Source organism: Brugia malayi (assembly GCF_000002995.4).
Source record: "Brugia malayi strain FR3 genome assembly, contig: Bm_v4_Chr1_scaffold_001, whole genome shotgun sequence".
In the NCBI taxonomy this organism is placed as follows: Eukaryota; Metazoa; Nematoda; class Chromadorea; order Rhabditida; family Onchocercidae; genus Brugia; species Brugia malayi.
In genome coordinates this window covers 6289424-6430060 of record NW_025062475.1, presented here as the reverse complement: position 1 = coordinate 6430060, position 140637 = coordinate 6289424, and the positions used below count along the sequence as shown (strand labels likewise).

The window sequence follows — 140637 nt, the reverse complement described above, 5'->3', positions numbered from 1 at the left end:
CAATAATCTTTAAATGAATATAGACCGAAGCTCTTTTCTGATTGCTTGAGATTCACAAACATTGTGAATCATGAAGATTTTGACGGAAAGTACAAAAACTTAGGAAAAACAATTACCTTAAACTCAGGTAGTTCAAGTAACTGGAACGCATTTGCTTTAATTAAAAACTTCGCGAGAGCAATATCTCTTGCTGACTTGACAGCATTAAGTTGTTCATCGGTGGTGCTTGTGGCTGCTAGGTCACGAGATGTGGCTGCTAGGTCACGAGATGGTACAATTGGTTTTGTAGTATTAATAGTGGCAGTTGCTGCAGCAGAGGTAGTGGCAGTTATGTTACTCATTGGATTTTCAACACTTTTACGTGTTTGGCGCACCTTCACTACTTCACCAGTCGGCAGTCTTTTACTTATTGTCCTAAATTAATCCAGTGAAACAGAAGAAAACAGCATACAATTAATGCATTTATAAATGAAATAACAAAAAAAGACTGCGTCCCAGAAAAATGCAGAGAAATATTTCTCAAAACCGAAGAACCATCCGAGAAAACTCCTTTTACAGTGAGATACTTAGCACTGTAGAGTATCCCCTACTGCAAAGGAATCCACATCTTACGATTCAAAGTTGACAAGATGGTTTACTTAGCTCAATATTAGTTACCCGGTACTAATTCTTTCCTGCCCTTACATGCTCAGGATTTGCAGAGAAAAGATAAAATAAGACTTGTAATCTGAAATTTAGGGACTTGCATATTACGCTTAAACTCCACCTAACGGATTTCGTTGTATCCAAGGCAGATGAAATATGTGCATTCACCAAATGATTGCGGACAGTGCTTCCACTGACCAGGGATTGAGCATTTAGAAATTTATTTTGTAATGGTGGTTTTGATGCTACCATATCCGACTTTGCGAGACCAAGACGCATCAGCAAATTGGTGTCGACTAAACTTGACGTTTCATCAGAACCAAAACTAACGGTTCTATTTGCGTTACCAATCGCAGCGTAATCAATATTTGGATCTGAATAGTAGTTATAAACATTTTCATGATGTGTACTAGTTGCATAGGCTACAGAATTCAGCATGTTTTCTTATTTTGTACAGAATTCACACTCTACAATTAAAATAACAAACAGGACAGACTGATGGAACATGTTTATGAAAGGGAAAAATATACAGGAAACAGTTGAAAACTCAAATAGTCTCATTAAACTCAAATAGGTTAGATAAAATCTGGGAGTGCTGAAAAGTACTATTCTCTTGACACCAATGAGAATCTCACTAAACTTGAGACAAAAGGAGAAGACAGAAAAAAAGAATGATCTATGGGAAACTTTTATTGAATATGAATAAAAATTTTGCTGAATAACAGCCTTTACCTGAAAATCTCAAATTTTTGTCTGATTACAGAAATTTACGTTTGCGCATAACATTAAAAATATAAAGAATGAGTAGTAACTGCTCATAATAGTAATCTTCAGTAAACTACATCTAAGAAATTAAATACAGAAGCTAATAAAGAAGTGCAATGGAAAGAGGTAGGAATAGAAAAAGGAGGAGGGGAAAACGAAGGAGTAATTAACGATATTTAATAGAAGTTTGAGTAGTTAAAGCACAAAATATAATGCAACAGTCTTGATTTATTTCTTTTTTCTATAGACACTTGGAAATATTATACAAGGACTGAAAGTATTATACAAGGATAATTTCACTGAAAACATTTAATAAACACTGTAAACCCAGAAACAAACTAACACTGTAAATCCAACGATTGCGTTTGATTTGCTGCTGCCATCTCTATCATCGCTTTGACACGTTCCGTATTAGTCATGGATGTAAAACTTTCATCCTCAAAAGCCCCTGTACTGAAATGCCAAACGCGATCAAATGAACCGGAAAAACTTCCCATTTTAGCTGATGTCATTCAGTGAATTTAGTATCACATTAACTGTTTTATGATTATAACTAACCAATGGAAAAAAATGCTTAATACCAATTTCGGAGAGAGATGCCTGACAAGTACTACAGAGAGAGAGAGATACTTGGTATCAACTTGTTTTACCACCACATATTCTCATATCAGAAATGGAAAAAGATATCTTTTAGTATATACCTCAAGGATCTTTTCTTCTCTTCTGCTTGTTCTTCTTCCGCACTACTGATATTTGTATCTTCGCTGCTGCTTCTGCATATAAGAAATGTTTATCCAGTTGCTCGATGTTTTTTTCACTATGTGTCAAACAAACCATAAAATTGTTCCCGACAGTTTCTATCTTCTCTAGATAATTTGCATTGCCTGCGACTTTTTGATCGATAATGCAAAAATCTAGAGTGCTGATCTAGTGAATCTGATAAATGCAGAAAGGAAAAAATTCAATTAATCCTCCGGGTTACTTGTGTATTTTCCTAATTTCAGTCGACGGCTTTATTGAAACAAGGCACTCAGCTGAATCTATATATTATACGTCTAAATGACTAGTTTGTTTTAAAATCCACTATTATACATCAGTCCTTGCCCAGAAGCTAGGGATTTGTGAAGTATTTTCTAGTATGTTATGAATGCTATTTTCCATATTATTTCCTTTCTCTGATAATTTGTGTGTATTTATTGGCCTTATTTTGCTTGTGCAGTGACACCATATATTGTGAGAACTTTTTAGGAAAAGCACTGAAGGATATGGAAATAAATTGTAATTCAAAATTTAGTAATTAAATGCATTCCCACTGACTGGAAGCATGGTTCACCCATCTAATCCGAGGATTAAGCTTACATTTTTGTTTTCTATTTTAGAAAAGACTGTACATAACAGTATAGAAGCATTTCCGTCTTCTCCATCATGAAAAGAGTAGTTACTAGAAAGAAAGGGATGAGGAAAAGAGTTACAAACTTTACAGTCTGATTTGTGGCTATGAATAGCATGATTAATGATCATTAATTTTCAATGCAACTTCTCTTACTCTCTGAGGGTTCAAATAACATTTCAAATTATAACCCACTTTTTTAAGGTAGATGAAGGTGTCTGAACCGATTCTGGGATAGGGCTGATTCCTTCTTCCAAACGTTGGCGTGATTCCAGTATTAAAATCAGTCGATAATCACTTTTGTGGTGTGCTTTCAGATGCATTTTCAAATTTGTACTGAATGGCGATGAGGTGCTGAATGGGCAATTAACACATTTCACAGTCTGAAATAAGCGCTATTTTTCAAACGACTTACAAAATTTTGGAAAATCTGCATCATGCAGATTAATCTAGACATGGATCATGCAAATTGCATAACATTTTCATTCCGGAACATTTGCTAATTAAAATTATAACTTGTGAAACGCAAATTGGATAATAATCCAACAAGAAAGATTCCTAAACTGTTAAAAAGATATGATCATTGGCATGTTACAGAGGTTATTTGAAACATTATAAATCATAATAAAAAGTTGTGAACTGAAAAACTTACTTTACTACCGTCACCGACATCCTTAAAAAAACGCCATACAGGATGTCTTCGCAAACGCCGTCGCTTTAAAACAATTGCTGATTGGCTGCCCATTGGGGAAGTAACTTTGTCAGTCCTCCCACTTGCATAAGTTATATTATAAGATGATGGTGAATCTACAAAAATAAACACATGCAAATTAAAAAGAGCTTGGAAAGTCAGGAAAGCTTTGCAACAAGAAAAGAATGAGAATTGTTATTAAACTATAAAAACTCCCAAGAGCGCATTCATATCACTTCTTTAATTAATCTATGATGGTAATTTATCAAAATGAAACTTAGCTAAGATCCCCTCTTAGAATGTTAGTAAGCTAAATTCAGCCTGTCGTTCCTTCAACATGTACTGAAGAATTTGTATTTAATGCCATCAGAAAGAAAAAATCCGATTTACGAATAAAATTTGAAATACTTATTCCTCATAAGCAAAGTTTAGCAAAGTTTTACTTTGTTCTTTGATTAGTTCGAGACAACTTACCGAAACCACTCTCACAATATTTTTTGTATTTCCAAGCTATATAGAGACAATTCTTGAATGATCACGCAATGAGAATTAGGTGGTGCAGACTAAGAAAAAAATAATGAACAATCCAATTTCTTTTATTTTTCCAACTTACTCTGTGATATTTTGTTGAGTGTTTTCAATCTTTCATTGTCACCAGTAACAAGCGCCTTTGTCTGATTTAATGGTGCGTTTGCGACAGATTTTACTGAAGTCTCTGAGATAACTTTCAAGAAGTCAGGCAAACTCTTCGTGAGATCTGGTGTGGTTTTTAGATAATCCAGTGGAAGCTGTGGTTCCGAAAATGCCTTGGAGGAGTCCAAAATGCTCCGAGATGTAGTAGGTAGTGTGCGAGTTCTATTACTTATTGTAGTTATATTAGCGGTAGTGGTAGTGGTGGTAGTAACCACCGAACCACTTTGAAAGCCACCGGTCTGATTCAATATGCCCAACAGAACTGCAGCACTGCTTAGATTAGATCCCGTACTTGAAAGCGTATTATTGCTAATATTACTATTAGCAGTATTATTACCACTATTGCTACATCTTCCAACTGCCGGTAGGGCAGTAGTTGTTACGTGATGCATATAGGGGGTTTTCGCTATTGCTATTGTTGTCGCACAGGTAGCCAAGAGAGAATTCTGCAACGAGATTTGTTCCTGTTGTTCTTCCTCTGCTTTCAGGACCTACAATTTCAATTTTATTTATAAACAACTATTAAGAGTTCCAAATGTTTAATATAACTATGTTTTAAATCTTCAAGCCAAATTCATCCAACTACAGATTTATCATTAATCCCTCTCTACATTGAAATCTTCAAAATTAAGAAAGAAATCAGCATCCTGTTTATCTGAAACTACGTCACCGTAAGCCAATTTTATTTCAATAATCATAATATTACATACTCATAGTTCACGTCCAAACAAAACCATATACACAATTTTTCTGGTTTGAATCTCTTTATTTCATGTAACGGAAGACTGAACTATGATAACCAAAACCTTATCTCAAATTTTACATTTCTAGTCTCGAGTATCAATATCCTAGCAACTCTCGAGTATCAATATCCTAGCAACTCACTTAAAAGTATCAATATCCTAGCAACTCTACAACAAAGTTGAAGTCCTCTATTTCCTTCAAAGTAACAACTGAGAAAAAATTTTCTCAACAACTAAAAGATCTAAAATTGAAAAATACTACGATAATTTACATTTTAAAACTAACTTCTTCAAAGAGATCATGATGATGTGTCCTTAGGTGCACTTTCAAATTAGTGCTAAACACTGATTTCGTGCTATAGTTACAATGCTTGCATGTTGCCATCCCATCCTTCACTATAAAATACGGCCATACGGGATTTCGACGTTGGCGTTTTCTTCGTAATGCCGCAGATAATGTCATATCTGAAGAACTTTAGTTATTGTATAATTATATACTATTATCTGATTACGCTTCTCATGAACTTACTGATATAACAAGAATACCATTCATTCAAAACAGTGAATAAATTTTAAACAAAAAACATACCGCTGGAAATGTAAGCACCCGGATTCGATGTCTCAACTGCTTCATTAATATCATAAAGGTCGGAATTCTTTGAACCATTATTATCTGTTCCTTAAATAACAATTGGCTCTGTCCCTTAGTAAGAAGGTTCTAGGATTATTCAAGATATAAGAAAAAAAAAAAAATGAAATACCGCAAAAAAGACTCACTACCCTCTCCAAAAATTCTATCTAGAAATGCATCGTTTTTGGATCCTTCATTATCATCATCATCATCATTATCATCTACACCACTGTTAGACGGATTCCGTGATGAGGTGCTGTATTTCGACTTTGTCATTGCAGCCAAACTCCTTTCTAAAGCAAAATATTACCAATTATATTAACAGTGCAGTATTCCAAATTCAGCTTGTTATTACCCATCATTTTGAAAAATATTCGACAGCACAACTACGAGCACTATTACTTTAATCAAAAACTGACTAACAGAACATTATTACATTTTAGTAGCGACAGCAGTGGAAAATAAATTATTTAATTTAATTTAATCTTAAATAAAAGTTAAATACACAGAAACTGACCACACAAAATGTTTTTTCACCGATCCCTTATAGGTCATTCACACATCAAAAATAATTTAATTATCATTACCAACAGCTGTTTGGCCATCTTCATCAAAGCTGTCCGAACAATTTTCAACTTCTAACGGGCGTCCTTCGTTAGCAATTCGTAAAGCTGTACGACCGGTAACCTGAGACAGATCTTCTATTTCTCGTATTGATGAAAATCCAGTGTCTGCAGATGTTTTCTTCAAACCTAAAACCATCATTTTTTATTTCTTAAATTGAAAAAGAAAAATCTTTCAAACACAAAAAAACCTTTGAAATAAATTCAAAAGTGTATCGCCAGATTGTTCTGTGTTTCATATTCCCTTAATATTTTATGAGATAGGGCCAAACTTCATAAACTTAACAAACTGTAAAATGACATCCTTTTTTCATTTCCAAAAAAAATGTAAATCCTCGCATCTCACAAAACCTTTTCTTTAAAGCACGTACAATAGCAAACTCACAAACACTACTCATATACCAGCAGCTTCCCATCCTCAACATGGTAAACATTCAGCAGGCGGCCGCCACTGTTTCGCCTTACGGCCTTGTAAATAAATCAGTCCATCGTTTCACCATAGTATTTATTAAATTGATCTCTAAAGTGTCCCAACTAGAAAGGTAACATAGCCCGAATGAGAGTCACGAACACTGACTGGAACAGAGGATAACTGGATTACTGACTTCAAAGTAGATTATAAATAAAAGATGCTAACGAGAGTGAGTAGTAGAAGCTGAGAAACTTGTTTGACTTTGCGTTTGCAGTTTTTTCTTCAAATTAGCAATGGATGTCTCCAGAATTTTCGCCTCCCGATTTGGTTTGTGCCGTTGGGTAGCAAATACTTGTGTACGAAATAAATTATTCCCTGAAGTGCTTGCCATTCCTCCATCGTTTTCCTCCTCTCCAGCATCTGCAATATCTCTTTCTTATTTCATTTCACTACATTTCTATATCCACGTCAAATATCATCAGACCATCCTAAAACGATGTGGAAAGTACTGACATAAGTCATATGAAACATTCAGGAGCTTTGAGGGACAAATGGACCATCATCTAACTAAATCAAGATGGTGAAGACCGGTAAGTCTTTTGAAAGTTGCGGATCGTATTTTCCTCAGATTTGCACTATTTCATTTTGATTATTTATGGCTGCTAACAAGTTTGTCACACATTGATAATGTTTTTCAGAAAAATTTGTCCTGTTTTGCCACTTGATCTAAATTGTATTGTTTCCGGAATCCTATAGTACCGTTCTTTTATGACCATGTATGAATGCTGAAAAAGAGATTATACAAAATCTCACCATTAATAGATTCACTTTCTCCCTTCGTTTCATTGATACCAGCAACACTCGATCCTAATTAAATGAGGAATTTATTGCATGACGAGTTTTTAATTTAAAAAAGCAGAAGGTTAAAATGAACCAATATGGATGTAAAAACTAAGTGTAAGATGATAATATTTGCAAGATAAATCACCAATTGTTGATAATAATGCAACTTTTTGTCTAGCACTCCTCAATTCATTTGGATGTACTTATTATTCTCCCTTGAAGTGAACGGAATTTCTCTTGAACAACATGTTTCCAATATTTCTGGAGGATTTTAGAAATACTTGTTTGTCTCCCCTTGTTGAGCACAACGATAACAACACCTCGATTATATGAAAAGCTAACGGAGACAACATAAGTTCTCAAAACAATTACCGTCGTCGTTTTCCACATCCATGTCGCAATCTTCATATTCCAAACCACTAGCTTTTATAAACTCATCCTTCATCATTGTTTTAGTGGAGATCATGACCAAACTGGCGAAGAAATCCGGCTAATTACCAGTTTGTTCCATTAAACTGTATAGACAAAGATTAACAAAAATGACCAGATACAAAAAATAAGGACTATCTACTTCGATTTTCCACCATGTAACAACTCCTTCACATTCTATCGCATTATTAGCAAAAATTGCAGTTTAAGGACAGCGTATTTCCTATCAACTTTAGCAATCACTAAAGTAAAAGTAGTCTGAAATTAATATTATAATTGTACAATAATTAATATTAAAGACATATGTTTACGTGAGAATACATAACAACACTCATATTGACAATGAGATCATTGAAAAAAAAGACGGAATTTCTGCTCTTATAAGATTCACTTAAAGATTTAAGAGAATCTGTAAATTATGGAAAACTGTATGCATCGTGCATCACATTAATGAAGATTTTTTTCAGCAGAGGCAGCAAGTAAATAAGTAAGATTGATTGAAAAGTGAAGGAAATATTCACATAATACATTAGTCGGTATTAACTGATTTTGTGTCATATTAGTTCAATTATAAGAGATAAAGCACCGCGCGAATTTTGAAACATTTATTGACAATTCTTATAAATTTAAGGATGGGAAAAAAAATATATAAACCGGTATTTCGCATGATCCATTATAGCACATCAAATTTGAAAATTCAAACTCTATGAAGATCGATACAAGCAATCAAAATAAGAAAGTGATAAATTATTCATACATGAGGTAAACTCAGGTCGGACTTCAAGAAACACAAATGGAACATATGAAAAATGAGATATAATTTGACAAACATAGAAGTGCTTAGAGTAGAGAAAAATATATAAAAAAGATAAACTTGTAAAAGGTGTCACTACCAGTGAAATCAATGCATGTATATTCATGTTCGAAAACTTACACCAATCGAACACCATGTTTTCTCTTGCGATATCGCTTGATACCGAAAAATATTCAAACTTCAACTATTTTGTTTAGATACACAAAAAAAGCATTGACTTTATAAAAAAGGTAAACTGGAAGAACAAAGCAGAGAGTAAGGACACAGGAAACAAAACGAAAAAGGATAGCGGAAGAACAATCCAAGTTCTTCCCTCCTCCGTCCGGTAACAAATGCTCTGATGGCGCCAAAAATTTGTCGAAAACTTTTGTACTTAGCAGATTACATCGAAATGAGCGTAAGAAAAAATGACGACGATAATAATATTAGCCAGATTAATATAATAATGAAATGATGATGGATGTACATTATGGTAGGTAATAATGTCTGACAGTTAAATCATTATGAAATGTTGGATTGCAAAGGGCATTAAATTTTAGTGTGTAACCATATAGTGCTTAATAGCATCCCGGTATTAGTTTTATTGAGTGAGCACTCTTTTCAGTCTAATCAGTCTTTTAATGAAAAGTAAAGTGAGAGTGAGCGCCCGTGCCAATAATACCGCCGCCGCTTGCTGCTAACAAACCTTCATATACAACCTTGAAGTCTTCACCCTTCACACAAACATTTCACAAACAAAATGCCATTTTTAACATTGCTCATCGAGTTTATTACTTAGCAACCAATGTCGCTGTACGAGTAATAATTGTATCACCAACAGTACACGGACCCATAACATATATGCCAGATGTTCTTACTTAACGACTGACTAAGTCGAAAGCATAGGGTAAGCAGTATTTTGGTTGACCTATTTTGATTGTTGACGTTATCTTTTATTAGTCATCCACCTATTAATTATTAATTCTTGATGAAAGTACCTCACGACAGATACAAGTAGGAAATTTTCGAAAAGTAAAATTGCGGAAATTCAATATCTTACCTTATTTGAAATTCCAAATTCTACTTCATCTTTCCTTGCAGTTGTCTGGCTATCTCAGCATTTTTTATTTAGCCTGACAAAAGGCTAAAGATCGTCTGAGTGTCCGCTAGAACCTAAGTCTCCTTGCGTCACAACTATATCGATTTTTCCCTTTAATGAATGATTTGCAACAAACAGACATAAAGAATGAGCAAATTTATAGATAACCAGCGTGTAACGTGAACTGGACTCATTCTAAAACGTAAACTGTTCACGTTTACCACATTTACTATTTTTGCGCTGTAGTACTAGGGTGACAATATTAGTACATCTAGGATGCGATTAAAAATATTGCTTATGCCCTTCATCTCTCAATATCTAATGAAGATGAAGACCTAAAAGCCCATATTTTGGAAAAATTTTCCAAAGAACAGCGTTCGCTAAGAATTTCCATTTCTCAGTTGTCTCTTTTGTTGTCGTTGGCTATCATGGCCACAACAAGCGCTATCTTAGAGCCACTCATCTTTCATTTCCCACCTACACAATCGCCTATCACATTACCCGATCTCACTACATCTGTCCAATTACTGCAACAGCAAATACTTTTCCGTCAATTAAAAATCTCTAAGTGTCCACTATAAGTGCCGCACTAGATTTTTCAAAGTTTGAGGACATATATTGGAAACAGTATCATATTCGCCCAGTTAACATTAAACAACAAATGTTATCCACGTATGATCCGAAGTAGATTTTAGAAACTTTAATTTCACATTTTCGAGATTGTAATGTGAAACTTGTCCCCGAGAGACAATTCGAACCGACTGGATCAAAGTCTGCGTTTCTCTGCCAAGGTCGCTCGCTACTTGGAACGCAATTTCCTCGTCACAGATCTTGTTCATAAGTTAACAGTAGTTTTTCTCAAAGGCAAACTATATATACTTTTACATAACGATGAGATTAATGTTTCAATAACATTATATTAAGTGGGTTTTGAAGATAAGTAGCGAAATAATTTCGAGTGAAATTGAACTCAGTCAAGTATAACTAACATAATTTCATAACCAAAAGTAATAAATCTCATAAGGTAATTGCATTAAGCCAAAAAAGGATGAAAATGGAAATGACAAAAGAAATGACTACCCAGGCCGAGCATAGTACTCTCTGTGTCACACAGAAAGAGACAAGAAGCGCCCACCTGACATTAGGCGCGTTATTGTCAGAACTTGTTCCGGTATAGGTAGATGGTATAACTAATTTTAATTGTATCAGTGGGATGGATAGTAATGAAAGAACTATGAGGAGCGGGGACGATAGCAGTAAAAATCAAGGTCAATAGGGAATGGACAAGAGCGAGCTGCTGCTGCTGCTACAACTATGACTACCACTGCTGCTGCTGCTATTGATATGAAGGTGATAGAGGTAGCAGAATTGTCGATGGCACCGAGTACCAAATGTAAACCGTCTATGGCAAAGACAAGGTCAATGGCGCCTCACTCTCATTGGCCTTCATTCTGTGCTGGCTTCATTTCACTATTGACACAGCTCGGGTGCGTTCTCTTCCGTCGGGGGGTACTTCTAGCACCACTAGCACCACCAGCACCACCACCGCCATCATCATCAGCAGCAGCAGCAGCATCAGCGCCGGCGGCAGCGGCAACAGCAATGGCGGAGGCAGCACTGGTAACAGAATATTAAGTAAAGGCAGAAAGGATGGCGTACATAGTGCTGAGTCGTATGGCATACTTTGTGCTGTTACCGCGAGGCGCTTCTGTGTTTTAATCCACCATTATTCACGCACTCTAAAACGTGCACGCGTCATTCCTTGCCTATCTGTCCAAATAGGGCTACAGATAAGCTAACATATATCGTATAACAATTATTTCGTTGCATATGCAGTAAATGACAATATTGCATACCACCCTTTTTTATAGTTGAGTGCCCTCGACAAAACGTCCGTCAAAAGGTCCATCTTTCCTTTTCAAAGATAATACCAGCGTTAGATAATGGCGTATGTGAAGGCACGTTAGTTTCAGATCATTGAAGTTCGGATGCTCCTCAATAGCCACTTTCGTAAGTGACAAATGTCTCTCATGCTGATTAATTGAAGTCTAAAAAATCGTTACTGTCTTCCCTGTGTTATTTTCAAACAGGAGGTGGAAGAAGCATACTTTCAAGTCGAAATTTGACCAATTAGTGATTTGTTACCGGATTTTTTAACAATGAGCTCATTTTTTTCACATTCCATGAACATAAAATTATCTATTGGAAAATATAGTAAATTATCATCTTAACTTAGTTTGCAACGAAAATCTTGAATTTGAAGCTTTTTTATTAGGCACCAAATCCAGAATAAAAGCAAAAAAATCTACAAGAAGCAACTATTAAGTAATAATAGGTGTCTTTATATAATCACCTTTGTTTTCTAAACACCCACTTAGGCAAATTCTTCAGAACTGTAAATGAGGTAACTAGGACAGACAGCACTTAATTTATTTTTAAGGAACTTCATTCCTCATTGCTCCAATTTGAATTAACTATATTCATGATGTGGTGATTTGTTGAAATAGTTTTAACTTGTCATTCATTTATTTTCAATGAGGAACAGATTACTCAGTATTTCTTCTTCTTTTCTTTTATCTATACCTCTAAACCTTCCGAAGATGACCTCTCCTCTTCCCATCCATTAAAAGTTTCATTATATTTTCCTCAACTTTTTGCGCCTCCCTATTTCCCTTTATTTCTAATTCCCTCTTTCTTCTACAAAACGCATCCTTCTTCACCGCTAACCTTATCCAAAGTTGTAACATATTGAAAGATCTCTAGCTCTTTGGACAGTCCCACTCGATTGTTGATAAATTCTTATTGAAGCACTGAATCAACGAGCAGATTTATAATGGTTCCCCTCAAAATTCTACCAGGAAGTAAGAAATCGTTCTTCTTGCGAGAAGCAATTTCACAACTATCTGAAACATTTCTTAGAATAATTGCTTAAAGTGATAATTCTTGTAACCGCAGAATTTGGAGCAATATAAGAAGAATTCTTGATGCGTGACGAGAAAGAAGGAATGGTCATTATGAAGTAGTAAGTGGCTCAATTTCCTAATTTAAAAATTTGCGAAAAGTTGCCGAAAACAAAAAAGAATAGGAGAGATACACTAAGTGTGTTTTAAATCTATTCTTTCCTTTCACGGCTTTGGTTGTTATTTCGCCTTTATTATTACTCCAAAACCTTTCTTAATGACTTTTCTAAATTAAATTTTCTCAGGACGAAGAAATTGTTTGTTGCCGATATCCAGTGCAATATCTCAACTTTTAGACATTTATGGAGGAAACGAGATTTTTCAAGTCGAGGCTAAAGATAATTTACCGTTCAGAATGGTCTCAAGTACAAGTTGCTGAAAGAACAATGAGGGCGCTATTCTAGTGCAAATTATGCAAGGAGTTCTTACTAGCATTGTATGATGAATAAAAGATTTTTTTTATTCATTTTATACAAATATGGCTCTGCTGGTAGAATATGATAGTTTCAGTGGTTCGCTGTGACGGGTCATAACACATAAAGAAACATTTCGACCAGAAATGTTCGACAGAGTGAAACGATCTGATGAACTTGGTCAACCTAATTACCACTGCGCTCCCATATACGCTAATGTTAATCAGATTTGTAACTGACGTCTGCTATCTCTTATTCTTTAATTTCACATTACTCATAATGAATCATATTTTAATAATATGAAGCTTTTGTGTTTTAAATGAACAGCATAAAGAGTTTCTTTCGTACTTTGATGTAAGAAGTAACTATTTGGTGTAATTAATTTGGAATAAAGAAAGATGGAAAGATTTATTTGAAATAATATGGAAAGATTTAAGAATGTGAATGAATATCTGAGTCAGCTCTTTTCTCTTTTCTCGCTACTTCGTTTAAAAACTTGATTTTTCTTTCTCCACTCTACATTATTGATCTGCTGGTCAGTTCATGTTTAAAAAAGTTTCGAATTTTGAATCTTAGTATTATTTCTAATGTAGATGGTAGAAATTGAACAAATGATATCAATATGTTTTCAACGAATCGGTTCGCTTGCACATGATTAATTGAAACTTTGGTTTGAGGTAGAAGTATGTTTTCAGAAAGTTTATAGAAAGAAAGCTGAGCAAGCTCTCCTGTTTCGATGCTAATTTCTCTCATCTGTAACTGGTATCTTCTATCAAAATGCCTAGCAAAAACAGATAACCACTTGATGTAATAAGAGCACTTAGATAAAGTTCCTTTGAAGAGAGATTGGATAATTGTGATATTCTATTCTACATAGTTTTCATATCACTCTTTCTAATTTTTGACAGTTGAGGAAATCCTTCCAGCAGATTACGAACAAAAGCTGGGATCTACTGACCTACTAACTGCCGTGTTGGTAAGATTTTTTTTGACAACTTCTATAGAACGGTACCGGTACTAACGAAGAAAATAAAAAGGATATAAAATCAATTCTGTTGAGGTGTGCCATTAAGGGTGCGCTCCTATCTTTCGACAATCTTAAATTGCCTTTGTTTGGTTTGTGTAATCTATGTATCACTTAACTTAATAATACTACTTATTTTAACATAGTGTGGATCACAAATTATTAATTCTACTACTACGATTAATGAAATCCAGAATCTAAAAATTAGTAAATACTAGATTTTTTTTTGCTAATATATAGATGATAACGACTTTATAATAACATCACCATTATTGGTAGTACTATTACCAATACGTTTGCTTTCGGTAGTATTATGGTATTGTACATCACTATTGTTCTTGGTAAACACATCAAATTCCGTTCTAAAGTTATACAACATATTACTTTCAAATTTAATAGCCGGTGAGGTGTTATTTTATCTGATTTTTAAATTAGAGAATTACGCTGGAAAAAAAAAAGAGATTTAAACAAGCCTTAATAAGAAAAAAAGAACGAAACGGAAAGAAAGGGCAATATTACCGGTGCATTTTGTTCACGTAATTAGTCAGATGAATGAGATCGAGATTCCGAGGAGTTAATATTACCATTATGATTATTACTCTCCCTAACTACCATTCTATATCTACCTTTTGTCCGCATATTCCCGTTCACTAACAACCACTTAGTGTGAACGACAAGTTCAACATCTCCGATTGCCGAATTTCCGAGTAAATCTTTCGCATCAAAACTCCAAATGTTAACAACCCTTCCACCCAACTCTTTTGTTTCAATTTGGGCAGAGACATCAGTAAATCGCCTGAAGACATTTAGGAAATTTCTTATATCAGCTGCACTGCAAAGGAATGATATCGGTGATCTGATAAGTCATGTTGATATCAATGTGAAACAAGAAGGAAGAGTACTTTATTGGGATTAACACAGAAAAAAGCAAAAAAGGTTCGAGTAATAGTTTAATACCACTTAGTAAACCAATTAAACTAAATATTTCGCACTATCGAGAACATTATTTGGAGCAAAATTAATGATAACGAATGCACAGAAATATACGATACGTTTTGATAACGTTAAGAACAGCAGCACTAGCTATTCTTTGGAAAGCAGTATTATTTTCTCAACAAGGCATGATAGCTTGAGTCTGATCTTTCGCGGGATAAAAAGCACAGTTCAAGTGATAACATAAGAAAGCTAAAAATATTGGAGCGATAAGAGAGGGCCAGAAATATGCGGAATTGAAAATGCAATTATACTACAAAATGACAATTGTTTAGAAAATTTAATTCTAGGAGGTAGTGTTGGTAACATAGAAAATGAAAAGGGAAACGATGAATTGTGTAAAGATGATATCAACAACTACAAAAGAAATCGGTTAAATTCGATGCGTTATCAGTTATGGCAACAGGAATGAGCCATAAGAGAGTGCAGAAATGTTAAACAATTTACATTTGCTTTGGTATTGAGTGAATCTATACAACCTCAGTAATTAGTACGATGAATCGATTTCACTAAAAGTTGAAATTTTAGATGAATAAAGTATGGATAATGAGGAGTAAAATGTAAAGGTATGTTGTAAAAGGGTGGAGATAGCAGGAGGTGAACGTATGAAACATAAGCCTGAAATACAACTGCAGCATGGAAGGAAGATATTCGGAGAAATCAGGTCTTCGTTTCTTTGTCTTTTTCTCTTCCCTACTTCATCCCTATCATACGACACCTAACCTGTATGTTACCGTTAACTTTTACGATTCATTTAGACAAGTTGCCTTTTCGGAGACATTTTCATAGAGTACGACGAAAAGGGGAAGTAGCGTAATTTGTGTGTACCATTGTGTACCGTGGCACAACAGCGCCCATCACTACTTACTGCTTACTACTACCACACGTTGAACTGATTCACATCCTCGTAAGCTACTTTTTTCGAATGAAATTCAACGCACAAAATACAGTTTATCACTTTCTCCCCATCATTTAACAATCCGAGAGGATTTGTTGTAGCAGCAATTCAACACAGTCATAAATAATAAGGGGACACTTTGTGACCTCTCGAAATCAACGAACATTGCGTTGTCAATCTGGATAACCTGAGTCATTCCGATAAGCATTAAAAATTGGGTGATTGTGATGTATGGAAATATTATGCGCCAAATGCCTGATAAGAAGTGAATATCAATCTTTCAATGAATTTTTGGCTGAGAGAAAAAGAGAGGAAACTGGTAATGTTGCGGAAATGGAGGAAGTCCGTAATACTATAGTGAATGTATTCCGAGAATAATTCCTTATTGAGGTCGCCTTCACCAAGAATAAAATATGTCTTAGAGAGGTTATAGTTCACTTACGTTTATCGAAGTATATATCGTTTACATGTTTCGTGATTCACTAATCCGTCAATCTACTGACCTTTGTCCACTTTATTACTCTAGCATTAACACGCTACGCTTTTTGATTTGTTTTCTATTGCTGACAAACAGCAAAGAAATGTATCAAACAAAAAAAATTACTAGGATTACCAGGCCTATCAAACGACTCAAAGTTATGCACGTCACGTCAAAGAGTGACAATATCCTGTTGAGCATTGTTTACATTCCTTTCAGAAAAATGTGACAAAAGAAAAACATAGCGAATTTGTTGCTCCAAAGATGTGATAATTGGTACTTTGTGATACTCTACCTGCTAACATAGCCAACTAGCTTAACTCAAATTTTTAGAAATGGCTAGAAGGAAATCAAACTCCAATAAATTCATCTTCATGTCATTAGATTTCAAGTGAAATACTATAACCTATTTTTATGCTTCTTTACTGCTAACAAAATCTCTTTGGAAGAATTCATTGTGATCTCCATCTCACCTTAATCTTATCGTTAACTTCAGCACTGTCCGCTCATCTTTAATTGAAATACCAATGAAATCTACTAAACTTTCCTTTGTCGCACGATAAAATGAGAAAAGAAGGAGTAGAAAAATCTACCATTATCTTCTGTGAAATCTAATTATTCTTCTCTCAGTACCACCAATATAAGGTTATCTTGGTTGTAAACAGAGAGAAGGGAATCATTTCCTGACTAATCAGAGGGAGAGGGAGAGAAAGGAAAAGGAAGAACGTCTGTGTCTGTGTGTGTATATGTATGTGTATGTGTGTGGGTGGGAGACGTAGATGAATTCAATTATTGCACCGAAAAAGTTTGTCGTCTTTCTCAAAACTGGGCTTTGGGTAACTATCCCAAACTGATAAGGTCATCTCTGTGACCTCTGTTATGCAAATTATTCATAAGAATTACAGTTTGACGTTTATTTAACAACAGAAAAAAAGAAGAAGCTGAATGAACTTTTTTGGAAACCTTCAATTAAATTTTTTTATACATTCAGATTAGAGCTAATCGTTTCTTAGTGTTCAGGCTCCAAACTTGTTTGGATAAAGTTCTAATGAACTGTGAGATAGCCGTATTTGAATAGCCATAGTTGCATTCAGGATGAGAATATAAGAGGGAAAGAAAAACGTACAAAAAAGAAATGTAACTGTTCCTGAATCCGAGAGAGAAAAAGAGAGAATCCGGAAAGACAGAATTTGCTTTTTTGTGCTACAGTGTTTCTGTGTTTCATGTCTTCCGATACAGTCAAAAATGTGGTACAGTTTGAAGCTAAAAAAGAAAACATTGCAAGGTGATCCATTGTGAACGTTGCACAGTTGCGCTTTTAGGCTTATGAAGATAAGGCGACGAACCATCCGAAGATCAAGTAATCTAAGCGTCTCGTTTCCACTTGTTTCACACGTGGCGGTATGCATGACATATGCAATGCATAAATGTGACGCATAGAATATGCGTGTGTACACTTGATGCACACTTGCAATTTTTTCTAAAAGTCTAAATACTGTTGGATGTTCGAAGTAACACTCAGTTGATGTCTCGTTTGCTTTTTTAACTTTTAAATCTAACAATTCCAGAGTATAATTGTTGGAGGAAATTTGTATGCGTTATCGATATGCTTAATTTCTTGGTCATCCTAAGATTTATATGTTAATCAAAATATCTGAGATGAGACAAGTAATGTTTTGACTTAAAGGATAATGAGAAAAGACTAGTAGTATACATCTGAATTTAGGGATTTTTATTTTCATAAGCACAAAATGCAGAAGCAAAACGAATTAATTATACGAAGTTTCAAATATTTTTTAAACGCTGTTGTTTGTAAGCTTGCAGCGGGATTGTTTTGTTTGAAGGTTCTTTTCTCTTAAATCCCTTATTCCCGCGGTTACTACAAAAATAGGTGTTAGTTGTAATATTGAAAATCACTTCGCTAACAACTATCAAATTTCAATTCTACGAAGTTGTTTCTTTCGAAGACCTTTTTCAGTCTTCTCAAACTGAATTAGTACAAATGTCCTTTCTGCATAGAACATGTTTGTCCACATAACCTGCAACCCCTCATAGGTTTCTGAAATATGTCATATACTGATTTAGAATTGTAAACATTTTCACTTATGAAAAGCTACTATAAGTTAAAATAAATTTTTAAAGGACAGTAAATCACTGATGACTTAACTTTTAGGAACAAATTTACGTTAGTTATTAAGATATTATCATTTGTAATGCGCAATAAAGTTTTCATTTTTTTAATTCCATACATGTTTCAACGTCACATGTGAACTTGATTTGATAAGCAAGAAATGGGTCAACTTTGAATACCAACTAGATTAAATAGACGAACATTTTTAGATGAGAGAAGGAAAAGGGATAGAATAGGATGGGAGTGAGATATCGGGAATTGTGAAGATAGAGGCCGGTGTGCTAGTCAACAACAACATCCAAATGCGAAAGGGAGACCGAGGACAACGCAAAGTAAAGTGAGGAAGTATTGGCGCAACATGGTACGGCCATCAGTCCATGCGTCTGTCTCTCTGTCTTTCTGGGTGCACGGGTGTGTACGTCGTCATACCTTATCTTACATTATCATTCCTAATACTGTGGCACTGTTCAGGGAACAAAAAATGTCTTTTTATATGCGCATATTATGTACACACGTATATATATGTCTGTGTGTGTGTGTGTGTGCGTGCGTGTGCGTGTGTGTGTCAGTCTGTCTGTCCGTGCTCTGTCTGTGTGTGCATTGAACATTCCGATGGACAGGTAAGATATGGAGATTAATTGGCGGAGGAAGGAGTATAGTTTTAACAATGCCACGAAGAAGTAAAATTCAATTTAATTCACAGGGATTTGGTTAAAGGAACGTGACAACTACCTTCTTGAAAGTAATAAATGAACCTTTAGAATGATTTGCTGAAAAAGAGATAATGAAACGATGAAATTAGCGACCGGTAGCTTATGTCTCTGATTACCACATCAATAACACTCAAACTCAGGAAGAGTAGGGGTGCTACTGTCAAAGGTGATTGATTATTCATCAAAGAAACACTGTAATTACATGGGTGATGCTTGGTTATGAAACAGTCATGTGGGGTTATAATAAGTACTTGTAACTTGAATGTCACTCATAGTGATAAGATAAATCGTTGTATTAATGCCTTTTACTCTCATCAATGTGGCATTAATCCTTTTTTGTCTAATATAATTTAGAAAAGTGACTGGCGATGCCGCAATCTTATCACTTTTCGCAGGTTTGTGGTTCAGCTAGAAGATCTGTCCACTGTGCACATTTGTTTGTGAAGTTTTTGAACAAAAAATAAGAGAATTAGTTCAACTTTGACAACTTTACTTTGACTGGCAAACTTGTTAAATTGATGAGATGACAGTATGGTAAGAATAAATTGTTGAATGATTACCTGATAGTGGACAACAGACACTGGTGATATAGACATTGATAGTATCGCGAATTATTTTTGAAGTTTTTTTTATTCCGCTATAAACACTTTAAATATGTCAAATGTGATGGATGGCATAAGTTGGAAATGATATGTATTCTCTGGAGATGAATGATGATTTCGGATAATCAGAATCACAACACTTCTTAGATTCCATTTTACCTGATTGCTCTAACATGGAATGCTAATTTACCATCTCATCTTATCTTACTACATAGTAATGTTTTATTTGTGCACCCACTGAAAAATTTTTAACATCAGAAAAGTAAAGAAAGATTTCGAATTTCTAAAGTGTTATTAGAGAAATAGGAAATGTTGAAGATAATCAATGAGAAATTTATGAGAAATATTTAGCTAAAGAAAGATAAAGAGACTTAAGTAAGCACATCTTTTACAGAGGGAATAATAATATAAAGCGATTACTTTAACAACAGTTGCAGCAAAGAGAATGCCTCCGTAAAACCAGTTATCTACTGGTTTACGCTTTACGGACAAAATTTTGCTCAACTTTAATCAAATTAAGGGAAGATGAATGTGGAGGAAAGAAATATGTTATGATGATAAAGCTCGAAGATTTATTAAACCGGAATTTTTTCTCATTCGTTGGTAAAAGGTATATTATCAAAGAGAAGGGTGGAGGGGAAAATATGCTACTAGTAATTCTTTAAACATCATCATTGTTCCTTGCATCAATGATGGCACACACATTTGAATGTCTCTGTTTGAGATTTATCGGATTCAGAGATTCAGACGTTGCACTAACTCTTGGATCAATTAATACTGTAAGATACGTTTGCCTGTAGGTTAGAACAAGCATAATTTAAAGTTGAAACATAAATTCGAAACACAAAAAGATTGCTAAAATAGAAATATAAGGAGAAAGTTTTTAAGTCAACAGCACTAAGTAATTAAACGAAAAGTAAGTTGCTTTTACAATTCAAAAAAGATTTCGTCCAAAACAATTATTATAATGCCTTGTTTTACATGATTTGAAGTCGTAAAAACTTTCAAGTCTTACCATTGCTAGAAAAAACATGGACTGCACATTGAAATCATGATTTCACTGGCATTTATATTAGTCAGATAATATAGCTAGCTATATGCTTATAGAAATATGACTGATAAAATAAAAAGTATTGCAAGTATCAGCAGTAAATACAAATTTGCTGAGGAGAGGAATGCAATATTCATAATGAATCTAGTTGAATTCACAGGTATAAAGGATAAGTGTAAATGAATGAAGACATGTAGAGGTACAGTGCCTGTCAGGAGCATTATTATTATTACTTAATGGGTCATTCAGGGAGGCACAAATTTTAACATGAATTAAACTGCTGCTCTCTGATTTGATGGCATACTTTTTCGTAAATTTGTGCCAGCCAGTCGTTCAACAGCCCATGCTGTCCGCATCGCCGAAACTCTACTCTACACATTTGCGCACTACAATGCTCAGCAATCAGTAGTCAGTCATATATTTGTATGTCCTCAATATATGAGCACATCTACTGCTTTTAACTGTAAATGTCACAAACTTTTAAAGTTACACAAAGAATAGCTATATTGCATTTGCAAGTAACAAAGTTAGCGCCAACACACAACTCATAAAATGCTAATTCAGTCATGACATTGAAAATTTAATATAGAAAAAGGAATCGAGTTGATTTGATTGCAGCACTGCTACAATGCATATTGATGATGGGAAGTATGATAAAAGATAACGAATCATTCGTCGTACTTTTAGCGTACTCAAAATAAAAGATATTGATGGAACCAACTAATGATGACGGAAATCATTTAAAATAGTTGAATCAAATTTCGTGCAAAAAAAGAGAAAAAACTTTTCTTTGTATTTTTTTTTTCTTTTTGAACTTTGAAAGTAAAAACAATGTGTTGACATCAGTCATATTCACATGTATTCACAAACAGTAGTTTATTATTAGCAAAATTTCTTCCTATGTCCGTTTTTCTTAGGATTGCATCAAAATTATAAATCGATTTGAAGCCTTCAAGAGATGATGATAAAAGAACCTGAAAGATGAAGTTTGTTGTACTTTGAAGATCTACGATAAATGAAGAAATCGTTTAATGAAGTGCTGCTACCTCTTCGAGTACATATCTTGCTCCCATTGAGGGTTAATTCAACTACTAGTGGTATTCCTTCCTTGTTCATCATTACAGCATTCAGTTAGGGAAGGTTAAGTAAGCACCGTACAATTGCCTGTCAAATGATTATCTATTCCAACATGTCATCATGTTTAACCGCCATTAATTAAATTTCATCCTCCACATACTGCTGTAAAGAAATTCAAGTGTACCTTTGTCTTTAATTAATACCTATGAAATAGGCAGGTGAAACATCAGTAAAGTAGAAAAGTCACGTAGACTGGATTAAGTTAATTGTATTTGCTAAGAAGTAAAAGAATTTATAAATATGCCTTTCTTGGAGTTTCAGAAGAACTTTTCAAGTTTTATTGGTTAGCTGAGAAGTTCGTTGAGCGATAACTGCTCAAAACTCTATCTCTCTGCTAATTGCTCCCATCATTAGCAGCAGTCATTCTCTAGATAACAATCTCCAATCTCCGGTTTTCTCTCACTGAATAATTAGAATTTCGTTCAAAAGCATTCTGAACATATGTTACTTTTCGGTGGATGTGACAGTTAAGTTGCAGTTTTAAAACGACTACCAGTGATGACAAACGTCAAATAATACATTGAAAAGCTAAATTTTGTCTCAAAAACTATTTCTGACACGTCTTGCGATATTGCAGTTTGCGTCATTTTATTCAAATTTAAAATGAAGATGCAGAAATGTTCTACTGGCTTACTTCATCTTGAAGTTTGAAGTAGTACTTATCATTTCTAGGCTATTCCACACAAAGCCTGTGAATGAGTGAGTGGCTGGAAAGAAAAGAAGGCACAGTATTATCATTATTATCATCCACTGGGCATCACAGCCACAGCCGCAATCATAGCCACAGATAGAGCCGAGCTAGAGCTGAGCTAGAGCTAGAGCTAGAGCTACAGAATGTAATGATATGATGGTAGTATCATTATCATAGGATAGCTAGCAGTGATGATCGTCGTTTCAGCAGCGATAACAGAAATTAGCGGTGTGGTGTTAAAGCTTTCCTCATACTAAGCCTAGCAGTGTCCCCTCCTTTTGACTCCTTCCTTCAGGTTCTTCATCAACTGCAACTTCACATGCTGCTCCTACTAGCGCCCCGACTGCTACTGCTACTACCGCACTGCACCTGCCGCTTGTTTAACATCGATGTTGAGCCACAACAGGAAAGTCAGGGAATGAAGGGAGGAAAGAACTTCCGGTGGTAGTGCACCGTTTGTCGACTTAATTTTATGGCATCCTCCTCTATGTGCCTCCTTTACGTTGCTATTATAATTATCTATCCTTCTCGAAAAGTTTGCGAACCCAAACACTACAACTGCCACCATCATTACTGTCATCGCCATCCAGTACATCTTAGATGACAGTGATACTACCTGCCAACATACGCCAACTCCGACCGGGCGGGCGTCAGCTTGTCTCACTTTGTTGTGTGATGTAACTCGTAGAGTTTATTTCTTTTTCTAGTCGATGAAAGAAATTAGTTATATCGATTCTCTTCACTTCTTTCTAAAGAAGACACTTATGCCGTTAGTTGTTCGACTCTTTTTATCTATTGGTTTTAATTTAATTAACATTTAATTATAAATCTCATCTCTTGAAATTTCTATTCTAACGCCCAACGTCCAAAAATCTTCCAAACGCTTCTGCTTTTGCCGTTATTATGATGTGAAAATCAATCAACTTCGAGCTTTTTTTCTTGTGCTACCGATCTTCATTTGTTTTCCGTCACGTCGACGATTTATTTTGAGAGCACATTCTGCTATTTCGCTTTCTATTTTCCGAGACGTTGAAAAATCGCTTTTTATATTATTTTAAAGAAACCTAAGGTTATATTTCTCATAACATTTTTGCTTCTATGCATAATCTTACCTTTAATATTATCATTTGTTACCGACATGCTAGCTCATTTTCCCTCTTCAATCTTTTCCAATTGATAAACTTCGAAAGTAGAAACTTCCCCATCTCATATATAATAAATCGTCTTCCTCGATTTTTGATTTTTTTTACTACTTCCGTTAGATGTTCAATTTGATAGTTTTCCGGAAGTGAAAAATTCGCACTGTGCCCTTTCTGCTCTTAACTGTTTCATCCGCTAACTCATGTACTTAAGCCAACAATTCCTGTTTACAAATTAATCTCGTTGTATACTGAAAATTTAGTGACTTTGGCTATTATTGTCTCTAAACAGCTATTGAACATTACTTCACAGATTCATTCTTTGTTCTTTGAATTATTTAAACAAGCTCCCGATCTCTCCTAAACATCGTCAATACGACCTGTGAACTCTAATAATTGGGTTGGTACCAGTTCTTAGAAGTGGTAAGTATCAGATCGCTCTATCGATAGACACATTTGCAATGTACTCTACCAACACTTCCATCGATTTCAGTTCTCTGCTGTGAAAATCTCAAATGGATTGAAATGATGTACGTTGGTGGAGAAGATTGTCTTGAATACTACCGCTTGAGTTGATGCATGGTTCAGTTTTGAACTGTTTCCAGTCCTTACCTTTGCATCCTTCCATCTGTACGAACTATGGAATCATTTTTTGTGCTACCCTCAATTCCTTATTGATATTATTAATATACTGGAGCATAATTTACCTAAATTTAATACTTTTTGCCATATCTTTTCATTTTTTCTACACCTCTCTGTAATATTCAACGTATAGTTGGAATTACAAATCTAAAACTTTTGAAAAATTAACTGGATTTTGCGTCAGAGAGTCCCACACTTTGTGTCTAATACTTCCATCGATTTCAGCAGGATTAACTTGTGTAGTATCTCGAAATATACACTATCTGAATTAACTTTCTCTTAAGTCTTCCTGAACTTCCCGACATTGCTTATTGTCCCTTGAACTTTTAATATTCAGCTGTCTTGCAGTTTTAAGTATAATGCCATCTGCAGTGATCTCGCATAGTGAGATATTGCTAATGCATGCTGTTACAATGAAGCGTAATAATTTGAGTAATTCTTAGACATCTCGTTTCACCCTTTAATTACGACATTTCAGCATGTCATCCCAAGCACCACTTCTTCAAGTATTTCGGATTACTGAAATATCTGCTAGTTCCAGTGTCATCATTAGGAGACATTGCTCATTCCAGTTTGCTTTACTGTTTTCTATTCTCATAGCAAGATTTGAATAAGAAAATAGATGATATTAAGGTTTATAAGAGAGAGAGAGAGAGGGGGGAGAGGGAGAGCTATTTAGGTTAATTAAGATTTGTTGGGATATTATTAACTAAGTAAGCTAAATTTTTGTTCAGTATGACAGCAATTCTGATCATCTCATGCATCAGTTGTTCGTTCATAGGTGAACAGCTTTCAACAGATATATATATATATATATATATCACTCTGTTTTTCTCACATTCCCCTCTCCTAATTCCTTGAAATAAAAAAGAAGGATTTGGTTTCAGTTAGTATAAAAGATGGTTCTGAATTCTCGGAATTTTGTTATGATAGCTAATTCTTCTATCTTATTACTTCTTAGTTAAAACTATGTTAAAACTGTAAATGCCAATTTTGGGGCATCATGAATTACGAGTGATTTTTAATCTTTTAAAATTATTAACAAATTGAAAAAAAATATTCAAATTGGTGTGTTTTTAGTTAATTTTAAATAACAAGGGAGAAAACTGCATTCTTTTTAATTTTTCTTAAATTAAAGTATTTATTGTCAAGATGGGAAATAAGAATGCATTGTATTTTCGTTTAGTACAAATTCTTTTCATTGGAAGAACAGAATTGCAAAATCGCAAAATATTTTTTTTATATGGATTCCACAAGTATTAATAAGCAAGTGTAATTTAGATTTTTCTAAGCACATTATGGGATTTTCCATATTTTGAATTTATTCTCATTTGTATCAAAAAAGAAAATCGTTTTTTATTGCTTTTTTTTACAAGAGATTTCTTCTAAATCTCTGATAGATGTTGGTAGTATAAAATTTGTCGCTAAAAAATTTATATTTATTTAGTCTTGCTATGAATATGGAATATTATACGTTATCCTTGTAAATTTTCATCTTTAAAAGGGGGTAATTTTTAAAATATTTTGAATGATATTTGAAAAGCGTCATCTAACCTATTCACGGCTAGCAATGATATCGGTGATAATATATAAAAAATAGTTATCGAAAGAAAATATATTGGTTAGAAGACACAAATAATGATAATTGTTCTATCTTATGAAGAAAAAAAGTCTTATGAATTGGTATTTAAATACTTTAAGCTTCACGAAAAAAGTGTCTTTTCCGATTCATATTTCAAATGACGAGGAAGCCATCTGGCTTACAACATATATTGTTTTGTGAGCAAATTGAAAAAGCTTTGAAAATTTCTTATTTATAACTTGTAATCAGTGGGATTGGAGTTAAGCAATTCTTTAGGTTGAAGTAAACAAACATACTGTGTTATTATATCGAGAATTAATGCATAGCGGAAATAGATCCGATTCCATTAGCATTTTCCCCCGATCACGGTATAGCAAAATTCTTTTCGTCTCTACAACGCTTTAATTTGTCTCTATTTCCGGTTTTCTCCTTTTTTTTCTCTTTTTTTTTTTTTCATTTCTTGATGCAAAAGGGTGTAAATAAAAAAGCAGCAGGAAGTGATGGATGTTTTTTTATCCATTAGCTATCAGTCGTCTAGCTTCCATAAATTTTTTCTTTATTGAACATTATTTCAACCTATCCTACTTCATTACTTCCCTCTGTAGCTATCAAGATATCATTCTTTGCTATTTTCTTCTTTATTTTACTTGTAAAAAGTAAACAAACGGATTTTGCCTTTTTTCAAAATTTTTCGGAAAGATTTCTTTTTAGGTAGATCATCAAATCGTCCTGCTTGTTTCTTCATGAATCACTGATTGTTTAGGATATCTGTACAACCTTTCATATTTCTTTATTATTTTCACCTTGCAGAAAGCTTTGTTTAGTGAATAATTGAAAAAGGCGATAATGGTGGAAAAGTCCATAAGATAGTTGTTTTTTAATCATTAAATGGTCATTATAATTTTGTTTAGTCTAAATCGGAACTTTTAATTGAGAATGGTTCAAACTACATAGCTAACTTTATGCGCAATCTGTGGCTGATACATGGTTAGGTAATTCCAACATGACTCGTCTCCTTGAATGTTTAAGTTCAGAAAATTTGCTTCTCTCGCCATCAGCCCTACTTCCTTAATTAACCATCAGTAATTCGATGTTTATAAATTGCTGCTGATGTCACCAAAGTTTATGTAGTCAGTAATTCAGCTAACCAAAGATGATGCGATAGATGTGCCCGACAATTTGATGACATCATATGGCTACTCATAATGTTGTGCAAGTCATATTGCTGGAAAGTGTTATTTTCTATAGGCTGTTTACTCTTTACTCGAAATCTAATTTTACCCAGAAGATCACTTAAAGTACGGACAAAATGTTTGCTTCAGCATGAAATCTCATCGAGAAGCATTTCCGGATGAAACCTTGCAAACTTCAGAAATATGTTCAAAAAAAAAGATATTTGATAAATTCATTTCAATTTCTTTTCTGGTAATTACTTGTTAATTACGTGCTAAATACTTGTTAAACTCTCTTTAAGAAACAGAATTCTTTAGATTGAACGGAAAACGGTAATCAAATCATAACGAAACTTGCCGGAAAAAGTACAATTTAATGTGCTAAATTGGAATTTGTCTATTTAACGTGCAACAACGATTGGTTTATTAATTGAACGACCAGTTATATTATAGTCATAACTAGCTGAATATTTCCTGAATAATATGCAAATTTGATTCTGAGAACTGAAAATACCATTGTTGCGATGGGAGGCGACTTTTTTTCTGTTTTGATAAACGGTACATTTAAAAGTCGAAAGTATAAGAGTCATTAACGGATAAAGATTTAGTTGGTAAAAAGAAAGTAGCGCTGAATTTTGAAGAGGTCATTGAATGGAAGGTAAGAATTCACTTGAAATTTGCAATAAATATCTAACATTTGTTCTATCAATCCCTCATTATATGTTTCGGTAGTAGCAGATACATTATTTATTACAGTGATTTTGCTTGTGATATAATTAAATTTTATAATCTCATTTAAAAAAAAAAAAAAAGCATACTCTTGGTCAATAAATAAGAACATAGAAGTAAAGAAATGAAATGAAATAAAGACTGCATTTGTTGAATTTCATTGTTTCTTTCAAAAAGTCTTTGCAATATGTTGATCTATGACATCTTAAATCAGCTACGAGCTTATTCATTTTTTCATTAATGATTGTCAGAAGGGTTAGTTTTTTATTTTCTATTTTTTTTTTGACACTTTTTATTCCTATATGAAATATTTATGCAGGTATTCTCCACCCATCATTCAGTAATCAGACCATATATTTGAACCACAGTCGGTATCGATCAAAAAATTCTAATCTTCGATCTAATCTTTGGAATGCCCTGGAAAGAATTTGCGGAAATATTCTTTACGTAACCAAAACTGAATCCAAATTCAGTTATGTTGATTCTCTCGAGAATTTGTCAGTCAAGTAATAATGCAAGTTTCAGCTCAAGAAAGTGACAGATGGCGACAATTTTGCATACAGTACGCAAAGTCAGTCGCTTTCAAATTCGCGGAAAGTTGGCACCAATATTCAACAAGTGTTGGTATCGCTGAAAGCAACGTCTCCGCTTCGGATATCGTTCAGCAATTTACTAATACCTTAACTGAGGAATTGACAGAAAGGCTGACAACTCCGAACGTCATTCTTCCTGTAACTACCTTTCTTCAAGCAGTATGCATTAATCCTCAACTCAATGTTCCCCACTCATTTTTATTTCAACTGTTTAGCTTTATTAATTTATTTCATTCTTATGATTAGAATGTCAATTCCTATACTCTTTCTAGTGCTCATTGCTATTTCTGCAGAGGGAAAAGTGAAAACCGATGTAAATCGTCCGCAGATAGATTTAATCTTTTCTCTTCTTCTCATCCTCACCAATGCTGTAAACGATTATAGTAGTATCGAGAGTCGGAAGTGGGAAACACATTTCAAGGTTGAGAATTAGCGATTCAAATTTTTAGGTTAGATAGGAACTATGGTCTAACTATCAATTCCTGATGTTGTATATTAAACTATCCAATCTCTTCACTTCAGTGATACATACCTTCATTTCACCGGTTACACCTCTCAGAAACTCTCACCAATCATTCCTCACTTCACAATCTGTAAAACTGTAAAGAAAACTGGACTGCGTGCAATTCAGATAGTCAATGTGAAAATGCATGTTTGTCAATAGTATGACATGATACGAATGAAAGATATTTGCTGTTGGATATCTTCCTCGTGTTCAACGTACGTACGTATAGAAATGAACATTTGTGAACATGAACGTGACATTTGTGACTAGAAACATGAACATCTATTTTGCAACTGGTGCGAAAAATTTTAGATGGCTAAGTAGATATTATACAGCATTTGTGACCAGAAATATTCACAATATACTACACTGATTTATTGATATCCGATCATTCACTTCTTTTCTTTTTCATGTTTATTATCTGTTTCTTCATTTCTACAGAAAGGTTGTGGATTTGTCACTGAATGATTGTCGATTTTTGCAGAGACCTATGCACTTCCATATTTTCAGAATGTTTCATCCAGTCGCACAGCTCCTGATAATGTCAACTACCGTGAGCGTCCATGTGATTGGAGATCTCTGAACGAATATGAACGACCAGCTAGCATCGCCGATATCACCTGGTTGTCACGGTCGAGATCTGAGATGGTATCACAGGTGCAATATTTCGCTTTTTGGTGTTTTTCAAAGATCAATTTCATTCACGTAAAAAAATAATATTGTTATTTATATGGCGGGTATAATGTCCTGACCATACATTCATTTCATATGAGTGCCACTCGTTCTTGATTTACGGATGAAATAAGTCTACTAAATTGAGAGTCCCAAATGAATTTTGGAATCCCACTCTCATTCTGATTTTTTAAAGTTTTCAATCTGAAAATACTCAATTGCAAAAAATTTTCAAATTTTAGGCAGACTCATTAATTCAGCATCAGTCGGCACCCTCCAATTCTAGTCGGCCATCCGCCAAGCGAATTTCTTGGTTTCGGTCACATTTTCAAGCGAAAACAACAGTTGAATTGATTCGGGAAGGCAATGTAAGGTAAGGCAATTATTTTTTAAATGGTGTCACAGACTGTGTGATTTGGTTTTAAATTGTTTTCGCTAGTTCATAAAAACGAGGGAGATTATTAAGCGCGATCGGAGAGACGGAAAAAGGCAAGGCAAAAGAAGTGAAAATATGATCAATTAGTTTGTTGCATGAAGAAAAAACTGATTAAAATTTGTTTGAAAAGACAACACTTCTTCAATTCATTCTCTCTTAATTCTCCAGTTTTCAAATTAATTAATTTACTGTGAATAATAATTGAAGAAATTTTTTCGTGTATGACTTGCTTCACTGAATTTTTTTTTTTTGAGAAATCGTTGCAGTGCAATCATTAACGCAGTTAATGACCAGTTAATGACCGCTGACCAGTAATTCCCTACCTGTCTTTTTTCATTCCTATAATATGTTCATACAGATATATGAGTGGTTTGGAACTTGAAACAAAGCAGTGGCGGAAATGCAGGCTATGTCTTGTCAAAACGGCTGGAGGATATCTTTTGGAGTTCTATTCGCCACCAAAAGTAGGGAAAATTAATAGATTACTTTTAAATAATAATTTTCGAAATTATTTGTTCGTTTCGAAACTACTTCTGTTGTAACAAGAATTGATTAGCCACTGAGGTGTGTTTTCATCCAACAGTGCTAGCTTGCATATAATTAAGCATTAAAAATGTAAGATTGGTTGTACATGTTCTTTGATTGGTACGTTATACATCTTCTATGTTATGATTGTCCAAATCGGAAGAAATTGATTTGTTCTGTAAGTAAAATCCAGTTTTTAGAGTAGTCGAGCGAAATCGGGAATCTTTTGCTTTCTGATAATGGAAGTCAGGGAAACAACACCGTTAGAGTTTGAGGAAGGAAACGAATCGATATTTGCTATTCGTGGATATAATAATGTTTGTTTTAGCTTTTGCATAATGCTTCATTATTGGATTCTACAATTTTTCGATTATCAAAAAGAAGTATTCTTCCTAACTGATTAACTCCATTAGGTTGTATTGTTATTATGCAAAGAAAATCTTTTCCTTCAATAGAAATTTTAGGTGGAATATGTAATCGGGGCGAGGAATCCGGATGAATGTCAACAGTGGCTAGCAGTGATACGAGGTTGTGTGTCGGAGAACGATCCAAATTCTATTCATAGGTTCGTTCGACAACCGTCTGCACCACCAGTTGGCTCAAATTTTCTCCGTAATCGACAATTTTTCTCAACAAGGTGAAGTTCGTTTTGCTAAATTTAAAGAAGTGAATTTGCAGTTTTAAAAATACTGCAACTAATACGGCTTGTTTTTGAAATTTGAATTTTGTCATAAAAAACTTCATCTATTTTCCCCTTTTAAATTTCTGCCCTTTGAATCCTTTTTTCTTTCAAAAATTGGTCACGATTGACGAGGTGAAATATTTTGATTTTTCTATGGAATTCCCATCATTTATAACAAAACAGTTGCATTCAGTCTCAAGTTAGAATCTATACAAGTAGTTATCAGATCATTAAATAATGTGCATTCAATGGTATCAACGGGGATGGAAGCACGAATCCCGGTAAGAACAGTGCGTGGTTCTGTACCGGGACTGGAGATCTATCCATGGTTTCATGCGCGTTTGTCTCGCAGTGTAAGTGCACGATTAGTGCTTCATAATGGAGTTGATGGACATGGCTTATTTCTTGTACGTCAGAGTGAAACACGCCCTGGCGAATTTGTATTGACATTCAACTGTCAAGGAAAAGCTAAGGTTTTTGTTTATATATATATATATTTTTTTTCATTAGATCTTTCTCATCATTTTGACACTGATTCGAGTTTGAATTCATCTGTCTAAATCACTGATATCGTACCATAGACTGACTGAGCATGATATATGGGATACTAGATACCTTGTATTTTTCTGGGACAATTAAGAACTCATTTCAATAATTACAGCACGTACGGATTGTGATGATGCCTGATGGAGAGTGTCGCATTCATCAGATGATTTTCGAAACAATGGTTGATCTTCTGGAATATTTTCGAGACAATCCGATACCTCTCGAAAGTTCGTCCACTCCACCTATACTTCTCAACGAATATGTTATTTGTATGTTTTTATTATTTGGTTTACTTTTTGCGCAACACTTTTATACAGTTTTTTTTCTTACGGAAGCTAATAATATTAATCATTATTTTAATATGGAATTGGCAATTGTGATAAATGACATGAAATGGTTGCAGGTTGGCGCCGACGATCATTAGCATCGCTTGATCTAGATGTTCGAGATTTTTTGACATACGCTGGCTCAGTTCGACTAGATATTCGTGCACTGGAAGATCTTGTACGACAGGAACAAAACGGTCGTCTGCATCGGAATACAACACTTAACAATAGTTATCGCTATCAATGAATCATAGAGATCATAGTGTCACTAACCCGATACCTAGTTCACTAAAATTCTATAATTATCAAAGAGAATTCCTAATTTTTAAAAATTTCCTCTAAATCCTAGTAATCTTAAGAACATGAATTCATCGACAATATGTACGCTAGAAATATCGCGATTCGGAGCTGCTGAGTATTTTAGAAACATACTCAGTTTCGCTTGCTCACGTATTCTAATTAATACCTTTTGCCATTGCGATTTAACAATATGTTGTGTATGTGTATGTATATCTTTGCCATCTGCACTTTATTCATTGCCATATCGGATCACTCTTGTTCTCTGCCAGTTTATATCTAATGAACACAATTTCCTATGTTATGGTTGCATCATTTTCAGATTGTAATATTTTGGTCTTTAAAACTATTTTTTTAGAGCTAAATGCAATGTTTTTGCCGGACTTTAAGATTTTCTTCCATAATGGTAGGAAATTTTATCAAATTTTAGGTAATTCTACCCGGCTACACCAGCATTTATAGGGTGCGGGATTTTGTTATATTCCTTGAATATTTAGTGATTATAATAAATACTTGATCTCCAATAATGCCTCAGAAGACTACCTCCGTACATATTTCCGGTTTTTCCAATGAAAAAAAAAAGATTCTGAGTTCCATTTCTTCTATTTGTCTAACTTGTATCTCTCCATTTCCCGTGCCTTACTAAACAGGACATTTTTAGTTCCTTTGTCTAGATGCTAATGATGTTTTTGTGCAGGTTTTCTTTCTGGTCATTCTTTTTTATTGTTTTACCTTATATTTTGTTACGCTTTTTATATAACTTAAAAAAAAAAAAAACTGTTTGTCGAAAAATGAGCTCCACTTACAAAATTCTTCCTAATAGAGGATAGGGAATTTACAGATGTAAATATGTATAATTTTCTGGAAATTTCAATCAAAAAAATTACTCAGTGGTAGTGAAGAATTGAACATCATTGATAAAACTTTTGAAGAGGTAATTTCACTAACTTGATTATCGTGTTAATTTTTCGTTGTTGTGCACTGTTATGGGAGCTTGCGAATTTCTGAAATTTTTGCTATCAATTAATGTAACTTATAAGTGGTGCAAGTGTGACGCTGCATTGCCATTCATTCGTTATTTTGGTTCTCAACTGATTGCGATAAAGCGCTGGAACAGATTGCTTTTCCTTGCTTCATTCAGAGAAGGGTTGAAATCTTGATGTATGAATATAGTTGTGTGGTAATAGATTCTTAAGAATACTACTATGCAGAAAACCACCAAGAAGGGTGATAAGCAAAACAACATTCTGTTTACCAGGAAACTCACATTTCTCTAAGAATCATTAAGCTTCTCGTCAATCAAGCAATATTATGAAGTCGTCTTTATGTCTGTCTCAACGTGACAAATTCATCTGATAGCTGGATTATCGCCCATTAGTCGAGAGTTCAAAATTAAGTGTAATTAAAGAGCAAGGAGATTTTCTTGTTTGCTTCCTTTGATGTAATATGTTATTGAAAATTTATTCACACCATTGATAAAGGCAGAAGCTTGCGCTAAATCTAGTGTAAATTTGATTAATCAAAAATTCTGAAAAAGAAATGACAAAAGGATTGAAATTTTCTTCTAGTTCGGTTGAATTGTGTACAAGTTAACTGGGTCGTGATCAATTTCAGGAGTGATTCAGCGATAAGTGATACTGAATCGAATATGGGTATTTTGCCATCACTATGATTTTAATTTTTCGCTTTATTCTTCTTTTTTGTTGATGCAGTTCCAGTGCTCTCTTTCACTTTCTGTATTCAAACTGAAATAAATCTACATATTAGCTGAAATTTTATGAGACGTAATGGCACTGTTAACAGTGGTCAAGATGTATTGGAACAGTACAAAACAATTGCGGAAATGATTTTCATGGATAGGATAACCAAGTTAAAATGAAATAAATGTATCAACACTATCATAATTCATATAGTAGAATTGATCTAAAAGTAATGTGAAATTTATTTCTGGATGAGTAAGTTAAATTTCTCGATGGAGAACACTAGGCAATTTCATTTTATCCTTCACACATAAACAGCAAATATGTAACTGTAACAGTGAGAATGGGAATAGATCAAATTTCATTTGAAAACAGTACAAAGTTAAATGTGAAGATCTCATCAACTATATAAGAGATATAAGGGAGAAGCAAAACTAAAGAACTATTTAGCCATCTTAGGAGATAACAGATTGTTGTGCTTGAGAAGAATTATCAACAACTGATCAAACAGTAGTACACTTACAAAACCAAAAAAATGAGTAGCAAAATGAACGGATATGTGAAGATTAATCACCACAAGTACTATTATTGTTTTTATTTGTTTGATGGAGCGCTTGTGATTAAGGTGTTTTCTGACTGAATGGGTTTCAGTCGTATGAAATTTGTTGCTGATAGAAGGTTTAAAATCACCCTCTAGTTTAGCAGAATGAGAGTTCCTTCCTTAAACATTGTTCGTCTTCTATTTGAAGTGTAGATTTGCAACAATAAAAATGTGATATGACATAAAGCTTGTTTGTTTTACTTAAAAATTGTTACCATTTTTAGATTTTTTAAGGGAAAAAAAAGAAACCACTGTGTCTTGCAAGCGTTAATCTATGGATACAAATTTATTTGCATTAAGATAAAAAAAATTTTTAATGACTTCAGAAGCAAGCTATACATATATTGTTTATAAGGCAAAAGTTGTGAAAGCTTTTACTAAGCCTAAGTGTAAATACTAAGCGCAATTCTGAGGCTTTTCTAACCTTCTCCGCATGCATTTTTCTAATGTCGTCTAATCCCTTATAACTAGAATTACAAATCATAACTATAGCATGAAATAAATCAGTTGAGCTTTCGTGCTTTATCAGCAGATACCGACAATTTTTGTTAAAATTGATCGTTTAAAAAAAAAAAAGGAAAAATAAATTGAAAGTAAGCTTTTATTGAACTCAAAATTATCAAAAATAAATCAGTAACTAATCAGAAATTTATCAGTTGCCAATTTTATTTGAAGTGCAGATCTGCAACAATAAAAATGTGATACGATATAGATTAGCTATTGATGATTTTTGTGTCGTTCATGGACTGATTTTTTCCACATAAAAAACCTATAATAGACATGAATCATGCTCAGAATCAATGTCACCTACGTCAATGAATTTGATTCTTGAAGATTTCGTTATAAAATATTCCATGTTCGTCATGCAGATATTTTAGTAGTTGTTAATGGTACCACAGAAGTCTGCTACGTTTCTATTTCTTCTAAATGTACGAGGAAAGGCGGAAAGAGAAGAATTATGCAGTCCCTCGAGAGACATTGTTAAATTTAAGAGGATTTAGGTCGTGAGAAATAGTTTTAATAATAATTTTAATAGTATTTAATAATTTTAATAGTATTTTAATAATTTTAATAGTATTTAATAATATATATAAGAAATAGTTTTTATAATATCTCATCACTATCGATCATATAATCTATTTAATAAGAGGGAGAGTGCTGTCATGAAAATGTTCCGCTGATATCCAGGTGACAAAGAGTCAAAATTTCAAAAATTCAACATTTAGCATGGAATTTAGATAGTCATTTGCTATTTGGAAAAGTGGAAAAATAGATTTTTTTTTTTTGGAAAAATAGATTTCTGTTGATTTTGTAATTAGTGATTATTTCAGGAAAAACTTGACTGCGATAATACAGCAGAAAGAGAAAGGATTAATTTTAAACAAAAACATTTGGCAAATGTGATAATATGGTTCAGGTGAGTATTTCTGAGGATACTTGTGACCCGAAATCTTTCTGTTGGTTTTGTACTGATAATTTGGTTCTAATTGTTTGTTTTTCATTTGGCTGAAGTTTAACATGCAGAGATGTTTGTTAGCTAATTTTTTGGGGAAATTCAATTATTTTACTCATGAATGTGTTTATGAAAAGAGTAGCCGGAAAGAAAAGCTTATATGTACTTTAAGAAGTGCAAAAGTCATATCACAAGTTTTCTTCTACATCACTGTTCTATTCAAATGATTGCATCAAGACTTTATTCATCTTTCCCTACCGCGGATTTTCAGACGGCTGAAATATACGATTCATCTCCAGGTATAAAAACTAAAGATGCTGCCAAATACTGAAGGATAATCAATAAAGTTACCTGATGAAAACTCCAGCCACAAATTCGGGATATCCAAAAAGTGATTTGAAAGAAGCTAAATTGAGTAAAGGACTCTGAAATAAATAGCTTGGTTATATTACTTTCAGTTTGTTGTTGGCCGTATATTTACTTTGGATGGCGATTGTATTACATAATTTGAATTTAACAAATAAGGTCGACTATTTGAAGACTGCCTAGATTACCACAGCGATGTATCTTGATTATTTTTTAATGAAGTTAAAGTATTCGAAAGCGTTTACTAAAGTACTCCCTTCACTTTACATTTGAATTTGCATTCAGCAATTATGAAAGAGTGTCTAAATGCTATCAAAAATGAAATCTTACTCGGTAAGTGATTTCAAAAAATCTAAGTGAAGTGAAAAAGAGAGATAGATCGCTGTGGTAATCTAGGTAACTTTTACAAGCAAAATATAAGTAGGTAACTCATTGTTTCGGAAGACAACGAGATAGAAAAATGGCTAAAATAGATCAAGAGTTGTTAATGATACATACAATTCAAGAAGTAAAGAATCCAAGATCATATTAATTTCAAATTTACACTATTTTTATTCTTCAAAATTTTTGATATGACATCCTATTATTTTTAGTATTCATGACTATGTTTAAAAAATCATAACTTTTGAAAGAAAAGCAAATAAAGCACTTTCTCGTCTTGCGAATTTGAAGATTAAAAGATCTATGAAAATGTAGAAATCATTAAGAAACTACAAGTTCTATTAATTTCGAACTCCGATGAAATAGGTACGCTTCGTTATCAAATATCTTTTTCAGATACTAACTGAACAGCGAATCAGTAATTTGTGGCTCTTCACTTCCACATCACCCTGAATTTCCTAACTGATGGATTCTAACTGTCACTATTGTTGTATCGAAGTACATAATCATGTATGGGATGTTGCTGGTACACAGCGAGGCTCGTGGCACATCGGAGATTGTGAAGTGGGCTGTAGTGGTGCAGTGGCATTCCTTATCGTGGTCTGTTAGTGGTGTGGTTATTTGGGACAGGTGGGGGGGAGGGAGGGGTAGTAGAGGAGGGGGACTGGTGTGTGTCTCTTTCCACCTATTTGTTGTTCATGAGCAGATGTAAAGGTGGACAGGTCGCTCTGTGAACGAATGAGTTGGTGTTTTAGAGGGATGCACCAGTTGTATGAATGAGTCAGAAAAGTTTGAATTGAGTAGGAGAATGCATTAGATGCTAATGCCTTCTATCAGGCTTTGATACTATACTTTGGTCGATGTGTTTTTCTCAATGAGTGGTTCGGTAACAACAATATATTTTTATCTCAGGTGCATAGTTCGTTCGTTTTCATAGCCTGTGGTGTTTTAGAAATATTTGTCTTGCATGCATTTCTGAGGTAGCATAATTAGTTTGAAATAAATTGTGTGTTTTAATGATGTCCGGTGAAATTGAAGTGGATTTTACTGTTTTCTTTATGACTTCTCGTTTGTCTTCATTCATATGAATAGCTTCTTGGTCTGTTTCTGCCATAGTTTCATTTTCTCGGTTTATGAAGTACTTTTACTTTGAATTTATGTTTCATTATTTCTGTTTCAAAACTGTAATCAAGTCACATTTTTTTTGTTCTTGGTGTTTTATGATGATGCCAGTCCTTAAAAAATGTTATTGGTACTTGTTAATACTGCTTGTTTTGACGCTGTACTTTTGATCTTGAAACTGCATCCTCTGTTTAATCATGTTTTTTGTACATTCCTGTGATAAGTTGGTTCATTGTTGGTATTTTAATATTGCCTTTTAGAATATAATGGGATTGTGTTTTTTTTTTTTTACTGCAAAATGTTATTTGCTGTCCATCTGATCATTAATATCGAATTTCATAAAATGGATTGCAGGATAACAATTAGTCGGCTTTCATTTACTGATTATGCAGAACGACGAAGGAGCACTTGTTGAACTATATATACCGAGGAAATGTTCTTCATCATCGCGTATCATTGCAGCAACTGATCATGCAGCTGTGCAGATCGACTTAGTCGATGTGGATCCTAAAACTGGACGCATGGTACCTGGAAAAGTTATAAGGTGATAATTTTAAATGTGAGGTCGGTTTCCTCATAGAATAGTCTCTTAGAAATTCATAGGGCAAAGTAATTAAAGAAGAATTAAATAATTTCTAGACTAATAAGTTTTATTTACCAGAGAGATTGTCTTTTTTTTTACATCCAACATAGTTATATTTCGAAAAATTTTGGTCTTAAATTTTACAACTGTTTTGTAACACATAAGCTAAAATTTCTTTTACTGTAGATATGCAATCTGTGGCGAAATTCGCTGTATGGGTGAATCGGATGATTGCATCATGCGTCTTGCCAAGCGCGATGGTTTGATACCAAGCAGTTTTTAATTTTGATGGATTATTTGAAATGTGGTGTTATAGTAATAAAATGTTTTTTTTTTTGTTTTTGTTGGGATGCAGTATATATGAGAAATCGGCGATGAACGATAGGGAATTAAAATTTTTTAGATTCCCTTGTTTGTTACTGGATGATCGAGTTGTTCTTATGAAATTTAACCTGGTACCAAGCAGTTTTGTAAAGGAGTCAGTCAATCTTTTTACCTGTGAATTTTACCTGTAGTGGAAGTTCTATTCTCAAACAAGGCATCTAGTTATTTGCGTCTGGAAAAAGTGGAAGTAAAACAGGGGTGAATATAACCAGTATTGATAACTTGGGAGGGATTTGCTGCATTTTCGGATTTTCTGAGTTGGGCTCTAGTACATGCATTATTGTTGAGTGATATGAATGGTATTTAACCGAGATTTGGGTACGTACAACGTACCAAGTGCAACGAGATATAAGTTTGTGGTAGAGGTCTGATATTCTTTTCGTAATGGAATAAGGTTTAATTGAATTAATCAAGGTGATACGAGGGTGAAGGTAATGCGAGGGCAGCAACAGCTTTCGAGCTGAATTACATCTGATAGTTAAGAGGGTGATACAAATGTGAGCGGAGAGTTGTGGAGGCAATATGTAGTTCAAAAGTTCGCTGAAGTTAATTCCGATTTCGGTGATAAAAGTAGAGATGCAAAAAGGTCGGTAATAACCGAATTTTGAGAGACTTATTTAGAGAATAGCTCAAAGATTCATATTCTTTTCTTACTCTCATTAATTGACTTGCTTGATAATTTGTCTGAACTTTACTCATGGCTCCAGTCGATTACTTTTCACTTCAAGATCTTGAACTGCAATTGAGCGCTGAAATATACCCAGTTTTGTATCCTGTTAATATTATCGTACTCCTTCCCGCTTGAAGTTCTGCAGCACTTCAGAAATTCTAACACTTATTTTTTATAAATAGACATATGAACTGATGGTGTATGTATGATTACGACCACTTCTCTCATTTGATAATTCCTATATTCACTGTCTTCAGGTTGGTATCTCGTACTGTGGGCCAAAACTCAAATATTTGAACCAGAGTGACGGCTTTAATCATACGGTAGAAGAGAAAAAAGAATCAAATGATTCAAATGGTGTAACGGCCAACATTTCGAATAACAAATGCAGTTGACAAGCTACAGTGTATTGAGTCAACATTACTTACAATATATACAATGGACTTAGTAGTTGTCCTTCATGAATCATTGTTTCCCCCTCAGCTGTTCATCTAATTCTGCTATTCGTTTAAGTTTACTAAATTAAGAATGGAGCAGAAATGAAATCGTTGTTCTCCTGTATCTTTAAATTAAATATTTTCTATTTGCCGTTGGTGCCGAACGTTAGCGGTAAAATGCTTTGTAATAGAAGGCATTTCTTGTGACTACATGAGGAGATGAAGTAAATTAGAAATGTCCTTCCTTTTTTTTTGGAGGAAATCTTTTTGGGATTGATGAAATAAGGAGGACGTAAGAAACGTCCACTGACAAAGCATTCATTTTTTAATGACCGTACTATTTTTTATATTGGAAAAGAACTCAATAAAAAGTGTTGCTCACAAAAGTTGACATGTAAAAATTAGTTTGTTTCATATTTCGCTTACTTTACACTCAGTTGCATCCGCTAATTTTCAAACAGAAATTGAAAATGAAAAAAACAATGAATATTTTTTAGATGATATCGATGACGAAAAATAATAGTGTCTGATTTAGTAAGAGAAACCGGTTTTGACAATCAACTATATAATATCAATTTACGAGAACATATACCTCGTAGACGACAACCATCGGTTCGCTTTGTTATGGTATGTTTTTTTTTCTAATGCATTTCAAGGAGTTCTGAGATTCTGATAAGCGATTTTTTTTTAAATTCAATGTTCTTTAGTCATAATTCAGCGAAGAGTGTAGACAGTTTTTCTTCAATGTCTTCTCTCTGTAGCTAAGATTTTTTTTAAAAAATCTTATATGCTATATGCTGACGATGGCTTTTTTTCTTTTCTTCGATAATAATCAGGTTATTGTTGAGTCTTAGAGAACTACGGGGATAATGACATTACAACGATAAGAAATGAAAAAATACTGCTTCGTAATTGGAGTTCACAACACTTCCAGTTCTTTTATCACATCGTTTTTTAATTGTTCTGTTCCTACTATCTTCATCTGATAATATTCTCATTTTCATCAAGAATCAAAAGACAAACATGGAGAGATAATTTTTAAATACTGACCAAAGTTTTCTGTTTTATTCCTTAGTTTTCTTAGCTTTATGTGAAACAGTTTACATTGATTTCTCAGTTGATCATTTTATTTCAAATTTGCAGGTCAACTAGTCTTTTGTGAGGAAAAAAACCAAATGAAAATTGTAATCACAACGGCAGTGATGGATTGGTTACGAACAGGGCTAGACATAGTTGATCTAGTTGTTTTAACTGTCATGCTGCTTACAACAATTTACTATTCTTGGAGGTTATGGATCGGAAAAAACTCTAATGAGTTGATAGAATCAACTGTTTTGCCCTCTTGCACTTCTTCCGAAATTTCAGTTGATCGACAAACTTCATTTGTTACACGTATGAAGTCGGAAGAACGAAAGGTTGCCAGTTTATATTTTTTTATTTTCTTCTGTTATTAAGTTAACTTTTTGCGAGATTGTGTCATCGTTAATGCATTAATTATGCATTATTTCAGTGTCTGATCTTTCTTACTTAAATTGTTTCTTTCTTCGGTGAGTAGGAAATATTTGAAACTTTTCAAAACAGTTTTGTAAAAAATTCCTGCTGAAATTTGTTCCTACTCTGTACTAGACTTTCCTTTTTCCTTGTTTCTCCGAGTCAAAGTAATAGAATTTGTTTACGATAGAAACCTATTCATCCATCAATTAAAGCCAACATTCAAATATCAAAAATCAATTTTTTTGTAGGTTTTAATAATTTATGGTTCACAGACAGGAACAGCTGAGGAATTGGCGGGTCGTCTTTCTAAGGATGTCCAAAATTACGGTCAGAAGGTTTGTACTATAAATTATATTCTCAAAAAGTTTTTAGAATTTGAACTTGATAAGAAGGTGAAAAGAGAAAAAAGGTGTTGAATCACTGGGTTTTTATTTTTTTTAGTCTCTCAGTTTTTAATTTTTCTTTCTAATCCGTTCTGTAGTATTATTCTGTAAAATATTTCATTGTGAGGATTAAATTTTCAGGCTCTTTTACTCGATCCAGAGGAAATGAATGTCGAGGATTTTGAAAAAATCAAAGAAATTTCTGGTGTTCTTCTAGTATTATTCATGGCAACATACGGTGAAGGCGATCCCACAGATAACGCGCAGGAATTTTACCAGCATGTTTTGAATACGGAACTCAATTTAACAGGCGTTAACTTTGCTGTTAGTTTAATACTACTAGAAAGAAGTGAGCTAGCTATTAAGAAGACCTTTTACATGTTTATATTGTACTACACAGGTTTCACTTTGGTTTGTTTACTCAGTTTTGGTTGCTTTGATCGCTTTATTTCAAGCACTAATGTTAATGTGCAACGTTAGAGTGTATTGGAAATAATAGTAAGTTAGATTGGGAGAATTGGGAATTTTCAGGTTTTTGGCTTAGGTAATAAAACTTATGGACACTTTAATGAAATTGCGAAATATTTCAACCGACGAATGGAAGAATTCGGTGCTACACGTATTTACAGCCTTGGCCTCGGTGATGATGACGGAAATCTGGAAGAGGATTTTATGAGGTTTGGAGTAGTGCGTGTGATTTGGAATTTATTCTCTTGTAGTTTACTTCATTTATGTTTATTATATTTCTCTTTTTATTTACATTGCATCTTAAACTGTCTTGTTTATTTTAAAATAATGAGCTGTAATTTATTTTCAGAACTTATTTTAAAATAATTTAATTACTCTTCAGAAACCAAAGCTTATGTCTTTAGATGGCGAGAAGGCTTTTGGTCTGCTGTGACAAGTATTTTTGGTTGGGAAATTGCTGAAATAGGTATAGTGCGCCAGTATTGCCTTGAAATTGTAAAGGATTTCTCCGTTAAATTATTTACAGGAGAGTATGGTCGTCTGGGGTCATTTGAAAAGCAAAGACCGTGAGTTTACTTTGTTTTTGAAATTGTAAGAATTTTTGAGAATTCATCACAATTTTTTTGATTATTATATAATTTTGTATTTTCCGGCCTTTCAACCAGAAGAACCCATTTATCGCTACTGTTAGTGTTAATCGTGAACTACACGGTATTAAAAGTGATAGAAGTTGTCGTCACATCGAATTTATCATCAGTGAAACAAAGATGAGGTTAGCCATTTGGATTTTGGTTCATTTTTTGTTTTTTCTACAAATATTAAACTATTAACTAAAGTGCAAGCTTTTAGATATGAGGTGGGTGATCACCTAGGTATTTTTCCAACGAATGATCCGGTCAAGGTGGAGGAATTAGGACGATTGCTTGAAGCTGATATGGATCTACGTTTCAGTCTGGTTAATCTTGATGGTATTAATTATTGCTTTCGTTTTTCATTATAATGTTCTTTCTTCAACTGCATTGACAGAAAATGCAGTATGTTAAAAAAAAAAAAAAATTTTCTTCACTTTCTTCACAAAATTTATGATTGATTTAATTGCCATTAAAGCCCATTTTACTATAATTTTATTTTTAGAGGAAAACTTGAAAAAGAACCCATTCCCATGTCCATGTACAATAAGAACTGCATTCACTCATTACGTTGATATTTGTGCACCAGTTAAGTCGAATGTCCTGAAAGCCTTAGCTCATTTCACAAGTGATGAAAATGAGAAAGAACGTCTTTTATTGTTAAGCACGGCGAATGAGCAGGGTTTGGTAAGTTTAAATTAGAATTCGAATCATAAGTTTTTCTTGTCAGTTTCGAATGTTTCCATCAGAAAATAAGCTTTCACATTTGCAGAAGGAATATGGGAATTATATTCAGAAGGAAAGGCGTTCTATTATTGACATTCTTCGTGCATTTCCAACATGTAAACCTCCAGTTGATTATATTCTAGAATTGTTGCCGCGACTTCAGGTATCTCTAGGTTCATTTTTTCCTCTAGTTGTTTCTTGGCATTATAAAGCATTGTAAACTGTTTTATGTGAAATTCCAACTCATTTATTATTGTTATACCTTTCAGTTTCTAATTTTAGATCTTGTTATTTGCCTGTATGATGATTTTGAGCAAATAGTCACCCAACATTTATATGTTGCAGCCACGTTATTACAGCATATCATCATCATCCAAATACAGTCATGACTCACTGGCGATAACAGTTATTGTAACAAAATATGTGATCAGCGATCGATTGATTAAAGGAGTTTGCAGCAACTTTCTACTCCAAAAAGTTATTTTCTTTATTTACTTAAAAGTGTTATAAAATATTATTGATCAATATTTATATTTATTTTTTTTTTTTTTTAGTTCGTTATCTCACTGCAGTTTTGATATTTAAATGTTGTTCTTCTACGATTTATCAAATCTTTTCCAATGCATACGTTTCCTTACACTCTTTCGGAATCATGGAGATCGACGAAGTTGTTTATATGTGCATTTTTTATGAGCAGTTTTTATTGAAGGGCGAAGGCTCCAAAGTACCAATATTTCTTAGAAAATCAACAATGCGACTTCCACACCGACTGAAAACACCAGTTATCATGATAGGTCCTGGGACAGGTTTTGCTCCATTTAGAGGTTTTCTTCAGGAGCGGAGTTGGCAAAAAAAGCAAGGTAAGTTCATACAATAATTCCTAAAATTTGAGTTTCTGCTTTTTGACAGTTTTTTGTTGCTGAAAATGTATTGGTGATTTGTAAAAGCTCATGTAAGTTTAGCTAGCCATTAAATTGGAGTTTATGGATTTCGACTTATTCAGTGGTTATGCTATCTTCTGAAACAAAGTCGTTTAGGACAAGACATTGGACCAATGATATTATATTACGGTTGTCGGCATCCGGAACATGATTTCATTTATGAAGAAGAACTGAAGAAGTTCGTAGAAGATGGTGTACTTTCTGAATTACACATAGCCTTTTCTAGACTTACCGCAAAGAAAGTAAGTCTACACCCAACCAGCCATTTATATAGCATTAACAGTTCTTTAAAGAATCGAAATTACCAGAAATCAATAATCATGACAATGCATTTCGTTCAGATTTACGTCCAAGACAAAATTTGGAAGAATCGAGAAAAAGTGTGGAAAACTATTGAGAATGGTGGAAATATTTTTTTGTGTGGGTATGTTTAATTTTTTGTTTGATTCATTCCTTTCTTTACTACATAAATTATTCAATATTTTGCGAATTTGAATTTGCCGTAGCGATTTTCAAGCTTCTCGCTTATCTTCCTTTTGTTTATATATTATTAAGAAATTATTTTTAAGCTTTCGTAGTATTTTAGCGATGCACGCAATATGGCACGCGATGTACAAAATACATTTATACGAATATTCATGGAAATTGGTGGAAAAACCGAAATCGAAGCACAGAAATTTCAAAAAGATTTGGAACGAAAGCGATGTTATCAAACAGATGTTTGGTCTTAATAAATTTTTGAATTTCTATTTTACAAAGCTTTGATGTCCATTTTGTGCTTCCATATTCAACCCTTCGCCATTTTCTCATTGTTCAAAACTTCATATCATTGTAAAGAAATTTTATCTACGAGATTTTCTTCTACTCCAAAGCAGTCCAACGAATAGTTTGCAAAGAAATTATTTCTGAAATTATGTCATGATTCCCAAATTCAGTCAAGAAGTCAATTGTCATTATAATGAATGAAATCTTAATTAAAAATTGGGTCAGAATATATAGAAACGTATCTCGTATACAGAAATGTATCTCATTATAATAAGATTTCAGTAATGAGTGTTGTAAAGAAATTAAGGTAGATTGAAACTCAAGGTGTATTGCTTTTGTGTTGCTTTTCACATGATCTAATGACGGATGAATCACACTCATTGTTGCTCATTGGTTATTTACATGACTTATTTATACCAGAGAATGACACAATAATTTCCGACTGCCTATTTCACTGGTGCTTCAAGTGTAGCAGTTTAAATGCAAAACAGTTTTGTCTGTTGCTTTCGGATTATTTTATATGCAATTCGTGTCATGAAGGAAATGCTTTCAAACAAAGCTGGACAAATTCAAATGTTTTTGTGATCCCTGTGCATTTATTTTATTTTCTAATTTCTCATTCTTTTAAACATTTCTAAAAACATTAAAGCCAACTGATAAAGCCATTTCAAGTATGTTCGATTACAGGTATTAAGGTGATTACTGGGCAATACTTGTGGCTTTCCAGCTCTCGGTACTGTTGACTCTTGGTAAACCGCCCCCTTCGAGAGGTTTATCACAGTTGACACTCACCACCTCAACTTGTGCACTATTTCACCAGACCTCTTCTCTTGTAGCATATACACTTTTGAGCCTCGTGAAGGATAGAAATGATTATCTGCTTTCTGTCAAAATGAATAGATTGCATCTCTTGTGGAGAAATACGCTGATTGATCACTTAGCACTCACTTATCATGACATTACCATGATTGATGATTTGTTGGATTATCAACCTATTGATTGCTGCTCACTCCACTGGTCCTCTTAGTTTGGCGTGGGGGATATGGCTTGTCCCTATTCAATGAATAATTTTGAGAGGAATGTAGTGACCTAGATTGTATACATTCTTTCTTATCCCATTTCGGAAATTTGCAAACATAGCTATTCCATTATTGCAAAAGCTGCGATAGAATATTCGACATTCATCTAAATAATTTTTGGACCTGAAATTAAGAAATCCCTGTGAAATGCTGCCTGTTTTCTCAATTAGTGCTACTTTCCGACTGTTTCTTTTACAAGACTTATTGTTGATCACGCACATTACGCAATGTAAATGTCCACGGAGTACACTCAATCAGCTGGAATACGTATGTCTTATAGCAGTCATCTCTTCCTTCATTTTCTGTTTATTTTCTGTCCATTCCTCGTGGCCTATTACACTCTCAGATCATCGATAGGTAAGGTTACGGTGTCAAGTTGTTAGCATATTGGGTAGTATTTTCCGTGTAAGTTTCAATCAGTTAGGATTTCATGCAGCCCACCTCAAAGTCTTTATGTCGGGAGTTATGAAGCTTTATGGGAAAGAGTATTTGCTTATGTTATTATCACACATTTCAAACGATATATTGTAACGGAAAACGAGTAACATGAGTTTAGAGCGCTTAGATTAGTTTTACCATAATATGCTTCAGGGAGTTAATACCTCGTTTTGCCTTTTGCAATAATTCTGCACTGAAAATTAGGAAACATGTCCTCTGGTTTGAAAGTGAAGGAGTCGGCATGGTGCAAAAAGGAAACTGAAGAAATGGAATCGGTAATATCATTTGCTGAAATAATGAGCGAGGAATTAGCAGAACAACTTGAGGTTTATTTTCTTGTTTCACTTTTTTTTTTCCTCTTTCAGATCTTCTTTTTGATTGATATATATAAGGTGATGCTTACATTTACTCTAAATGCTTACATAAATTTCTACAGTGATATTTCCTACTCAGGGAACACATTATTTGTACTTTAATGGTGCACTCACTTTTCTATGCATTAAATTCTTCGCCACTATTTTAGCGGTGATATAAGTTTTTAGCGAGAAAATACATACACGTGAAAATACATTTTTCTGAAAATACATACACTTTTTTTAGTGAAAAGTCTTTTCCAATAGCATAATTATTAGATTTTTCTTTAAGATCTGCTCTGTTAATCGATATACTCAACTTTGAGAAACAAAAATGACCTAAATGATTCTCAGCCTTATTCTTAACTTTCTCTACTGAAATTAAAAGAAGAATAGATCCGTGGTCTGAAACAAGTCAATCTGACGTTTTTTTTTTTTTTTTTTTTTTTTTTTTCTGTTGAAATCTTCGAGAAGGAAAATAAGTCAAGCTATGTTAAGAAAACTAATTGCATGCCAAATTTCGGTTCTTTTTATTTACATCTTTCTATATATGAAATAAATTTATTTTCCAAAATAAATTTACTGGTCCTTCAGGAAGAAAATGCTAGCAGTCTCGATCCGTCTATAGCTCAATATGGTTTAAGCCCTAATGAACTAGCGCAATGTAAAAGTGATCTAGAACTTGCTAGAAAGCTACAGGAAGAATTTGATCGAGAATATGAAATGAGTTTAAAGTCAGCAGAAACAAAAGAAATTAGAACAAAGAGTCGGTTTTTTTTAAATATAAATTTCGTTTTCAAATCTTTACGTGGCTGTTAATTTTTTCGAAATGTTCAGTATTGCAGTTGAATTTGGATTTGAGCGCTACCATCCTTCTTACGATAGCGATTATGATTTAGAGGAGGAACTGAGTGAAGACGACGAAGATTTGCGAGAAGTCGCTATTGATTTTCTCTATTGTATGTTGGCTTGCAATTATTTCTCTGAAGAATTACAATTATGGTTTTTTCGGGGGTGGGAGTTTGTTTTTTTTTTTTCATATATGTTTATGAATCGTGTTTTGTTGAGTGAAAAATTAAAACGGATAAAGTTTGTGAAACTGTATTTGAATAGCAAGTTTCAGCAAGACCAAAAGATGAGTTCCCATCGAGCGGTTATATGCGTGATGGTTCAGGACATTTAATTACAAAACATGATAAAGAAATCGCTGAGAGACGTAATTCCGAAAAAGTGATGCATGTTAGTTCCTATTAAATAATACTGCAATTTAATAACCGAGGAGATATTATGTTTTTATCACTTCATTTAAATTCATTAAAACATTCACTTCAGACACTTATCATACATAAGTAACACATAACTCTTCTGTTCTTTATAGCTTCCTATTGATATTCCCACTGGCGATGTAGTCGGTGAAAAACTGAGCAATAGAGTTTACAATAAACTGCGTAATTACTGCAAAACTGATCAAAGAAGGAATGCTCGTGTGAAAGTAAGTTGAAAATATGTTTTGTCGATAGAGTCTGGTTGAGTTTTAAGATCCCGTGATTCTCGATAAAGTAATGGAAAAAGACAGTTTTTTAATATATGTTTATGTTTTAGTCAAGTTTTTTCATGAAATTTTATTTCGATTTAATTTCTTCAGGATAAGGATGAAAAAGCAACAAATGAGTTAAGCATGGACAAGGTCACTCGGTTGATAATCTATAGATTTATTACAACTGGTCTTTTCGATGTAATCGGAAATGTTATTGCAACAGGCAAGGTGGAGTTCTAGTCGCTTAAGCAGAAGAGGATGTGTTAAGAAATATAAAAATGTGTAGAGGGAGAAGATTTGAAGACATAAGAACTGTTACATTATTTCTTGTTACAGCTTATTCAGATACTTCATAATAGGTGCGTCTTAAAAGCTGTATTTCTTCTCTCTTCCTCTTCACTCTTTCTATAAACAAACTAGATTAACAAATTATGGAATAAAAAGAACTTTATATTTTCATTACGTCCATCTTTTTTCCTTGAGTTTGAATAAGTTTCTAAGCTCAAAAATTCCATAAATCCGTGCTACTTCGGACTTTTCGATCTGAGTGGGGGTTTTTTTTTTCGGGTATATGGAACCACGGAATACTACGGATTCGTGGGATTTTCGTAATAGGTTTCGTATATGTTCGGAGTAAGTCTTCACTATTTATTTGACAAAAATTGCTCATCAACGAAAATAAGATTTGAGTCCAAAAGCAAGATCAGATTTTCTTTTTCTGCACTCCTGAAAAATAGTATAAAATAATATTAATGCATTGGAGAAAGCAGGTTGTAACAGCATAAAATATTTCACACTATTTATATCAATATTCGGAAATTATAAATGAATCTGTTAAATATTTTGAGAGTAAGATAAAATATACTTTTGATTTCACTCCTTACTGTAATTTTTTCATGATTTGTGGTTTTACCGAGAATAGCAGAATGCTTTGAGCATATACTCGTCATACACTTTGTCTATTATGAATAATATATTTGGTATAAAGTTACATCAGAAAATATTTGCTCTCATTATTATACTTTCAGACATTTTAATTAAAAATTGGATCTGAATATAGGAATCGATAGTTTTGCGCGCAATAGCACATGGTGATGGAGTGCGACTTTTTGAAGAAAAACACTGCGCTTTGAAAGTTTTCAAAATGGCGTTGTCAGAATTCAAAAATAGATCAGAATATGTCCAAGATGATTATCGTTTCAAAAATCCACGGCGGGTGTTGCGAATTTGGGCTGAGAAGGAGTATACAAATTTGAATCGGCATGTTTTATGCATTCATCCTTATCAGTTGCTTAAAGCTTCAAAATCAATTAAAGCTTTAATTAAATCCTGCTATGTATTATTGCAACAAATTGTGTTAAGAAAAACGACGCATTAATAGCCATTTCTATATGAAATAGTTAAAGCGTTCATCCCAGAATTTTCTTTTGATCTTTGAGCGCAACAGAGATAAAGCAGATTGTAAAGTAGAGAGGATCTGATGGTTAATGTCAAAGCAATAAATATGCTAGAGTAGAATTCTACTTTGAGAAGGTGAAGTAGGTTTCCATAGGGAATTTGATCTAATTGTTTCTCTCACATTTATTTTTAATTCAGGTTTAAATGATTGCATGACTTTATCACGAAATCAGGAATGAATTAAGGATAAAAATTATGCAGTGTTTTTTCAGGCGCCTAACAATTTAACACCTTATATTTAACTTAATTACAAGACTTTTGATTAATGTCTTGTTTATTTCCTGTGTAATTGGTTTTTCCTTTTAGGTTTTATAAAATGAAAGGAAAAAATGCAAATAAAATTTGTTTGTTCTAATTCTCTTTTAGAAGTTCACCTTAATGTTAGTTTCAACACAACTGAAGTAGTGAGAGTTGCATAAAATTTCTTAAATCTAATCTTTTTAAACTCTAGTCAAATCGAGGTCAGAATAAAATTCTGATTTTTTAAGGATGGTACGAGCAGGTGTGAAATGTCCTAAACCGATTCGTCTTAGAAAACATATTATGATTATGACATTCATCGGTTCTAATGGTATTGCAGCTCGTAAATTGAAGGATATTGAATGGATTGATCAGGAAATTATTTATGATACATTTTTGCAAGTGAAAGAGGTTTGTCTTTTTCAATTTTTTCTCATCTTTTAGTCAACTCTTATTAAAGAAGCAAACTGTTCGAAAATGATCCATATTTTCTCCATTGTTTACCGATATAGATTATTTACCGATCACTACAATAAGTGAATACGCTTTCTTGCAATTCATTACAAATATTCCTTCACTGTTTTGTTGATATAAGATGAATTTCACTGGATTCGAAGGAGAAGTAAAATGAAATACAAAATAAGCTTGCGAACAATATTTCAGGCAATGATTAAAATGTTTTCGGATTGCAACCTGGTACACGGTGATCTCAGCGAATTTAATATCCTTTATCATGAAAATGATGTTTACATTATTGATGTCTCACAGGTTAATTGATTAAATTATGGAGTGAATTTAAAATTAATTTTGGTAAACTAGATTTACCAAATCAAATTTCAAGTGATTCATATTTCATAGTAATTAACAACTATATCTTTATATTTAAAGTTTCACGATTTCAGTAGTTCGAAAATCTTTTTCAAGCTTTCGAGAAAACAAAATCTCCAAAAGAAATAGAAAGGAAAAAATTTATGAGCACTGTTCTGGTTTGTTTTCAAAAATTTATTACAGGCAATGGACATTTCACATCCTCGAGCATTATTTTTCTTGTTGCGTGACATCAACAATGTCTTAGAGTTTTTTGGAAAATTGGGTACTAAGAATTTACCATCAGCAACTGAGCTGTTCAACGAAATTACTGGTCTGAATATGGATCCAGAGAAAAATCTCGTAGTACAGGTTATTTTGTGCGTTAATAATTTAGGATGCATTTGATGCCATTTCTTTCATTTGTTCTTAAGTCGTTAAATTTCACGCCAAAATAAGGCAGAAATGATCATTTTTAAAGCAAAATCCGGGGGATGATCAGAAAAGGCTGTGGAAGTAATTCATTTCATTTGAGTAAGGCATTTTATATCGTTAATTTAAATTATATTAAATTTAAAGACATATGTTATCTTTCGATGGTTCTGAATAAATAAATTTTGAGTTCTAAGTGGAGTACTGTTCGTAAGAACTCAAACTTACCAATTTAATAATGGTATTTAGGAAACGTAACTGACTTTAATTTCCAGGTTGAACATTTTGAAAAAGATAATCGTAATGTTCAGTTACGGTGCGATAAAGCAAATCCAGCTGATATGGAGTTACGTTTGTATAATGCTGAAGTTGCAGAAACACACAATGATCTAGCAGAACCATACAATTAAACTGTCGTGTTTTGTAATTTATTTCTAGTATTTCGTCGCACTTCTACAAAATTTTCTCAGGAACTTTATTCGCTTTCACAGAGGATAAGAGAATATTTTGAGAACTGTCCAAGTGCAATAAATACTCAAATATTCGATGCATCTTAACTTGCACGCTGTGTTTGGAATGCCCCTATTTTCCTATACAACGATTTAACGTTTTCTTATCTTTTAAATGACGGGGTCAGTTAACATTACACTTCGCTTTTGTCACAAATAACTTGGACACTTGTCAAGTATTTCGTCATGACTGTGATATATTTGATACGCGAAAATCTATCAAATTAAAGCAAATGCGTTAGACAGTGTAACATTTTGCTCTAGTTTGTATTTATTAGATCGCTGAATGTTTTACTTCTTGAAACATAAAGCAGTAATATTTCAAATCGTCGCCCTTAAATATTTTGCTAAGAGCAAGCAGAAACTTCAGGAAAGCTGATGAGCAGGCATTATATATGTTAATTGCTCAATTAGGTTCCTCATCTACAGATAAACGGGAACTGTTATGAACAGCGTTAAATTTGAAGAACCTTAACATACTTCTCCTACACTTAATAGCAATGATCGAAAATGCTTGCCTCAGCGACAGAATTTCGAGTACGTAAATTAGCTATTTTCAATTTTCATTAAGCTATTTTCATTGCCTCTCAATCGGTGCGCCTCTTGACTTTTGATAAATAGGTTGTGGAACAATCTGAAACTTGAGTATCTTCATTAAAAGAACAGGACGAAACATTCATTATACAACGATTATAAAGAAGGCGATCATCAATTATCAGAATAGGAGAATAGTAGAGAGAAAGTCACACGAAATGGATGTGCATATCTGAAGAATAAAGAAGCTGAAAACTACTAGAATATGACATTTCAAAAGATAAAAAACATCCCAAACGTTTAAAGAAATATTTATGACAGACTTGGAATCATTCCGGAAAATTGATTAGGCGGCCACATACACAAAAACATGGAAGGACAAATGTGAATTGGAACTGTTCATGAAACTCTTATTTTCACAGGATTTTAAAATAATCCTACCAGGGAGGAGGAGGACTTCGTAATTACATGCAACTGTCGTAGTTATTTTGCATGATTTTGCTTCAAATTTCAAAGAAGTATCACAGAAAACAGAAATGAATCCTAAAGTAATAGAATTCCTTTTAATCTTTCGCCTAAGAAGAAAAACTTTAAACCTGAGCAGGAGCAAATCAAATAAACAGGTTACTCAGAAAGCCGAGAATGGTAACGCGCTTTCTCTTGCGCATGCAATTATCATGAAGACTAATCCTTTGAAATAAGTATTTCCACTGCTTACTTCTTCCAGAATCAACCTTATGTAGACTTCAAAAAATTAACAAATATTCGTAAGTACAGTAAAATTTAAACTAAGTAAAAATAAAAATCAACAGCAATGACTATAATTTGGACAAACCGACCATTTTAGCAAAACAAAGATTAAACATAAAGCAACAAACAGACGCTGACCAACGATCTGAATTACCCGTAACAGCACATAGACTTCACTGGGTTTGAGCAGCTCCATAAACTAAGTCTGCACCATAACGAATAACTTCAACTTTGTACTGCCCATCCATGATCCATTTGACTATCATAGCGAATATATGAGTCATAAAGAATTTGTTCGTTATTACCTTCACGGTTTGCATCCTGCAAAAGAACCATTTTATTTATGTATCAAATTGATATGTTTCAAAAATATACAAACTGACAAATTTCATAATGAACATGAGTGCAAAAAACAATGTGAAGCATCACTACGAAGAAAATGATGATATTTGTGTTGACATCACAAATGCAACTACAACTTAGCCTAGCATCTTGCTTGTTCTTATATTCACTAATAAATTTGTGAATCATTAAGCTGTATTCCTTTCTTGTTTTTTTTTTTTTTTTTTAAGATTTAAAAATTAATTCAGGAGTCTTTAAACAGCACTCCCTTTAATTTGTTTGTTTCTATACTAGTCTTCTTCACTCCTTTTCAGTGTTTCACTTCCAACTTTCCGGATGGCACCCAACAGCTTAATGAATTTTGAAATGAGACTAGGCACTTTAAGTTTATTCCTCATTATCAAACGATAATTGACATCGTCACTACTTTGCATTTAATATACTTAAAATACAAAAACTTATAACGCTTAATATAGCGTCATTAATTCATTCACCAAGATCTCTATATGTTGCAACATGTGATGTAATAAAAAAACTAATACAGAACTCGTGGATTTTCATCTATTTCATAGCCGAAGGCCTACCTGCATATTTTTGTGTAGAACAAAAAGTCATTTTCCAAACTCCACGAAAGTGAATAATGATAAAGAACTTAGTAAAGACAGTTTCGATCAATCAATGTCGACTCAAATAGCTCAACCTGTTCACGGGTCTCCTGATGAATTTCATTTTGCTGTTGTTGTTGCTGTTGTTCCTGTTGCTGACGCTCACGTTCGAGCAGTTCTTGTTCTTCTTTTTGTCTTTTTCTACAAACAGTTTGACGAGGTTTATTTTATAACCCAACAGTGCAATTCACTGAGAACACTCTTAAACTTTTTTACATAATAACCAGCCTTTGGCGCCTTTGCGCATCCCTCATCGCATTATATTGACGTCGTTCTTCACTGCTCATTCTGTGGTACTTTAATCGAGCTGCTTCTGCTCTCTTCGCACGACGGCGCTGCGCCTCCGCAACCTGAAAAGCAAAACAGTTTCATTCTGAAAATAACTTTCACTCCCTCAATAAATCTATGAGTTAGGATTCATTTATTGAAAATACGTTGAAAAAAACAAACTGAAAACAAAGAACATAACCTGAATCATCAAATCTGCGTCCAAAGTAGTTCCAGACATTTGAGCTCTTTCTGCCATTCGACATAGTTCATCGTCTCTCATACGAGCTGTCCGCAAAGCTTTAGCACGACGTGCATTGAAATTGCGTCGTTCTTCAGCAGACATATTGTGATAGCGTAACCTGAAAATTTCTTACCTCTTCAATAAAGAAAAGCAAACCATTTATCCAGAACAGTTAACAGTAAATTTATATAAAGTTAAACTGACATCCAGCAGATAGTTACCTTGCCCGCTCTGCTCGCTTTGCCCTTTGTATTTCTAATTTTTGTTCAGGCGAAATTCCTGTTGTTGGGCCAACTGATGCTGCAGTCGCAACCGCCAAAATATCTCGTCTACTCGGAGCTGTATTCATATGACGTGGAGCAGTTACTCGATATGGCGGTTTTATTTCCGCCTCGCTTATCATCGGTGTTGCTGTTATTGTGACCTGAAAATTGAAAGCATTTCTCATATCGAAGAAAAATAAAAAATTAGAGCAGCAAATAAGCTGAAACATTTGCCGATGTATGCTGAAGATAATAAATAATAAACTACAAAGTGTTACACTAAATGAAACTCTACAAAATTTGCCTGTCCTGGAGGTAGCATTACACTGCCTTGTTGCTGCTGAATTGCAGCAGCAGCAGCAGCATACATCGGAGGACGACCTCGTGAACGCCCATGTCCACCCATGCTTGAAAGAACGGCTCCAGTTGCTTGATTCAAATCGGTGACAATTATCTAAATATAGCATACGATGAAGGAAAAGCATATCTCGGAAGTTTTCCAAATTTGAAGGTAAAGATTGCGAACAAAAACTTCAACTTGAAATCTTCACCTGATGTTGCATAGGTTGCTGATGTTCTTGCAAAGTTACTATAATATGTTGCGGTTGTGTCTGTTGTTGCATGTGCTGCTGTGAACTTTGTTGCTGATGTGCTTGTATTTGGCCATGGGCATCAACTTGATTTTCGCGCGCCGTATGTTGCGCTTCATCCGCACCACCTCCTCCTTCCTGTACATTGTGTAATTCGGCAAGTTGAGGAATTATCTGTTGCTGCTGAGTCATCGCAACCTAGAACTTGAAATCAAAGAAAAACGATTTGACTCACTGATACAAAGAAAAATCTGCCTCTCAACTTATTTTACATGATTTATGAAGGATATGAAAACACTTCTCCCAGCTTCATATTTCTGTAAAGGATTACATTGTAAGCAACAATTCTTTATATCATTATCATGCAGAAAATGAAACTCTTTAGCTGTCGCTATTACTCCTTCGGGAAGAATTTTAATCTATCAAAAAAAAAAAACCCTCATAATGTTACTTCTATTCCGCCTATTGTTCTTCTTCCTCTATAATTCGTATCTGAAACATTTACAACTAATACTGTCTTTGCTTTCTTTTTTTTTTTTTTTTTTTAAATAATTTCCTCATTTTTCACAGGTTTGACAGCAAATATTTAATCCATGTAATTAATTTGACAGCAAGTCATATAAATGGATGTGATTTTGACGTCATTTTATGTCTGTGTCTTGCTTTCCCAATCTTAATGATATAAAAATTTCACGAACTTGATGCGACGTTTCTCCGTGATCATGGCTGTTGCTGTGCTGCTGCTGTGATAAACCGAGAAGTTGCGGTACTGATGTTATCTGCAGTGGCTGCTGTGCGGTTCCTAATAGTTTACTCGAATCATCAACCAGTGTCAGAGTATTCGGATCAGTACTAATAAGTTGCTGTGTTATCGCTGGAATATGAAATACTTGTTTGCCATCCTCCGTTGTTGTTGCTGTAGCAGGAATGTGAAATATTTGTTTGCCATCCTCAGTAGTCGTTGCTGGGATAACCGTTTGAGTGCCATCAGGATTTGTACTCACCTATAAAAGTCCTCGATAAGACTGAAACTCACAATTTCCAACATCCTCCTGTAAGATTAGCATCACTAAAAGATATTTATGTAGCAATGCAAGTTCGATTTGTTATTCCGCTTTAGTTTAGTTCGTTACTGCTAATTCCATCATTTACAACTATTTCTCATGGAAAGTAGTTAACATATTTTTATTACATTATACAGTGATAGGCAAAGATTTAACATAAAATACACTATTTCGAGAAACTTTACGTTAGCAAAGTTTTATGTGTTTGATGCAGAAAACATAAACAGCGGAAATTAACAGATGGATTTTGACAGAACGTATAGCTTCTTGAGGGACCGCTGCAAAAACATTAGAGTTTATTATATAGTTTGTTATATATTATGAAACTTATTTACAGCTTAATGGATGCATCCAAGAAACTGTAAAACATACAATAACGAATTGTTCCTGAGGTGGAAGTCTTTTTTGTCGCATTAGCACCATATTGGCTTGTCGCGTCCGCTTCAGCACGTCTCTTTCCAGAGTAGATAATACCTCTTCGCTGACCACACTATCAATTATTGGTTTTTGTTCCACCGCAGTGTTACTACTGTTAACTTGTGTTGAACTTTCATTTCCATTTATAGATGATGATAAACTTGACATGGCGTCCTCTGAAAAACTGATTTGGAATTCCGAAGTGACTGAAACGTTCGCATATTTTATGAAAAAGTTTTCCTTCCGAGCATCTGTTGCTATTCAGTTAAGCATGCCCATAATATCAATAAATCTCATCTCAAGATAATTGAAGTGAGTTAAACGGACAAATCTCCGTCTTTTATGTTTAACGTTTGAAGTTATAGAAATAAACCTGATGCTGCACGCATTACTCGTTCGCGTTCTTTTTTTGCACGAGATCTTTTCTGATTATATGCACGTCGCTGTTCTGGTGTCATTCTTTGATATCTGTAATATATACTTCTAGCTGATAAGAATTTCACGCCTACAACCGTCGAAATAAAACAGATATAAAAACTAAAGAAATCGTTTATTCAGGTAAGACGGCAAAGGATTTTCAATAATAAATGATGCATTTAATTACTAGTGGAAATTTCTTAGTCTTAATAAAGAAAAGCCAAAACCTGAAATCTTAGATAAAGCTGACTCGGTAGCACTTGAAAAAATAATGGATATCCGAGTTTCGGATCTGTGCAATATTACACTCTTTTCAGCATCCCTAATTTCAAACATAATATATCTGCTGTTCTCTAATATCCGCAATGAACATAAGACGCTGGATACTTCCAGTAATGTCACCTGCTGATCTCCTAACTAATGATTTTTCGAAAAAATGTGCTTCCCGGTCTCTTCAGTACCTTCCTTTACTATTATATTTTCTGTTTTGTCACCATTACTACTTGAAGCTTTGTCATCATTGCAATCACAAGGTTCGAAATTTTACAAGTGACATTACCAGATGTGAAAGAAGTATATGAATATGAACCACCAATTTACAGTTTTCAAGAAAGCACACAACCACTTTTCCCGATAATTAAGGCATCTCAGCTCTAACGGCCAACATTTAATGGCCGTTAGTAAGCAGATGTGTAAGTAACCACTCAAGCTGCCGAATTTGTAGATAAAATAAAATTACGTGAAATCTAAATTTGGAAACAAAGAAATTTGTACCGTAATCGAGCAGCTTCTGCTCGTTTCGCATTACGTAACATTATTTGTTGTGCTCTGTTCAGAGCCTCCGCGCTTATACGACCTGCTGGAGTCGAGAGCAAGATTTCTTCCTCGATACGTCTGCGACGAAAAGCTTCTGTCCTGAAAATTTACAAAGGAAATCTGACAAATAAAAATTTTTTCGACAGATACTGCTAAAACATGAAAACTGTCTGTAATGAGGGAACTTTTTTATAACAACCGGGAACGACTCTCTTAATCAATATCTCACCAGCACTCATGTTTATATTCATAAATGCCCTAAAATAAACTTGAGAAATAAATACCGTCTTTGATTGTACTGACGTTTCTCTTCATCAGTCATTCGATGATAACGCAATCTTGCTGCTTCGGCCTTTTTAGCATTTTGTTCGATAATATGTTGCCGCAACTTTTCCTCATCCATGCCGTTCTTCTTTGCCCCTTAAAATAAATATTCGTTCACATAACGAATCACGGAACAAAAAATTTGAAGATAATTTGATATGAAGTGGGCTTTGTCAACCAGTAATTGAATAGCGAAAGCTTTAACATCTGAACAGTTTATTGATTTATTTTACCACTGTAAACAAGCACCAATTTTTACATAAAAAGTAACAGTTCGTGAAGAGGCTAGATTTTTGAGTGCTTAGCCTTTGCCTTATGCGCATCTCGGAGAACAACTTCTAAACTTCTTGATCTATATCATGACATCAAAAACTAAGCTTTTCTTACTTAAAACTGTGACATTAATCAATCAAATAATGGGGAACAGTATGGAAAAAAAAAAAAAAAAAAAAACAAATAAAACAAATAACTGCTTCGCACCTATATAAGCAATTAAAATAGATGGTTTCGTTTATTCACTCATGATAAACCTCAATTTCATGCAAAACATTCTTACAGAGCAACTACTTCATGACCCTTCGAGTCTGCCTCTATAAGATCGCCCCTTTCGATCACTGTCCACGAAAAAACAACCAAGAACAAAGCAGCAAATACAACATCACCACCTTGAATGCCAAGTTGTCGAAAACGTCTTCTTTGATTGTAAGCACGTCTTTCTTCCGAGCTCATCCTTTGATAACGCAACCGAGCTGCCTCTGCACGTCGAGCACGGATTCGTTTTTCCCTCAATTGTTCATTTATAGCTGGATCATCTTCTATATCTTTTGATTGTCGCAGCAGTGATTCCAATTCCTCCAACTAAAGTGTATATATGCATGCATCTGTTTATAAAAATGCATATAAGATGTGCAGTTTAAAAGTACCCAACTTCCAAAAATTCTTACTTCTTTGTCCTTTTGTCGTTTACGCTTCTGTGCTTCAGTCCGCTTCTGATTTACTTCCTTCCGCTCCTCCAAAGTCATTCGTTGATATCTTTGGCGTGCTGCGTCCGCCTGCTTTTGCCGTTTTAATTGCAGCGCCGCAGCAGTATCAGACCCACTCAGTGAACATGTTTCGCTGCTACCGCTTTTATTTGCAAAATCTCTGCAAGATCACAAAATCTGAAAGTCGATACTGGTTATGTTGTTCTTAGGAACTGAATTTTGGAAGATAATCAGTCTTTTTTGCAATAAAAATGTGCTCCTTTGACTTACTTGCCATTTTCAGCTCCAGATGACGTGGTTTCAGATAGAAGACCACGTGAAGTTGCATTGATCGTTGACGAAGTTGATGGGTGTTGCTGATCAACATAGTAATGTTCATAAATTATTTGCTGCTGAGTGTTTGACTGCCCATCATTAGCCAGCTAAGATACAATACCAACAATTATTCTACCGAGTAAAGAACTGACGCAGTTCTAAATCAGTTCATGTATACATGGTTACAGTCAAACCAATTTATATCAAACAATCACAGAGGAGTTAGTTCTAGACCATAGAGCTCTTATGTTTTGTGGACAAACTGCAAAATTCACCTGTACTGGTGCCAACTGAACATGAGAAAGTGGGACTGCGGTAAGCTGGGCAACAGAGCTAGCAGTATCAACTGTTCCCACCGATGCGAGAGTGCCTCTCCCACTTGCTGGTATTAGCCCCGAAGCATCGTTTATTTGAACACCGGCTGGCAACACAGCCACCTAAAAAAGAAACATGAAAATCAAAAATATTTCTTATATCAAACTCTCAAAACATACATATTCTTTGCGATCATCGACAGCCGGAGGTAGAAATGCCCCATTACTGTGAAATGGAGATCCAGTTGAGGTGTAAAACGTTGGTGTTACAGTAGATTGATAGAGAACCGAAGTTGAGCAACCAGATGATTGGAACTGCACGGATGTTACAGCAGGGCCTATATTAGTTGTAGATAAGCCTGCAATTTCATCTTTTTTTAGACATTATTTTTTAAAAACACCAAAATTATTGGAAATGAACTGACTAAATAAAATTAAATGGACAAACCCTCAAGGATCTGTGACTGTCCCATGATTTCCGAACCTGCAGTTGAAAAAAATGCACGTTGGCTCATCTTACTCAGAGAAAGGTAGCATAAGCTACTATAGCCTCACTAATCTGCAGATATTAGGACAGAAATATATTGTTCAAATTTTCACTAACAGTCAATGTGCGGTGGACGAATCCTGAAATGAATATTTTAAACAAAAGCTATCCCCCAGAAAATTCTACCAAATTTAAAACACCACAACAATATATAAAAATTCCCATCTAAAAAAGAAGGTAACAAAGCGCTTCTTTCAAGCAAATTGCAGTGGTTCGAGCTCCAACGAGATCAGCAAATTTATTCAATGAATCCATAATTAAAATGAAAACACTCAGTGAACAATTGATGAGAATTTAAATGTTCTGAAAAAATTTATACATGTATAAGCTAAGTAAAATCAAACAACAAACTTTTCCCTTCCAACTCCTGGAGGAAGACATTTCAAAAAAAAAAAAACTAGTATACGATTATCAAAGCCCAAAGAAATCTTAAAATTGAGTTTTTTTTTTCAAAACTCTCGAAAAATAAAACTCCAGGATACCATAGGGAGAACTAGATAGATACTATTGTGAAAACATTAAAGTATGTTCAAATTGCTATGTAGAGAATCAAAAACGAAATAAAAATTACAAAATGTTCATACACTGATGCGATCTTTGTCAACATGGGTAGGATCAGTGGGCTTAAATATGAAGTAATCCAAAATTTCAAGGTAAAAAAAATTTGAAACTAAAGCAATAAATTTACTGGAACTGAATCAAGAAACAGAAGCTCTGTGAAGAAAACTCCAGAGTGAAATGAAAACGATGGAGCTAACTTAGACACGGAATGATAGAACCCAAATTATTACATGCATAATATAAAACATTAAAAGAGCAGAAAAAAGAACCTGAGAGTACACTCGACATGAACATTACTGCAAGGCCATGCATTCCAGCACATAATTATGATATCAGCAATATATTTAATCTATCCCATTCCTGTTATAAGATTCATCCATTTTCAAAACAAACAGTGGTTTGCAAGATTTTCTTTTACATAATAAGAATCATTGGTATTAAGAAAACCTGGCATAACCTAGCACAGCAGAATTCATTTGTGCCATGCATGTCTTTTGCCCCTTCCAATTTTTACCCCAAATAAATCTCTTTCCTTCCTTATCTGCAAAAGCAAAGGTGATAGCATTTACCTTACCACATATATTATCAGCAGATGACCTAACATTTACACAAGGGGTAAAAAACGTATGGAGCACAAGAACCTGGCTCAAAGTCTAACGATTGAATAAAATGTTTTAAAAACATGGAACCTATATTTAAGTGTAAGTTTTAATGTCTAGCAACAATGTTGAAAAAAGAAGTGAATAGAGGACATTCAACATCACGAGCGGCATATAACCGAATGATTTTCAAAACGTTGAATAGAAATCTTTTTACAAATAAACAGTTCGCTCATTCATTTCATCAAAAGCTGAAAGAATAAAAACACGCTTCTGTATCATTATTTATAAGAGATTTAAATATTAATCAAGTTCCTGGCGCCAAAGGTAATACCGGATTATAATACATAAATGTAGCACACCCCAAAGAGTGACTTGTAGTGTCGTTTATTATACTGTAGTTTCCAGGGTAAAAAAAATACTTAGGCTCTCGGAGGCACTGTCGCATATGGTGTAAGCAACTGTTGCTGTAAATGTTGTCCAACCATCATTTGCCCAGCTGGACTTACGGTATATTGAATCTGCTGCTGTGGTTGTTGCTGCGAAGATTGATTCTGGATTTGTTGGGGATGGATTTGCTGTAACTGAAACTGCGATTACTTTGGTAATAAATGCAAGAAAGAGTGAACACAATTGAAAAATCTCAATTAGATATATTTCTTTCCTTATTCAATCTCAAAGATTTCCCGAAAAGAATTCATTATGTCTTCATTTTCTACAATTGTTGAGAAATTATTAAAAAAATAAAGAACAAAAAATTTTTAAATCCGGGTATAGAAAAAATAGAAAAACAAAAATGAAAAATTATATAAATTTCTAAATCAAAAAATCTAACACTTTATCAATCAAAAATTAAGCAAGGTAATTCAAACGAAAAAAAAAGCCTTTTCTACTAGGTACCTGAACTTGCTGGGGAATCTGCGTCATTGCTTGCTGCTGCATAGGCTGATTTGTTTGCTGCGATTGAACTTGCTGCGTCTGAATTGGAGCGGTTTGAATTTGCGATGGCTGAATCTGTGCAGCTAACACAGTGGCACCAGGCAACACACCGCCACTATTCGGGATTATTGCTGTGCTGGGAAGAACCGTAGTTACATTTGAATGAGGTTGCTGAACAACATGTGCTGTCAAGTAAGCACCGGCAGGAGCATTCGCTGAGGGAGTGCCTCGTTGGCGCATCAAAGCTTGTTGGGCCTAAAACTGTAATTTTCCGACAACCGAGAAGTTAATAAAGCACAAAAATTATTTAACCTAAACTGCATATTTCATCATATGGACAATTACCAGTGCTGCTCACTATAGTCTAATCAGAAAAACTTCAAATTTTCACATATCCACATCGCATCCAAGGGACTGAAAACGTTTTTTTGTGCTGATAACAAGAGACAGTGTAAAAAGTAAACTTTGATAAACCAATACTAATAGATATTGCTTTATTTCACTCATAAAAGATGCTAATCATCACTGATAAAAATGGAAAAGAAACTTGTTGCGTCCTCTTGATCACATCTCTTTCCAAGGTTGAAAGTGCATCAAACTGTTCATCTTGATTACGCTTTCGACCACGATTCATATTAGTTTCGCTATCCTCAGAATTTTCAAGTCGTTTCCGTTTTGGTGTGTACCGTTTCTGGTTATAAGCTTTCCTCTGCTCCGGTGTCATTCTCTGATATCTGGAATTCTTGCTTATATACCATTATTCTGAAGGCAAAACGTTATACTCATAAATGAAAAAAATCTATGTGATATTAACATAAACAATACCTCAGCCTGGCAGCTTCTGCTCGTTTCGCATTTCGAACAACAATCTGCTGTGCTCGATCTAAGGCTTCTCCATTAATACGCCCTATGGGCATTGCAAGCAACATTTCCTCCTCCATACGTCGTCGCCGGAATGCTTCCGTTCTAAAATTAATAAATGAATAAGTAGATTTAAAAAAATAAATAAATAATAAACTAATATATAGTGACATCTGATTTTTTAGAAATTTAGATAAAATGAACAATAACTGCCATTATTCTAGACTAATGTTATGAAACGAGGGCAAGAGCAAGAAAACGATGGGTTAAAGAGGGGGAGAGAGAGACGACCTTCTCTGATTATAAGCCCTCTTTTCTTCCTCAGTCATCCGATGGTAACGAAGTCTGGCAGCCTCAGCCTTCTTTGCATTTTGTTCCTTGATATGCCTCTTGATCGCTTCTTCGTCCTGAAAAAGTAGATTTTTGAATATCCTTCAAAATCAGGCTAGATATTCAGTATAAAATAACATGATATAATAAAATAATCATTTTAAAAAATCAGCCAAATCTATGTAAACTCAAATGGAAAATTACGGGCTGTCCGTCAGGCCCCTTTAATCCTTCCGTTGCAGCAATCTGTCTCATCCGTCTACGATTATTATGCGCGCGGCGTTCTTCTGATGACATACGCTGATAACGTGAACGTGCTGCCTCAGCCCAACGTGCCCGCATCCGCTTCTCACGCAGCTGTTCATTAATATCTGGATCCTGAAATGGTTGATCATGTTTTTAAACTCAAACTGATTTCCCAGAAATAAATAAGAATAAGCCTCACTACCTCTTGTATATCATTTGTTTGACGCAGTAAATTTTCAAGTTCTTCAAGTTCTTTCTCACGCTGTCTTTTGCGCTTCTGCGCCATTGTTCGCTTGATATTTAACGCCCTTTTTTCCTCAGCGCTTAACCGATGATACCGCAAACGTGCTGCTTCAGCTTGTTTAGCTCGTTTTGCTTCGTCCTTTTCCTTTTTCTCTTGTGTTGTACCTTTCCCACGTGTGTATCTGAAGTCCGGAAGCATTACAACTACTAAAAATGTACCACCAAAAGTCTCACACATAATTTCTACAAAACAATTATAGATGCTTAATCCCTAAGACATAATTATCATGAATCTGTTTTTCCGACACTTTATCCCATGATGCAGCACTGTATTCTCATTATGTTCCCTAAGTCATATATACCATGAATTACGTGACTTACTTTGCTACGATACTTGCAGGTGATGGATAAGCAGATGGCGTTGTGACAGCTACAGCAGCTGTTGTAATGGGTGCAACCACTGATGTTGTTGGAGCCTGCTGTTCAATGAAATATGAATCCAGTATGGCAGCAATACGTCGCTCATCTGTTTCAGCACCTTGTGGCTGAAGAATCTGCATAGTTGTACCATTCGGATTCTGTGCCGTTACAACTGCAAATAAAGAGCAAAATATAAATTTTTATCTAGCACAACATATGATGAAATCCGTAAGTCAAATTATCATGATTCCTTCAAAGTCGGAGAAGACAAAGCAGTCCGCACATGTTCATGCCTGACTGAAACTTCAGCTCAATTTAAAGTTATTAATTACAGCAGGCCAGACACAGTTATGCAATATTTTCGTATAATGTCCTTTCATCTATGAACACTAACATACGCAACTTGAAACCCCACATTTAATTTCTTACCAGTCAACACTGTAGCGGCTTGATGTTGAGGAGACGTGACATTGACGCCCGATGTAGAATTGACTGCTTGCACAAGGCGAACTTGCTGTGTTTGTTGTCCATTAAGCGTAGCCGCGGTGTTTGGTTGTATATGGACGTTCTGCACCTGGAAAATATTTTCATGAAAAGTAAGAAAGAAATACATTGCAAACCTAATGCCTGCTAGCTTCTCTAGCATGTGGGAAACTTTTGGCTTGTTTAGTAGATGCAATAAAGACGAGGAATTCAGAGCAGATTCACGACTAATGAATTTTAAACAGCTCACCGAATTGGGTAGAAATGTAGTTGCTGTTGTAGAGCTATGAAAAACGGGACCACTATTTGTTGTTGTGAACGGGCTACTGGACGTCGTTTGGAAAAAAGTTGCACCTGCTGGATGAATAGTCATACCCGTGGGAGTGGATGCTTGTAGCTGCAATTAAACATCACAATAAGCAGATAAAGAATTGTCAACTGCATACGAACGACCGATAAACTCACCTATGCACCACTAAAGTTTTGCTTGAAGAATGCTAACCACGTTTCAAGTACGAAAACGGAGAAGAACGAAAGTTATGCTCAGTTTCCATACAAGGAGCATGGACGTCACACGCCATCTCAAATGTTCTTCAATTCCATGTGTCAGTTTGGTGCTGACGTATTAAGTTTGGTGTGTTTGATGTGTGTCCTCGATGCCACATGTCATCATGGCGTGAGTACTCCTACACACGATTACATTATTTGCAGATAAGTATTTAGTCTTTACTGAAATAAGTACGGTGGGAATGGAAACAATGACAAGCAAAACTGTCATATAATTTCCCTCCGCATGCTCAATATTACCTGTATCGTTGGTTTCGCCTCATCTTTCAGCATACTGACACGATCGCCAATTACTAAATGCTCGACCTGAACAAAAACCAAACATCTGAAGTCAAATAAGAGCGATTCTTATTTCAAAACAATCACCACAAGAAAAATGAATTCAGACACGGTCAAATGAGTGCCTCAGGAAATCGCTCGTAAAAAACAACTTCAAGTCTGGAATATTTATAAGAATGTAAGCTTTCGAAGATGAATGATAAAAAAATGGACCTGCTGCGGAGCAGAGCTGGATATATTTCCAGTCTGAAAATAGGCTGGTACCAAATTCTGATTCATTGCCATACAGACAAACTAAAAGCGGGAAGATGATCAGATTCAAAACTTTTAGAACGAATATTCCCACTGCTTGCGGAAATACAGTAAGCTTTATGGACGAACAGCAATTGTTATTGGAATATCGAACAATTTGCAGCGGGCAAGAGCGCGGCAGTTGATGTCAGTAATGTGAGATATGCATGCATAACGTTATTTCCTTGTAGATATCTACCGTTGGATACATTAAACCAGCCAGGGCATGGTATCTTGGTAAAAAATTATCGATAATACTTATATGTATCACTAGCCGGCTAGAGTTTTGCAGTTCAAGTTAACATAAAAAATGAAGAGAATGGGTATCACAGAATGCCATCTTTTCTAAGGTATGGCATTAAGTAAGCCATGCCTATTTCAGCAATCACTTCAGCGTTCACTGCTTACAGTACACCTTGTCACCCATACAAGGCTCCCTTTCATCATTTCAAATCCAACTTCCTTCCTACCGTATCCCAATAGGCACTGATAGATACACGGATAAGTGTGTGTGTGTATGTGTGTGTCTATGTTATCTAAAGATGCAAATTGAATTATAAGTTAAATTTGGACGCATTCTGCATGTTATCAGAGGCTGCATGAAGTGCAAGGAATGCAGTGGCAATGGCACTGGTGGCGGTAGTTGTTAGGAGAGGAGAGAGAGGGAGAACGGAGGTCAAGAAGGCAATTTGATGTGGAAGGATGAGCTGACCTGCATGGAATTCGATCCTCACTCATATCTTGTAATGGAGGTCAGGCATGCACCCTGACCTCCAGCACACGATATGAGTGAGCCGTTCGCAAGGCGGGAAGCAGTCCTCGTTGTTTTGAAAATGAGTACAACTTGGGCAGTCGTGTCTGTCTCTCTGTCTGTCCATCCATTCAAGGTGACACTAAACAAATACTTAAAAACATAGATGGAATGGAATATAATAAGTGAGAAAAATATATAACTGAAGTGGACGGACGAGATGTGTGTGTGTGTGTGCGAGTGACTGTGTGTGTGTGTGTATGTCCGTGCGGGACACACAGACACACCCTACTAATTTATCGGCAAAATAACACGCGGGAGAGGGCGATGCACCACTGCTCATCCCTTTCTCATTCTTGTGTGTACGTACATACACTGTGCACACATACACATACATATATTTGTGCATACACACACATACACACACAGTCGCATATATAACAACAAATATATAAAGGAAGTGTAAAGAGGGAGAGGGCAGGCAGCGGCAGAGGAGACAGCGTTGAACACTGAGCAGCTCGCGAGAAGATATACTACCCGAGGGGTGGAGACTGCTCTTCGATAGAGTCGATGATTTGTAGACAGTGCACACCAGAGGAGAATCATACATTTTTTATGCGAAATAGTGCTAGTTAAGCGGAAGGTACAAACTGTGAGACAGATGCAAAGGGAAATAGTCATCAAGAATGACAAGGGAACACGTGGCAGGTTCTATGCAGAATTTGGAGAAAGTGTGCTTTTTGAAAATATACGAGAGTAGAAGAGAACGATACACTGAGGTGACATGAGATACGAGAGAAGATAAAGGGATTGGGTCGATAACGAGAAAGGGTGAAGAGAAAGAGGAAATGCACACAACGATACGAAGTAAGGGACCGTCTCAGAGAGGGGAGCAGGAGAACATGTCAATTATGGGGAAGAAGGAAGAGAAACATGCTGACATGAAGAGAGAGTGGGGGACATACATTCAGTATATGACGAGAGATAGACAAGCGTGCGACCGTTGAGAGAGCATTCGTATATATGCTAGAAGCGATCCGTAACAGTTGCGATGTATCTTGAAAGTTTACCTGATACTGCTCCATCAAGCATTCCTTCACTTCTTATCAGAGACAGAGGGTGCCGGTGATTGGTCTGTCCACCCACGCACTTAGTTATTACCGTTCGGAAATGGAAGTGGTTGGGTCGAAGAGAGGGTTGTAAATACTGTAAAGAGATGAGTGGGTGAGTTGAGATGGACAAGTGACCTCCGGAAAAGTCCGGAAAAGTTGCAATCGCTACCGGATGATAGTGTACTGGACACTAGCCAGATGAATAGTTGCATTCCCATATCAGAGACCATTTCATTTCCTTTTAATCTTCTTGGTTGTTAAAGTTAAAGGTTAGTGCGAATCCCAGTTCAGTGTTTCGGCGATTACTGTTACGAATCACGGTAGCGATTGCAACTTTTCCGGACATACAAGAATAGCGGTAATTATTTGACTGCACCTTATCATCTGAGTGTAACATTTGCACTCTTACAAGTGATAGCAACAGCAATGGAAGATATACTGATAACTTCATGCGTCGTCGCTCTTTAAATCTCTACAATCTATTTAAATAAACAACTCACAGGTGAAAGTTTGTCATTCCTGCGAATGTAAATTAACTTCCCATTCCTTTCTCTCTCGACCTCCACAAATAACCTGGCAATTGTGGGAGAACAGTCATTCAAGACTTTTGATTAAAAACGATGAAAATAGAAGCCCCTTTGTGAATGATGGCAGTTACAGTCATATTGGATTTTGCTTTTAAAAAAGGCCTACAAAAAAGATAGATCTACTTTTTACCTCTCTCTTAGTAGGTTTCTGCACAACATGGTACAATTATTTTATGGATTATCTTGATCTAGCTGGAATCATTTTCGATATTCTGTAACGGAAAATTGTAACATGCTACATTACTACGCTCTTTCTGACCTATTTCACGTCGTTTTTTTTCTCATTATTGTTACTATCTGAATCCTGGTGCATAGCCGCATGGCATAATTATAAATTTCACGAAAATGCTGATGAAAAATTCAGTCTTCCAAAATAAATGAAGTGGATATTTGTTCGACTAATATGTGCCTTCTAACGAGTTTTAATCCTGCAAAACTTTTATTTGAAACAATGGGTTCGACACATTATTTAAATTAATGATGGGAACGTTCATTGTGCAAATCAACGATCACTTTTATTTGTTGATGTGCATTGTGGAACGTGTTCAGTCAAGAAAATTATGGATAGGTTGATATTACTGTATGACAAGCTTTAAGCATCGAAGATGTTTACGATTGGTAAGAGTGAATGATACATTACACTCACATTTTGTCCTTATAAGCAACTTGAGGATTTGAAATTAACAAAAGTAGATTACAGTAGCCGGTAGATTTTGTAAGTGTTTCCATGAAGAAAGGAGGAAGCTTTGTTTCTGAAAGAAATAGAAAGATGCACGGCAGAAGTAGGGATGACAATTTAATATCGAGGACAGAGAGGTAGATTTCAGAAAGGACAAAGTTCATCTCAAAGGTTACGGTAGCTAGTTTGGAAAAGAAAACAAAGACATGAATGAAGGAAAGTAAAGAATAAAAGGAGTTTAAAGAAGAGGTGGTGCTGATGACATACATATAGGATTTGATATGTGAAGTGAAAAAAAAAACTAAGAACAGGCGGGGGAGGAATAACAAACAAATAGAAACTGATGAAAAGAATTTATAGGTTTTAAAGAAAGTGGAAAGCCTCTGCCGTTGACAGAACTGAGGATGGGAGAGGGTAGTTGACACTACCGAAAAGGTAGATATCATGATGGTATCCTGAGAGAGTGGCCGCCAGATGAATGGGATACCTTTCCCTTCCAGCCCTGCAGTTACATCTCTGCCTCTAACATGAGATGGTGAAATGAATCTCTCCCGGACTGTTTCTCTCCTTCACACATATGTGTTTACAGTAGTCGCACCGGGAAACTTCCTGGAACCTTGTGGAGCAGTGCAAGGTATTGTTATCCAAATTGGATATGTGCGATGTTTCGCATTCTTGCAGAACACAAAAGAAACATGATCTGATCTAAAATCGTTTCTCACCTACTGCTTATCTTATTGTCCAAAATACCGCGTCCTCATCGGTCGCTTCTTCACTCATTTCTCTTTATCTTTATCTAGCGATGTTGATTCAGCTACAGGTTTGGCATAAACTCAAGTATCCTGTTCCTGATAAGACTCAGGATATTATCATCAATTAGTCCTTCTATACCTGTTGTCCAACGGTGTGGGGACAATGTTCAGTCTTCGCAGAGATAAGCAAAGTGGCGATCACACATCATAACTGGCTTCCTTGATTATTTCTAAATTACTAAGTCAAAATTACTAAGCACATCATAAAATTACTAAGTCACATCATAACTGGCTTCCTTGATCTAAATTAAAAGTTTGGTTCTACAATGCTCAATCACGATATCCTCACATCATAATTGCAGATAATATTGAAGACATACAAATTGTAATCGTAGATGACTCAATATTTTAGTTATCAAATTGATAATTTCATATGTAAACTATATAGATGAGATATGAAAATCCTGGACAACAAAACTTTCATATTAGTCAATTTTACAAATACATATTGTTCTATTACTTGCTTATCAGAACTTAAAAAATTTTTTCTTAACGCATCGCAAAAAAAGGAGCAAATTAAGATTTTGATAAATCGTACATTTTTGGGAATAGTGAAAGTCTACTACTCACTGTTGACATTCCTAATAAATATGATCTGTTATGCAGATCCGCTACTTTCGTGTTGGGATAATATTTATAAGCATCATCGTAGCATGGCATAAATGATAGACACTATTGCTTTCAATTAGTGAGTATTGAGAAATCTTAATGGAAGAAACCATTAATACATAACCAAAAAATCATAATTCAGTTATTAGGAAGTTTAAATAGCTGAAGTTAATCAAAGAATATTTCTTTCAGTATGCAGAACAGATATTTCTTCTATGAAAATTCATTTTATTAGAAAAAAATCAGCAAATGCAAACAAGGCTTTCCAAATCTCTATTTAAGCTGCACCCTGAAAATTTCTCGGCTAACTCACTTATAATTTTCCTGAAATTTTTCATAATTGAATTTCACTAGCATTTAGAAAACTTGAAAGATCCATCTATGACTTGATTCATGAAATCATTGGGCCATTTCATACTGATAATAATTTAATAGCTCAGTAGCAAATTTGGACTTGAAACTTGACAGACAGTCCATATATATGAAGTCGTACCTAAGTAGTATTAAGTCATCATAAAGTATTCACATTAGTTTTTGAATTTTTAAAGTAAATTCGGCGAATAAATACAAGAAATTAACCTGCAGTTAATCCGAAAAATAAACACTTGTAAAATGTTGTGAAGCATTGCTCGAAGATACGGTCAGAATACAAACTTCCATCAGAATCTTTATGGTGAGCACAAATGCGATCGTGAACGCATAAATAACCACCATGCAGTGTTCCATCCATTGCTTAGCCACAATTTCCTCTTGTCTTGGCTTCGATGCAAATGTTTTGATGACTTGTAAGGATGGACATCCTTCTAATTCCGGTCGTATTGGCATCAGAAAGTTACGGAACATCTCGAATACACCCGAAACAGCATCAGATGATGATGTAAAGATGCATGTTGTGGTTGCCTTAGCGATCTATTATTAATTTTAAATTCAGTGAGATGTGATTTCAATTTGAATTTCAATTACTACTAACTTTTGACGAATTATTTGCACAAAAATTTGTACCAGTAATAATAGAATTATTATTTCAAGTGTTGCTCCCTTAGGCGAAGCTCACTTTAAGCATATCATATTCTTTTCATATATTCAAAACATTTTGATATCAACGAATTACTTACTGAATGAATTAAAGCATCAGTCAGTAATACTTCATTAATCCTTAAATTAAATAAAATTAACGCAACAAAACCGTTTTATAAAATGTATCAAAAGAGATCAAAAAATGATTTAATTCAAAACCACTTTATTATTTAACTATATTAAAACGGAAGGTGACATTTGACATCGATATATTTTAGATATATGAAAAGGAATTGTGTATAAAGATGATTACAAAAAAAAATTAAAATAAATCTAATTAATCCATTGGAGAATAATATATAAAAATGTTGTGCTGTAGAAAAAATTGTGGAAAAAAATGTTGTCTATGGAAAAATCTTAAAACTATAAATTTCAGTTCTTATTTGAATTAAAAAGTTTTGACTTATCGAAATAAAACCAAATAATGAACTAACCTGACCTAATGAATTGTACCAGTATTTACACATAGAACCATAGCAATCACTGACAATAAATGATTGGATGCTCATCGCAGCTACTTGCCCTAATTTACCTTGTATCTGGTTAAAAAATGTGATCAAACAAATTTTAAACAAAAAGGCAAAATGAGACACATATAATAGTTTACTAATAAAAGGATGGTAGGGATTCTTATTTTCTTGTAATGTTTGAAAATATATTTAATGACTAATTTTAGAGTTAAATCAAATAATACACTTTATGGATCTGAAGAGTTTCAGAAAACCTAATTTTTGAATGACACAATAGTGACCAACATGATCTAAAAACAGCGGTTGCGATTCATGATGACGTGCTCATCAAAACTTTTAAACTAATAACTTCTGAACAATTGGGTTTAAATTACACGATTTGGGAGAAAAAAAGATGTTGAAAAAAGCAAGCATGACGTGCTCATACATAAACATACCAATAAAAACTTAACTTTTCATCTTTTAAAAAAATAATCTTAAATACCTTCTCAATCCTCCGCATTTCTTGAACCCGTCGTCCTGGCGCTGTATAGTTTGTTACAATTGGCACTTCATAGAACCAGCCTCGTACTTTGTAATCAAACATAAGCATTCGTGGAATGGGTCCAGGCAAACTGCCTACGATCTCACCAAAATTCGGATGTCCTTCCAAATAAAATGCTTCACCAGCTGCTCTGCAAACTGAAGTCCCTTACATCAACAAATCCATCCATGAATTTGAATTTCCTGAATTTCTTCTTATTTCTAATCATTTTCTGAGCTTCAGATTCACCATCCAAAAGGAACCTGTATTCCGGCACTGCATTACTTCTCGACACATTATATAGCTGTGCCCATTGTTTGATACCTTTTTGCCAGAAACAGTAAATGCTGCTCACAGTATGGTAAGTACAAGTTTTGAGAGGATAGTCTGTATAAAGTGTTGAGTATTCAGTAAAGATACTGTCAAGAATTGTGCGATGCAAGCGTTTCTTGTAGATTATCTCAGTAATATTTATCCTAAAATATCTCGGCAAATTACAAATTTCTTAGCAAGTTAACCGAAATTTCAGTTTCTGAAGGCAATATAGAAGAGAGAAATTGCTGCTTAACCCGGGCAAATCAGTTACGCCCATTTGTTGCATCTGAAAAGTTCATCATTTCGTTACAGTTTGAAGAAAAGGAAATAAAATTTACTTCACTACTCTCCATATATTCGTATTAGTGCCATTTTCCTTGTGAAAATAAATGAAAAAAACCAGGAATGGAAGTGGCTGTATTCCGGGATGAATTTGTACATAATGTATCAGCTTCCATGTCCCATCTGACTTACAAATATTTAATTTATCCGAGACAACTGCAAACTCTTGCAATGAATTGCCGTTCCAGTTTCGTGTTACCACTAGTTTACAATCCCATGAGAGCAAATAATGAATGTATTCGCTAAAACAGATATTCCGCCACGTTTGGAAAAAGTTCAGCGGTTACGTTGAAAAGATAAGAAATCCTTTCCAAACACACAAAGTCCCACAAAATGCTAAATTCACCATAAAATTTTAATTGGAAATACCCATCAAACTTAGGCAAACTATCCATGGAACATTCAGTCCCAACAGCATCCACGAGAACATATATTACAAAAACAACCGTCCAACTTGGCCACATTTTTAAAGTAAACCACAATAACATCAAGTTGCTTTTATATTGAAAGAGGGATAAATGATACTCTTCCATTCTAGTAAATGCTATTTAAAATGAATTTAAGTGCACTCAAAACATTAAATCTCATCAACAAATTTCATAAATTTCGCGTGTAGAATAAACAACAAAGTGATTTTATGGTCATTTATAACAATGAACTAGGAAACAAAACAATAATGAAATTCACAAGGAATTTAAAACCAAAAATCTCTCCCAGTATTTTATAGGAACCTTCCACTTTCCACTGATTGGTGATTCCCTTCGTTTTAGATACCAATTTCCATTAATACTTAAATATGATTACCTAATTTACGGGCAAACTAAATAATAATAATCTATAAGCGAAATTTTGTTTTGCATATACGAAAACTTATTATTTTCACAAGCAACATGTAAAAATAGTTATTCTTTGGCGAATGCAAGATATTGTATAGAACGCATATTAATGGCAACATATTACAAAGGACAAAGCTAGTTTAGTAAACTCTTCGCCGTACTGGAGATCGATCTCGCATTGGTAACCCTCCGCTTCGCCGCAGTATCGGTCCAACAGGTCCAATACCTGGTAAAGTGATTGCCACATCGATAAAATCACCAATTTCGAATTTGCAATTTGCTAACTGTAAGGTAAATAACAAAATACAAAATTATATCCACGGAAAAGCCCAACAGTTGTAAAATCCGAGCCTTATAAAAAGAAACGGCATCACTTCTTAAGAATCGGTAACGAATCTCGAAATTAAATTCAATTCTCTTTGTTTAAAAGTCGAATTTGAAGAATGATAGTCAGATGAATCGGAAGAAAAATGTTATAGACAAATTCTCACCGTATCAAGTCGAGTAACGAATTTCAATGAAATAACCAATTAAATTAAAAAAGAAAGAATTCCGGGGGTCAAAAATTAAAGCTCCTTAAACAATTAAGCTTACCGTCTTATTGTCATCCACACCACGTTGCCCGTTCATTGTATTGCCAATATCCCTCATCACATACCGAGGAGTGAAGCGATCCGGGGCTACTGAAATTGAATTCAAATTCAGAACTTTACAGATATCATTTTTGGCATGAAAATGATGGAAATGATTTGATCAAACAATTAAGTGTTGAAATATAAATGAAAGTGTGTAATTATGAACGCAGCTATGAAGTTACTGACTTCATAATCATAGAATTATGTAAATGAACGGAGCTATAATCATAGAATTTGCTCTGAGTTCAGTTATTTTTGCTATTATTCGCGAATCGCTACTGTTTTATCTATATCTAATTTTTTTTTAAAGCAATATTACCGACTGCAAAATCAAATGTAGTGCCACGTCGTCGAGCATCTGGATTCACCTCCTTTATTAGTGACATTAATTCTCTTAGAGTGCAGTCCAACCTGGAACAGAGCAGCTTTTTGATAAACAACCATTAAGCCATTCTTCTGATTCACTGTTTGGCTATGGCGGTATTTATTTAAGTTAAGAATAACTCTACAGGAGTTTTAATTTCAAACATTTTAAGATTTCGACGGCTTGATAAACACAGTTAACAGAAAGACAAATATATGAACAGTACAAAAATCATGGCAGAGACGATGGAGCTAGTATGATAAAAGCTATTCAGGTCTTGGTTACAAGAAAATTTCTGAGTACATCATAAAAATCAATTCTACGTGAGAGGGAGAAAAATACCAAGTGTAAATTTGTAGTTCGTTAGCTGGAGTACTGCCACGTCCATATTCTGACAGCGGATTATGCCTTCCGTTTGCACAAAATATTCGCAACAAAAGTGGGCATACCTATGACGAAAACTATGTTCTTTTTTTTTAAAGAATTATGAGAAATAACAAAATGCTTTTAATTTCGATTAATTGGATACAGAAACTGTCAATCTTCATATCTGCTGAATGCATGTCAGAAACACAATTAACTTTTATAACAAATGTTCTCATACTCAGAGGAAACAGTGAAAAATAAATCGCAACAAGGAAAATCGATAATTGTATGAAGTAACCTTTTCACGGTCCACAGTTTTCTCTTCCGGTGCTTCCACTTGAGATATTACATTCATTCTTCTTTTCGCTTGTTATTCTAAAATTCCTGTAATATAACACTAACCACTCTCCTTGAACCTCTAGAGATGGAACTATTTATACAGCTACTATCATCTTTATGATACCGATGATCTTCGAACCTCGCGGACGTATATATACATACACGTACATGCATACATAGATATGTATGCACACATACACACACACACACACACACACATACATCATACATACATGCACAAACGCGAACACAGACACAGATCCATAGCATCCGAATCGAAACATCCGAACTTTGGAATCATAGCGCTTTGTTAAGTGGACATTATGAACATGTCTGTCTCTTGATAAGGCGCAGGATGTGGCGGTTATTTTGGTTGGGTGAAGTGTGTTGATGAGGGGGCATGGACTTTAATGAGGCTGTGGTCAAAGTGAAACAGTTGAAGTATCGTCCAACGGATGACGAGTTATTAGAACTTTATGGATTCTATAAGCAGGCTGTTATGGGTGACAACATTACTAGTAAGCCTTGGATCGATTTCAAAGCTCAAGCCAAGTGGGAAGCCTGGCGAAGAAGAAAAGGTTACTAGTAATTATCACACTGAAATATCTTTGCCTTAAAGCAGTATTGCAAATTTGAAGTTGCAAACTTAGGACTGGCCTTGTAAATCTTTTCTTTAAACATATAAGATTGTTTTGATTAAAACTTTTATATGCTGGTAAAGGCTGTTTTGATTAAAATTGTTTTATATGCTTTCCTATGATAAATCAGGGTTACTCATCTATGTAGCATTTGCAGATATCGTTGAAGTCTAACTTATTTAATTTTCTAGTCGTATCATTTACTCTCCGGAGTGTTTAATCCGTTGTTTTAAAGGTATGTCCAGTGAAGCAGCTAAGAAACAATATGTTAAGCTCGTCGAAAAGCTCATCCAGAAATGCCACTAAATGATGAATAAAAATATCTTAGATTTTCTATTCAACATATGCTGTAGAACATGTGAACACTGTCATTTCTATTAAATTGCTTTTTTGTAATATTTCCGCTATGTCGGTTCTCTTTGAATTAAGGTATGACATTCATGATGCTATGTTATTGTACAAAGTAGGTAAGTTACAGAGGAAATTTTAAGGATGATTCTTCGTGGATGCTCTCTCTCCGTATTATAGGACATGTAAAAAAAACGCTTTATTTTTCAGTTTTTTTTTTTAATGTTTTGGAAGAGGAAGAGCTGGATGATATAAGTTAAGGAGGTATGGTGTGTGGATTAGTTAAGTTATTCAACATATAATTTTCTGTCAAAATTATATTCTATATTCATTATTATTTGTATTGAAGCCACCTCTCAGATTTAGTTTTCTGTTTTGTAAATATTTTAAATCGATAAATATCTAGATGTTATCGATGTCAGCGTGTGAATTATCGTCAGTTGTTCACGTATACTTTGCTTCATACGTTATATTGCTCAATAGCTATATAACTACAATAATTGTAGTTTTAGTCGCAAGTTGATCTCCTCGCAGAACTTCTTAGCTACTCGATTATTGCGAATGTCGTAATGAATGCGAAAAAGCTTAGTGCGAGATGAATGCATTATCAAATCGGTGCGTCCGGCAATTATTCCACTACAAGAAAGCGTTATTGCCATTCGCGACAAAATTTGCTTATGTTGAAACGCGAAGAGCATTATCTGGTGCAGCTTTGGTTCAGGTTTCACCAAAAAATATACAACCGTACTTAAAGCTAATGCGTATCGATAAGCCTACTGGTCAGTTTTTCTTAACATTATGTAGAGTTCAATACAGAGATGCACTGTTTCTCAGAAAAAAATTTTCTTGAGTATTCATAAATTGTTCAAATTAATATAAACAGGTAGCTGATCAGATATGATATTTATATAGGTTTTTGGTTACTGTATTGGCCATGTACATGGTCGATAGCTCTATCTGCAACACCAGGTTCATTACCCGATCTGAAAATGCTTGCATTATTTGGTGCTGGGTCGATTCTGATGCGTTCTGCCGGTTGCATTGTGAACGATATTTTTGATAAGAATTACGACAGAATGGTATTAATGATGCTACCACTGTTTTATTTATTTTCATGCTTTTCCGATTTCATCTAGCAATTTATGCATTAGATATGCAGTATAGCCAGATGTTCTGTGTTTCTCTGCTTCCATTCTACGTTAAGGTTGAACGAACACAGTCAAGACCTCTTGCAAGTGGAGAACTTAGTAACCGACAAGCTCTTTCTGTTCTTGCAGTATTACTATCTGGATCACTCGCGATACTTCTACAGTTCAGCTGGTTCAGGTTTCTTCTATTGCTGATCTTATTCATTTTGTCTTCCTTCTTTTCGAGACTTCTACTTCCTCAAATACTATGTTTATAATTATTTCTCGAGCTAACAGATATTCTTGTCTTATTCAAATAAATTAGCATTTATTCATCTGGAACATTTTATTTTCACGTAGGGCAAGCACGAATTATCAAATTTGCCGTTGCAGAATATTGGTAATTATGCCTGATTACAAATACTGTAATGACCATCATTTCCAGTAAAATAAATGGACTTTAATTTGATGATTTTGTGGTATGAAAAATAAGTCGTTTTGAATACATGTCATTTCAGCGTTGCAGTGGGTGCTAGCTCATTATTTCTAGTTGTTGTATATCCATTGGCAAAGCGCTATACATATTGGCCACAGTTCGTCCTTGGTACTCTTAAAAATTCTTTCAGTCTGATAAACATTCGCCTTAATGTGTTCGCCACTGTAGTTTTAGAGTTTTTCAGAAATTAGATTTAATTTGGTCAAAACTTACAAAATTTTTTCTCGATTGTAGTGCTTTGCAAACTAATGCATTTCTCACAGTATCACTGCTTTGCAACTTAAGAACTGAAAACTACATCCAAAACTTGAACATTCATTTCTTGTTCAAGAATTTCAGGGCTTACCTCTAACTGGGGAGTATTTATTGCGTGGTCTCACTTGTGTCCGAACACACTACTTACTGTCATTCCTTTGTACACTGCCACCGTGCTTTACACTGCTACATATGACACTATATATAGTCACCAGGTACTGTACCTTCTATTATCATGTTCCAACAAAACAAGCTTCACATCATTGATGCTTGGTACTACAAGATTTGAAGAACTTGCAAAAGAGTTAAGGAAAATCTGGAAAATCTTAAATATAAAATTTAGAATTTGGATGATACCTAACACAGCTTCCGAATCTCCTTAGCATCAAAAATACTGTTATTTCCTTTCTTCTTTATCTGCTTCTAAAATATGTTATCGTTTGTTTGTTTGTTCGTTTTTTTTTTTTTTTTTTTTCATTATAAGTTGCTTACTTTGTTCTGCATCGTGGGGTTGTTCATTTCTTTCATCCCACTGATTTAATTTATTTTCGCACAATGCTATTCGCCATTGATTTCTTTGTCTACCTCATTTCAATTAATTTGCGCTCACCAAAAATAATATTGATTTTCTCTAGTCTTTGAAAAGAATCGAACAGTTTCAACTAAGCTTTTATAATGGTTATAAAATATGCAAAAATCGCATGACGCTTCACTAATGCTTCATCAAAAATGCTTTTTGGGAAAGTGAAGACGATGTCCTAGTTGAATTCCGAAGCTTTAAACCTACATCCAAAACTTGAACAGCTTTGCTCTTTGGAATTAAAGCCCTTAATAGAAAAGTTTTCACAAATGCATAATTCGTTTTGGAAACTTAACTTTATGTGTGAAGGTTAACTTCTCCACTTTATAACGAAGTGAAATGCAATTTTTCTTCAAGATTTAATTAGACTAGATTTTGCACCAGCTATCCACCCGTGCATTATAATTTAAGTAATGGGATAATAGAGCTTGAAAGGTCGCAGAAGAGTAATCATCCAAGAACTTACTTCTACTACTGATTCCACAGGATTGGTATTCAACTGGGGAGCACTGCTGGGCTGGGCCGTTATACGCGACGAATTGTGCACAGTGGTGCTTTTACTGTATATGGCTTCGGTGAATTGGACTCTGATTTACGACACAATATACGCTCATCAGGTGGAATAGGCTTGGACACAATATACTCCAGTATACCCCAAATATACTCGCAGACAAAAACACTGTAGATCATTTGACAATGGGACAATATCATAGGACTAAAAAAATCTACGATTAATATATTACTGGCATAATAGATTCCTATTATTTTTTATATATAAACACTGAGGTGCGTCCTTTAATTCTTACACTTCGATCTAACTGTTTAGGATAAAGCAGATGATCTGATAGCCGGTGTTAAATCTACTGCTCTACTTTTCGGTGATAGAACGAAGCATTGGTTGACTGGTTTCGCAGCTCTTACCATGCTAGGTCTTGGAACCACAGGTGTTATGGTGCAACAGACATGGCCCTTTTATGGTGCCTTAGCTGCTACCGGAGTGCATCTTGCATGGCAGATTGGCACCGTGAATATCAATGATCCAAAGGATTGCTGGAGAAAATTTAAAACTAATCAGGTAAGACAATATGTTAATGTTTTTCAAACATAAAATATCTTAATAGTATCCAATAGACAAATTGTTTTCATCCTTGTTCCTAAGATTGCAGTCAAAAGAATTTTTTTGCATCATGTTTTCAAAGATGAAATATATAAACTTATCAGTGATAAATTATAGTACGTTCAATTTCGACAAAGATTCAGCAAGTTAAACAGTTTTCCTCAAAGGAGAAGATTTGATTCAAAACTAGGCTTTGCTTTTACTCAGGAATAACATATTGATAAAAATTCTGAAACACATTTCTACAGTTGGATACAAGAATTTATTTTAAGATCTTAAATATGAATCAAGGCGGAAAGATATCCATATCAGTTTTTTATCATTTTTTTCCAGTGGCTTGGTATTATTTTATTTACTGGTATTGTCGCTGGGAATTTGTTACGGAAAGAAGAAAAAGAAGGAACGAATCCTGCTCTCCTTGAAAAATTTATTGAGTAATATGTCTGTTGTGAAAGATACTAAATATCAGTTTTCAATGAATGTCGTACTCTCATATATCCATAAAGAAATTTAAGCATGTGTTGCTTTGGTATAACCAAAGTTCACTGACTTTGTTTAAGACACATTCGAGCAACCAGTGCAGATAACTGAAGTAGTGAGCTAACTCCTTCCACAATTCGTACATGACACAAACCAATTTCCTGAAATCACTAATTCTTCAGCACCATATAAACAGTTCCATCAATTCCATACACTTCAAATGAAAAAACAATACCTTCACGTATTCCAGTTTTAGATATTCAGGAATACTGAGTGTTTTACACACGCGAACCATGTTGTTAAGGATATCTTCTGCTGAATAACCCATCCGATAGAGACTATGCACAATTTCACCAGCTTCGATAACTTTCCCATGAACACAATGCTCGATTATTTGCATTACCATTTGCGGATGTGGCTCGTCACATACCTTGACATGATATATCATAAAATGCATTGTGGTGGCTAAAGTTTAGAGCTACAAATTAGGAAATTATAGACTTACTGTCTTACACTACTGCGATATATTGAATAAAATCACACTGATTTTCGAAACTTCCTACCTAACGCCGATCCATTACGGAACTTTATGGTTTCAACCATTCTTGAATCTACATCTTTAGACGTCAATATCCTTTTACATTTGTAGCTTGTATTTGTTTAATTACCTAATCTCCAGAAAAGAATTTTTAATCCGGATGTCACAGCTTTTATTTCCTCTCAACAAAAAGATGAAGATAGGTTACAGAGCTTACCCTGAAAACATTATCAGCCGTGACATTGTTGAAGCCAACTACTGTACATTGCAGGTTGTTAAGAGCCTAGAAAAAACACACGAATAAAATTAACGTATTAAACCAGGTCAACCAATTAGATTAAATTATTGCAAACAGATCATATATGTAATTTGAACTTTATGTGGTTTAGAATCATGCGGAAACCCAAAAGAAATTACCTGCCGCATATCTCCTTGAGCAGTAAAAACTAAAGCGTCAATCCCACTATCATCGTATGTTACCTTTTCTGCTTCACATATTTGCAACAATCTTTTCACGATTTGTTCTTCAGAAAGTTTCGAAAAACGCAAAATAGCACAACGAGATTGAATCGGTTCTAAAATAACAAGTTCAGGAAAACACCCTTTTCTTCCGAAGAGTTTTCTCTTAGATTTTTTGTAGGCAAATTTTAACGCATCAAAGAATTTAATTAAAAATTTTCAGGTCAATTCCTCTAAATGATAGTTTCTTTTTTTGCTGACAGTCTGCTTCTCTTTTGCATTGATAATTATCTACTAAGCATCAGAACAGAATTATTCCCAAAAAAGATTAACTACCACAGTAAAATTAAAACATGCGGATAATTTACCTATGACTTTCCCAGACTGATTACACGCCAGTGTAAAGCGAGTCGTTTTACTATATATCTCCATTGTTCTTCGGAGCGCTTGTTGCGCCCCCTCTGTCATTGAATCCACTTCATCTAGTATAATTATTTTATGTCTTCCCGGTGGCAACGTAACCTTACTTTGTGCAAAAGTTTTGATTTTATTTCGTACAACGTCTATCCCCCTAAAATCGTTGATAATATTCTCAGAATAGTTTGATGCTTAAATAAATCATTACTGAGCGAAGCTTTACTTGAAATCTAAGAATATGTAAGTGAACAATTAAGATTAAAGGTCCAGAAAGCAATAAGCATTGAAAACAACGAGAATTTGAAAAATATTTCCCTGTCATCGGAAGCATTCAATTCCAAACATGCATTTTTAAGACGATCACCGAGCATCTCCCGTGCTAATGCCCACATACTCGTTGTCTTGCCACATCCTGGCGGTCCCTCAAAAGCTATAATATTAAAATTGCACAGAAAAGAATTAAGTCAATGAAAACAGGCTTTACGGACAGACTTACGATAAGAAATAGATTTTAAAAATCTTGTACATGAAATAAAACTTTAAAAAGTAACCGAAATAATAATATTTGGTGTGTTTCCTTGCTTTGCAAAGGCAGCCAAACGTTGAATAACAAATTCATTTCCGACCACTTCTGACAACATTTTTGGCCGGTATTTTTCGACCCTATAATGAAACAGTTTCCATAAAACCTTGTTATTTATTGTTATTTAGTCATTCAGTAGAAGCTAGAATCTAATGGTGTGAAAAACAAAACATAAGAATGCCTGTAACAACAAAAAAAAAAACTAACGACAACTTATCGCCATTCGGAGCAAACTACTAGTAGTGATAACTTCACAGACTTTGTCTATAGTTTAATTCAGATTCAATTACTTAAGTTCTGGTAGCTCATAGGTTCCTCTGTTTTCAGTTTAGTTTCGTATTACAAGAAGTAAAATTTTATCTTACTTCGTCTTACTTTGACCTCAATCGCCACCAGGTAATGTCCAAAGATTTTTGAGACTAACGATAAATTATTTATCAATTTGAGATGACAGCAAAAGCGAAACTAACCAAGGAGTGCTCGAATTCATCCTATTATGCTTTCTTTAATTGGCCTCACCCTGCAAACAATACCATACAGATCAATTAATTAGGTCTTCATCAGCAATTGAACTTTGTGTCCAAAGCATAATTAACATAATTCAGTAGATATATATGCAATAATAACAGATTTAGATTAAATCATAAGAGGTCAATCAGAACCAAAAATTCGTCTGTTACGACGTTTGAAATTCAAACATTGTTTCAAGTAAGTAATCGTTATGAAACTCGTCTATATCATGCTATCTTAAGCGGCACTACGTAGATGCTATTCCTCTCTTCTCACTCCTCTACAATTGAAAGTTGTGAATTGTCAAAGACGGAAAGTCGGTGAATATGATTCCAGAAAGAGAGTACAAAGGTCATCTTGTGATAATATCAATAACATGTATATGTTAAGACGGAGTGAATGACGAATGTACTGGTTATTACAAGCATTTGTCAATTGAAGGATTTGGATTCTTATGATAGGTTAGCTAATTTCAGGTTGAAAAGAGGAGGAAGTGTTATGGAAGATAAGGGAAACTCATAAAACATGTGTGAGATAAATGGGAAAGCATATGATATGTTACTGAAAGTAAAAACAGTGGAAAGCTCGCTAGAGGAATAATACTTCATGCTCGAACGAAATTTCGTAGTTACGAAGATCACTCACAAATAACACATGCAGTAGTAATAGTATCAAACAATTCCTCCACTTTCTCTATAGCAGTGTTAAATGAAATATGAAATTCAATGTATTTAGCATCTTCATTTTTCAAACAGAATAAAATAAAGAGAGAATTTAAAGAAAATGAAACCTTCGCATTTTACTGCGATCATAACGACACCTATCTAATATTATATAATACAAATCAAAGACTTAAGCCAATTTTGATATTCTTGTATTTGTATCTTAAACATAAATTGGCTGTCACAATACATCGAGAGCTGAAGTAATTCTGAAGAGGGCCATCAAAAGCCATCAGCGAGAAAATGTTTCCTGACCTCTGATATCTTTAGGACTTTGACTATGTTTTGGTCAGATAATTTGACTATAACTTGAGGCTTAATCTCAGGCACCAAAACTTTTGGTTAGTCCTTTAATTATGTGAGACATATACTGAAATCTTCTTAACGGGTTATAAAGAGATTAAAGTGAGAAAGAAGGATTGAAAATTAAAGTGTTTCATTCTTTTCTCGTTTGAAAAGCCCGACCGGTGCTTCACGGTTCTCTTGTTTTTTATAAGTAACTGAACTTAACCGGGAATATTTAGTAGAAGCTACCGCGAGCTCTTTTTGGAGAGTTTTTCCTTGGATTATTTGTCAGATTTGAGTAGTCGATGATTAGTTTTAATTTGATTAATTTTCAGGTTTTAATGAAAATTATAGGTATCATACAATTGCTCTCAATTACATTCGTCCATTTTGCACTAACACTGGCTAATGTTTTCCTTGGTGACAATATTTACTATGCTGTGAACTGCGGTTAGTATCATTTTACAAGTAGTAAAAGAACCAAATTTTCAATTAAAGTGAGAAAGAAGGATTGAAAACCATGAAAGAATACTATCGCTAGGTTAAGGAGCTTAATGTTGTCGAAGTATTACCGAGATAGTCAGTCTTATTAAGTGTCCCGGTGAAAATGGACAGACTGCTTTCCACCGAGCAATAAGTTCCATCCATTGTAAATTTTCGAACCTTACCAGTTAAATATTTTTCGATTCTAAAGTTTTATAAGAAAGAGGAAGTTTTACCTTTTACCATCCGTAATAATAAGTGTTTGTATTAGAGATGGTAACCATGTAGGCAGTGTTATTATTGAATGAAATGTAGAACTATTTCGCAGTAAACTAAATGAAATCAACTGAAAATAGTAAAGGACTAAAGGGCTTCATAATTCTTCAGAAAGAATAAATCAGTGTTTGTAATCATTAGTTCTCTCTAAGTATGAAGTCCATTTAGTTCTTTAAGATTTTCAGTTTATTTCATTTACTTTACTGTAATTAGCAAAATTTTCTTTTTAAGCAATGAAGTGGAATACGAAAAGAATCTTTTCCTCAACACTTGATTTAGCAGTAGTAGTACTACGATACGTGAAGTTACTTCATGTTCATGAATCTAATAGACTTTAATATTGGAAGTAGTTTTTCTTGAAAGGAAAGAGTTTTTTTTTTAATATTTAGGTGGACTAGCACACACAGATCTTAATGGTGTTCATTATCAAGCTGATCCATTACGCGTTGGCATTGCATCTGATTTTGGCAGTAGGCTAACGATAATGAGGGTTGATCCACGTGATGCTATTCTTTATCAGACTGAGAGGTTAATACATTTAATAGCAAATATTGAGCAACATGAAATTTCCAATTAAACGATGTTCAATTTTATTAATTATGGTAAGTTAATCGATAGACCTCTTTACACTTAAAAGATAAAATAAAAGGAGCAAGATCCCGTAATAACTACACACCGTGTCATTTGTGGTTTCGGCTACACTAACATAATATTCGATGATTCAAGAATATTATTTTCTTGCGTTTTTTTATTACATAAAAATGCAACAGGAAGTTTTACTCTCGCATTTATTATTTCAACACTTTAACATATTATAAAATTCCCAACAATCAATTTACCAAACTTGTTTGATAAAACTGATAAAATTTAGGTACCATACAGAGGATTTCACTTATACTGTGCCATTACCAAAGGATGATGGGGAATACACATTGGTTCTCAAATTTTGTGAAGTTTATTTTCAGTCTTCACAGCAAAAGGTGATTGTTTCTTTGTTTCTACTAGATTTGCCTTAATAACTTTATTAAGTAAAGCTAATATGAATATTTGTTCAACTACCATTTTACTGCATTATTTCTAGGTATTTGATGTCATATTTAACGACGAAATAGTGATCGCAGACTTAGATATATTCAAAGAAGCAGGAGGTATTGGAGTTGCTTATGATCGTCTGCTGACGTTTCGTGTAAATAAATTTTAATTATACTGTGATGTTTTTTATGTGAATATGTCGTGTTTGTGTGACTTTGATTTTGGAAAATTACTCGTAAGCTTAGTGTTTCTCGTTTAACGCTTCTGATTACAAATCCTTATAGTTTCTGCATTAGAAAGTTGGATTTTCTAAATTTTCTAAAAATGTTACGAACTATTTATTTGATGTTTTATGGATTCGAAGTTAGACATTATGCTTAAAAATATCAGATTTGCACAGGTTGAAAATGGTTTTTTATTATATGGAGATCGACGTGATTCGTCTGGATATATAAAAATCACGTTATCTAAGGCATGCTTTCTTTTTCATTTTTCGTTTTTTTGTCGTTATCGTAGTTTGAAATGCTCACAGTGGGTACGTACAAGATTTTAATCAAACGCTTTAGTTGAATGATTTTAAGTTATTGAAACAATAAGATTTTCAGGGTCCTTTGGATAATCCAAAAATAAACGCATTTTATATTTATCGTGGCCCTAAAACGGTAATTCATTTGAATCTGATCTTAATTAGTTTATTGAAATTACGAGAATGTTGAAGCCTCCATATTATATATCAAAGGGATTTTCCTTACCAAATCTATAAGGAACAAATTTTTAGAATTCAAGCTTTTTAAGGATATCCCGTTTCTCCGAGACATATTATTTGACGAGGAAATAGAGGAGGAGGAAGAAGAGGACAGATTTGATGAAGAAGCAAATGTTAAGTTGCGTACTGAAATCAATCGCTTCGAAGATGAGCCCGTAGTGGAGGATCCTTATGCTGAACAGGATACAAGTCACATGTTTATACCGTTCCTCATAGCCTTCGCTTGTTTTTTTCCAGTTTTATTCTGTTTATGTAAATTATAACAGACATATTTTTTCCTGTTGTTTGTTTTCCTCATTCTCATGAAGCTGTAGACCTCAGAAAGAACTTTCCCGTCTTTGCTCCTATTTTGGCTGAAGTCAAAAAGATTTGACAAAGCAGATCTTAAGTTGCGTAGTGAATCAATCGCTTCGAAGATGAGCCTTAGTATTCCGTGAAAAGTATATAATTCCATGTTTTTTGTCTAATAAAAATTGATTCGTTTAAAGTGAATTGATTCTACACTTAGGATTATAATAATTATTGTCCTTTTACTTAGTTTTATGTTTATTGTAAAAACTGCTTTGTGACAGTTTTATGTTTATTTAGAAAGTATTCCGTGAAAAGTATATAGTTCTATGCTTTTTGTCTTATAAATTACAAAGATAAATATAAATCCAACGTTGTTTTAATTTCTGATATTGCTAATTATTTTATGCACATTTCTTAGTGCACGTGACAATGGCTAATTCAGGAATCTTTCCCTATTTTTATCTTTTACCACCAATCAGTTAGTTTCTTTTGTAATATTCTTGCTTCATTATGTCATCTTGGCTTCGTTAATAAACAGTAACTTTTGTTGTTGATCTGATTAGTTCATCTGAATTCTCTAATAATGCAACAAATATTAATTTCATATGTCTTAATATTTTGTCTTAGGTCGTAAGATCGGTTCATTCCAACTTCTCTCTCCTGCTGCTCAAAAGGATAGAGATATTCTCGAAAAATTCTACTGGTTTTTCTTGTTGTTCTTGTACTCTTACCAAAACATACTGAAGTTCATGTCACGATGATTTATTTTTATCGATTGGGATGTGTATTATTGTATTTCTTTAATTTGTCCTTAATTTTGTGCGAACCTTGCTAATAAATTCTTAAATAATAATTCGGTTACAACTTGTTCTTTCCTAACTGTCCACATATTCACATTTACTACGAGTAAAGTAAATATATACGATAAGTTCATTCATTCTGGAACTTTTTGTTATTCAGATTCCATCCTCGCACTAAACTTTCAAACACGATGATAAAATCTGAATAACAAAATCTTTTCATAAAATTATCATCATGAAGATCCTTTTAACGTCTGTTTATTGGAATTCCGTTGGTCTGCTTTGTTTTTAACAGATGATAAAGAGAAAACGAGGATGGAATGTATTACATCCCAGTTAATAACTACAGAGTCAATACCATCTACAGACACGATAGTGCATACCTGCAAGTGCTTTTCGATTACTTGAACAATTCTTTAGTCATAACAGTTTTCGACCTTTGCAATGGACAGTGCTTCAAAATGCTTTAAAGACCAAATAGTAGTGATGTCAACGAGTGTACTTTCTTTTACTCGCTTAAAATGTTTGCACTTATTTAATGATAATGATTAAGAATTTTGAGTATTAATTGATTATTCGACTTATTTTAGGTTATGGTAGAAGTATTTGCTGCCAATTACCATCACTGTACACTGACAAATTAACTATTATTACATTACCATTGATTTCTTTTATGAATGATCAAATGGAAAATACTCGGTGAGTTATCATCAAATTTACAAATTATGCATTTATAAGCATGGCTTTCGTAGAAATCGGAGTTCATGAAATAATTACAGGAGCAGTGGTACTCAAGTAGCTTGTATAAGTGGCGGAACAAACTTGAACGAATAGCAGTCAAACCTTGCATCTGATAATCTTCACTTGCTTTATATTACTCCTGAATTTGCACTCCACTTTGGTTCTTTGTTAAAAAGTGTTCGTAAAAGGAAGTTTAATATCTGTAATAAGAGATTGTACAGCAAATACCGTGCTTAATGTTCAATTTGTTTACAATTAAATTTGCCTGTATAAATTGAGTATTGCTTTTGTATCCACACAATCGTAGTTAATAAACTGCTCTGTGTAAGCCACACAGATTGGACAAGCTTATTTTAGATGTTAATTTGCTGGCAGTCGACGAGGCTCATTGCCTTTCTGAGTAAGGGCACGAATGTCGTCCAAGCTATCGGCAGTTAGCTAAAATTGTAATTTCTTTGGTCAAAACGTTCCAGTGGTGGCTTTTACGGCTACAGCAACACAACAGGTCAGAATGGATATTGTACCCAACTATCGTACTATCACAATACTCCATCAGCCAATTATCATACTTGTGCAATTGGATAAGTTCGAACTATGAAAATTTGGCTTCCTCTTGTTTGTTTTTTGTTATATATATCAGTTGTTAGGATTTTTGCCCATCGCTAATATTTGCTACTAGCATCATATATGCAAATATTGTTTGACATGATTATATTTCTAGTAAAAAATTCTATTCATTTTAAAAATATTCCAAAAATTCCTATATTTCCAGTCCATGCAAGTTTTGAAAGATTAATACATTTGCTCAATGAAGATAAAAGAATGGAAAACATTTCAATGGTTCAACGATCGTATATTGCCATACGTATATTTTAGTTGGTAAAATTTATGAATGTTTGTCTAATAAGAACTCTATTCTTATTAAATAGTTTAGATAAATATGAAACAATTGTGTTCTGCGATAGATCAAATTATTTGTACAAGAAGCAAGCCTTTCTACTAAATGTCGTATTTCATTCTTGCTTTACTAATTTAGCTGTTTAGTAAAGTTGTAAAAATTCTTTATTGTGTCATCACCACTATTCTTGCTAGAAGTTTGATAAAGTTAAATAATCTGCAAACCAGAACCTACACAAACATTTTGACATCTGAAATAATAGAAATTTTACTGATCGGTTCTTTCATTTGTCGTTTAGTCTGAAGATTAGCATTTATATAATTGCGTAGGTAATAGTATATATCCAAGATTAGCATTTATAATTGCGTAGGTAATATATAGCTGTTGATGTTATAATTTATGCTTCTGATTCAGATTAGGCATTGGAGGATGTTGTTTTTTATGCTTTCGTTGTTTGGAACCATAGTGGGGGTTTAAGTTTGCGGCTCGTACACTGATTGACTTAGATTAGTATATTAGTTTCTAAGTTTTGGTTTAAATCAAAATCCAGGTTTTTGCATCGGATCATAATTAATGTGCATTTTTGCGATTGAAAACAACACCCTGGAGTAGAATTCGAAGGAATTTGGATTCTGACATAGAAAAATTAAAAACAACCGTATGACGAGCAATCCATAAATAAGCGGATTACATTATGTCAATATTTTGTAGGTTGATCGGTTATATTTTTTGTTGTCTTATTAATTTCATGTCTAAAACAGTAGGCAAAAAGCAAAGATAAAAGATATGAAAAATAAAAAGAAGTGAACTTGCTCAACTACCTTATTACTTACTGATATATCAGCAGATGGACATTTGTCCCATTCTCAAAATAATATTTCTTTTGTCTTCGTTAATCATTAAACAACCAATTACTAAGTCACAAAGTCATCCTGCACTCGTGAATTGTTATTTGGAAACTAATTAATCAATACTTCAAAATTTGTTGAGTCCAAATGCAGTAATCAATGGATCAGGATATTTCTTTGTCCTTTGCAAGCTGATTATAAATGATCTGTTCATTATATATCAATGTCAACTTATTAGACATAAGAGTAGTAGTAGTTTGTCACTGTTTCATCTTTTGTACAAGAAAATTTAATTGGAGGATGGAGCGAGCATAAACAAACATATGTTCAAGGCTTCAATGTTAAGTGTCTTTCGTATTTGCTTCTTTAAATTTAATAACAGTCTCACCAGTCAGTCATACTGCATTACTACACTTCTCATCTCCAGTCTCTATATATCTCACATATGTATCTTATCTTTCCTCTTCTCTGTCGTTTTTTTCTTGTTAACTATGTCATATCATTTCAGTTTTTCTTCTTTTTTGTCAACTATGTTATGTAATTTCAGCTTGCAGAAACTTTAAGTTCGTTTAGGAAAGAAGAACATTTCAAAAACAGAATTTCTGATGTCAGAGATAACGAGTTCGAAGGTAACTTCGTCTTCCACTATCGATTCTGTTTCACGAAAGTGGAAAGAGAAGCCAGATATCTCGACCAAGATTTCACATGACGATGCAATGACGGACGATATTGTTCCGGAACTCTGCTCCGCTGCCGAACAAGCCATTAATGTAGAAAACTTTCCTATTTTTGCAATTCAGTAGTAAATTTCTCTTTGTTTTGAATTTCTTTCTCAAGTGGAAAACTGAAATTTCAAATGAGAAAAAGTAATTCATTCTGAAACAACAGTTGATAACTGGGGAGTGCATAGGTATTTCAATCTAAACTGGCAGGATACCGGTAAGTTCATATAAATATTGCAATCAAAAGGCTATCACCACACACTCATATTTTATTTCAGTTTCCTATCTAACTTACATCATTTTTTAATGCTGAAAATGTGTTTAGTTTAATCCGGACGAGTATCTTCAAGCATTTTATTCCATGCCAACAAAAGATGTAGCGATGCATACCATACTTTTTTTTCTTCCCGGAATTCTCTACTGGATTCCAGAAGAAATTCGGACACTACTCGATCTCGGAGCTGGTTTGTGTCCCTTTTTTTTTCTTACATTTCCTTTTATGGTTATGCAGTACGGCAATTGTTAATCTTTCAAGCAAAAATGCTTAACTATAAAACAAGAATGATTAATCATTGATAATGAAATATCCAACTGCGTCATGGTAGAAAAAAAAAGCGTATGTTTCTATTTGATAGAAATTTAAATTTATCTTTCTTCCAAACTGGTCCCAAAATCTCGTTTTATTTAGGCCCTACTGTTTATGTGCCAATAACATTTCGGAAACATGCCAAGCATATTTATAGTGCAGACTGTGCAGAAAACAGTTGCAACATGTTGAAAAACTGGGCCAAAAATAAATCATCGTTTGAGTGGACAGAAGTATGTAAATGGATAGCCTCTATCGAAGGCTCGAATGAGCTACCAGTTGTTATGGAACAGAGCGCCCGCAGCAGGTTCAAAGCCGTTTTGCGGGTAATTTTGCATGTTTCTTTCTTAGAGAGTGAATGGGATGACCCATTAGCAAATGAAAAATGTGTAATCCGATCCTGAGAAATTTTCAAACATTTCAAACGTACTTTGAAAGACAATCCAACGAAGTCAGATGCTCGCAGGAAAGCAAGAAATAATTTCAGGCTGATTTACACGCTGAACCAACCATCAAATGTGTGCATTACAAATGTTCAGACAGCGATGATATTCCCCAACAGTTCCATGTAGTTGTGTCCATATTTTGTTTAGAATATTCCAGTGAAAATTTGGAAGGTTACCGTCACGCAGTCCGTAGTGCAGTGAATTTGATTGAACCAAATGGATTTTTGGTCAGTTTTAGCCCTTCGAAATTATTTTGAAGCGCTACTAATGACCAGTAACTCTACCAACAAGGTGGACTACCAGGTCATGATATTATATATATATATATAATCAGACCCAACTTCTCGTTTAAAATCCACGTGACATATGTGCTACACTTTTCTCTGTGTGAACAGAAATCTATACAGATTGAATTACGTGGAGCAAATTATTCAGCCAGTGATAAAAAAAGCCTTTTCACCCCTTTGTTCAGTTTCCATTTATTTTGGAACCTCGAACTTTCATCGCTTTGGTTTCTAAGAATTTCAAAGTAAAGTATCAAATCCGATAACTAAATTCCAGCTAATAATTCAGATACAGGGTGGAGTTCTCCAAGCAAATGACTATTATTTCGGCAATAAACGTTACAGATGCCATCACTTAACCAAAGAACAAGTTATCGAATCTCTAAAGGTTAATTTTGTGAATTTATTAAGAAAGACATTTTATTACTATCTAAAACGGAAAAATCAATTTGTTCAATATAAATACTAATACTAGTTTTTGAGATGCAATAATCCATTAGTTTACGTCATCTTTTAATAAAAATGAACAAGATATATTTTAGGAAAACAATATGGCAGTAGAGAAAGGTGAAAATTTCAAATGGTTTGAATTAGACGACGTATTCCTCTTAATCACTAGGAAGAAATTTTGAAAATATATAACATGAAGAAATTACCAGCCCAGAAAGAAATTAATTCATTTCTTTGTCCCTTTCTATCCTTCTGCCACTTTTTAACTCAAAAGAAATTTTTATTTTGCTTTCACACCAACATTCCTTCTAATAACTGCAAAAATTTTGTTCAGAAATGACACTACTGAAATAACAGCCAATATCAAACAGAATAAGATGATTAAAGAATTATGCCAGATATTTCTTATCGATATAAGTAATCATCTGATTGTCTGAACAAGCGATAATTCCATTCGTCGACACGCTGAAAGTGCTTACTGATGTCAAACAATCAATAAGAGCAGTGACACTGGCATTCCCAGAACGAACTGATGGTGAAAGCCATGCATTCGCTCGCGACTGACTGTTAAAATTTGAAATCGAACTGCAATTCAGATTTTATAACTTCAGTGCTAATAAAGAAAAAAAAAAAAAGCCGTAATATAACAGAGTGAAGCTGCCATGAAAGAAACTCACAAAAAAGGTTAATTCGTTGAGCATTCATAACCCTTAGGCACTCGCAACTATTACCTAAAACAGTATTATCAGAAAGCATATATAACTGGATTTACCTGGAAAGACCAGATCCCTTAACGCTTAGATGCAGCAGATGTCCTTTACCAGTTGCACAATAAAAATTTGATGGATAAACCGGATGAAAGGCTACCTGAAAATTTTTAAATGCTTCATTTTCGAAATAAGCAGGTTCTCAAAAGCGTTGGACATTTTAATATCAAATTTCCATGACAGCGCTTGCTTTTTTTTGGCCAACACATGATGTAAAAATGTGCTAACTTCCCAGACTGTGCCAACTGGAAAAGAAACTGCAACAACATTTAACAAACAACTACTTCGACGTGTATCGAGAAAACCAATACCACCGTCCTCAGTACCAAAACCAACCTGCAATTTTTATAACATATATAAATTTACTTATATAAGGCATATATAAGGCAAATTTATACATACATAGTTAACTGGGAGTTTGTGGTTCATGCAGATTTAAGACATTAGTAATTCATAGTTACGTTGAATAATGGTTGGAATAAATGTAACATTTGGCATAATTGTAGTATCTATTGATGGTCGTCTAAATGTTATTTATGTCGGGAAAACTGGTAATATTTGAAAATAAATTTACATAGATCAATAAGATTAACTAATTGACTTTAAAAATATGCAAAGTTACTAAGAAAGTGAAAAACTGACCAAATTAGGCTCGGCAGGATGAGCAGCAACTGATGTAGTACCTTGGAAACAGTCGGTAACTCTGCATGAAAATACAGGTCGAGATGATTCCGCTTCTCCTCTGAGATCCCATAAACAAACTTGTCCATCTAGATGAGCTGATACAAATATATCCCGTGCGACTGATGCTAATGAACGTATGCTTGCCATACTCTGCATGAGTAACTTGATTCTCTCAGAATGTAAATTATGACGACAGCTCAAAATATGACTACCATAAGCTGTAATAACCGCTTAGTGAAGAACTATATAAACTAGCATCTTCTCAAGCTCGAAGGAATTAAAAGATTTTAAGGATGATTTCGTCACTGCATTATAATGTTGTAAGTGCATAAGGAAGTTCTGTAATTTAAAAGGAAAAGATAAGGCCTTTGGCAGATTAAGAATAGTAAGAAAATTGGAATCCCTAGGTCAGGTAAAAAGAAAAGATGAGTGACAATCCGATTTTATTGCATTAAGAATAAATATTCGGGAGAAAAATCCAGGATGAACAAACCAAAGAGACAACTTCCTTAGCATTGCCGTCCAAGTCGATACCTACTAAACTTCCACCCTCACCACCACAGATGATCTTACCACTGTTACAACACAGTGCATTACAAGGACAACCACCGTGCACATCAGTATATTTCTTCATAGGTTTAATGACACCTTCATCATATTCTAATAACTTCACTGAACCATCATTCATCGCAGCCGCAAATTTCATTCCATCATATAGGCTGAAAATCTTCATCTTTTTAATTCAATAATTTAAAAAAAGTTTGCAATGCCATATATATAATGCATTCGAACAAAATAAGAGTTATATATATATATATATATATATATATAAGCATTCTGAATAATTCCGAAAATTCTAATAAATAAATAAAGCATTCTGAAAAAGAATATGCAGTGGACAGTCTTGAAAATTAATACAATAGGGATATTACTTACAGCAAATCATTCACGTCTGCGTCAACCATTAATCTGCATTCACACGAGAATAAGTCATCCGTTACTTTAGCATCTAAATATATGACAATGTCAACTCGAATGATTTTGAATCATGAGAAAAAGGCAAGATCAATACTTAAAAAATTAAAAATTGGTTGAGAACAGCCTATATTGCTATTGCTTCTGTGTAAATGATTTCTTTTGAATATCATATGCTTATGGCTAACAAAATTTTCTCGAAAGCTTAACCATTCCCAATTATTTACTAGGATATCCAGTTGAATGATTGATAGTCAGCTGAATGACTCAAAGGATACAAGACTAAATTGACATCACAAAGAAATGTAAATCGAATCCTCTCAAATTGAGTCACTGTTGATCAAGTGATATATGGCACTGCTGGGAAAATGGAATATTAGAATATTAGGTATCACATAAGAATAAGGTAAAAGACAAATGAAGAAGGAAAAGAGCTATCAACCTTCAACCAGTGACCATGCAGCTATTTCTTTGTTTCGAAAGTCATAGGTTGAGGTCAGGAATTTCTTTTGCTGTCCTCCGAGATTAAGCCATCGCACACGAGAAAACTTTGCTGCACCAAACTGAGAACGATAACATTGTTGGCCATCTGCATCCATAGGACTTATGGCTGTCACTAGAAAAATGATCTCATTTTATTCATCCCTACAAGAAAAAACAAGGCGTTTGTTCTGCGGCACAGTTCATTTACTCCTTTACTCAATTTAGCCACAAAATTACTGTACATAATGAGAGAGAAGGATCCATTCTCATCCAAACTACCAAAGTCTAATTTTTTTTAAAACACTGATCCCAGTAGGCTGCAATAGTTGTTAGTGATGAATTGAAATGCAGCTAAAAATTCTTAGTGAAGTTCGGTTGTGGAGTAGGACGAGAGAGTAGAGCGTGGCTGTTTATATTATGATCTTTTAGGGAATGTTAAAGAGAAGTCCAAGCCCACCAGCAACGTATGCAAAGTATTTGGATGATTTTGAAGGATGTGATGAAACACAGACGGTACCAACTACCAGTTCTACCAGTTTACACCGAACTCCCGGAAAGGTGATTTTTTCTCTTATCTTTATGGTTCGCTATGATTTGTAGTTACTTAATTTGACAAGAGCTGTTCTCTAGTGAAGATTTATTTGTTTCCTCTTCTGGTATTTAATTAGCTACCTAATTTGATAGACTTATTTTTGTCAAATTCATGTGCACTATTTATATTAGTAACCTATTAGTAGTCCGTAACTGTACTATTAATAATCCATAACTCATAAATATTAATTGCTTCACGTTTGCACTGCTTACAAGTTAGAATCACAACAATATTATAATGATAAGAGTAATATAGGAACTGAGCTTAGATATTTGCCATTTCATTTGTTAAGAATATTGCTGCATATTCTTTCTCAATTATAAATCATGTTTGATTATTCTGAATGATAGCTGTAGCCGTTTCTCTTTTGCTGACTTCAATTACAATTATAAAGCATCATCAAATGGTAAAAGGGAGTCAATTTATAAATTCTAAACAGTACCTTTTACAGCGCGTAAATCACCGACAGTTTTCATCAGAAGGTTATAGTAGTACGTTTGAGGATTTCGAATCTGTAGAAAGTAGCAGTTATAGCGGCTTCATCGAAAATTCGGCCATCAGTGAGCAACAGTATTCTGCGAATGCAACAAATTTTTATGCCGGAACTTATGTTGGAACAAATTCTTTAGATGACCAGATAGGCTGCACGCAAAATACGAGCAGCGAGCCAGCGAAGGAAAATAGACCAAAATCAATTTATGAATTAAAAGAACGAGAAAAGTAAGTGAAGAGCATCTGTGACTCTTATCCCTCATTACTACGTTGGCTTTTAATCATTCTTTTCCTCTCCTATCTTCACATTAATCTGTGGTTGAAGGCTTTTTTGAATTATATCTCTTACCACTCCGATATAGAGGAAGTTTTGTATAAGTGCTTTATCTGTTACTGTGTCTTTCATCATACATAAACCAAAAAGAGCTAAAAAATGTTACTTTGTCTTTCTAGTCTTCTCTAAACGACATTGTTCATTTTTGCACATGAAAGCAGTTAAAGCAGTTAACCTTTATTGTAGAGCGGTAAAACATGTGAACAGAATCTGCTATGCGTTCGCGAAATTTGGTGATTGTCACTATGGTGAAAGTTGTAAATTTTCCCATGATCCGAAGTTGCTACCTAAACAACAGCAGTCACTGCAACATGTAGTGTCTCAGTATAGTGATATGGAGGGCAGTGTACAAAAACTTTATATAAATGAGAGTATGTCATATTGTTTTTTAATTAATATTTTCAAATGAATTTGTTAGTACTTATTGTTTAAAAGCTGAATTAAATGATACTTGATATGCCATGATGATTCATGTCGGACTAATTAATTTAGTTGAAAGTTCAAGCGCAACATGCCATCAGTTGGAACAACGTTTGATAGAAATTCAGCGAGAACTTACAATGTTAGAGGAAGAGGGAAAAAAGGTTTGTATTAAATCATTTTATTATATCATAGCGGTTAGTTTTTCCACATTCTGAAGCAGTACAATTTGCAGCCAAAGTCTTCAGTGGTTGTGCCTCGGAGAAACCAATCGATTTTTGGTAGTAGTTCAAGGGCTGCTATCAATGTTGGTGGTGATTTTATAGTAAAAATTGGAACATCATGTAATGATCGTCAAGAAAACAAACGGGGTAATTGTTATGAAGGTGGGTGATTCTAGATATTTGTCATTAACTTTATTTTTATTTTTTTTATCCATTGTTGCACAGAGTGGAGATTTTTTGAATGTTGTGTATTTTTAGCACAGAATATAATCGGCATATTATGTCAGCACGGAGTATGTTTTAGGTTTGATTATAAAAGTGAGGTCTTATTGTTTCTTGAATCATTACATGGTATAATTCAGTTCTATAGAAAATAATCTTCAGCATAATTTCGTGGATTGCAAAGTCTTTTAGTTTTTTCAATAAAACATAATTCCTTAAATTTTATACTAAAATTAGTAGGATTGGAGAAAATTGTGGTTGGGAAATAAAAGGAAGAAAATTAGTTTTCTTACTTTATTGATTTCATTTTTTTCTTTTTTCTTATTGAAACTTTTTTAATTATTCTATTTGTAGATGTAATAGCCTGAATATTTTTAAAAATACTGTTCCTGCAGTTCACCTGATTTTAAAATTACTTTATTTTATGTTTATTTGGTCTATAAAGTAAATCATATTTTTTTAGGTTTTGTACTAAAATTTTATTTCATCAGTGGAATTGGTATTGACTACTGTTACAATTATTAATTTGCTGATGTTTTCTTTTTGAAATTGGTTAATCAAATTTCAAATGTTGATTTTTTCTGCGGCTTAATTCATCCGTTTGTTAAAGATTTTGAACTGCATTATAACGATATTTCAGAAACACATCGAAATTTCGGAAAACTAGAAGATGGGAATCATAATCGATTTAAAAAGTCTGTCTTCATGCCAGAAGAAAAGATGCTTGCTGTAAGCGATGATGACAGTGAAGAAAATGATAAAAGGGAGAGGAATAGAAAACCCTTTAAATTGGATGATGTTGTTGCTGATGAAATTTCGAGCTCTGATGATGAAGGTCTCGTTTCTATCTAGATTCTATTTCATAATATGAAAATTTTTGGATTTTTTAGATAATGTTATTGCCGTTCTCCATATGAATCTTTAATCTTTGTTATTTATTGTTGTTCTGTTCAACTGCAAAATTTAGAGAGTTTATAGTTGACATTCAGTAAATACCTTCTTTTCTTCTGAATTGTTCACATAATCTTTTCTTTAAGATTTTGTTACTAAACTAGTAACATATGGTATTTATAATCACGCTTCCGTACATAATGTTCTTATATCGCGCAGTTTTGAAAAAAAAAAAAAGTTATGGTAAAATGTTTTCCAGGGAATGCAGTGCCACCGATTAAAAAAGCGAAGGTTCTAGTCACTGAAGAAATTTCTGATGATTCAGATGTGAAACAAAGTGAAGTAGGCTCACTTGTTGAAGAGGACGGCGAGTTGAGTTTGGTGTCCGAAGACGAAGTACGATGCGACCAAATTTCGGATGATGAACATGAGAATGGTTTGTTTTTGCAGTTATTCAACCAAGGAATGTCGAAATATGTACGGAAAAAAGAACGGGTTGCATATCTCTATTTCTTTATGAATTGAAGTTTCAGTGAAAACTAAAAGGCCAAGTACTTTTTTTTTTGTTACCAAATCAGCACATAAAGCTTGATTTTGAATTTCATATTTTCTGTTTATTATACAGTATTATTTCTTTTGCATGCATGTATGTTTACTCAAGCTGTAGGAAGTATTACTGAGCCCTTGGACCTTACATCAGTGATCGATCCAAAGCAATTAATTGACATCAGTGAAGATGAGCTGGTAGAAGAAGATAACTGTGCTACGACAAGGTATGTTTATTATCACAGTGGGTGATTGTTTGTCCTTTATCTTTATCTTTTATTTAAGTATAAAAAAGAGTTTCCATTGAGATATGCATCACAGTTTGTTAAGATATGAAATTGAATGCTTGAGTATTGAATGCTCCATTCATTCATTTTCATTAAATAAAAAGTAATATCTTAATTGCGTTTTCCTTTTAATTTTGTACATTTCGTTCATTCCATTTTATGCATTGAAATCTACCTGTTAAGCATGTAAATATTTCTTATTTTTATTCCACATTTTACACATTTTAGCCAAAAACCAAAATCTTTGCGCGATAAGCTTTGTTTTCCTTACGTTTTTGACAATGACGGTCTTGTTTTGGATTGCCTTTCTAACAAATTTATCGATGAAGCACGATCTGAAGGCTTTGATGGTAACTTTGCTTCCATAAATTGTTATTCTTTGGGCAATATATGAAATTTATTTGCTTTAAAATTACAGTTTGTTTTATGACAGCGTCGAGGCAAATAAATAAGTTGGAACTGTTCGAATCTTTGCGTGGAAATCACAGCATATCCAGTTTTGAACATAGGAAACATGTGGAAGAGTATTTGAAATCTACTCTTTTGTTCCAGCAAATGGTTTGTTGAATTATATGTAGCAAAATTTACAGGAAGCGTAACATCTTGGACAGCAGTAACATATTTTTTACTAGATATAAAGAAAATAAAGTCTATATACAATTGTATTAAGTACAAACATTTCAGGACGGTGGCATTAACAATAGTAGAACAGCATATATCGAACTTTTGGAGGAATCCAGACAGCTTTGTTATAATTGAGATGATCAGTCCACACTTAAAGGTCGCCAAGAACGATATGGTCAAAAAATTTGATAATTGAAAGATCAATACTATTTCGTTTTACATTTTTCCGAAAATTTTGTTTCGTGCAGTGTAAATTTTTTAAAGTTTTGTTATGCCTTGTTATAATTCATAGAAAATGGCCATATGAATCCATTTTTTTAATACCTCCATTATAATAATATTAATACTCGTTGTTTCATCCTAGCAAACTTCCTCAGACTACATTTGATTGATGAATTTTCAGTTAGACTTACTCATGATTTTTTGGTGAATGATGTAATTTGCATTTTTCAATTTATTACATCGATTTGCTGGAATGGTTTATTTGTTTTTGTTGGTTCTTTTCCACCATTCTACATACTTTTTGGCTATACATGGAAAATCATGATTTTGAGGGAGGTTTAAAGCAAGTTGGCTACTTTTTTAAATTTCTGATTCATTTGACTAGTATTTTTAGTTAGACTTATTGCATAGTTTTTTGATAAAATTACTTAGGAAGCCACCATATAAATATCCAGTGAAAACAATCGGTTTAAAAATGTGTTATTTCAACGGAAAAAGATTGTTGCGACTCCGTAAGCCATTGAAATATAAATCTCTGAAGTTGTTTAGGATTTTTGCGAAAGTTATGGTGGAAATTTGGGACGGTAAGTGTTTTCTTTCCTAATGACTATCAAAAGCCTGGTAAACGGGTGTTAAGCTGTAATTTCTTGCTTGTTCCAATCAATTTTAAGTTTGTTTCTGATTTTCCACAACTGCAGTCCACTTGAATATTCAAATCTTGATTTCGCATGGCGTAAGTTATGATCTACCTTAAACGTTTTCAGATCTTCGACGTCGTGCTCGCACACTTGAGAATCATATCGATGCAAAATTAGTAGTTTTAAACAAATTGGCCTCTGGTACGTCAGGTAAAACCGCACACTGCCGTTGTTGATTTATTTCTTCGGATGACGATTCTGCATAGTTTTATTGTCTTATTGATCTTTAGAATTCCTCTTTCTGATTCCTTTTTGAACAAGCAGGATAAAATATCCTAGTACTTTGTCCATGCATATCATCCAAAACTAGAATTGAGAAGCATGAACTCCATATTATTTTCAATGCATTGTTTATACAGGTCGATGTGAAGCACTATTGAGTGACAAAACAACTGTAAGCGGTAAGCAGGAGATATTTGATTCACTGTCAGCAGAAATAGAAAGCATGATTGCCAAGCTTACACAGGTTGACGATCAGGTAGGCATTATCCTCCTTTCTAATGATTGCAGTTATTGTCCTAATCTATTAAATCTTAATCAGAATTAGGCTAGTAAGGAATATATTTTTTGTAGCGTGGAATTCTCAAATGACCAAGTAAAATGCAATTTTAGATGACAGAATATATAGCGAAGTGTCAGGAAAATTCAAGGACTGGTACATGGGCATCTGGTCCAGCATTACAGCACACACTTAAAAGGCATCGCGAAATACTGCGTGATTACTGTACAGAATATAACAGATCACATGATAATATAAGAAATCAATTACAAAGGTTTGTATTACGTTTTACAAGTCTTTATTTTTTATGTTGTATATATGGATTTTCTTATTTCCGATGCGGCAGCAGTATTTCTGCAGGATTGTTTTAGAGAAAGCCTGTTAAGTGGGAGTTCGAATGATAACCCATATCTCAATAATCGTTCAAAAGCAAGCGATATGTATTTAAAAGAAAATGAACACATATCAAGCTGCGATCGTCTTTTAGATGAACAAATTAGGTAACTTATGTTTTATTCACTTTTGATCTATATTTCACCTGCAGCTCTTTAATAATCTAACAATCAAATATGCAAATGTATGGCTATCCACAGTCGAACTTGAAAGATAGCGCTGGAGTAATCATATTCAACACATCCTTGCTTTCTTTAGTTCTTTTATTTTTATCACTTGTGTTTTCTTTAAATTATCTTGATTAACTTTGTTTGTATTAGAGTTAGTACTGATTCAAGACATTTTAGCATCGCAATATCAGCAAAAGAACATGTCCATAATCAACGGGTGAGCCTACGAGACATTAGTAAAAAAATGAATGCATTAACTAGTAAGTTTTTCCGCATGTTATTCTTGAAAGCACTGTTTTTCGTCTTTAATTATGACTTCATCCAGAACTTTTCTGTCTGATAGTTTATTGGTAAAACATGACTTTATGTGAGAAGTCATTTATCATAACTACGTTTATGTCTGGAAAGATCTCGATCATTCCGTTTATTTCCAGCGGCAGTTAGGACTTTAGCAAAAAATTTAGACTCCATATGAATATGTCAGTTAATTATGCATATATTTTTTGAAGATTAAGTGTACACATAATAAAAAAGTGTTTCTTTGTTACTTTCATTATTCAACATATTATATTACAGAGAAATATCCACTGCTGAATAGCTTGATGCAGAAAATGCAGGCGAGGAAGCGACGAGATTCGATCATAATGGCAACGATGATATCAACTTGCCTAATTTTAATGTATATATATATAGTGCGCATGTAACTTAAGGATTGTCATTTATCAGTAAAGGTTGCATCTTCATTTTGATGAAGATGCTTGGCCTGCAGACTTTAAACAGTCAAATATAAATACGACGTCAGGTGTTTTTATATTTAGGATTTTTACCTGACAGAGATATAAGGAACCACTGCGGACCACCCCTATTAATGTAGTTTTAATGAATCGGCTGTTTTGTGCCTTAGTAGGGTTTTTTTCTTGTAAAAATTGTAATTACCGGAGATTTCCGTCACCGACCACATTTTTTTTTTTTTGAATAATTTGTTATAGTTTTGAGCCATGTACTTTTTCATGTAGCAGTAATTTGCAGATCTTGCAGCAAACACTATTATACTGCAAACCCGGCTACCCTGTCTAACATATTCCTTCATGCTGTGAAAGTCAATTCCTTTTTAAATTGTCAAATGAATTGAGTAATTTTAACCAGAAATATGATGGGGCTTCTTTTATCTGCAATAACAATTCAGTACTATCCTTATTCCATGCAAGATACCATACCAGAGAAATACCTGAAGAAAACACTGTCGCAAAAGAAATAAAAACAATGACTTTTCTTTATGCGACCAAAAGGACGGGAAATAAGTGAAAGCTGTATAGATTTACTATTAACTACAGTGGGGATCTCTAGTTCCTGAAGTCAAGTCTTCGAAAATGTTTGAATTTTCTGTACTCTAGTAAAATTCTTAATTCTATCCCATGTTAGGACAGTTTTATGATTCCATAAAGCTATTACATATACTAATGGATCATGGACCTTTTTCTGACCACTTTTATAGGTATAAGTAGAAAACTAAACTTACATAAGAACTTAAACTTAACATGCTTGATAAAAAGGTATACTATGAAAACTCTACCTATGTCTTACTTCACAAACCAATCAACTCACACGTTCAAAATGCAATACTGACACATCCACTCCTCTGCGCCGAATATCGACATAAAATAAGGTTACGACTTCTCGTAAATGCAGTAAATAATTTGACAAACAGATGTAATGCAAGAAAAACAGGTATATTAAAATGTTGATGTAACAATCGATAAACAATACATTAATTTATAATTTCTGCTCGCCCTATTCTCGCGGCAAAACCTTCCTACATATGAAATAATCAGGAAAGTGAACTGTTTGATGTGAGGGCAATGCTTCTTTCGTACAGGCATGTTTTCTGGACTTCACCCGGATCGAAATCAAGAGTAAATAGTAAATTCTTACGGTCGCGATACAAATAAACAGGGAGGGTAATGCTGCTTGGGGAACTTGCCTCGCGGAACCATGACAGTGTAACATTTTCTAAATCCGTACTGACCTCATCCACAATCTCCAGTTTATTTTTTTCCTTGCACGCTGCACCCATTAATCGAAGACCTAATAAAATAAGTAATGAAATTCCTTGTATATCTACAACTCTGGATCAAATTCTGTTAAAAATCCGCTAAAAATAAAATCTTGCACCGAAATGCAAAAATTTACCTTCCACTCTGAATGTGTCAGGACGATCGTCTATTGTGCCTATTTCAATATGCATACGTAATTCTTCTAAAGACCACTGATTTGACTGTGCCACTGTCTGTCTTGTAGCAGTAATGTATGCTTCTGGTGCAAACAATCCACCTAACCAAATGCTTTCTTTCTGAAACAAACAAAAAAAAAAAAAAAAAAATATAAAAATATGTTTTAAAGTTAGGACAAATCTACAAGTTATGTTAAAAAGACCTTCAATGAAGCAGATCCAGCTAATCTTATAAGCTGCTTCGCTCTTTCAGCAAAATCATGAATCCATGCCATAACAGTAACGACTTTTGGAACGGTATAGCGTAACCAATCAGACGGTACGAGACCCTTATTCAGTGCTAGTGTTAATGCGCGAGTATGGTTGCTCTGTTTTCGTTCGCCTCTACAAACTGATTGTACCTGGAAAGAAGTAAGTAAAATTTGCTAGCATTTGCAATTCATCAGATACACAAGAATTTTTTAGTAATTCCGGATCAATTAAAATCAAATTTTCACAAATTAATTAAGGAAATTGTAGCTTTACCTCTACCAAATCATTTCTAACACTTGCAAGCAAATGAGTGCCATGAATAACTTCTCGTTCAAAAAAGCGAAAGAGTGGGTCTTTGATGTTTTCCAGTGAACGCTTTAATTTGGGGATATTCTGAAATAGTAAAAAAAAAAAAAAAAAAAACTGCTAAAAATATTCATCAGTGAACAGCAAAAATGATCTTGAAGTTAAAAATGAATATGACGCACAGAACACAAATTACCGTTGGGAGCAACTTAAGCCACTGAGAGCTTTGTTCAGCAAGAACACTCATCCACGGTGGAGATTGAGTTTTCTGATCGTCACCAGTAAAAGCCAACTCGTCATCGGATACTTTGAGCAGATTAGTAAGCATAGTTTCACCTAAGGATTCATCAAATACATATATCTATGAAGAGCATTTGATATTGTAACAGATCCATCGTTAATCAAATTAGAAAATAACTCAAACATTAATACCTCTTACTGTAAGCAATACTTTCTCAGCATTATTTGGTAAACCAAGCCAATATGGTAACTGTAAATAGTGCATTTTTTCAACCCAGTAAATGAGATGTTCACGCGAATTCCCATCCGGTATGCAGAAATCAGTTCCTTTGCCATCAATATTACTGATAAGAACACGATCAGCATCAAAAGATTTAGCTGTGAAAAGCTTCTCAAGGAAACAATCAAGCAGCATCTGCAATCATATAAGTAGATCACGGAAACAGCCAAAAATGCCCCAAAACCAAATGCAGTAAATGGTATTAAGAATTAACTGAAAGTAAAAATAAGAATCAATCCAAATGTTAAAAATGAGAATCAATCCGAATGTTATAAAGGAGTAAAATATACGATTCAACGATTTCATAATAGTAGAAAGTTGATCACTAAAAAGATCAAGAATACATCAACACTGTAGGATTAGGAACTCTGTTTCATTACGGCCAGCTGCAATATTAATCAGAAACAGCAACATTAAAGAAAAAACAATAAAGTAATTAGTTTTTCGCAAAAATCGATACTTGGTCAAATCCGTTATCGATTTTGCCACCGTAAATGCACTGTGATAACAAGCATCGAAGTGTGTGCCACGGCAATTTCTCAGGCGAAACATTTGCACGTCCCATAGCGACTGCATCAACTGATGCATCTAACGTATCACAAGCCACACGTAAATCAGAATCAGAGAACTCATATGAATTCGCCCATCCAAGTGGAATATAACGCATTCTCTCTTGCACAATCGCATGCAACCAGCATACAAGAAAGTATAAACGTGATCGTTCAACCGGAGGTTTCGTGATTCGTTGTGGTGCAATTGAGCTCAATGAACGAAGCAAATTCGCCTAAACAGCAGTAAGTAAAAAGATGAGCGTTTTCAGCAACAGAGAAAGAAGATACTATTAAACAGATGCAATAAAACCTACTTTGAGACCAGTAGCCGGTTCATATACAACAACACGTGATGCACGCAACACCTGTGGTGGCAGCTTAGGATGAATTTCAGCAGTCAATAGTAAACGGAATTGTGGATGTGGTTTCAGGGAATGTAAACGTTTTTCCAGTTGAGCCAACCAGGATGGTGCTAAATGCACGTTTTTCAACAAAATCCATCTTCCTGACTTAGAAGCCGAATTTAGCGTAGTATCGGCCTGAGAAAAACCCTCCGCAGAACCTAAATTAATTTTCTTATCAACATTTTGAAATTATTAGCAAAAAATAAGATTTGTAAAAGTATTTATAACACTAACCAATTGCAATTGGAGTAACTTCACGGCCCATTTCGACAGCTAAATCTTCAACTTTACCAGATGCATCGAAACCAATAGCAGAAGATAGCAAAATTGGACGGTTCGCGTTAACCTAAAAAATTATTTTGGAATCTTTTATTGAGCAGTCGAAATAATTTCTGTAAACAGAAACAATCAGCAACGAGCTATCCACTGGTACTCTCAATTTGTATCACTGAATCATAAATAATAGAGAAATATTGTATTACTTCGTTTTCAACAATTTCACGCAGATTCACTACTTTGTCTTCTTGCATGAATTCATCACCGAACACTGCAGCAACAAGACGATGAGAAGAGGCCAAGAGACGATCTGGTCGAATGGCATGAATTACGAGCAGTTCATTGATGCAACGCCCAATTTTCGCTTTAAAAAGTCTACTTCTTTATTAAACAAAATACTTTCAAATCATATAAAATGAGATGTGCGAAAATTTTTAATCTTTTGGGTTCCGACAGTTCCATGTCCTTACACTGTGATGTCAAGCTCATTGGCTAAAATGCTGAGGGTGAACTTACTCAATTTATCGTCATCGTTCCAAATTATCGGCACATTCAGTTCTGGATTATCAAGCATGATCCAATTTCTAAAGTCTATAGTAGAAGTAACTTTCTTAACAATATCGGTAAAAGCAGGTAAACGAGATAACTGAAATAATGATGCCATTTGTTGTGCACTGAAGCCGTGCAATGACTCGACACCCTCTGCTTGTTTTTGGCCAGTGAAAATCTCTGAGCGGCCAAGTAAATGATCTATCTGAAAGAAAGCTAAAGAAGAGTTATTCCATTCAAATATCTGTTTTTAACACTCAAAATTTTTCACTGGAAACAAGAAATAAGAATGACTGAAACTTAACAAAATAAATCTAAACGATACAGTTTCAAAAGTACAAGACACGGCAACGTTAATAAGTGAAAATCAGACCTCTAACTGGTATGAACGTTCATTGCTGTTCCCTTTCAACACAATACGCATAAGCAACAATGCCAACAAAACTTTATCTTGGTGTAACATACCCAAAGAAACGCGTCGATAAACCATCTAAATAGAAAAATAAAAGCTCAGTGCATTTAACAAAATAATTTATTTGTAGTAAAACTAAAAAGTAATCACCTGGAACAAGTTCGACATTATGATTTTAAGCCTCTGTTCATAATCAGTAACGGACTTAAGCTGTGGTGTGACCAACACTGCCATAAATATTTCAAGCAGAAACTCCAGTGAATACTGGTAAAGAAAATGAACTTCGTTAAGCTGTTGAAGCATCATATATATCAGCGAACATGCCTGCGCCAGACGTAAATAATGTTGAGATACGGTTTCTACCTTCAACACAATTACATCTGGGACTCAATTACAATAATTACGAAATTGCACAAATCAAAAAACCACTCATACCGTAATTCACATTTCTCCTTAAACTGGTATTATGACCATAAGCAAGACCTGATTCGAAAAGCCTCAGTTGAGAAACCATTTCATTTAAGATATTGAACTCAATTCAAGATGTCTTACTTCCGCTATAACTTTATTTGTCTCAGCTGCTTTACGACCAACTTCAGCGGCTTCATTCTTCAATTTCTCAAGAGTAGATATAACAGAATCATCGTCCAATATTTTACCCTTACTTTCGTTAAGCGCTGCCAGAAGTGCCTGCAAACAAGAGGATTATTAACGTCTAGAAACAAATCCAGCAACAAAGAAAGATGCATCAAAGTAGGACTATGATCTCAATAAACCTTTTCCAGTTGCCTTAATCGTACAGCGAATTCTCCTTGCAGTTTCAGCAAATCATTGCGCTTTTCATCCACATCCGGTCGTTCACTTCTTAATACCTGATTTAAGCACTGCATCTCAAGTGATGCCCGTGTCACCGTGAAATTAACAAATGTCACTCTTGAACATAGATCTGGTGCAAATTCAACCTTAAATTAAATAAGATGCAAATCATATAGCATTTCAATGTGAAATCTGCAATACGATTATCAAAAAGAAACCGAAGCATCTCGCGTAATTAAAAATATTTGGAACGATGGAGACAAGTCGATATCCTGATCACCCAGTCTAATCAAAATACGACCGCCTGTTCTTTTCACTTCACGATTCAAAACTGGATTCAAGATTGGATCATAACTTTCGACATCTTGAACGAGAAGAGAGTTTCCAAATCGTAATGCTGATTCCAGATTTTTCCTAAAATTACTGACATCATGAATTAAATTTGTCATACTGAAAATACAATGTTAAGAATTCTCAGTTTATAGCACACGGTAAAAACATGCTTAATTTTATAGATATAGAATAATCTAGTGCATAAAAGAATTTTAAAAGCAAAAACATACGGACCAAAAGTACTACATCTCCTCATTATTATATACTTTTTGACGTTAGAGTTCCAGTTATCGTGATTGAAATCCTACGAAGTGCAAATTAACATAAAAAATTTGATACTTAGATGTACACATTCTCAAAAGTAAGTATTATAATTTTCAATAAAAACAACAAGATGTAAATATAAGATTTGCAAACTTCATGTTAAAGTAACAATTCACCTGAAAGAATCATCCAGGAAACTTGTTTTTGTGATATTCTTTCCCGCGAATTGTTTCATCAAATAATTAATTGCTTGTCCTGATGGATCAATGATAAGTGGATACCGATTGAATCTGAAAATGTTATATTTAATACACTCACCACTGAAATTCATATTTCAAAAATAAGGTTTTCATTTTATTTGGATTAAGATAAATGCTACAGAATAACCTATGAAGCATAATTGCGTTCTCCGCACACAGATCATCAACCGGCAAGCCATTTTTATTCCATTCAAGACGTTCATCAACTGATGAAAGATACTCCACACGGGCCAAATCCGAGCGATGCTTTATTTCCGCTTGTTCAACAAAAGCTGTCCAGCGTTGAAGAAGAAGATCGCGCAACTGTTGATCGTAGTAGCTGAATTATGAGATACAACTTCGAAAATTTTTTCAATAAATTTATGGAACAAAAGAAAAAAATTTTACCCAGAATAAGCTAAAAATGCAGCACTTAGTAATGCATCACCAATAAGCGAATCCATCTGCTGACTGAAACCATCGCAACTACCATTCCATCGATCTCTTTCGGAGCCAAGACTTCCCAGAAGCTGCGTGCTACGACCAACCTGAAATGACATGCACAAACACAATTTAAAAACTAGAAATATAAGTAGAAATAATACTAAATAACAACAAAGCGAGATCCTAAATTCCAAAAAAAATGCATACTATGGGAAGCAATTCTCATTCCTTTCTCTGTTATTACTGAAGTAAACCAGATGAACAAGAATTAGCTTTCACTAATTTTCAGAGCCACTGATAAAACAGCCATAGGTAAAATGACAAATGGTAAGTTTGCATATATCATAGTATATTTACAATATATCAAGCAAACCTTTTCCTTGACAGTTGCTAAATCTGCCTTAATTGCTTCTGCCTGACCGATCAACTGTGCATATTCTTCTTTGTATGCAGCAATACTCTGTTCTAATTTTGCAATTGTCTTTTTCAAATCTTCGCCTTTTGCTGTTTTGACTTTTGCGTCTTTTTCTAATCGTTCCAACTCATTTCTCAGTGGCTCCACTTTTCGCAGCATATCCGAATAAAGAAGCTGTGCTTTCATCCACTTAATCATTGGACCGCAAGCTGATGAGGCGCGATTTACCTGAATGAGAGAATAAGCAAGATTGTTCCTAGTTTTAAAGCATATTGATTTCCAGAACTCAAACTATGAAAAAGTTTGTAAAACCTTATCAAAGTCCCAGTCAGGATTACGAATATACTTCTCCATTATCTTCAGAGTTTCAGCAGAAATGCTATCAGTGTCGAAATTGAGAATTCGTGGCATGAAATCATCCTTCACCATAACACCACGTATAGCTTTCCAATCCATGCCAACATTCTATACGGTAAATAAAAGCATAAGCGAAATGAGAACAAGAAAAAACAAGAGAAAAGATTTTAATTATGCATACCTCTCCAAGAAGCAAACATATTGATTCAAGAGCTAAGCGCACAGGCTGTGGCGGTGCAGCCATCGAACGAACTTCGATAAGTTGACCTTTTTTGATGCCTTTCACGGCTTGTTTTGCCTCTTCCACAGCTGGCTCGACCTAATGAAAACAATTCAGTGAAAGATGAAGACTTTACTACTGGTTAAAACATATTTTGAAATGTTCTGAAAAAAAAAAAAAAAGTGAAAGATATGACTCATTACTTAAACGCTAAATATTTTGTTACCTGCGCCAGATCTTCTTGTACCTCTGTACGCTTCTTTTCAATTTGAACAAGTGACTCAGCAAGCTCTTTTTGCAACTGCTCACTGGCCAATTTCTCCTTTTCTGCACGTTGTTGGTCAGCAAGCATCTCCTGCAAAGACGCTCTTACGAAATTAAATGAACTTAAAAAATAAAGCTTAATAAAAAATTTGAAAAAGTTTTTCCGATTGAATTACTTTCAGTTTAGCATTAGCTGCAGCTTTTTTCGTTTCCAATTCACTACTCTTCAGCGTTAATGATTTTTGCAATTCCAAAACCTGTTCTTCGGTTTCTCTGATCTAAAAAGTACGAATTAACCAAAACAATATTAATTAAAGCATGAACAATGAAAACCTTAAGAATTCTAAGATGAAGAAACCTTGCTTAGACCAATATTTAGGTGCAATTTTTCTTCTTCTAAATCACGCCGCTTCTCATGAAAAACGTTGATATAGTGTTTAATGAAGTCGAGAAAATGCCTTGGAGTTAATGCCACTACTCGGTGGCCGCGTTTCGCTTCATTCTCGTTCAGCTGAAATATAAAGAGGAAATTCTAAAATCTTAAATCTTAAAATACGTTTTTCAAAGACCAAAGTGCAAACCTTCCTCACAGAATTATGAACATGAACGAAAGTGTTGATAACAGCATGACGATACTGTACTGGCGATGGGAGAAGGTCGCATACTGCTGGAAGAGTAAGTGGTGCCTGATACTCCGGGAGAGCCATATCAAGCGTATTTGTCAATTCCATACCAACCTACGTTTTCAAATAAAAATTTTGCTGAAATTAATGTCATCGTTGAAACAAACAATTTGTAAGGTATGGTGCCATAGAATACCTGATAAAGTGCAGAATCTGTCCAATCACCAAACCAATTCAGGACACATCGGTTAAACAAAGCCGGAGAAGTTGACGACCGTTCTCGAAGCCCTTCACCAGAGGGATTCATTGTAAATACTACGTGAAGATTTCGCATTACCTCAAAATGATTCAAAAATGAAATAAAACTCATAAAAATCACCACAAAAGAAAATGTATGATTAAGCAAAATACTTGTGCTGTAAACCACTTGTATAATTCGTCAGGTGAATCAAGCATGAGTCCTTGACGATGAGCGTCCTCCTTAATTTGGCTCATAAGCGTTGTATAATCATCACCTTCGAATAAACCTGGTACCTAACAAAGTCTTTTTTAAAACGAGTTAAATACATAGAACCATGATTTACATAAAAAGGATGGAAAAAATATTCCGACAGTCCGGCCTTATTTAATAACAAATTCAATAAAATTACTTCGCCGTTGGCAAGTAGGGTGTTCAGACGTTCTAGAAAACCGGTATCAAGCATATTTGATTCATCCATAATGAAGCACACTTTCTCATTACGACAACCGGTACGACGTAGAACTGTTCGTATATCCTCATCAAAATCAGTGGCTGTATATTTTGAATGAACTTTCAACTGAAAAAAATCAAACATATTATCATTGATAAGTTGAATCACCATGTAATTTATATTCTATGAATTATTTTACTTTATCATAGTGAAATTACTCATACATGAGCAAAGACTGAAAATTAACGGATGATTACTGGGTTTTCTAGAAATCTGAGAAACCAAATAACCTGAAAGACAGACAATCCATTGATCCAGGCCACGAATCTGGACAATGTTGTTTTGCCTGAACCAGAAGTACCAATCAACAGAAGATGACCCTGTGGCTGTCGATAAATACGATCAATACGTAATACATGATCAAGCATCTGATCGAACAACACTAACTGAACATCAAGCTCTTCTTCATAAAAACTTCTCAAACGAGCGGCAACATATTCCTTCAATTGTTCTTTCGACACCGGTAAATAATGTTTCGTTAACCTAAAATAAGCAACCATAAAATTCAGTAAAAAATTATGTTATGGTATCTTCACATGAAATAATAAATTTTCCCTATGTTTTCACCTATAAACGTCTAAAATTGAATTAAAAGACTTACCAACATGAATAAAGCATAGGTCTTTCCAAAGCCTGCTTTAGATCGCAAGAAGTGCCAAAGTACTTTTCAGCAATGGTATCAAGTAAGTGATCTGTCCACTCACGTTCATCGTCACGAACAAGACGGTCTTGAAAAAGACGTAACGCTTCGTGTGCCCACAATCTGACAAGCGCCTCTGGATTAACGCTATCAAGTGGTGTGATCGCTTCACTAATAGCTCGTACCCATCGCGTTAATTCTCGAGGAGAGTAAATATAGTGGGGCTGTTCATCTTGTGTAAAATGTTCCTGAAAAAAAAGAAAAAAAAAAAAACTGAAGAATTCAAATCTACATCTATAGATCTGTTCGCCCTGGGATAAAAAATGCTTTGCAAAACATCAAATTCCTCAAATTCAACGCTACAACTAATTTTTCTTTCGATACCGGTAAAGAAAATGATACCTTAAGTTTTTGTGAAACAATTTTTTAGCTTACCTGCGATTGGAGATAGAAATCAACCATCGCATTTGTCAGTGGATCCGCAAAGCTGCGCACCGAAGGAGCCATACGCAACATTGCCCGATTGAAAGTTCCATAAATTTGCAGAAGTGATGTTTGTCCAGGATAATCGACGTATACCACTGGAACATGGCGCAAGAAACGTAACGAAAGTGGATGTCTTCCAGGATCAGTAGGCGGATTGCAAGCACCAACAAACTGGATACGTTCCAAAGACACCCATGTTTGGTCGGATACACGGTAAAACCCATTCTAAACATTTGTATCTATCTGCTTCTTTTCAACTCATTTTTTTCATTAATATGTTTCTAAATAAATATATTTTACCATTTCAACCAGCTGGCGCAAAAATGAGATAACACGTTGCGTACCATACTTGTCAGGTAATGGTAAATTAATCTCATCGCAGAATATAACCAGCCATCTCGAAATTTGTACTGGAGAGAGAACTACACCGTTCGGTGTGCGGCGATATTCACAGTAATGATCAAATGTGCGCATCAATAACTCAGGAGTGGTGGATGAAGAAAAGTTGACGTTTACAACATCCATATCCTGACAGAAACGAATAATTTAGACAACCGAAAACAAGAAATGTCTTCTAAGAACATTTTCAAGCTTAATATCTTTAGCTTCTTCGATATAATATTTAGGAAATTTTCTCAACTCATTTGTAAATATCATACTTGTTTTTGATATTTAAGAAGACGAATAATGGTGTAATAAAATCTAAATTGAATACTGCACCTGCAATGAACGAAGCGCAGAAAGAAGAGTCATTGTTTTTCCAGAACCTGGCGGACCACAAAGTACCAATGTTTTATGCTCCGAAAGCCAGGTATTCAGAAGCATTTCGTGTCTCACAGTATCCACTGTAGGTATAACCAAATCAGCAGCAGCAACGCGGTGTGTTTCCACTTCCATCTGTGGCACTTTAGAAACCCACTGTACCCATTCACCCGAGAATGCTGCTTCATAGTCAATGATTGGTAACTACAAAAAAGAAAAAATGTTAAAATCAGTAACAGTAGTATATCTATTGAACTTCATATTTTCATGTACTATCTTTACAACCAAAGCAAATTAAAGAATATGAAGACTGCAAAAGATTGTAAAAATTAAATAAGTTGATTAGGAAATCAAAATTACAGCAGTATTTGGTGGCAACGGAAGAGTGGACGACTGACGTATGAAATCGCTTAATTGCTGACGAGACTTCCATTTGCTATCACCACCAAATGCCCAAACAATGTTTACAAGCATAGCACGTGATATATAAGCCTCAATTTGATCATCCTGAAACTCTTCTATTTGGTTCCTGAATATTGTTTTTAGCGATATTTTGCTTTCAGTAATATTTTTCTGGGATCCTGAAGCAGATTAAATCAACGAAACATCCGACTGAAAATAATCCAGAACAATATAGAAAAATTAAATTAAAAAAGCGAATATTACCGGCATAGGGAAGTCAGGATGAGCATTGTCGTAATTGATGAGTTGTCGAACAGTGTAATTCATCATCGAAAAGAATGAAGACATCATTCTTTGCTGGGATGGTACCATGATATGATCAAGTTCTGTTAGCGCATACTTCAAAGTCAATGGAACAAGCGCGTCAGCATTCATATGCTGTGCTAAATAATGCGCACATTTTCGTTGCAAGTTTATTACTCGTTCAGCTTCCGGTGTTATTGCGCCTTCTTCTGATCCGACATTCAAAGACAGTAGATCAACCTTCAAGTTTATTTGAATCAAAAATGTCACACAATTCACCACCTGGTTTTCATTTATAAGAAAAGTTGTAGTCTGAGCATTTCTATAGTAAAACATGTTAAAATCTAACTGAGTGTTCAATATCAAGACGAATGTTCCTCAAACGTTTCAAGAAATTATCGAATAACATTTCACATGTAATCATTTCCTCGCCAAACCAAACCATACCACAGCGAGATACTGTTGCCAACGTGGCATATTTCAAATCCGCAACTTCGAAAATGATACGGACCTTAAGTTCGGAATATAACAACCTCCATGCCAAAACATATATGAGTCTTTGATCTGTAGGATTAATAATTTCTAATACCAGTGAAGAACTACAAATCAAGACAATTATAGCAACCACAAAAAACTGACATTTGGTGGTATTCCAAGACGTTCACCGTTCGGTAGTGTTAGCAACTTGTTATCATCAAGTACAGAATTTAAATTTTCAACCCATTCAGGATCAACATCACCATCGAATATTATCCACTGCCGTTTTGATGTTTCACCCCTCACATTATCAATAATTCTACGAATAATATGCGTGAAAAGACCGTCAGTCCATTCACGTGTATTCGGATCAAGAACACCATATAAAGCATCTTTGCTCATCGCCTTCAATTTCAATTAACAACAGATATTTGATATCAGTAAAGAATACCTAGCAGCACTGAAAGTGAAGTTGGAAAATAAACTACAAATCTGAATTTCATAATAAACTAGAAAGAATCAAAGCTCATAGCAAACCTTGGCATCGATAACATATGCAACACCTTCCACTCCCTCAAGGCGTTCTAGTGCTTTAAGCAACACTTTCCATGCGGTTGTTTTACCGCTACCACTGGCACCAACAAGCATTAAACCGTGATTCAAATTCGTAATCTGATATAGTTGTAGTACTTTTTCTAGCCAAGCCGAACCGAGTTCACCAGGTATTGGTGATTGGCAAAGAAGTAATTGGTCGCACACTTTCGCAATTTCACTTCGAAGTCTACAAAATATTTCTTAATGTTTTCGGAATCCAAATAAACAAATCGTCTGAATAAATAAATTCTTTACCCATCCATCTGGCTGGGTTTGAATTGTATCGAAGGGAAAACATCTGAAAGTAGAGAAAACAGCAGGGCTATATCATCTGATATGAGTTTTGGTACTAGTGTTTCGCATACAGATTGTATCAGGATTTGTTGTTCGGATATTTCACTTGAAATATCACTTTTATTAATCTGAAATATAAGACTGTTCAGTTTCCCAATTAACAATTTTTCATTATTGTATTGAATACTTCACTAATTCCAAGAAAAAAAGACACCTACATCGCTACGGCTTTGGATCATACGTTGAATTTCATCTCGCTTAATGTTACCAGCACTCACAAGTACATATTTCAAGGCCCGAAGACCGAAATCGTAATGGCATTGGTCCGATAATTGCTCTTTACACAATCTAAGAAAGCAATGATATATTAATTTGCTTCTTTTTAAAAAAAAAACTTATTTCCTAAGAAATATGTTCATCCAAGAGTGCTCTAAATATCTAAACTACAAATTATTCCAATATTTACATGAAGAGAGGAACAATTTTTTTTGCAAGCTTTTCAGCCGTTCTGAATCCTTGTGAGAAAAGCATCACTTGCGCAATAAGTTGCCGATCTGGCTGTGTCATGGCCAGCGAACGGAAAAGCTGAAAAAACATTAAATTAAACAAATATGACATTTTCTTAAAGAGAACTTTAGGCAATTTGATATAAAACAGCCACGACTGCTAATTAACTTCATAATCAATGCAGTTTTGATTATTTGTTAGTATGCAATTAGACTAATCGATACTGTTATAAGTGTCAATAACGGCCAAACATTTTCAAAATACCAGTATTCACTTCGTTATAAGTCATATTATAAAAGAGAAAAACCAAAATGTTTACCTGCTTCAAGTTATCCGGTAAATTAGAACGACCTGAATAACCTGGATTCATGGTAATGAATATCGCCATATTTGAATTTACTGACAATGTTTTTCCAACCAAGTCAACCTAAGCACAGTGTTTGAGTTTTTTGCAATAAAATGTAGTGAAGACTCCAGAAACAAAACTATTCAACGAATTACCTGCATTTGTCCACCAGTCCGAACAGCTTCCTGAATAGTTTGAATTTGCTGACTAACAGCTGATAACATACGCTCTTCAAGACGATTAAATTCATCAAAACAACCCCACGCACCTACTTGGCATAAACCTACTAAAATTCGTCCCATTGCCTAAAAGATAAACATAAATTCTTTTTACTAATTGAAACAAAATTAAAATGAAGCACAATCAATTACCAAATTCGATAAATTAATTGGAACATCAATTAAATCGAAAACTAAACTAGCCTGAAAATCAAATGTTTCATCACAGTTGAATACGAGCACAAAACGACCAATTTTATGGCCTAATGCTTTAACACTTTCAGTTTTACCAGTACCAGCAGGACCGAATGGACTGCCACCCAATCTATAAACTAATATTATAGGAACTTAAGCAACATAAATTAGGAGTAAAAAATACCATGAACTTTATAAAATTATATGACCTCACAAATACTAATTTATTTTTTGGACAAGATCAGAGATAAACGCTCAAAGATGTCAAAGACATCTGCTCAAAGAAATTTTTCTGCCTGCCACGTAACAATTTAAGAGACCTTGAATTTAAAGCCTGTGTCATTGTCAAGTAGCAACGATCTGTTAAAGGAGTCTGAACAAGCTTTTCCTGAAGACCCAAGTATTCAAAACCGTATGGAAAATAAGCATCAGCCATTTTCATGAAGCAACACGAATCAGGATCCAATTTCCGAGGATCAAAATAGAAGCGCATACATCTGGACCAATAAAAACTTGTGATAGAAACAACTTTATTCTGGATTAAAGACCGACAAATATCCCTTTTGTGTACAAATTCAGTTATCTGAAAGTTACTTTAGAATTACTTTGGAAAATAAGTTTTGAAAAAAAAAGTGAAACCAAGTAGACCGAAATCAGAATGGAGCCAAATAACACTACTAATAATTTAAGTGATGAGATATATTACCAATGCTTCAATTTTCTTCCGTCGAATAGCAGGTTGTTCACTCAGTACACTATCTGCCAGCAATGACAATGTCTTGTCCACAATATCTTCGACAACTTCTACAGTTTTTCCTTCAGCGAAATGCTTTTCAATGTTAGAACACCACCAAATATTAGCTGTTAGCTCAATAATTTGTGCCTAAAAAACATACAATAATTTTAATTCAAATTTAAAAGTCCAAAAGTTTCTAAACTCAAAGTAGTATTTAAAAACAGTAATATTAACCGGAAACTGATCAAGCCAAGCTATGTATTCTTCTGCTCCAACTGAATTCATATCAAATTTAGAAAATATTGACAATGATTGATTTAGCAAATGTGCCAGTGTATTTCTCATTTCACATTCAATCATACGCAGCCAGTCGTTGATACGAGGACTTTCCTAAAAAAAAAAAAAAAAAGATAAAATGAAAAAAGGAAATAAAAAATTGTAATTCAGGAACAAATAAGAGTGCAAGAATATTAAGAGAAATATGGTTTCACAGCCTTAAAATTATAAAATTAATTCCACAAGTACATACTTTCACATTAACAGGTTTCATTAACCGTACTCTTTCTCCTTCCCGACTGCTCATGGCCGTTATGAGAGTATTATCCTCTTCCACATCGACTGCTGCGATACCAGCAAACATTTTCTTCAAATGCTTTTGAACCCTTGTGATGTCCTTGCTGCAAGAGAATTTTTGGCAAGTTCATTATATAAATCACGCAATACTTCAACATTAATCATGACATCTCCAAATAATAAAAATGATCTACTTAAAATGTGACAGTTTGTAAACAATTATCAAACTGCAGAGAAGTTATTTATCAATATATCTTTGTAGATGACAATGTTATAAAATGGCTCAGAATGTCATACATTCAAAGACATACATACCTATTACCCATAATTTCGAGTAAATCTTCATCACCAACAAAATAAAACCGTGGGAAAGAGTTTCGTTCACGCTCCAGATATTCACCCAAAGCCTTTTGAATTTTAGCAAGCATATCAGCTAGACGTTCCAAAAGACGCTGTGCTCCTTGCATATTTGCTATGTCCAGAATCCGGGAGGTCGATGTCACTTTTTTCATTAGTGCCAAAAATTCAGTGGAAATACTGAAAGAAAAATGCAATTAAGGTAAAATACTGTAATGAGATGAACATATAACCAAAGCGAGACAATTATTACCTAGAAAATCTACTTGATTCCACCGGCAAAAGGGTATTAATATCAGCTGATGCTGAAAATAATCCATCCAGATACACCCAACGACGCTGCACATCGATCCAGATATCGAATAGTGCGCTTATTTTATTTAGTTTCTCTTCCCATGCCAATGCATCCTAAAGAAAAATAAGGTTGTGAATGCAATTTCCAGTATAAAAACTGAATAAATTATATATTTTTCACAATACATGCATTCAATCATACAAACCAACCTATATTGTCTAATTTTTAATAATGCTATGCTAGTTAAAATTCAAAAGAAACTAACTTCCTCAAACTGTTTGTAATAGGGTGATAGCTTCATAGCAGTAAGCGAATTCATATGCTCCTTCAATTTACTGAACAAATCGTCCCAACCGCGGATAAGCTTTGTTTTATTTTGATAATTCACAAGATCAACTTCAAATGACTGCCAGTACTCGCGTACCTAAAGTCAAACTACATTATATGCAACAACACAGCTTAATAAATATACACTAGAATAATATATAGAAATTATAACTAAGACAAAAGCAATGAAAAGAAATACCTGTTTCAAGAACTCTTCCAAAGCAAGTTCACCTTGAGCTACTAGTAACACTTGTTTAATAGCTGATTCATAACGCAGTAGATCAGCATCCCATACTTGTCCCAAGGTTAACTCTGATAGATTCCAAGAAACACGGAGTTCTTTCATTAACTGCTTCCAGTGGCGCTCTTTCAATGCATCGGATTTCAACTCAACAATAGTCATATTCATCTGTAAATATAGATGGCTCACATTAGGCAGTTGATAGTTTTATACTATTTAAAACTGACAAACTCTCCACCTTGGAATAATTGTGAAGCATTCGCTTAGCATATTCGTAAGAATCATAAGAACGATATTTGGCGGGTAACTGTTTCAACTGAGCAAGCAGATCGTCTAAACTTTGCCGCAGCTTGCGAGGTTGCACTGATAACCATGTTTTCTCTTTTAGCTCATCAACGGCATCGTACATGGGCATCAACGACTGCCATACACCTACAAAAATTAATTGTAATCCATGGTTTTGATTTCATCTAAGTTAACTGAAACGTGTAAACTCCCTAAAAAATGTTAATTGGTTAAATGATTATGAGAATAAAACTGAAATTAGACCAACCTTTTAGATCTGACAATTCTTCCACGGCAATATCTAATTTTGCAGCGTGACCCCCAGTGAAAACTGGTTCAACCATTTCTAGTGCACCTTTTGCTTTTATCATATTTGCTCTATCTTCTTTCACCTTACTCAATTTCGCCTCGAAAGTTGCTAGCGCGAGTAGTGCTTCAGTGGGTCTCTGTGTTCCCTTCAAAAGATTGCTCTCATACAATTCAATTTTGTTTACAACTTTTTACCATAAATTTATGAGAATTTGCAACAAACCTGAACTGGTTTACATTTGTCCCAATCCGCAAGAACATCCTGTGTTCGTTTTTCCACTATTTCATCTTCCTCTTTGATTTTGGTCTGCAGGTTAGCAACCTAAAATTAAAATTGTACCAATTGCCCGCTATTGACTGACAGCGTAATTCAATAAAATGCAAGCTTATACATTTTGTTCATCAATATATATATAATCTGTACCTCAATATATTCGACTTCGTTAAAGCTGCTTGTTATATATAAACCATTTGATAAAAATCAAGCATTGCTTATCAATACTAACATATACTAATTAAACAATTACGTTACTTAACTGTTTTAACAGTCAACTCCAAATATTTATCCTCCAACTTTTTTTTCAAGCACGAAAAAAAAGTTTATTTGCAGCTTTCAAACTGTAAGGCTGCAAGCGATCATGCGAATTTGCTGAAGCAAGCATTCACACGACCATGCTTTGAAATTACAACAACAGGATAATTACGACACAGCACATCAAAATACATCAGTCATTTGAAGAGATAGTTCAAAAAGCTGATGCACATAAATAAAAAGATAAAAATTGCAAAACAAGTAGGTATGTGAATATAGAACATACCACAGTGCCGCAGCTCGGATTATTTAACTGCATCAACGAATTTTTATAAATTTTTGAGAAAGATTTAGAAAATATGCAAAAAATCAAATAATCACTAAAAAGCAATAAACTCCGCAAATTAATAAAACCGTCCTCTTTTCATCACAAAGAGAATTCTCCCACTACCATAAAGAGAACTGCAACATCATATGAATGATTGGTTCCATAAATCAGCAAACTTACCATGAAACTCTGCCTACGAATAACAAAATTACATACTTGTGCTTGAATGGCAGAATCCTTTCGTTCCAAAATGTCGCTCAAAGCCGACCATTCACCATCAACATTTTCTGAATACAACCATGAATTCGGAAACTGATAACGTTGCTGAGTGAGCAAACGTTGTGCAGCTCGAAATTGTTCAACCTTTAAAAAGAATCTTAAGAAACCAAATAATTTATCTGAATTAAGAGCAACTGTTTTGAACAAAAAAGAGATTTGAATTTTCAAGGACAACTAACTTTATCTTGACAAATTTTTGTTTTCTTCTTCAACTGCTGAACATATGTTATAAGTTGGATAGCATCCGTTGTTGTACCGCTGTCAACGCTTTGCTCTTCGAGTTCATTACGCCATTTTGATATGTCTGAGAAGAATGCTTGCATCTCCTGACCTAAATAATTTTGTCGACAGTGCGCTAACAATCGAACTTAAAACCAAAATTTTATTTATATAATCTATTCTAAACGTACCAACAGAGGAACCGAATTTCTGCAGGATTTCACGATGCCAATAATCGTATTTCAGAGAAACCTTCGACTGAACTTTAGTGTAGTCAATAACCACCGGGAAAATCTCTTTTCTAGTTTCTTGGGTATCGAATGTTGCTCTTGACTTTCGAATTTCAATCAGTGTTTTCATCCATTTCGATACGTCACTCCCAAGTCTTTCATATAAAACATCAGGCTGCAAGTCCCAAAGAGCCTGAAAATAATACATGAATAAATAGCATGCAAATATGTTGCTAAAAAATCCGCTTTAAAAAAATGGATATCTATATGACTGCGTACCTGATATCGTAACCACTCGCCAACATAATCAGTCACTTCTTTCATAACTTTCTCAACTGCATAATACGCTTGCTCAATAATTTTTTGACCTTGTGGAAGATACGCTAACACGTCACGATAGGTAGCTTCCGTGCTGTCCTTTGTAAGAGTTAACTAAAAGAAAATTTCTAAAAAATTGGAACAAATCCTACTCCAATTTTTCGTCTCACTTCTTCAAGCATATTTCTTTGGAAATCAAACGATTGCTGGAAAATACCAATTTAATTCAAAATGATTAACAGCAAACTAAAGCACATTAATTTCTACCTGAAATCGCGTGCTAGAAATGCGTGGCTGGTTCGTGATTACAGACTGCCATGCAAACAACTGGTCCAGCAAATGAGCTCGCGCTTGTTCAATGCTTGGACTGACATACATCACTTGTGATGTAACCCGCATTTCCAGAACGATTGGTTGAAGAACGGGCAAAGTACCTTTTTCATCACTTTCATCTTCGAAATCATCGTTAGCAAGTACAACAGTCCAAAGATGAATTGCTTCTTCAACGCGAGATGCCAATTTCTTAGCAATCTAAACAGAAACAGCTTGCAGAGAAATATAGCATTAGAAACCGTAGAAACCACAGAAACTATTAAAAATTTTTAATAAATAAAAAAAGCAATATTCGTCAGAATTTTGAGACACACACCTTTGCGTCTGTCGAGTTAACCCAATGATGCAAATTGGAGAAATTGCCTAAAGATAGTTGATCAACTGCTTTTTGTATCGAGTCAAGTAAAGTACCAATTGTTACTGATGTGTAATGACATGTATCCAGAGCAGCAAGGTCGACCTAAAATTTTGGTAATAAATCTTATACAATGAGAATCTAATAAAATCTTACGAAGAATTTTATAAAAAAGCAGTGGATACCTCAATCCTGTCGAGAAGTATATCCAATTCCTCTACTTTTTCCTGGAAATTGTTGATTGAAGATGAAAGCTTGACAACATAAGGGTCCATTTTATACGATTCCCATGTAAGTGAATTACCCTGGAAATAACTGGTCAACAAATTTTTGCAAGTAAAAAGAAAACAATTATTACAATGAAATAACCTGTCGCAAAACATACTAACCTCAGCTAGTTGTCCTTGTATATCTTTCTTGTAAGCTACAATCAGCATGTTTACTCCAGGCTTATTTGCTATTCGTTCATTTATTGAATCATAAGTGCGAATAGATTCCAATAGTGAAATTGCAAATGGATATAAAAGATTTGCCTGATGGGCTGTATTAACGATCTTTAACGGGATCCGAAAGCCCATATGTTTCATATTCCGCACCTAAATTAAAAAGATAGGCTAACATTTCTTACAATTACTTTTTTGTTTTAACAATAGTACAATTACTTCTTTGTTTTATCAATATCGTCAGTCGGATTTGGCTTTAAAACATAATGGTATAACACTGCTTTTATACTACTGCAATGATCCAGTATTTCAAGGAATCAAGTCACCTCTTTGAACAAAGTGACGACATCACTCGAGAAATTCACTTTCAAATTCAACGCAATTTTCCCATCTTTCTGACGTTTCTCAATAATAAAAATTCGTCCAGTTAGAGAAATATTTTTAGCCTGCACACGTGAAACCCAATCATCAAAAATATGCTGCGTATTCAGTTTTTGCCGAAAATTGTCGCCTTCTAGTTTTAACTGTCGACCTAGAACATCACAACATCCTTTAAAAATGGAGCTTAAATTAAAAAAAAAAAGTGAAGAATGACGAACCCTCGACATGATTTTCCCATCCCCTGCCCAAAACATCTTCGATGCGTTTCATATACTGTGTCAGTTTACTATCGATTTGACGAATCCAAAGAATCGATGCAGCAACGGGTGGTATATCAATGGCTCGCAATATTCTTGCATTATCTGCTTCATTGAAATTTTTAAATCGTGTCTGAAAAAACCTTCCATAATAAATCAAATAGATAATCCGTTCACCACTTTATTACTCAGAGACTGAAAAAATGTACTACCTGTAATTTATCTATATCCTCTTTGACTCTCTGTATCAGTTGTGTCTGATATTCTCGTATTGCACCACGGATATGTGGTCGAACAAAAAGAGCATTGAATCGTTGGAAAATCATAAACATTTCATCAGCATTTCTAGCACCACCCAACTGATCCCGTAATTTGGCAGTAATTTGAGTTTCAACGCGATCAATTTGATCTTCATATCTAAAAAAAAAAAAAAAAAAAAAAAAAAAAAATACATCGATAAATCCACACTATCCGAAAATGTATCGAAGCATTTTTTTTTCTTTTTTCTCGTTCGCAAGAAAAATTATACTAACCTACGTATAGCAGCTTCCCATGCAATAGTACCATCATTACTTACATCCAAACAATCAACCTCCTTAACATTTTCATATGCTGTGTTCACTTGCTCGATAGCACTTAACTCCGGAGCAATTAAGGTCGATGTTTTTTCAACATCCGAATCAGATCGCTTCTCTCCCTTCTGTCCCACTGGCCTCAACACCCGTGATATAACTGTACGTAACTGCTCATGTTGTCTAAAATGCTAGCATTAATATTCACTTCCCATATTGTGCAGCATGATTATGGACATTTATTTACTACAGTAAATGTAAGAATTTATTAAAGATGAATGTGGAAAAAGTCATTCACAAAACTTTTCAATGGCAAAAAAGGAACTGAATTATCAACGAGGAAGCCATTATGTAACAACTAAAAGCAAAGCCAACCGACGAAACTGTCGCATCTGGTCAAGGCGACTTTCTAATTTTTTGTGCTGAGGATTAAGTCGCCACGTTAACTTGAGTTGTTCATCACGCTTTTTCTTCGACAAATCACGCATTAAGGTTGCTAGTTTATCATATTCATCATTCCATATAGAAAAAACAGCGAAACATTGCGCCATTAAACTATCAAAATCTCCCAAAGGAATATTCATCAACCGTCTAGTACCAAGCGTCTGGAATTTAATAGATCCAACCGAATTTAATGGTCGAGTATAAGAAAGAAATGAAATAATTTATAACCATGTACAGCATGCAGTGATAACAATAACCTTTAACATTTGAGTTAAAACATCCTTTGAAATAGCTTCCACAAAGCGCAGAGCTCGAGCAATTGGATATTTTGTATTGCGCAATTTTCTCATATGTGTAAATATATTCGCTAAAGCATTTTTAATGCCATCCATATTTGTAGCAGCCATCAGTTCATTCAAAGGCAAATCCTTCATCAGCACGTTGTAATCATTCACCATTGCTAACGTCTGCTTAAGACCTACAGTAAAATCAAAAATAAGTTGATTCGTGTCCTCTATAACAATAATTTGTCAGAATTACATAATTATTGTTTAAATTAATGAAACGTATTTTCAGCATGCATAACAACCTGTATCGGCATCGAATGATACTGTTGCATGAAATCTCTTGCCACATTTCAAAGTTTCTAATGTCAGAGTTACTTCATCAGATTCTCTCTTCTGCGCAATCTTTTGCAAAGCTCTTTCCAAATTCAACCAAAATGTCATTTCTTGCAGCGAAGTTCCTGAGCCCGCATCGCGATCCAGTTTTGTCACCTTGACACGCACATTATTATGAAAACGTTCTACAGAAGGGAACCAAACTTGTAAAAAAGAACACATGCCTTCTGAATTTCTTTAACCCATCGATTGACGCCTTTCTGTAAAGCATTCAAAAAAACTGAACTTTCGACTAGACCGCCAAGATCAGTTACTCGAGCTTTATGTCCTTTTTCTGCAGCTTGCTGAATAGCATTTTGAATCACTGGATGAATAGTCAAATTAATTTCTGGTATGTCTATATTTTGCTGCATGTGGAGTAATGCCACCTCCACCTGAAAACAACATACCAAAAATAAGCTATTATATCTATCTTCTCCAAAAGCCGACGGAAACAAAAAAAAAAAAAAAAAAAAAAATGTACTTCACTCAAGTGTTTCTCAACAGACAATGCGAGCTTGTCACCATCTCGCTCACCTCGACCATAATCAACTAAAGATTTGAAAAGTGGCGTTCCAATGCGCCCAAAAATCGACAGAAGTACATCATAAGAATTACCTTCTGGTATTCTGAAATACTTTATGAATTCTTCGTTGTAAAATAAAGGGAATACTTGCAAAACCTATCTCAAAACTTCGCAAGCAGGATACTTTTAAAACATGGCACGCCTAACTAACCTTATAACATATAGCTGATCTTCGATTGGTTTGTCAGCTTCAATATACGTGCCACTTTTTAGCAGCAATAAAGATGTTGTTCGTTCGGTACGTTTAGCGATTTCATTGGAAATGCGAAATACTGAAGTAACATCCTCAACAGCATCATCTGGATTTGTATCTAAATCTGAACTCATTCAAAACCAGAAGAAACATTGCATGCATTCATCAAATGGCAAATTCGCAGCTTTCAAAGCTTTCATGGGAAAAATACATGTAATAAATATTACTTCAATTCTCTACCTTATGTGAGAGATCGTTTCATAACAACATCTGGTCAAAATTTCCGTACAAGGAAGATTTTTACTTAATCATTTATTTCGAGGCTTCTTCACAAACCTCTTGTAACGACCCGATCAACAACCAACATCTGTACTTGTGGATCACTAATGAATTTTTGCACACATTCCGCATTTGCACTCTGTGAAAGAGCTTCCTTTAATGCCGCACTCCCAGCACCAATGAATTCATGTTTTACATAGTCCAATAGAATGGGAATATCAACCAACGCCACCTAAATTTGAAATTCTAAGGCTTAAAACTTATAGAAGAGCATATGTAGTTCATTTTGTCCTCTCATCAAGTATACTCAATTATCATTTTTAGTATATTGCGCTTGTATTATCTCATTCTTTACTTTTCGTTTCTCTAGTAAACATCCGTTCTTCAAAAGAAATCCTCTGAAACAATTCTAGTTATCGATCATTGTTGTGCATATTGTCCGAGTCGAAATGAAACCGAGAAATACGTACTGCAGAGAAATACTTTTCATATGACATGTCTTTACATTTCAGTAACTATAATTCACACCCATCCAAATTAGGGTATTTTTGAACTAACTTTCTAAAATCACTTCCTTGTATGAAGCATGATGTGAACTCCCGGTTCACACAAAAAAATTATGGCAGGCATTTGATATAAATCGAACGTCAACCAATGAACCTCAAAAGTAAAAATAAAGCCGAGGTAAGTTAGTGGATAACATAGTAAAGCACCGGAATGTGGATATGAGTGAGTAATTCATTAAAAAATATAAACGAACTTCGCCAGCAGCGGGTGTTGTGGTTGCAACCGTTGACTTATCACTTTCAGAATCAGTCATTCGGCCAAACCATCACTTAAAATATTCAAATCTCAATTTCCTGTCAACACGAAATGATAATTCATTAAGTACATAAAATCAAACACAAACAACACAACGCTTTTTTTTCCCTAAATACCCAGTATCCGGAAGAAGTCGTCCAAAAGACTGATAATCTAACTTAATGATCCACAAAATTTTTCCTTTCTTTGAGATCACTACGACACCTGAGTGATAATGGACAATGCTTTTCATCCTTAATGATAAACTATCAATTAGTCAGTACGGTTTCAAGAGTGCTCTTGTGAAGGCCGATAAAAATTTCTGGTCCTTCCTAGATGCATGAAAGATTCATCCAACCCATTTCGTTAGGATTTTGGATTCATCAAACAGTAGTGATGAGGCAGACAGATGGACAGGTGATTGGTGTGATAGAAAGAACTGATAAAAGAGAGCGATGTAGCACTCACTTCGGCATCAACATATGTTGCAGATAAAAGGCTTACAGTTTATTCAGAAAAGAAGAAAATAAATGACAAATAGAAAGAGGAGAGAGATGGAAAGACTACTGCAACATCCTTGCAGAGTTTGCAGAGTGTCACCCTGCACTGTGAAATCCCACCTAACTACAGCATGCGCTGTACACACTTCATATTTTTCAGGAAAGAACAGCAAACATTATCTTTCTCCAAAGTGAAATTTCAACGAGCTACCTGCTCCCACAGATGCTAATGCTAAGTCATGATAGTATATTCATGACAGACTGATTGGTTATCACGAGCTAAGCTAGTTACCAAATTAAGTGAACGGAAATGGGTACTAAGGAGTAGGAAAGGAGAAAAGAGGCATGGGCACAGGAGGAGCTATATTACAAGATGTGGCCAATGCCTTAGCAGCTGTCGTTCGCTCTCAGCTTCTTCCACATCCATCAAATGTCTCACTGAACGAACCGAGAAAGAACTCTTCTCTTTTCTTCTTTTTCGAGGACTTGGCTTGTTATGAGGAACAATGAGACATTGAGTGACAGAGATGTGTCACGAGAATCTTTGCTCAAAGTAAGCACTGATCACTCACACATATTCTATAATCCTATCAACCCACATGTTCCAGGCATTACACAGTGTTCTACCTTGGATATTTTCGTTGTAATGTCGTGACCCCTTCCTACAGAAGTTCAACTTCGCTCAGCGAGGCTAGCAAAGATCACAATTTGAGATCCTTAAATAAGATTAATCCATAAGTTCTATTGAAGTATTTGAACTGACGAAATAGGATAGAAGAGCAAGAGAGGAGAAACGCAGAGTGAATATCAGAGGAAATGGATTGTTGCGATCGTTGTATACTTCATTCTTCTGATTAATTCAGCGAAAGTGATACCGAAATGATAAAAGTGCATGGTATTTGTGCAGTGCTACTCATTTGTAAATCAAATTTGCAGGGATGATAGACGAAGATGACGAATTTACGGATGGCGATGAATTTGAAGAACTCTCTGCATCCGTACTGGCAGATGGTGGCAAGAAATGTACCATTTTCCTTGTTGATGCTTCACCCAAAATGTTCGAGAAATACAAAAGTGTTGATTCAGAAAGCGATTGTTCATTTCGAAGAGCTTTGAAAGTATAATTCATCCGTCTCATGTCTATTGCAACCAACACCCATAATCTTCTTGATGTGCTAATCAATTGCATCTCTTGCAGATTGTGCGTTTGCAAATGGTCAACAAAGCGGTAACTTCAGCATTCGGAGAGTATACTTGTTGCATCCTCTTAAATACTGTAATTTTTTCAGCACTGATCTTAACACTTGTCAATTTAGGACTTCTTGTGGTTGCTAAATCCCTCGAAAGCCACTGTATACGGAATGAAACGGAACATTGGATGTTTTTGGAATGGCATGCGTTAAAAATAGAATGTTTTTTTTTTTGGGTGGGGGGGGGGGGGAGGGAATGATTGAAAAGCAGTCAAAAAGGAATGCAAACAGAAAGAAGGCTTCAAAGTGTATAATCTAAAATATACTTGGAGTGAAATTTTCAGTGAGCTGAAGAGATATTATTTTAAAGCATCCATAGATATGCGATAGTGGTTAAACCCAGAATCTGGAAGTACATTAACAATGGTAGTGTTTTCAGCAAATTAAATCGCATTCAATCGACCATGTATATGTTATGCAAGAAATAGAAGAAGTGTCTGCTGAACGAATCAAAGAATTAGATCAATTATTAAAATCAGGCATCTTATTGGATTCTTTGGCTATTAGTTTTATTATAAATTCTCTTACTTGTGTGATGTAATGTAAGGGAAAAAACTCTGTAAAGTTTGTTCAGTTTAGAGTCGTATTTGATCCTTGAAATGGTGTCTAACATTTAACTGTTGGGAATTCTTCAGTTTAATTCTGTTTATTCCTTTTGATAGTCTTCTAATTGTTTTCTAATCTGGTTTCTAAATTTACAATTAATTTTCCAATTTCTAGTGTAGAAAATTTAAATTCAAATTCATTTGCAGAAAATATATTGTCAGCTTTCAAGGCCATATATGGTGGACATGGTCACTGTGATTATAGCGAAGCACTGTTTTTATGCATTAAAAGAATGACTTCCCGAACGTAAGTTTTTTTGAACTTTTTTTTTTTGATTTTACCTGCGAGCTTCTGCAGAAACTTCAGAATGGCCCACTTTTTACTGTAATGAAATTGTAGCCCTTATTTCCGAAAACGGACTGTTTATTTGTTCACCAACGAAATGAATCTATTTGGTGCAAATAATCAGCATCGTGTTGCTGCCTGCAAAAATGCTGATGATCTTCGCAATCATAACACAGAGTTTTTGATCTTTCCACTTATTACTGAAAACGATACATTTGTATTCAATATTTTGGTAAGGTTTAATGGTAATAAATACAAAAAATTTATAAAATGTCATTAGTACTATTTTTTTTCATTTTATATAATGTAAAACGTCGTTGGTCCATATTACTAGCTTTTCAGGAGTTTTTTTCTTGTGATTATTTTTGTTTTAGGAGCAGTTTGACCCAGATGTTGAAAAGAATTTCACAAATATTGGCGAACTGGAAAAAGAGTTAGTTTCAGACAGTTTTTGCGATTATCTGTATTTGATTTTCTGTTTTTATAATTATTTAATAACAGTTTTGAAACAAATACATTACTGCAGATTACTTTCGCAGAATCATGTGTATTTAGTTATTTTGTTATTTAGTTTATCAGTTTTGCAGTATACCAAAGAAGCAGTATGCACATCGAAATATAACAGGCATGAATTTCGAATTCGGAAATGGATTGAAGTTTTCAGTTGGAATGTTTGTGTTATTGTACTTCATTTGAAGTGTTATAAATAGATTCTTTCTAAATCTGTTTTAGATGCAGCGGAAATTCATTTATAAGATTTCCCAGTTAGTTTTTAAATAATTCGTATATATTAAAATTCATATTTGATTATAAATTTCTATTTTCATGTTTATTTATTCATATGGAAAGTTAGGAATCACTTTCAAGAATAGTATTTTTTAGTTATTCTTTGCTACACTCAGAGAAGATTCCTCAGCCTGCGATTCTAAATGCTGAAAAAAATGAAATTATGCAGCGGTCATATATATATGTTAATAAAGAGGTTCATATTTAGATTTTCTAAAATTTTCATTGTGAAGCATTTGTATTAGATTGAGATATAATTTCTTTTTAAATCTATTTTAGATACGGCGGAGTTTTGTAAGGTTTTATTTTTTAAATAATTCCTCCTTTTAATTTTCCTTCTAAATAATTCCTTTTTTTAAGAGTAATGAGGAAATACCAATACTTGATAAGGAAATCATTCTAAAGCGACAGATCGGAGGTGAAGTTGTTGATCTATCCACAGATGAAGTCGAAAAGTTGCGAAGGCTAACACCTCCAGGTTTTAGGTTTTCTTGCATATTTCATTATTTTGCAAGAAATAAGGAAGTATGGTTAAAATCGATTCTTTTTGAGTAAACATTTTTGCTAATAACATTTTTGTGCATTAGTTTCACTTCTTCTTGAAGGAAAGAACGGGTAGCAGATGTTCGTTTATCCTTCAGTATTCAATTTTCGTTTTACTCTCTATATATCATTTATAGGTATGGTATTACTCGGATTTAAACCTCTTTCGTGTCTTAAAATCACGCATCATGTCCGAAGCTCACAGTTCGTTTATCCTCTTGAAAAGGTGAATAAATATGTGTCCTTTGCATTTCATTGAATAGGAACATTTAATGAATGGTTAGAAAATCTGATAAATTTATTTTAGAGTTGCATCACTGCTTTTTTATATGGTACATTGCAAAAAAAAATATGATTGTTATGGAATATAGTGATACTTTCCGGCATAATCCTTATACTACGATAATTGAAATGATTTTTGCAAATAACTTAGTCTAGATCTGATTGGAATTAAAAAAATTCGCTCAGTAATCGTGGCTAAAATGAGATGTGTGTAGTTTTAGGATATTTTGGGTTCTACTCGAATGTACCGTACTCTTTATGAAGTTTGTATGAATCAGAGGAAAATGATTATATGTCGATATACTCAAAAAACGAATGTACCGCCAAAGCTTGTCGCTTTGGTGCCACAAGCGTCCGTTGCTGAGGATAATTCAAAAGTTTATATATATATCTTCGTCTTTCTTTACTTAGCTTTTTTTCAAACGAAGATATTTTCAATTTACTTGCTGTAACCGATGTATATTTAGGACGAGTTCAATTCAAAATTTCGTTACCCTGGGTTTCATCTGATATATTTGCCATTTACAGAAGATAAGCGTGATTTCAGCGAACAAATGACTCATCCGGACGGCGATTGGCCAGCTGGTATTTTATAATTTTTGCTGGACAGTTGGATTAAAACCTTATTTATAAATAGTATAAAGTATGGTATAAATAATGAAAAATTACTGAGGACTTGAAGTTTGTAGATTACGAAAGCCTAAAGCTAATAAGATCAAGTTCTAGCCTCAAAGGAACAGATTGAAGTCGCAAAAAAATTGGTGAAAAAACTTACATCTGGTTATTTCCCCGAAAAATTTTATAATCCAGGTGAGTGGCTCCAAGTTTGTCGATTATTTTGACAAAAAATAATACTCAGTTATTTGTTGCGAAGCCATTTTAAACAATTTTGGTATTTTATTTCTTTTCTCGAAATATTAAGTATATCATCTTTTATTTTCAGTATTGCAAAAACATTATAAAGTGATTGAAGCTCTTGCTCTAGATTGTGATGAAATAGCGGAAGTTCAAGATCAGATCCGTATGTTTCTTTTTTTGCATCGTGGATTTGTTAAAATGAGCTGTAAAAGGATTGGTATCGTAAACTTTGTTTAAGGCTGACGTGCTTAACCATGTTCGTTTGCAGTTAATAAATGGATAGCTCAGTAAGGTGAACATTAAGAGATTTGTATAAATAGATATAAAAGTGTTTTGACGCTCTAGCAATAGTGCTACAAACAGTTAACTTTTTCATGTTACAGTGATTGTACTGGAACACTAGAAATTTTAAATTGACCAACCTTAATTGGTGTCAGCTTTTACTTAACAGCCCTGGTGTAGAAAAGCAATATTCTAGAGCCATATTTTGCGTACAATAATTTTCGGAAAAGGGTAGAAAAGGAGCTGGACGAATTTCGTTCCTGCTTACTGTCTGAAAGTTGCAATTCAGAGCAAAAGTGCAGTAAGGAAGCAAAAAAGACTGATCATATAAGTTAGTTTTAAAGATTTTCTTCATTTACATGTTGGATTGAACTCTTTATCGTGCATTTCTATATTTGTGCTTGCAAATGCTTCTATTTATCGTTCTGGAACCGATTTGCTTTAGGAATAAAGATGTTTTCTTAAGTAGGTGAAAATATATTTATCATTACTTTAGCAGATTTCTTCAAAGAATTTTTTATTTATTAAGCAGGTAACACATGGAATACAAAAAGGAAGAAATCGTTGGACGAAAGCTTGCTGTATTTGGCTAGTAATCACTTGGTAAATTAAAATGCTAGTTTTGTTTGACATATTGCAGACAATATTCGTACTTATTACTTAATTATTTTAAATGTAACGAGTCCATAGCTTCTTATTGTCTTAATATTAATTCTTGCTTAAAAATAACTATTTTCAACTTGCTTTTTCTAAACACTGCAAATTTCAGTTAGAGAAGATGACGGTAACGCAGTTAAAGAAGAAAGCAATCGAGGAGCTCGTCTACATTAAACCATATGCTAAAAAGGCAGATATCATTGATGCAATTGAGAAGCACTATAGAAGCACATAAATTTTATCTTCATTATTAATGATGTTCTTGTAAATCTGATTATTTAAGACTTAGAAGAGACTATGGGATCGAGCTATTTCAAATTATTTTGAACAGTCGGAATCCATTTTAAAACGTATTTAAATTAGAGTAAGTACTCAAAAACCTTTACTCTATGTAGATCTTGTTTTATGTTTTCTAGTTTTATATTTTAAACTGTCGATTAGCTATGAAGACTAGGTGTTAAAGAAATTATATAAGTTTTTTATATGTTATGTATTTTCAATTTCGAAAAACTCTTCACCGTTCACTTGTACAGCTTCCTTTTCTTTTTTCTGATCAGGCAACAACATGTGAAAGTTATCGTATTGCGCTGACAAATAGTTTATGTGAACAATACTGACCAAAATAAAAATTTCAGAAATGAATTCAACAATTTAATTAATTTCTAACAATGCCTCTGTTTTACCCCAAAATTGTTTTTCCGAATAGGTGTAGAATACAACAGAAGGTAACGAATACATTATTAATGTTTCGATGGCCAAACTTCTCTAATTCTTTTGTAAAAAGGTACTCGCGATCCTTTTGAGTTTTTCGTCTGAAATATTATTCGTAATAAAATGTTAAGCAATAATTTGAAATGTAAAGTCATGAATTTGTTCTTGGAAGTACATATAAATAGTCGTGAAATTTTTAAATATTCCCATGAAAAATAAGTTCCAGAATGTTTAGTTTGACAAGCATAAGTTACGAGAGGTTTTACATTATCATTCTTCAATACTCGAGAATGACTTTCAATTATAAATTTTTTAAAGAAAAGCTCACTGCCAATGATTTTGGCGATGGCAGGGAATGTCACTTTCAGTTCTTCCTTAGTTTCTTCACTGAGTGCTTGATATTTAGCAATGATATCTCGGGCTGCTTGTTTAATTTTTTCTGTATCAAGCTTGTGCCCGTCGTCTGATCGCAATGATCGTGCCTTGGCGATTATCTTAAATTTTAATTATTTTAATGCGCCATTCACGAATTGATATTTTCATTTTTTCAATACATCTCGTTCTGGATAAAATCTGATTGACTATTTCCATGTTAACTGTTAGCTGAAGCTAATAAAATAAACTGAACAAAATTGAGCATAATAGAGAAATAGAAATGAGATGGATCAGATTTACTGCATTATTTTGTTTAACTAATATTTTGCAGAAGCAGAAAAGGCAAAGTTAACGAATGAATTGGACGCTGTTTTGGACTTTGATAGGAAAATGTATGGATAACCTCATCGACAAATATTTTAGCATCTGGCTTTAAGCTGTCAATTTTTGCTTTGACGAAATTTCGTAGTTCCACTGCGTTTTTGTAAAGTTTATCGGACTTGTCTTTAAGCGCTTCCAGTGCAGCATCTTCATTTGCAAACGTCGCATGTTTGCTTGCTAATTCACGAAGAATTTCTTTATCTTCCACTGTCAAATCTTTGTAGAAATTCCTCACTTCTTCAGGTATAAATTCTTCAAGTGTATTACAAATATTATTTGATAACTTCATTAATGAAATTACCGCAAATTTATAAAGCTCTCCTCTCAATACGAATATTTTAAAGCATTCATTATAAGACAAACTTTGAAATATGAATTTAAGAAACCGAATTACATGCTGATTAAGGGTCAAGGAGAGATTAAATTTATGGATGATTATTATAAAGATCTAATTGAATAAGTTTGCGAATTTTATAAAATTTTAAGAATTTATGGTTCATTCTAATTACATAAACACAAGAGCATAAAGTACATAAAGATAAGAGCATAAAGATATTTCATGATCTCATTATATTTTTACGCTTTTATCTTTACATAATTTGTATTCTTTTGCTTGTACTCTATACTTCACATACCTTTATATTCTTCCGGAATATTACTCATAGAGAAAGGAATAACATTTGCCATAGTAGTGCCAACTAATGCCAGCAGAATCAATCGGTGATACATTTTAATTGTCAACGAAAGTTTCTCAATTGCCTGCAGTAATTTCAGGCGGTTAATTTGGAATTAAAGATAAGCGGAAAAGTGTTAACTCACACAAATAAAATTCATTTCGGTGACATTTTCGTTAAACTTGATCTTTCAACACTAAATATATAGGAAAATATTCTTTGTTTGTTTGTTAAGATGTGCAGGAAGAAAAAGTTGTGGATGAATATCAATTCAAATTTAATGATTTCATTCCAGGATTTTTTAGCTATCCTTAATTTTCGCGAGTTAGAACAGAGCCCTAAGCTTCCAAAGAGTTAGGTTTGTTGGACTTAGTAGCAAAGATTTAATGCTTCGCGTTAGATGTCACTTTCACTAGATTTGACTAAAATGATGACTTTAACTGAGTTGATGGTAGTAGCAAAAATTAAGAAAAATGGTAACATTTAAACTTTATCAAGTTGTTGCTGTAAATTCATTCCTTAGCTTAAAAAAAAAAAAAAAAAAATGGGTCGAAAGTTTATAACGTCTGATAAATTTTTTTGTCAAAAAAAAACACCTGATATAAATGAATTTTTTGGAAATATCATATGTTATAAATTTTTACTCACTGTTAAATTTCCCAGTTTTAATTTGCGCTCTCCACCCATGTTAACAAGCCCGGAAACTTCTTTCGCACCCCATGCATTAATATACACTACTAAAAAAAAAGATTCTAGAAGCAGAAGTACCATAAATGGCCTACATAAAATTCGTTCCCTATTATATTATCATAAAACATTCCATTATAACATCAAACCCTGTGATTCGCAACATATAGCTGAATCCGTTGAATTTACGATAGCAAAGATTAGCACTTCATACTTTTTAGTGTAAATCGTTTATCACAAAAAAAAAAAAAAAAAATGATGAAAGGGGCAATGAAATTGGTGAATTTATCAGCTATGTCAGCTCGCAAATCATAAATATGACGTGGTTGCTTGCAATATTTGATTTAATCATATAGAAATTTCATTGGTTAAAGTAATGCACAAATCAAAACCGCCCACACAAGCATTCCATTAAAACTCACTTCACTCTATAATTCTTATGAATAAAACTTGAACTTCAAATGCTTCTAAATAAAGATGACACATAAGGACAAATTGTCTGATTTGTAGCTTTTTGAAAATAAGAAATCAAAAACAAACAAATGTATAAGTATCATGTGGATAATTGCAACTGCTCTCAATATTGCAGTAATGTCATGAACATTTCGTGCTTATATGAATTTGAATTGGAAAAGAGAAAAATGGCTCAAAATTTGATAAGTAAATGCTTCCGGGCTCATTCTGCTATCAATTTAGAAGTGGAAGTGATATGATAGGAAAGGTATATGCGGCAAATCATATCAATATACTGATAAAAGGGGAAATGAGGAAGAGGACTGGATGGAGAGGGCAATAGCAATAGCGATGAAGCAGCAACGACAACAGTAACTGAAACAAACTGGATATGAGCTAATTCTTCTGAAGAGTGCTTTTATCAATCATATCCTGCACACTTTATATCAGTATGTAAGCTTTCAAACGAGAGGTTAATTGAGAGGAGAAAGAGGCTAAACTGCATCATTCTTTCAGCAAAACTACCCATCAATCTAATCCATTGAAGGTTTTAGATGTTGCCGAACAGCTGTTGTCTTATGAAACATCTTTCGTTTTGCAGTAAAAATCAGAGTTCAACGAAATTTTCTGAAGCAAGATATCTCATACATTTTAAAGTAGCCTTTGACTTATAACACTTTGTAGCACATTGTTGCTTGGAACGAAGGAAAACTGGAAAGATCAACGAGCAGTAGCAATTCCAAGCTAAGAAAATTCACTAATTTAATTTTATACTTCCTCAAATATGTGTCCAGAGCTGACAGCAAATGTCATTTATAAATGAAAATTGTTTAGTTAGATTTTTCTAGAAAAGATTGACTCATATCTTACTCAGCAAAATTTAGCCTTTTAAAATTCAAAACTTCTAGTAGGTCTGAAATTTTTAAATTCAGCTAGACTTAAAGAGCTTAAGCAAGTGAAGACAAACAACAAGTTAATCTTCATTTTTTCATATGTGTTTACTTTATTTTCCAAAATACTATCCTGTCTGGAAAATTTAGATCCGATCTCAGTTTCCTTATTTTTTCTTACGTTAAAAAAAAAAAAAAAAAAACGTCTCGCAGCAAATGTATCTAATACATAACAATAACTGTGGACTAATCAGATCTATTTCAAGCAGAAAACAATCGATCAACGACTCACAGAATTGCTGATTTCTTTCACTACAGATAACGTCTTTCCGCAACATACAGCTCTTAATAGTCTTGAAACCCGAAGTCTATTTTTGAAATTCCTTTAGGTTTTAATGAATTCAGAATGAACGCAATGCAAGTTTTCAAAGAGAAAAAGAGAATGAGTAAAAGCTTTATTGGTTGCATTAAATAGAACTGACAACTTAAAAGCAAATTATTGTAAGACAAACACATTCACTATCACAAACATAATCTATTTCCTATAAAATGCCAGGCATTTACTATAAAGATTATATAATAGAGTATACGGAGCCTTAAATTATTCACTAAGCTGGCAACAACAGGATGCTTTTTAAATACTCAGAATTTAAACAAACAAGAATGAACAAGAAAGTAAATGAAGTATCTTTCTTCCTAGTAAATTCTTCATAACTAGAGAATATATGTGAGGAGGACAAATGCTAAGTGAATTTTATATACAATTTTTGAAATATGAATATGATGACTCAATAG

The 140637-nt window shown here is 34.2% G+C and overlaps 22 protein-coding genes and 1 non-coding gene across 42 annotated transcripts in view, besides 2 other annotated features; 12 read left to right on the top strand and 11 right to left on the bottom strand.

Moving 5' to 3' along the window:
• The window catches only part of Bma-gei-13 (BED zinc finger family protein), a gene marked incomplete at both ends in the record, with an annotated part of 8402 nt that extends 500 nt beyond the window's left edge, over positions 1 to 7902 (bottom strand). The window contains 14 exons of one of the 2 annotated variants that reach the window (XM_001899728.2): positions 117 to 414; positions 767 to 1019; positions 1754 to 1863; positions 2112 to 2183; positions 2996 to 3183; positions 3453 to 3607; positions 4105 to 4675; positions 5214 to 5392; positions 5517 to 5606; positions 5705 to 5851; positions 6146 to 6310; positions 6819 to 7013; positions 7407 to 7460; positions 7809 to 7902. In XM_001899728.2, coding sequence (XP_001899763.2) covers positions 117 to 414; positions 767 to 1019; positions 1754 to 1863; positions 2112 to 2183; positions 2996 to 3183; positions 3453 to 3607; positions 4105 to 4675; positions 5214 to 5392; positions 5517 to 5606; positions 5705 to 5851; positions 6146 to 6310; positions 6819 to 7013; positions 7407 to 7460; positions 7809 to 7902 — 2571 coding nt within the window. The remainder of the gene's footprint in view (positions 1 to 116; positions 415 to 766; positions 1020 to 1753; positions 1864 to 2111; positions 2184 to 2995; positions 3184 to 3452; positions 3608 to 4104; positions 4676 to 5213; positions 5393 to 5516; positions 5607 to 5704; positions 5852 to 6145; positions 6311 to 6818; positions 7014 to 7406; positions 7461 to 7808) is intronic. The other variant, XM_043076777.1, reaches the window with a different exon arrangement.
• A 2909-nt stretch (positions 7903 to 10811) lies between these two features.
• On the top strand, positions 10812 to 11392 carry Bm17380 (Uncharacterized protein; the record flags this gene model as incomplete). The annotated part of the gene is made up of 2 exons (XM_043076776.1): positions 10812 to 10851; positions 11034 to 11392. The coding sequence occupies 2 exons, from the start codon at positions 10812 to 10814 to the stop codon at positions 11390 to 11392; spliced, it is 399 nt and encodes a 132-aa protein (XP_042932710.1).
• A 16642-nt stretch (positions 11393 to 28034) lies between these two features.
• Positions 28035 to 32644, top strand: Bm9870 (SH2 domain containing protein; the record flags this gene model as incomplete). Of its 2 annotated transcripts, none has more annotated exons than XM_043076775.1 (10): positions 28035 to 28041; positions 28638 to 28843; positions 29721 to 29867; positions 30125 to 30255; positions 30677 to 30782; positions 31044 to 31160; positions 31308 to 31480; positions 31752 to 31998; positions 32187 to 32340; positions 32475 to 32644. In XM_043076775.1, the coding sequence occupies 10 exons, from the start codon at positions 28035 to 28037 to the stop codon at positions 32642 to 32644; spliced, it is 1458 nt and encodes a 485-aa protein (XP_042932709.1). The 2 variants fall into 2 exon arrangements, with proteins under 2 accessions (XP_042932709.1, XP_042932708.1); XM_043076774.1 differs by having other exon boundaries at positions 28638 to 28864.
• A 6059-nt stretch (positions 32645 to 38703) lies between these two features.
• On the top strand, positions 38704 to 39183 carry Bma-rps-21 (40S ribosomal protein S21, putative; the record flags this gene model as incomplete). 2 transcript variants are annotated; one of them, XM_001899725.2, is made up of 2 exons in its annotated part: positions 38704 to 38861; positions 39087 to 39183. In XM_001899725.2, the coding sequence occupies 2 exons, from the start codon at positions 38704 to 38706 to the stop codon at positions 39181 to 39183; spliced, it is 255 nt and encodes an 84-aa protein (XP_001899760.1). The 2 variants fall into 2 exon arrangements, with proteins under 2 accessions (XP_001899760.1, XP_042932707.1); XM_043076773.1 differs by having other exon boundaries at positions 38839 to 38861.
• A 566-nt stretch (positions 39184 to 39749) lies between these two features.
• On the bottom strand, positions 39750 to 39983 carry Bm1316 (Uncharacterized protein; the record flags this gene model as incomplete). Its single annotated transcript, XM_043076772.1, has 2 exons — positions 39750 to 39824; positions 39939 to 39983. The coding sequence occupies 2 exons, from the start codon at positions 39981 to 39983 to the stop codon at positions 39750 to 39752; spliced, it is 120 nt and encodes a 39-aa protein (XP_042932706.1).
• A 1610-nt stretch (positions 39984 to 41593) lies between these two features.
• Positions 41594 to 45763, top strand: Bma-emb-8 (FAD binding domain containing protein; the record flags this gene model as incomplete). The annotated part of the gene is made up of 14 exons (XM_043076771.1): positions 41594 to 41806; positions 42134 to 42220; positions 42410 to 42592; positions 42800 to 42945; positions 43141 to 43302; positions 43428 to 43508; positions 43586 to 43704; positions 43871 to 44052; positions 44138 to 44254; positions 44437 to 44568; positions 44801 to 44951; positions 45129 to 45274; positions 45374 to 45456; positions 45619 to 45763. The coding sequence occupies 14 exons, from the start codon at positions 41594 to 41596 to the stop codon at positions 45761 to 45763; spliced, it is 1947 nt and encodes a 648-aa protein (XP_042932705.1).
• Positions 45764 to 47523: 1760 nt separating this feature from the next.
• Bma-riok-3 (RIO1 family protein) lies at positions 47524 to 52551 on the top strand (the record flags this gene model as incomplete). 2 transcript variants are annotated; one of them, XM_001899723.1, is made up of 11 exons in its annotated part: positions 47524 to 47640; positions 48262 to 48433; positions 48513 to 48626; positions 48791 to 48906; positions 49046 to 49159; positions 49313 to 49432; positions 50265 to 50446; positions 51151 to 51313; positions 51566 to 51670; positions 51914 to 52081; positions 52417 to 52551. In XM_001899723.1, the coding sequence occupies 11 exons, from the start codon at positions 47524 to 47526 to the stop codon at positions 52549 to 52551; spliced, it is 1506 nt and encodes a 501-aa protein (XP_001899758.1). The 2 variants fall into 2 exon arrangements, with proteins under 2 accessions (XP_001899758.1, XP_042932704.1); XM_043076770.1 differs by lacking the exons at positions 47524 to 47640; positions 48262 to 48433; positions 48513 to 48626; ... (1 more) ...; positions 49046 to 49159; positions 49313 to 49432 and having other exon boundaries at positions 50349 to 50446.
• A 1608-nt stretch (positions 52552 to 54159) lies between these two features.
• Positions 54160 to 61428, bottom strand: Bm9871 (uncharacterized protein; the record flags this gene model as incomplete). Its single annotated transcript, XM_043076769.1, has 18 exons — positions 54160 to 54255; positions 54977 to 55082; positions 55170 to 55291; positions 55411 to 55570; positions 55674 to 55876; positions 56020 to 56169; positions 56267 to 56503; positions 57004 to 57309; positions 57742 to 57962; positions 58160 to 58254; positions 58978 to 59118; positions 59304 to 59439; positions 60009 to 60201; positions 60288 to 60486; positions 60597 to 60748; positions 60917 to 61078; positions 61136 to 61314; positions 61404 to 61428. The coding sequence occupies 18 exons, from the start codon at positions 61426 to 61428 to the stop codon at positions 54160 to 54162; spliced, it is 2883 nt and encodes a 960-aa protein (XP_042932703.1).
• Positions 61429 to 63084: 1656 nt separating this feature from the next.
• Positions 63085 to 67315, bottom strand: Bma-gei-4 (the record flags this gene model as incomplete). 3 transcript variants are annotated; one of them, XM_001899721.1, is made up of 12 exons in its annotated part: positions 63085 to 63246; positions 63563 to 63856; positions 64149 to 64335; positions 64427 to 64567; positions 64754 to 64869; positions 64997 to 65170; positions 65241 to 65463; positions 65663 to 65873; positions 66131 to 66275; positions 66435 to 66581; positions 66992 to 67057; positions 67244 to 67315. In XM_001899721.1, 12 exons carry the CDS (start codon positions 67313 to 67315, stop codon positions 63085 to 63087), a joined length of 1938 nt encoding a protein of 645 aa, XP_001899756.1. The 3 variants fall into 3 exon arrangements, with proteins under 3 accessions (XP_001899756.1, XP_042932701.1, XP_042932702.1); XM_043076767.1 differs by lacking the exons at positions 66992 to 67057; positions 67244 to 67315 and having other exon boundaries at positions 66435 to 66557; XM_043076768.1 differs by lacking the exons at positions 64149 to 64335; positions 64427 to 64567; positions 64754 to 64869; ... (5 more) ...; positions 66992 to 67057; positions 67244 to 67315 and having other exon boundaries at positions 63563 to 63841.
• A 709-nt stretch (positions 67316 to 68024) lies between these two features.
• Positions 68025 to 68136, bottom strand: Bma-mir-5862. The gene has a single exon (XR_006228170.1). It is a non-coding gene; the product is annotated as a pre-microRNA Bma-mir-5862 (primary transcript).
• A 4320-nt stretch (positions 68137 to 72456) lies between these two features.
• Bm9872 (Uncharacterized protein) lies at positions 72457 to 75086 on the bottom strand (the record flags this gene model as incomplete). Of its 3 annotated transcripts, XM_043076764.1 has the most annotated exons (6): positions 72457 to 72780; positions 73383 to 73487; positions 73903 to 74092; positions 74205 to 74417; positions 74595 to 74840; positions 74968 to 75086. In XM_043076764.1, the coding sequence occupies 6 exons, from the start codon at positions 75084 to 75086 to the stop codon at positions 72457 to 72459; spliced, it is 1197 nt and encodes a 398-aa protein (XP_042932698.1). The 3 variants fall into 3 exon arrangements, with proteins under 3 accessions (XP_042932698.1, XP_042932699.1, XP_042932700.1); XM_043076765.1 differs by lacking the exon at positions 72457 to 72780 and having other exon boundaries at positions 73463 to 73471; XM_043076766.1 differs by lacking the exons at positions 72457 to 72780; positions 73383 to 73487 and having other exon boundaries at positions 74081 to 74099.
• Positions 75087 to 75574: 488 nt separating this feature from the next.
• On the bottom strand, positions 75575 to 77154 carry Bm2247 (putative Sin3 associated polypeptide p18, putative; the record flags this gene model as incomplete). Its single annotated transcript, XM_001899719.2, has 5 exons — positions 75575 to 75718; positions 76029 to 76117; positions 76389 to 76480; positions 76776 to 76882; positions 77098 to 77154. 5 exons carry the CDS (start codon positions 77152 to 77154, stop codon positions 75575 to 75577), a joined length of 489 nt encoding a protein of 162 aa, XP_001899754.1.
• Positions 77155 to 77538: 384 nt separating this feature from the next.
• On the top strand, positions 77539 to 78082 carry Bma-acbp-1 (Acyl-CoA-binding protein, putative; the record flags this gene model as incomplete). The annotated part of the gene is made up of 2 exons (XM_001899718.1): positions 77539 to 77716; positions 78012 to 78082. 2 exons carry the CDS (start codon positions 77539 to 77541, stop codon positions 78080 to 78082), a joined length of 249 nt encoding a protein of 82 aa, XP_001899753.1.
• Positions 78083 to 78719: 637 nt separating this feature from the next.
• Positions 78720 to 82137, top strand: Bma-coq-2 (Uncharacterized protein; the record flags this gene model as incomplete). Of its 2 annotated transcripts, none has more annotated exons than XM_043076763.1 (7): positions 78720 to 78903; positions 79037 to 79203; positions 79329 to 79450; positions 79770 to 79855; positions 81069 to 81199; positions 81409 to 81657; positions 82033 to 82137. In XM_043076763.1, 7 exons carry the CDS (start codon positions 78720 to 78722, stop codon positions 82135 to 82137), a joined length of 1044 nt encoding a protein of 347 aa, XP_042932697.1. The 2 variants fall into 2 exon arrangements, with proteins under 2 accessions (XP_042932697.1, XP_042932696.1); XM_043076762.1 differs by lacking the exon at positions 81069 to 81199 and adding an exon at positions 80087 to 80217.
• A 104-nt stretch (positions 82138 to 82241) lies between these two features.
• Bma-rfc-2 (Activator 1 40 kDa subunit, putative) lies at positions 82242 to 84666 on the bottom strand (the record flags this gene model as incomplete). Its single annotated transcript, XM_043076761.1, has 8 exons — positions 82242 to 82340; positions 82415 to 82609; positions 82935 to 83000; positions 83135 to 83292; positions 83545 to 83749; positions 83911 to 84015; positions 84145 to 84256; positions 84647 to 84666. The coding sequence occupies 8 exons, from the start codon at positions 84664 to 84666 to the stop codon at positions 82242 to 82244; spliced, it is 960 nt and encodes a 319-aa protein (XP_042932695.1).
• A 1368-nt stretch (positions 84667 to 86034) lies between these two features.
• Positions 86035 to 88513, top strand: Bm4089 (CG9257-PA, putative; the record flags this gene model as incomplete). 3 transcript variants are annotated; one of them, XM_043076759.1, is made up of 7 exons in its annotated part: positions 86035 to 86143; positions 86842 to 86980; positions 87324 to 87432; positions 87534 to 87638; positions 87885 to 88019; positions 88090 to 88146; positions 88280 to 88513. In XM_043076759.1, 7 exons carry the CDS (start codon positions 86035 to 86037, stop codon positions 88511 to 88513), a joined length of 888 nt encoding a protein of 295 aa, XP_042932693.1. The 3 variants fall into 3 exon arrangements, with proteins under 3 accessions (XP_042932693.1, XP_001899750.1, XP_042932694.1); XM_001899715.1 differs by lacking the exon at positions 87885 to 88019; XM_043076760.1 differs by lacking the exon at positions 88090 to 88146.
• A 1501-nt stretch (positions 88514 to 90014) lies between these two features.
• Positions 90015 to 90040: a sequence feature (Short protein (BM_BM14699, VIO91076.1) was converted to a misc_feature.).
• An 80-nt stretch (positions 90041 to 90120) lies between these two features.
• Positions 90121 to 90175: a sequence feature (Short protein (BM_BM14699, VIO91076.1) was converted to a misc_feature.).
• A 2258-nt stretch (positions 90176 to 92433) lies between these two features.
• Bma-anmt-1 (NNMT/PNMT/TEMT family protein) lies at positions 92434 to 94670 on the top strand (the record flags this gene model as incomplete). Of its 4 annotated transcripts, none has more annotated exons than XM_043076756.1 (7): positions 92434 to 92598; positions 92876 to 93014; positions 93299 to 93462; positions 93624 to 93809; positions 94156 to 94254; positions 94409 to 94433; positions 94651 to 94670. In XM_043076756.1, 7 exons carry the CDS (start codon positions 92434 to 92436, stop codon positions 94668 to 94670), a joined length of 798 nt encoding a protein of 265 aa, XP_042932690.1. The 4 variants fall into 4 exon arrangements, with proteins under 4 accessions (XP_042932690.1, XP_001899748.2, XP_042932691.1 ...); XM_001899713.2 differs by having other exon boundaries at positions 93239 to 93462; XM_043076757.1 differs by lacking the exon at positions 94409 to 94433 and having other exon boundaries at positions 94651 to 94656.
• A 35-nt stretch (positions 94671 to 94705) lies between these two features.
• Bma-npp-23 (Uncharacterized protein) lies at positions 94706 to 97341 on the bottom strand (the record flags this gene model as incomplete). Of its 2 annotated transcripts, XM_001899712.2 has the most annotated exons (7): positions 94706 to 94901; positions 95089 to 95183; positions 95312 to 95419; positions 95726 to 95917; positions 96261 to 96486; positions 96704 to 96776; positions 97185 to 97341. In XM_001899712.2, the coding sequence occupies 7 exons, from the start codon at positions 97339 to 97341 to the stop codon at positions 94706 to 94708; spliced, it is 1047 nt and encodes a 348-aa protein (XP_001899747.1). The 2 variants fall into 2 exon arrangements, with proteins under 2 accessions (XP_001899747.1, XP_042932689.1); XM_043076755.1 differs by lacking the exon at positions 97185 to 97341 and having other exon boundaries at positions 96704 to 96732.
• A 316-nt stretch (positions 97342 to 97657) lies between these two features.
• Positions 97658 to 101992, top strand: Bm9874 (Uncharacterized protein; the record flags this gene model as incomplete). The annotated part of the gene is made up of 11 exons (XM_043076754.1): positions 97658 to 97783; positions 98269 to 98537; positions 98830 to 99014; positions 99136 to 99227; positions 99299 to 99449; positions 100150 to 100344; positions 100660 to 100836; positions 101068 to 101173; positions 101462 to 101583; positions 101652 to 101791; positions 101918 to 101992. The coding sequence occupies 11 exons, from the start codon at positions 97658 to 97660 to the stop codon at positions 101990 to 101992; spliced, it is 1638 nt and encodes a 545-aa protein (XP_042932688.1).
• Positions 101993 to 102554: 562 nt separating this feature from the next.
• On the top strand, positions 102555 to 104543 carry Bma-gos-28 (the record flags this gene model as incomplete). 2 transcript variants are annotated; one of them, XM_043076753.1, is made up of 7 exons in its annotated part: positions 102555 to 102663; positions 102844 to 102927; positions 103137 to 103255; positions 103390 to 103550; positions 103648 to 103776; positions 104017 to 104099; positions 104416 to 104543. In XM_043076753.1, the coding sequence occupies 7 exons, from the start codon at positions 102555 to 102557 to the stop codon at positions 104541 to 104543; spliced, it is 813 nt and encodes a 270-aa protein (XP_042932687.1). The 2 variants fall into 2 exon arrangements, with proteins under 2 accessions (XP_042932687.1, XP_001899745.2); XM_001899710.2 differs by having other exon boundaries at positions 102645 to 102663.
• A 1124-nt stretch (positions 104544 to 105667) lies between these two features.
• On the bottom strand, positions 105668 to 129641 carry Bma-dhc-1 (CG7507-PA, putative; the record flags this gene model as incomplete). 2 transcript variants are annotated; one of them, XM_043076751.1, is made up of 76 exons in its annotated part: positions 105668 to 105924; positions 106030 to 106189; positions 106273 to 106470; positions 106595 to 106714; positions 106824 to 106963; positions 107060 to 107282; positions 107608 to 107931; positions 108013 to 108260; positions 108337 to 108448; positions 108585 to 108742; positions 108895 to 109132; positions 109301 to 109417; positions 109490 to 109702; positions 109892 to 110029; positions 110116 to 110301; positions 110374 to 110569; positions 110929 to 111042; positions 111140 to 111331; positions 111400 to 111539; positions 111809 to 112078; positions 112163 to 112315; positions 112389 to 112526; positions 112654 to 112782; positions 112868 to 112969; positions 113050 to 113202; positions 113273 to 113428; positions 113511 to 113651; positions 113726 to 113848; positions 113965 to 114132; positions 114297 to 114549; positions 114668 to 114954; positions 115142 to 115417; positions 115493 to 115720; positions 115913 to 116158; positions 116315 to 116461; positions 116621 to 116899; positions 117009 to 117170; positions 117299 to 117541; positions 117674 to 117917; positions 117986 to 118152; positions 118243 to 118372; positions 118491 to 118609; positions 118851 to 118958; positions 119033 to 119182; positions 119300 to 119420; positions 119611 to 119873; positions 119997 to 120173; positions 120261 to 120416; positions 120556 to 120703; positions 120915 to 121136; positions 121210 to 121364; positions 121517 to 121675; positions 121778 to 121987; positions 122058 to 122251; positions 122373 to 122559; positions 122637 to 122735; positions 123490 to 123636; positions 123732 to 123883; positions 123963 to 124194; positions 124281 to 124433; positions 124587 to 124850; positions 124969 to 125112; positions 125193 to 125312; positions 125397 to 125603; positions 125777 to 125982; positions 126050 to 126221; positions 126301 to 126505; positions 126622 to 126843; positions 127036 to 127265; positions 127362 to 127582; positions 127694 to 127880; positions 127949 to 128158; positions 128248 to 128392; positions 128501 to 128660; positions 128879 to 129053; positions 129582 to 129641. In XM_043076751.1, 76 exons carry the CDS (start codon positions 129639 to 129641, stop codon positions 105668 to 105670), a joined length of 13749 nt encoding a protein of 4582 aa, XP_042932685.1. The 2 variants fall into 2 exon arrangements, with proteins under 2 accessions (XP_042932685.1, XP_042932686.1); XM_043076752.1 differs by lacking the exons at positions 122373 to 122559; positions 122637 to 122735; positions 123490 to 123636; ... (17 more) ...; positions 128879 to 129053; positions 129582 to 129641 and having other exon boundaries at positions 122058 to 122234.
• A 1419-nt stretch (positions 129642 to 131060) lies between these two features.
• Bma-cku-70 (ATP-dependent DNA helicase II, 70 kDa subunit, putative) lies at positions 131061 to 135906 on the top strand (the record flags this gene model as incomplete). 2 transcript variants are annotated; one of them, XM_043076750.1, is made up of 17 exons in its annotated part: positions 131061 to 131240; positions 131321 to 131398; positions 131752 to 131851; positions 132125 to 132224; positions 132318 to 132495; positions 132638 to 132696; positions 132851 to 132934; positions 133146 to 133245; positions 133410 to 133527; positions 133730 to 133818; positions 134096 to 134251; positions 134342 to 134459; positions 134601 to 134684; positions 134818 to 134895; positions 135211 to 135345; positions 135547 to 135617; positions 135784 to 135906. In XM_043076750.1, the coding sequence occupies 17 exons, from the start codon at positions 131061 to 131063 to the stop codon at positions 135904 to 135906; spliced, it is 1851 nt and encodes a 616-aa protein (XP_042932684.1). The 2 variants fall into 2 exon arrangements, with proteins under 2 accessions (XP_042932684.1, XP_042932683.1); XM_043076749.1 differs by having other exon boundaries at positions 135544 to 135617.
• A 530-nt stretch (positions 135907 to 136436) lies between these two features.
• Positions 136437 to 138499, bottom strand: Bma-far-1 (BM20, putative; the record flags this gene model as incomplete). 2 transcript variants are annotated; one of them, XM_001899707.2, is made up of 5 exons in its annotated part: positions 136437 to 136483; positions 136711 to 136876; positions 137161 to 137390; positions 137774 to 137897; positions 138461 to 138499. In XM_001899707.2, the coding sequence occupies 5 exons, from the start codon at positions 138497 to 138499 to the stop codon at positions 136437 to 136439; spliced, it is 606 nt and encodes a 201-aa protein (XP_001899742.2). The 2 variants fall into 2 exon arrangements, with proteins under 2 accessions (XP_001899742.2, XP_042932682.1); XM_043076748.1 differs by lacking the exon at positions 138461 to 138499 and having other exon boundaries at positions 137774 to 137867.
• Positions 138500 to 140637: the final 2138 nt, after the last annotated feature.